Raw genomic sequence first — 140246 nt, forward strand, 5'->3', positions numbered from 1 at the left:
ATTTTTTTGTCTTAGAAGGCGCGCGGCGGAGCTCGACACTATCTTCTGAAAAGCGTTCGGTTTACACGGCGAATATCTCGGCTCTGATTTTATTTCATACATATGATAATAACATCATAAAGTAGGTTTTTTCAGTTTATTCAACGTTTATTGGGACTTTTGAAGTTTTCCGTTCTTTGCGTCAAGAGAGGATGGGAATGTTAGCAACCTTGGCTAGCATTGTGGGGCGAATTCGACAGAGAAATGGACATTCTATAACCAAACAACGATTTATTCTGGACCAAGGACTCCTTGTACAACATTCTGATGGAAGCTCAGCAAAAGTAAGAAAACATTTATGATGTTATTTCGTATTTCTGTGTAAAATGTTGAGTCCTATTCTCCGCCGTTTTGGTGAGCGCTGTCTCGCAATAACGCAAGCTGTATGTTATGGTAAAGTTATTTTTAAAAATCTAACACGGCGGTTGCATTAAGAACCAGTGTATCTTTCATTTGCCATCAACAAGTATTGTTATGTAAAGTTTATGATGAGTTTCTTTGGTCAGATTAGGTGAGTGTCCAAAATATCTCCGGAGATTCCTGGTGAATCGATGCTACGTATTCACAATGTATAGGATTTGTAGCTCTAAATATGCACATTTTCGAACAAAACATAGTTGTATTGTATAACATGATGTTATAAGACTGTCATCTGATGAATTTGTTCAAGGTTAGTGATTAATTTTATCTCTATTTTGTCGGTTTTGTGCAAGCTATTTTTGCGGGGAGTAAATTGCGTTGTGTGTTTGGCTACTGTAGTGAGCTAATAGAAATATATATATTGTGTTTTCGCTGTAAAACACTTAAAAAATCGGAAATATTGGCTGGATTCACAAGATGTTTATCTTTCATTTGCTGTACACCATGTAGTTTTCATAAATGTTTTATGATGTGTATTTATGTATTTCACGTTGCTCTCTGTAATTATTCTGGCTGCTTTGGTGTTATTTGTGATTGTGGCTGCAATGTAAAACTATGATTTATACCTCAAATATGCAAATTTTCGAACAAAACATAAATGTATTGTATAACATGTTTTAAGACTGTCATCTGATGAAGTTGTTTCTTGGTTAGTGACTAATTTTATCTCTATTTTGTCAGTTTTGTGAAAGCTACCTATGCGGTAGAAACATGGTGAAAATATGCGGTTTGTGGTGTTTTGGCTATTGTGGTTAGCTAACAGAAATACATTGTGTTTTTTCGCTGTAAAACATTAAAAAAATCGGAAATGATGGCTGGATTCACAAGATGTTTATCTTTCATTTGCTGTATTGGACTTGTGATTTCATGAAAATTATATTATATGATATCCCTGTCCCGTTAGGCTAGGCTATGCTAGTCAGCTTTTTTGATGAGGAGGATCCCGGATCCGGGATGGGTATTAAGTAAAGGTTTTAAAGGGGTACAAACACTTGTCACTATAGTGGTGCCCTGTAAGGTGTATCCATTGTACCATTATTTATAGGTACATAATTGTACCGTTGCAGTTCGTACCTTAAAAGAGCAAATAGTTTACCTTAAGGGACAAGATAGTACCTTTCTTACATATTGTCCACAGGTACAAAACCTCTACAGCCTACATCTCCTGTGTGATTCCCTGGCAGTGTTCTACTGCTCTAACATCTTTCCATGCTCTGGTTAGAATACAAATGTCCCCTTCTGGAAGACCCTTGTTGCACTAAACGCTGACTGTTCATATCTTGCATTTAGAGGGGGGGAAAAGAAGGTAATGTGTACAACAACAAAATTGTGTACAACAACAAGTAAATCCAATCAAATGTGACATACTATTATCAAACCATTTACTTTAACTTTGAAAATGGTGTGTTAGATTGACCCCTGCATCCAGCTATGTCTGCCCATCCCCTATTCGCCCTCAGGAAAGGGAAGACAATGAGGTTATCCCGAGTCCTGTTTGACCTCGTTAAGTACACCAAGGCTGACTGGGTCCATGACATTGAAACACAAGGTGGGGAGGAGTATCCATTTTCAGACAAAATAATTTATTTCTCATTCAACATGCACAGCGATATCACAAGTTCTTTCAGCATGGGAGTCTTTCRACCTCCTGGTTGTCAGTGGGTGTGAACCTACACAAATGTGTTTTCTGGTTGGCAGTGTACAGTATATGACCAGTTGGCAAGTGTCTTCCCTCAATGAGAGCATTGTGAACCAGATCATGGCTCTGAAGCCAGCTCATTTGGTGCGCTTCAACCAGAGACAACTGATACCGTGTGGACTCCAGCAACGTCAACCCACAGCCTCCCTGGAACACATGATGTCATATGGATAAGAGACCCTGCTCATACAATACCTTAAAAGTGCTTTGCTTTTTGCAGGCATTCAACAAGGCAATTTAGAGGCAAACATCTAAATGCACTGCCTTGTTCATACTCCAAAATGTATTTCCTGTGGTTTATCTTATCTTATATTTTCAGTTGCACTGAATTACCAAACAGAGGGACGCATGCTTGAACTGAACAGAGCCAAGTTCTCAAACAATGGCAAATGTGGATACTTGCTGAAGCCCCTTATGAATAGAGGTGGGTACTATTAGAAAACACAGGTAGCTGCCACTAGCTGTATAGTTGAGGCCATATAGTTACGCAATAAGGCCAAAGGGGGTGTGGTATATGGCCAATATACCACGGCTAAGGGCTGTTCTTAGGCACAATGTAAAGCAGAGTTCCTAGATACAGCCCTTAGCCATGGTATATTGGCCATTTGTACCACGGGTGGGTCTAATCCTGAATGRTGATTGGTTAAAAGCTTATTCCTGTCACGACTTCCGCCGAAGTCGGCTCCTCTCCTTGTTCGGGTGGCGTTCGGCGATCGACGTCACCGGCTTTCTAGCCATCACCGCTCCATTTTTCATATCCATTTGTCTTGTCTTGTTTCCATACACACCTGGTTTTCATTTCCCCAATTAAGCTACTTGTATTTAACCCTCTGTTTCCCATCATGTTTTGTGTGTAATTGTTTCATGTTGCTGTGGTGTCTTTTTACGCACTTTACTTTTGTTATGTTCCGTGTTTTTGAGCGCATTTGATTTATGTTGTGCTCTCGTTTTGGAACTTTAATAAAGTGCGCCTGTTTACATCACGCTACTCTCCTGCACCTGACTTCGCCTCTTTTACACAGGCTGACAATTCCAGCCAGGGTCTATTCCACAAGTTACCACCGGCTAAATCTATGACGTTAAAATGCCTATTTACTCTGTTCCATCTGACTGCGCAATCCGCTCTCTCATCAGCCAAGGCAGGGAAGTTATGAAGATCTCCATTATAAAAAGCATGTAGACATTATCTCACATTTCTTTTCATTTACTTTTCATCAGCGGAGATTTCTATCAACCTTGCTGTCTGTCTCTCCGACATTTGCAATATTGTTTTAATATTCAAATTCGATCTCCAGCTGTCCCATAGTAATGAACATGTAGGGGTAGGGACGAGTATCACGTTTCAGGTAAGACCCAGATGCAGACCATCGAAGTAACACCAGTTTATTAATCCAACAGAGGCAGGCAAAAGACAGGTCAAGGGCAGGATCAGGGTCAGGGTAGGCAGAGGTCAGTAATCCAGATAGGTGGGGCAAAGGTACAGGACGGCAGGCTCAGGGTCAGGGCAGGCAGAAAAGGTCAACACCGGAAAAACAATCGAGAGAGGAACAGAGGGAAAAACGCTGGTGGGCTTGATGAAACAAACGAACTGGCAACAGACAAACAGAGAACACAGGTATGAATACACAGGGGATAATGGGGAAGCTGGGCGACACCTGGACACTCACAAAGACAGGTGAAACAGATCAGGGTGTGACAACGAGAGAGAGAGAGGCAGGCAGCGTTTCTCAGACAGTCGAAATCATGAATCAACTGGTATCATTTTTATGGATATATACAAAGAAATGTCAATTGAAAAAAGGTCAAACAAAACGAAGTGCAGCTAGTTTGCAGTCTTTTCAGCTTRAGTTTGAAGTTATTGTGTTAGCTGTGTTGTTGGCTAGCTCCTCTGAACAACAGTATCCTGACCAGTGGCGATTTTAGCATGTAAATCTTGGTGGGGCAAAAAAAAAGGGGGATGCATTCCAGCAAAGCCACTACACAACACAACACTAAACAATACATGAATTGCACTATAACTTTGACAAACGTTGCCCACAAACTGTTAGGGCCTACATAAAGCTATCCCAACAACAGTCCCAACATCTTACCACTGCTACACCTGGCTATCAGCGTAGCCTTGGCTGGCAGTGAAACAGTTAATTCAGCCTAATTTACTACCTTAAAAAAAAACATTGCTGATATGGCTGACTTGTTTAAACAAATGTGGTTTCTAATGACAAATGAGATGTACAAACTATGGCATAAGGAGATGACAAGCGGATAAGAGGCAATCTGTAATTTCGATTAAAACATTAATGAGCGAGCTAGGACGGAAGTAGTCAATATAACTATTTGTTTAGCACTTTTGAAATGTACAGCGATAGAATTCAGAACATGGAACATTCTTACAGTGTTCTCCCTGTACACCAAGTCACAACCGTAGGATAAATAAAGGGGGCATATAAGCATACAATGAWAGCTCTTACAATATTTGATGATTACATTTCTCTAAAACAGGTTATAGGCTACATGTGCACCACCAAGTCAGAACAGTAGGTGAAATTAAATAATACTTGGGGTTAAATAATACCACTCCGTGATATTATATGATGGGCAGTGTTGAATGGAACCCCAAGATAACGCTACATATCTTTTTATCCAAATGTAAGATTAACACTTATTTATACACTCACAAAACTCTCATTCAAACAGTACTTTTCCCAAAACATACTTCCCTCACACTCTCTCCTTTCACTTCATAGAAAACACAAACAAAAGACACACCGTGMAATGAGACAGACGAGGAAAACCGGTTAGCGCTGTTTTTAGATTTCAAAACCCTGTCTATATGAACAGGGAAAAACATACCATTATCAAAATATTGCCTAATTAGTGGTCCCACAATTGGTATTGTATTGTGTGGGTATTGTATCCACACTGGGATATCGCCTATTGCGATTACTATGGTATAGATTATTTTATGTCTTTCCAAATGTGCAAAACTACCAACAGAGTACCCATGTCTGCTATCAAAATGCGTAACACGGTCCCAAAAAATCCAACCTTACCTCATAAATGTACTAAGTATCAGGAGTAACAAAACACTTACAATAACACCTAACAATAGTCACCCAGGGCATACCTGTTTACCTAATTTAGCAAAACACACAACTAACACAACACGTTATAATTAGACTTCGCCAGGGCCAGTGTCGTTTCAGGTGTCACCGGGCGCAGGTCCCTCGTCTAATAGAACTTCGCCAGGACTAGCGCCTCCGCAGYGTGTCACCAGGCTCTGGCKCCTCGTTCCCACAAACCTCACCATCCTACTGCGATCAAGTCAGTACCACGGATTGGATTTTTGGTTGCCCGCAACTGGCTAATTAACAATAATGCCCAAGGATACCRCACTTAAGAACACTCTTATCAACTCAACTCATTCCTGCTAGTTACCTCAGCTGTGGCCCTCTTAAGGAAGACCTCGCTCTGAGCGTACCCTCAAACAGGGGCTTTCATTTTTTAAATACTTTTTCTTTATAATTTCATCACTTACTGATAGATTGTCCAAGCCTACCTCTCTCAGTACTCTGTCCGAGATCTGGTATCCACCCGTGCCCGCTACCTCTCAGATCATAGGCGGGTCCAGCTGCTCAATAATAAAAATGAGCGTGGTGTACCCTGAGATCCTAATTTCTGATCCCCTGTGCACAGTTTACCCAGATCTTTAGGAGCGGTAAACAGTTAAGTTGCAGATCACCTCCTCGTCGCCAAAAATMTTGTGGAAATTCAGTACTGAGAGAGACTTGGTCTTGGTCATTTCTTCAAACAATCATCTTTATTTAATATCGATTAATTATTGCAATAATGAGAACGTCAGCCCACCAGTCTTGACTGACTGTTAGGCTGAGTCTAGCCTTTTCAGACGATGCACAGTTTTTATATAGCTGATACCAAGATTGCTTAGTCAAAGACCATGTTTGTATGCGGCTTTATTAAGTCAATGCTATATTTTTTTTATACATTGTTTGCGAACTGATATGTGACACGTATTAATGCCAAAATAACATGCAAAACAGGCAAGTCCCCCCCCAAAAACGTTTTTTAAAAATAGTTTTTTATGTGGGGCTCAAAACAGATGGGGCTCTGCCTTATTAGCTCATTGTTATGGATGTATCCAAATAAATGTCACTAGAAAACAGCTTAAACAAATGCAGCTACTGTTGTTATTCTGTCTCCACTGTTTGACGTGACTGTAAATTAGCCGTAGTTGGCTAGCTGGCAAGCAAGGGATAAGAACGTTGCCAGCCAGTATGCCAATGGAACATTTAGAACAAACGACTGGGTCGCGTCCATAGATACAGAACAAAAAGACTGAACGACTGGGTCGCATCTCTGGCAACCGAACCAATAGAACAAATGACCAGCCGGCTTGGGTAGCAACCCTAGATTTGTTTTGGGACTATATCTTGTGGAAGGATGAAATAGTATGAATAAATTAATCAGATTAATGTTTTTACTTAAAATCTGTCAATCATTATTTGAATATGTTCGTAACCTGTTGTATAAAAGTGATAATGCCCTCGAAGCCGCTGTTTGGAGGATAWATTGGCACGTTTGCCAATTTATCCTCCAAACACCGGCTTCGAGGGCATTATCACTTAAATACCACAAACCCCTGAGGAGCCTTATTGCTATTATAAACTGTTTACCAACGTAATTAAAACAGTAAAAAAAAAAAAATTGTCATACCCATGGTATACGGTCTGATATACCACGGCTTTCAGCCAATCAACATTCAGGGCTCGAACCACCCAGTTTATAAGTACAATTATAAAGGGCTGTATCCAGGCACTCCGTGTTGCGTCGTGCTAAGAACAGTCCTTAGCCGTGGTATATTGGCCATATACCACACCTCCTCGTGCCTTATCGCTTAATTAAAGCATATGACCAAACTGATTATAAAGTTTAACACTAGAAATATACAGCAGCTGCTTCTTGAGCTAAGAGTTTGCTGGCTGYATGTTACCTTCTGTGTTMCCCAGGTTTCTTTAACCCTACAGTGGAGGACCCTCTGCCAGGACAGAAGAAGACTCAGCTGGTGCTGAAGATCATCAGTGGGCAGCAGCTGCTGGTGGATTGAGGGGAAGTGAGACCTATCTGACAACCTCAATTCACCTCTTTTTTTTATTGAACCTTTATTTTACCAGGCAAGTCAGTTAAGAACAAATTCTTATTTACAATGACAGCCTACACCGGCCAAACCCAGACGACGCTGGGCCAATTGTGCACCACCCTATGGGACTCCCAATCACAGCCGGTTGTGATACAACCTGGATTTGAACAAGGGTATCTGTAGTGACACCTCTAGCACTGAAATGCAGTGCCTTAGACCGCTGCCCCACTCGGGAGCCCAAGGATACTACAAGGCAWTTAGTCTTGTCACTCGTGTGTTGTATGTGAAGATGGTTCTTCTTTGTTGTTGTTGTTGTAGATGATTGATCCTTTTGTAGAGGTGGAGATTATTGGTCTGCCTATTGATTGCTGTAAGCAGCAGACAAGGGTGTTGGATGATGTTGATGAGCATTGACCTGACCAACCTTTTAATGCAGAGGGCTAAATCAGGGTCACACGGTGTGTGATAGTCTTAAACAAATTTACTTTGAAACAAAAGTATATATCACACACACATGGTTATGGGCTTAAAAAATGTGTCATACACCTCTACCATGTCAGATATAGAGTTGAAATGTATTCAATTTTAAGTTTGCATCCCAATATTACACTTTATATACAGTACATAACAGAAGACTGAAATACTGTATAACAAYACTGTTTGACATAGAGACACTGGATTTTTGGCGTTTAGACTAAATTTATGTTTATTAATTATGAAATTATAACAAATATMAATAACATTCCACACATGAGGCAACTGCATCATTTGACTGCAGGAAAGGCTCTATTTCAACAGCTATTTATTTTCTGTATTTTATTTGAAGAAGATGCTCATTCAAGTAAGCATTTTGATGTTCTATTACATTTCTGTTGAATGAAAAGCACGTAAAATGTTGTGGAAATGCAATTGAGGTTAATCGTCTTGTTCTTTCCCTTTGCCATTGCAGGGTTCAACCCCATGTGGGAGGAGACCCTGGTCTTCACCCTTCACACATCACAGATTGCACTGGTGCCTTTCTAGGTTTTTGACCATGATTATTGGACAGAGGACCATAGCCTTCATCAGCATGATGCCAGGTAAGGTAGCTGGAGATATTATTTCATGAAGTAATCAAGTCTCTACTTCATCAGACAGAAGACATTTGGATCGTCAGCATATCAAGTGTGGATACCAGGAGAGCAGCGGGAACTGCAGCATGTTGCTGACGCCTGCAAGCATAGACTACCTCCACAGAGGGGCTCAGAGTGAACCACTAAAGCGAGCTCACAGGGCGCAAATTCTGGAGGAGGAAATCCAGGGTGATTCTCCGAAGGAGAGGAAAAGGAAGGGCCTCTTCGTCTGCATGTCATCCACCCTCCAACTCTGGGGCGTCCATCGCGTGCATCACAGCAACAAGCCCAGAGCCGGAGGATGTTTTCCAGTCATCTCAGCCACAGAGTCCAGAACCAGAGAGCCAAATGCAGCCGTTTCAGGCAGCCTGACCAGATCTGACCAGATCTGGAGGACCAGCCTGAGTCTTTCCATGCTTTTGAGCCTGAGTGGCCTGACCCACCTGAGATTGAGGACAGAACAGGAAAACCATTGATAAAGCTTATCAGTGAACCTGCAGCCCAGGCTGTGTCAGAACATCTGAATCAGCCCCAACACCACACACAGCTCCAGCCCCATCCCCAGCTCCACCACCAACCTCAGTCCTTGCCTCAGCCCCAGGCCCAGTCCCAGTTTCACCCCGAGGTCATTCTCCAGACCCAACACCTACCAAATCAAATCAAATTTAATTTGTCACATACACATGGTTAGCAGATGTTAATGTGAGTGTAGCGAAATGTTGTGCTTCTAGTTCCGACAGTGCAGTAATATCTAACAAGTAATCTAACAATTCCCCAACAACTACCTAATACACACAAATCTAAAGGGGAGAATGAGAATATGTTCATGTAAGTATATGGATGAGCTATGGCCAAGCGGCATAGGCAAGGTGCAATAGATTATATAAAATACAGTATATATATGTGATATGAGTAATGTAAGATATGTGAACATTATTAAAGTGGAATTATTTAGATTGCATTGTATATAGTTGTAACAAACGTCGTTGGGAGAAGGAGAAGAGGACCAAGGTGCAGCGTGGTAAGTGTTCATATTTTAATCAATCAACTGAACACTGAACAAAACAACAAAAACGACAAACGAACAGTTCTGTAAGGTGACGACACACACTAAACAGAAAATAACTACCCACAAACACAGGTGGGAACAGGCTACCTAAGTATGGTTCTCAATCAGAGACAACGATATACAGCTGCCTCTGATTGGGAACCAAACCAGGCCAAACACATAGAAATACAAAACAAGGACAACCAGACATAGAATGCCCACCCAAACTCACGCCCTGACCAACCAAAATAGAGACATAAAAAGGATCTCTAAGGTCAGGGCGTGACAATAGTGACTAGTGATCCATTTATTAATGCTAGATGTTATTCTATAATTTCTGGAAGACTAGAGAACCGTTGAGAATTATTCCCATAGGGCAGCGTCCGAGAAACACATTTTTTTGGTTTCCGCTGGGATTGTATGGATGAGGAGTTGTTGGAAACGGAGTGATTCATTAATGTGAGTACCTAAGATTTCGTACGTTATATATTGATTCTGTGAAGACATGAACAAAAAAAGAATGATAAATGGTATGTGTGTATAATCGATTACTAGAGATTTGATCAAGTAAATASTGGGAAAATAATAAGGTGCAACTTAAACAACTCATACATAGACGTACCTAGGGTCTTTATGGATCATTTGACAGACATAAGGTTAAAAGCATTATATGAATGTCTAAACGCTTATGTTATTTTTTCCGTCAGGGTAATACATTTAGAGAAAACTGCCCCTAATAGGCTGACCACACCGCTCGCGTTGCTTGCACGAGCGTTGCAAAATAAATTTAGAGATGTATGTTATTCAATTATTGCACCCACACCGCTCGCGCGCGCCAACGAGGGTCTGCGTTGCCAAGGTCTAAAATAGAAATCAGTTKTATTTCTGACACAGAACCCAAACCGGCTGCACACATGCACACATGGGCCATTGTGCACCATCGTACATAAATATATTTTGTCCCCCTACACCAAACGTGACCACGACACACAGGTTAAAATATCAAAACAAACTCTGAACCAATGACATTAATTTGGGGATAGGTCGAAAAGCATGAAACATTTATYGCAATTTAGCTTGCACTTGCTAGCTAATTTGTCCTATTTAGCTAGCTTGCTGTTGCTATGTAATTTGTCCTGGGATATAAACATTAGGTTGTTATTTTACCTGAAATGCATAAGGTCCTCTTATTGTCCTCCGACAATTAATCCACACATAAAACGGTCAACCGAATCGTTTCTAGTCATCTCTCCTCCTTCCAYGCCMTTTCATCGTTGAACTTATATGGTGATTGGCATCTAAACTTTCATAGTATTACCACGACGACCGGCAACAGTTCGTCTTTCAATCACTCACGTGGGTATAACCAATGAGGAGATGGCACGTGGGTATCTGCTTCTATAAACCAATGAGGAGATGGGAGAGGCAGTACTTGCAGCGTGATCTGCGTCATAGGCTGACCACACCGCTCGCGTCGCAAAATAKATTTAGGAATCTATGTTATTCAATTATTGCACCCACACTGCTCACTCGCGTCAACGAGCGTCTGCGTTGCCAAGGGCTAAAATAGAGTCATTCGCATTTAAAAAGTTTAAAATGATAAACATTCAACATTGGAAAAACTGTCAATGAAAAATTATTTGTGCTGCGCTCAAAACAACTATTAACTCGGAACTGCAAAAACTTGACCAGTGAATTCAAGACAACTGGGAAGTCGGGAATTAATGAGCTGCGACTGGGAAAATAAGATTTTAACGGTCAGCCAACTCGGAATTGTAAATCTGACCTCTTTCTAGAGCTACGACCTGAAAATCAATGACGTCATCATAATTCAACCTTATTTTTTTCAGTTTCCAGTTGTTTTGAAAATACCATAWATCCAGAGAATGCAAGACTTTGATGACAAAATTTACCCACGAAGGACCACCGCACCACCTTCCTTTTCAAATGAGCACAGCACAACAAGGTGAGTCCAAAAATGTATTGTATGCTTCTGCATAAATTATGTAATATGCCAGGGAGATATGTATACTGTAGCTAAGAAAGTAATACTAAGTATATGTTGTGTAGTAAGATGTTAGTAGCCCATGTGCCTCAAGTGYCCAGTGARTGGGTCTCAATGTAGGCAGCAMTSTCTCTGAGTTAGTGATTGCTGTTTAGCAGTCTGATGGCCTTYAGATAGAAGCTGTTTTTCAGTCTCCCGGTCCCAGCTTTGATGCACCTGCACTGACCTCGCCTTCTGGATGGTAGCAGTGTGAACAGTCGGGTGGTTCATATACTTGATGATCTTTTTGGCCTTCCTGTGACATCGGGTGCTGTAGGTGTCATGGAGGGCAGGTAGTTTGCCCCCGGTGATGCGTTGTGCATACTGCACCACCCTCTGGAGAGCCTTGCGTTTGAGGGCGGTGRAGTTGCCGTACCAGGCTGTGATACAGTCTGACAGGATGCTCTCAATTGTGCATCTGTAAAAGTTTGTCAGGGTTTTGGGTAACAAGCCAAATTTCTTCAGCCTCCTGAGGTTGAAGAGGCGCTGTTGCGACTTCTTCACCACACTGTCTGTGTGAGTGGACCATTTCAGTTTGTCTGTGATGTGTACGCCGAGGAACTTAAAACTGTCCACCTTCTCCACTGCTGTCCCTTCGATGTGGATAGGGGGGTGCTACCTCTGCTGTTTCCTGAAGTCCAGGATCATCTCCTTTGTTTTGTTGACGTTGAGTGAGAGGTTGTTTTCCTGATACCACACTCCGAGGGCCTTCACCTCCTCCCTGTAGGCTGTCTTGTCATTGTTGGTAATCAAGCCCATTACTGTTGTGTCATTTCCAAACTTCATGATTGAGTTGGAGGCGTGCATGGCCACACAGTCATGGGTGAACAGGGAGTACAGGAGGGGGCTGAGCATGCACCCTTGTGGGGCCCCAGTGTTGAGGGTCAGCGAAGTGGAGATGTTGTTACTTACCTTCACCACCTGGGAGCGGCCTGTCAGAAAGTCCAGGACCCAATTGCACAGGGCGAGGTTGACACCCAGGGCCTCCAGCTTGATGATGAGCTTGGAGGGTACTATGGTGTTGAATTCTGAGCTGTAGTCAATGAACAGCAGTCTTACACAGGTATTCCTATCCTCCCCTGTCAGAGTCAGACGGACCCTGGAGACCCCAGCCAGCCAATTCCCCTGCAGTACATTAAGGATCAAGGCCCACTCTCGCAGTGTTGCACGGAAGCCGCACGCCTCGCCACTCTCCCCGGCGGTTAACCGCAGGGCTGCTGTGCACTGGCAGCCTCAGACTCCTTCCCCTCCCCCCCAGAACCATTGCCGCTATGGCCACCAGCCTATACCCAACGGCCTCTACCTGTCTGACAGTGACTCCAGCAGTGGTGGCAGTATAGACAGTCTGAGTCTGGAGCTCCTGCCCTCCTGTGTGCCAGTCGGTGAGCAGAGAGAAGTGGGCACCCTGTAGAGCCAGACAAACTCCCTCTTCAACCAGAAGATAAGGGAGATGCGCTGTAGTTCACCACTCTTTTTTGATGGTAAGAGTGAATCTTATTAGATTGTTTTATTGTATCCCAGCTAGAGAGCATGCCAGTGTTAAAGATGTATTGTTTTGAATGAGTCACAATGTGTTTAGTAGAAATCTGTACCTGCATGCTCAGATKATTCGACAGTACAAAATCGATGTTGATTGATGACCTGGAATGATAATGTTATTTGATGTGTTTTATTTACTCCATGTGGTAGTAGTCAGCAATTACAAGAATCACAGCAGTGAGCAGCATTGGATTAAACATAAGAGTATGAAATACACTCTAAACATATAGCATTACCTTGCATGTATCTAGATTCTAGATACATGGAACAAAATGTACCACCGTGGTCTGTACTGTCAGCTACACACGCAGGATCATTACAGGAGTTTACATTACAAGTTTATTAGTATAATGTAATCACCTACTTTTTGATGTGGGTATTTTGATTTTACATCAAGATGCATGTATTGTAAATAGAATGTATTACCAAGTGGTAAATAGTTCTGATTGAAACAGAATGGAACATATATTCATTATTAGACTGGTTTTATTGAAAGATGTGCCGTAWCTTTTACATCAACATCATTCTATGACATAATGCTTTTTTATTTATGTTGAGTTCTATAATAAACAAAAAATMTAACTAACAGTTTTATAGTTTCGAAAGGAATGCGCAAAATGTGTGCTGCCAATTGTACAAAAACAGTTAGGTTTACTTAGTATCTACAATATGTAAATGTATAATCTACTTTGAAACAAATTTACTGCATCATACAATTAATAGCAGTAATCTGTTGTTCTCAGTATTTGTTCCGAACCAAAGTACTGAAATGTAAACTCTTTGAAACGGATCATTTTTCATAATTTACTTGACTTGACTTGGATCTTCATGTTTAATTTCTTTTTTGCACTCCCCTTTAAATATTTATAAATCAGTACACATTACATGTTTTGTAACAGTAAATATACATGTTGGTTTTCTCMGTAAAATGCTCTGCTATCATATAATTATTTTTAAACATAGTACTTCAGTAGTATTGTTAATTGACTTCACTATGTTATGTATCACTCTGTTAATAAACATATATCATATAACAGTCTGGAAGCCTTTCTGATATACTCTGTCTCACTGTGGTAGATAGTATTGAAAATGAAAAGAAGTATACAAGCCATGACTCATGTCAAGACCTGCATGGAGACATTTGCTTTGTCAGGCTGTATATATTATCATATACTATCATGTCTCCTCATGCTTTTTCTTTGTCTGTGGTTTCCTCACTTCTCTTCTCATTGGTGGTGGTACCCCTGAAACGCTGACTCAGTTCTTCAGACAACACTGTGCAACATGATTTCTGTGGGGAGCAAATTGTATGGATGTTTAGAGAGATCTTGACCAGGAAATCTGCTTATCCATTCATATGAAATATTCACACAATGCACCAGTGTTAAACCAGCAGTGACTAGCTCACCCTCTGCTCCCCAGCACCGCTCCGGGACTTGGCGGTGAGCTCCAGGACAGCCAGCAGCACCCCCAGTCCCAGGCCCAGGGCCAGCACCAGAAACATGCCCTTCAGGCTGTGGGGCTGCAGGGAGGAGGCCTTGGCTGGGTCTGCCATGCAGCTGCTGGCCCACCACTTACTGCGCAGGTAGGACAACTCTCCTGCCTCACTGAGCTGCAGGATGGCCACGCTCAGGTTCTTCAGCATGGGAGAACCTGAATGACACAAACAGTACCATTTGCAAGTCAGCTGGCTTGTTGTCATAAGGTCGTAAAATCAGCCATAAGCCAATATGTGGATCGCATGAGTATCTGGGTGCCTTGCTATTTTGATTACAGGAACAGTTTTTAAAAGTTTCAGTCAATATGTGTTGCATGAGATCTCACTATCAGCCTAGACTACATGGCTCACCCAGGGTGCATGCAATGCTGTACCCTCTCATGCCGATGACCTCATGGACACGGATCAGCTCACAGTGACGTGCCACCGCCAAGTCCAGTGACACGGACTCTCCAATGAAGGCAAAGTTGCCCTCCTTTGCCCGGCGAACACCCTCATCCATTGACGACACAAAACTCTTGGTTCTTTCCATGTGCTCATAGATCTTGCGGTAGGTTGGGTTATTAGAGTTCTACACCAAGGAAAAGAAAAACCACAGACAGAGAGGAAGAGAAAGTCAGTATGCTGCTGAGAGAACTGACAGAACTGAGACACTGACACGTGAGCCTAATCCTTTGATGGTAAAGAGTGAAGGGAAAAAGAGGGATATAGGAGGGCCGGGTGTGGCGGGGTACACTGGCCTCACCTTGAAGTATGCAAGCGTAGAGGAGCCAGACAGGGTCCCATACTCAATCCCTTGCTGGTTGGCCAGGTCCTCAAACCCTTTCACCATCAGTGAATTGGAGTCTGAGCCCRGAGAGGTGCTGATGTTGGAGAAATAGCAGCCCAAGAGTACCAGACCAAACAACCACCAGGTGCAGCAGATAATGCGTCCTGATAAAGCTTTGGGGTGTGGACCGGCACCTGAAAATAAGATAAAGGAATACTAAATCAGAACACCAAACCACAGACCCATATAGAGCTCCTCCTAAGCTCTTATGTTGTACTGCTGTGGGTAAGCTATTGGTTGAAATGCCTGGTTAAATCCCTGTTAGTTACCCTGTAAAGTGAGGGCTCCAGCAGTGTACCACAGACTGTGGCTGAGAGTGAAGCTGTTTTTCTCAGTCTGGGGTTGACTCCACTCACACGGGCTGAGTCTGTGTTGAAAAAGTTTTGTGTAACCGTCTTTAAATTCTACTTGTAAAAGGCTCCCGTCAGGCACACGATAAATGTATTTTCTGACGAAAGTTCATCACAATAACAACTCACCTGGCTACTACACAGAAGCAGACAGCAGTCCCCAGGTACGCAGCGAGGATCCCCACCCAGGTATCTACTGAGAACGGGGTAAGGAAGTCAAAGAAGCCAGCCTCTTCTGAGATGTCTTTCCTCAGGAGAATACTGATGCCTGTCTGCATGAAGGGTTTGGTCATCCCCACAGCATTCTCCCGGGCAGCAGTAAGGGTCAGAGGAGCAATCGCCAGGTCTGCCTCCTACAGGGATAAGAATATATATTAATATTTTATGGACTAGCACATTATACATTTGTAGTAGTCACATCTGTACAGTATCTATCATAAGCAGATGTGTGAGTAGATTTTTGTTGTACTATAATCACTTATGTATGAAAATGCTAGCTTTACTCACCCCTCTCACCACCTCACCGATCATCCCGTTCCAGGCCCCACTCTCATCCTGCCTGCCATAGGACCCATCTTTCACCAGGTGCACATTGTATTTGAAGCTCAGTTTCTTGGCCAGTTCAGACAGCAGGTCCATGCAGTACCCTTCCAGCTGAGAGCCTTTGGACATGGTGTATGGATCTTGCTGAAAGATGGGACACAAAGGAACCATTCTGATGTAATCATATTTATTAAGCAGCAAATGTCTTGAATTTGAGTATAAAATGCTTTCAAGCAATAAAGTATAGTGTCAGAAACAGGTATCTTACTACCTTTATTGTAGTGATTGTCAAGTCTGGTCGCACTGATAAGGGAAAAAAATATAAAGGTTATCTTGATTCAGAGCACCCACATCCAAATGAAGTTGTATTTGAACATGTCCAATTACATCTTTAGTTAAATCAATTAGGATTTGCAGCATCTCCAACAGTGGAACATTTTGAGTGCTTTCTAAGAGCATCAATGCATCAATACATCATGTCAATTGAATAAAGGCATATACACATGAGGACAACAACATACATGCTGACACATTGAAGAGACAGAGGAGAGGGAACCGGCAGCAGGCTATAGCAGAACTTCTCCATCGGCATTGAGATATTGCCAAAGCGTCTTTCCAGTCCCACTGGTTTAACATCACTGAGTTTTTCTTTCACTCTGAGTGCAATTGGAGTGCCTTCACAATTTAGCAGGCTGAATCAAAGAGCTCTTTGTGTTGTGGCCTTCTTTAGGCCTTATACCCTAAGCCAGTGACCCCTTTGCAGATAGTGAGGGTGAATGTGGGGGTGCATTGATGCCTTCTTACTCATCACCACTGGTTTCCGGCATCCCAGAGATCTGGCCACTCTCTTTTCCCTCTTGAAAATGTTGAAAACCCCCAAGATCTATTTACAGCCATAAACCAGTTAGTGAGTTAATTCAAGCCATCACAATGGGGTGGGAGGGCAGTCAAAGAGTATCAAAAGCCTTGATTCAGGCTAAGGCCTCAGGGCTCCATCAATACCATAGGGCGATCCTGACACACACATCAGCTCCTCCTATTCAAAATATGACACACATACAAGCTCTCAATGGCCCTGTCACTATTTGGCTACACTTAAACACAAGGATTTTTGTGATCATGTCAGCTGGCTRTCTTCTTTTTCTATCAGAGTGGGGTATGGTGTGTGTGTGTGCCAGACAGGATGCGGCCCCTCACTTTGATGCCATGCCCAGCTGACAGTCTCCCCATTTATGACTCGTCAAGGCCTGAGAAACTATACCATGTCAAGCAGAGAGGACATGAGGAGTCTGGCACCAAAATGAGCATATCCACTGTCACACTGCCACCAGACAGGGATACAAGTGCAACGACTGGTCAAACGGCTAAAGAAAAACATCTAAAGTACAGATATAGTATGTCATTTTCARATGAATTTAGCCAGAGTCCCAGTTTGTTTGTGTCATCATGCCAACAATAGGTGGACTTAGCTATGTTTCATAGGTTTCTAATTAAATGGACCCAAGGTGCCCAAGGTGCCCACACTGACTGATTTTGGACTATTTTGGTTATATATTTTTCKCACAAATGTCAGTGAGCCACTCACTCAACATCTTTATAGGCCCTATASATTTCATTTTTAATTGTGGGATAATAATAATCAAGCAGTACAGTTATGGGGGAAATGTCTTCTTTGGGTGTTAGGYGGCCCATCAACAGAATTTTGAAATGGGTCCCCAAATCGCTATGTCCGCCCCTGATGCCAACTCCTTGTCACTCATTGTCATACCAAACAAATCCGCAATGTTCTGCTCCAGCTCTTTAGAGGTTATTAACAATAGAATGTTTTTGCTGTACCGCCAGACAATAACAGCATTGGTAAGAGCTCAAACAGATCTGGGACAAGGTTACGGTGAATCCCATGCATGTCAAGATTCCTGTTTTACACTATTTTGTTTGCTTAAGTGACAGACAAACAGGCAAACCACTCACTAGGTTTCTAAGCACAGTAGGATGTATGTTAAACATTGCATTACCTGCAGCACAGCTCCCTAGGGACAGTAGAAGCACCACGGTGCACACTACAACACCCTCCAGCACCCTCATGGTTTCACCTTTGATCCTAATGATGTAAAACAATCAATGTGATTGATATTACAAACTATTAAATTCAGAGAACAAAAAAACTCAGGGAACAAATTAAGGAATACAATTGAACAGCTGACAAAAAATGCCCTAGGTATGAAACATGGACATATTAAATCTATGACAATAAACAAATGAAAAATATCTCCATACCTGACAGGATTGTTAGCTGTAAATTGAGTCTGCTGTGTTGAACCTTCCAACTATAAACTGATCCTGATGAACTAGAGCAAATGACGATGAGAAATATTCATCCCAACACAACATAGTTGCTAAAACAGCCAATGGACTTTTTTGTGGGTGGAGAAAGAGATTTTAAAGGGGGGTGGGGGACAGACAAAGAGTTTGTCCCGTGAATGTGTCACTTAATAATATGTTTGGTAGATTCAAACACAGAATCACTGATATCCAAGCCTGTATCACAGGCTGTTATAATTGAGAAAAAATCTTYTAATCTGCCAAATTGCTTGTGACTGGTTTGAAGTCAGCCCCAGGTTCACACCTGTTTACAGAGCAATGCTATAGGCTCCTGAACAAATAATAAAGAAAAGGTTTAAAAAAAACATTGATAAACGAAAGGGGGTGGGAATGTGTGTAGTGTAAACAGCAAAGGGAACTGGCTAGGTCACTTGCATGGCGCTATTCCTCTTACATGTCTAACTCTTGGCTGCAGATATGTTGCCCCTTCATTAATCAATATCAATTTTTTTGTATATGCAATAAATTGTGACAAGTTAAGTAACTATGCAGAAAAAGGCTATGCATACAGGCATAGCCTACATTATGCACCTGGTTCACCTATTTTTTAAAACCGTAACCAACGTATCAAAAGGAATACAACTTCTAAGCAGCACTGTACTGGACGTAACAGGTGTGAAATACTGTTGTGCGTCGATAATGAAGTTAAGGCGCGCAAGAAAGGTCGATGAGCTTTTCTCAACGATTTGCGCTAATATGTGCTCCCGTTACAACTCGATGCAATGGGTTTTCTGTGTTGGCCAATCATAATCGAATGCGCGTTGTGTACGCGGCAAAAATAGGACGCACAATTGGCTGTGCTAGTTTTTTTCCCCCCAAAGGGGCGTATTTTTCAAGCCATCTTGACTGAATATCTAGCTAGCTACATCAACCTGACACATCTTACATAATTTTATGTAACAATTAGTGTATGTATTTCCAGTTGAAAAAGTCTAAATCACAGATATGTAACCAGGTCGAGTTTGAGCATTTGTCTGAAGTCACCATGGAGGACTGAAGTGCTGAAGATGACGCTGTCGCCCCTGAAATTACCGGCTAGCAATGCCATAGCTTGTTATTAGGAGGTCCGTTTCGGTCGTATTTCAACATTAGCTACCTAATATTACCTTTCWCTGGCTCGCGCATACCATAGGATCACGTTAAACAAGGTAAACACTTCCGACATTTTGGCTGACTTGTTTGTTTTTGCTTCATAAGATGTGGCGTTCGTCATGTCGAGCTAGTTATGTGCAAGCTAGTTTGCGCTAACCTAGTTATACTGAAGGGTCTGTAGCCTGCGTACACATACGAGGACGCACATATTGCGGCAATCTAGCCGATATTGCAAGTGTACAGTTGTGCAGTGTTAACCTGGCTATAGTGCCCCGGTTGTGCTGTTGCCATTGTTTTTATCGGTTGCGTATCAGTTCACAATAATAGTGTTGACTGCAAATGTTGTTGAACGGATAAAATGGCTGACAGTCGGGATACTCGGTTTGGTATTTAGCGCCCCGCAACCCAACTATGTCTTATGTTCAGCTGTAAGCAAAAAATAGAAAATAATACGAGCAGTTGATTGGTAAGAAAAATACGTGTGCAATGGTCTCGAGCCGTGATTGGATGCCGAGATGTACTCTCGAGTGTAASGTTCGCAGGTTCTAAAATCTTGTAGTGTAATACCAAATTACTTTTAGATAAATTAATCGCATATCAGAAAAACACATAATTTGTTTGAGATTGCAGATGACTAGTAAAATCAGTAGGCCAAATATTTTTTGCTGTGTGGCTATTTTGTCCAGAAATAGAATGTAATGCACACGTTCATGTGAGCCTCTTGTCTTGCACAAACTTGCTGCAGACTGGCACCAATGATGTGTATTTATACACTCAGTGACCAGTTTATTAGYTACAACCACCACATTCACGAAAATGGTTCGGTCCTACAGAAGGTGAGTCACGTGTTCGTGACATGCTATATAAAGCAGGCAGACAGGCATCAGGGTATTCAGTTACTGTTAATTGAACTTTAGAATGGGCAAAATGAGTGACCTCCAAATCGTGTAGACCTACTGGTGTACTGACAYGCCKTTAACCAACAATTCTGTTGTTAAGAAAATATTTACTAAATAAACAAGTGTAAAAAATAAAGAAGTAACTGAATAAAATAACAATAACGAGTCTGTATACAGGGGGTACCGGTACCAAGTCATATGTGCTGGTACAGGAAAGTCAAGGTAATTGAGGTAATACCAATTTGTAAGTCGCTCTGGATAAGAGCGTCTGCTAAATGACTTAAATGTAAATGTAATGTACAGTACCAGTCAAAAGTTTGGACACCTACTCATTCAAGGGTTTTTATTTATTTTTACTATTATTTTTACACATGGAATCATGTTGTAACCAAAAATGTGTTTGAGATTCTTCAAAGTAGCCACCCTTTGCCTTGATGACAGCTTTGCACACTCTTGGCATTCTCTCAACCAGCTTCATGAGGTACTCACCTGGAATGTATTTCAATTAACAGGRGTGCCTTGTTAAAAGTTCATTTGTGGAATTTCTTTACTTAATGTGTTTGAGCCAATCAGTTGTGTTGTGACAAGGTAGGGATGTGAATTGATTGCACCCCATCTATCGTCAAGAGTTCGTACTGCTAGGTGACCTAAATTGGGATATGCTTAACACCCCGGCCGTCCTACAATCTAAGCTAGATGCCCTCAATCTCACACAAATTATCAAGTGAACAAACAGATCACCAACTATTTCGAATCCCACTGTACCTTCTCCACTATGCAATCTGGTTTCCGAGCTGGTCACGGGTGCACCTCAGCCACGCTCAAGGTCCTAAACGATATCATAACCGCCATCGATAAAAGACAGTATTGTGCAGCCGTCTTCATCGACCTGGCCAAGGCTTTTGACTCTGTCAATCACCGTATTCTTATCGGCAGAGTCAACAGCCTTGGTTTCTCTAATGACTGCCTCGCCTGGTTCACTAACTACTTCTCAGATAGAGGTCAGTGTGTCAAATCGGAAGGCCTGTTGTCCGGACCTCTGGCAGTCTCTATGGGGGTGCCACAGGGTTCAATTCTCGGGCCGACTCTTTTCTCTGTATATATCAATGATGTCGCTCTTGCTGCGGGTGCTTCTTTGATCCACCTCTACGCAGACAACACCATTCTGTATACGTCTGGCCCCTCGGGATACTGTGTTAACAAACCTCCAAACGAGCTTCAACGCCATACAACACTCCTTCCGTGGCCTCCAACTGCTCTTGAATGCTAGTCAAACGAAATGCATGCTCTTCAACCGATCGCTGCCTGCACCCGCCTGACTAGCATCACTACTCTGGACGGTTCTGACTTAGAATATGTGGACAACTATAAATACCTAGGTGTCTGGTTAGACTGTAAACTCTCCTTCCAGACTCACATTAAGCATCTCCAATCCAAAGTTAAATCTAGAATCGGCTTCCTATTCTGCAACAAAGCCTCCTTCACTCATGCTGCCAAACATTCCCTCGTAAAACTGACTATCCTACCTATCCATGACTTCAGCGATGTAATTTACAAAATAGCCTCCAACACTCTACTCAGCAAATTGGATGTAGTCTATCACAGTGCCATCCGTTTTGTCACCAAAGCCCCATATACTACCCACCGACGCGACCTGTATGTTCTCGTTGGCTGGTCCTCGCTACATATTCATCGCCAAACCCACTGCCTCCAGGTCATCCATAATTCTTTGCTAGGTAAAGCTCTGCCTTATCTCAGCTCACTTGTCACCATAGCAACACCCACCCGTAGCACGCGCTCCAGCAGGTATATTTCACTGGTCATCCCCAACACCTCSTTTGGCCGCCTTTCCTTCCAGTTCTCTGCTGCCAATGACTGGAACGAATTGCAAAAATCACTGAAGCTGGAGACTCATATCTCCCTCACTAACTTTAAGCGTCAGCAGTCAGAGCAGCTTACCGATCGCTGCAACTGTACACAGCCCATCTGTAAATAGCCCATCCAACCAACTACCTGCCTCATCCCCATATTTGTTTTTGTTTTTCTGCTCTTATGCACACCAGTATTTCTACTTGCACATCCTCATCTGCACATACAGTTGAAGTCGGAAGTTTACATACACTTAGGTTGGAGTCATTAAAACTCGTTTTTCAACCACTCCACAAAGTTGTTGTTAACAAACTATAGTTTTGGCAAGTCGGTTAGGACATCTACTTTGTGCATGACACAAGTAATTTTCCCAACAATTGTTAACAGACAGATTATTTCACTTATAATTCACTGTATCACAATTCCAGTGGGTGAGAAGTTTACATACACTAAGTTGCTGTGCCTTTAAACAGCTTGGAAAATTCCAGAAAATGATGTCATGGCTTTAGAAGCTTCTGATAGGCTAATTGACATCATTTGTGTCAATTGGAGGTGTACCTGTGGATGTATTTCAAGGCCTACCTTCAAACTCAGTGCCTCTTTGCTTGACACCATGGGAAAATCTAAATAAATCAGCCAAGACCTCAGAAAAAAATGTAGACCTCCAAGTCTGGTTCTCCTTGAGGAGCAATTTCAAACGCAAGATCCAGGTTCATCTGTACAAACAATAGTCGTCACGTATAGACACCAATTGACAGCGCAGAGCCGTCTACGCGCTCAGGAAGGAGACCGTTTCTGTTCCTCGAATGATTGTACTTTGGTTGCGAAACAGTATGCCAAATCAATCCCCAGAACAACAGCAAAGACCTTTGAAGATGCTGGAGGGGAAACAGGTACAAAAGTATCTATATCCACAGTATGAAAATGACGTCATTACTATCGACATAACCTGAAAGGCCGCTCAGCAAGGAAGAAGCCACTGCTCCAAAACGCATAAAAAAGGCAGACTACGCGTTTGCAACTTGCACATGGGACAAAGATCGTACTTTTTGGAGAAATGTGCTCTGGTCTGATGAAACAAAAATAGAACTGGTTGGCCATAATGACCATGTTTTTGGAGTGGCCTCAACAAAGCCCTGACCTCAATCCTATATACATTTTTGGGGCAGAACTGAAAAAGCGTGTGCGAGTAAGGAGGCCTACAAACCTGACTCAGTTACGCCAGCTCTGTCAGGAGGAATGGGCCAAAATTCACCCAACTTATTGTGGGAAGCTTGTGGATGGCTACCTGAAACGTTTGACCCAAGTTAAACAATTTAAAGGCAATGCTACCAAATACTAATTGAGTGTATGTAAACTTCTGACCCACTGGGAATGTAATGAAAGAAATAAAAGCTGAAATAAATAATTCTCTCTACTATTATTCTGACATTTCACATTCTTAAAATGAGGTTGTGATCCTAACTGACCTAAGACAGGGACTTTTTACTAGGAATAAATGCCAGTAATTGTGAAAAACTGAGTTTAAATGTATTTGGATAAGGTGTATGTAAACTTCCGACTTCAACTGTATATCACTTCAGTGTAAATTTCTAAATTCTAATTACTTCACCACTATTGGCCTATTTATTGCCTTACCTCCTTACTTCATTTGCACACACTGTATACAGATTTTTCTATTGTGTTATTGACTACGTTTGTTTATCCCATGTGTAACTCTGTGTTTTTGTCGCTTTGCTTTATCTTGGCCAGGTCGCAGTTGTAAATGAGAACTTGTTCTCAACTTGCCTACCTGTTTAAATAAAGGTGAAATATATATTTTGTAAATGCAGAAGATTTGGTAAAAGACCAAGTCCATATTATGGCAAGAACAGCTCAAATAAGAAAAGAGAAATGACAGTCCATCATTACTTTAAGACATGAAGGTCAGTCAATCCAGAAAATTAAGAACTTTGAAAGTTTCTTCAAGTGCAGTCCCAAAAACCATCAAGCGCTATGATGAAACTGGCTCTCATGAGCACCACCACAGGACAGGAAAGCCCAGATTCACTTCTGCTGCAGAGGTTACGTTCATTAGTTACCAGCCTCAGAAATTGCAGCCCAAATAACTCTGTGAAGCATCACAGAGTTCAAGTAACAGACACATCTCAACATCAACTGTTCAGAGGAGACTGTGTGAATCAGGCCTTTATGGTCAAATTGCTGCAAAGAAACCACTGTTAAAGGACACCAATAAGAGGCTTGCTTGGGCCAAGAAACACGCTCAATGGACACTAGACGGATGCAATCTGTCCTTTCGAATGAGTCAATCTGTCCTTTGTCTAATGTCAAGTCTCAAAGTCTGTCCTTTGGTCTAATGAGTCCAAATCTGTCCTTTGGCTCAATGAGTCCAAATCTGTCCTTTGGTCTAATGAGTCCAAATCTGTCCTTGGTCTAATGAGTCCAAATCTGTCCTTTGGTCTAATGAGTCCAAATCTGTCCTTTGGTCTAATGAGTCCAAACTGTCATTTGGTCCAATGAGTCACAAACGTGTCCTTGGTCATAATGAGTCCAAATCTGTCCTTTGGTCTAATGAGTCCAAATCTGTCCTTTGGTCTAATGAGTCCAAATCTGTCCTTTGGTCTAATGAGTCCAAATTTGAGATTTTTGGTTCAACTGCCGTGTCTTTGTGAGACACAGTAAGTGAATGGATGATCTCTATGTGGTTCCCACCGTGAAGCATGTGTAACCGATGTGAAATGGCTTGTTAGGTAGCGGTGGTGCGCGCTAGCAGCCTTTCAGTCGGTGACGTCACTTGCTCTGAAACCTTGAAGTAGTGGTTCCCCTTGCTCTGCAAGGGCCGCGGCTTTTTTGGAGCGATGGGTAACGATGCTTCGTGGGTGACTGTTGTTAATGTGTGCAGAGGGTCCCTGGTTCGCGCCCGGGTCGGGGCGAGGGGACGGACTGAAGTTATACTGTTACACATGGAGGAAGAGGTGTGGTGGTACTTTGCTGGTGACACTGTCAGTGATTTTATTTAGAATTCAAGGCACACTTAACCAGCATGGCTACCACAGCATTCTGCAGCGATATGCCATCCCATCTGGTTTGCGCTTAGTGGGACTATCATTTGTTTTTCAACAGAACAATGACCRKACARYCCTCCAGGCTGTGTAAGGGCTATTTGACCAAGAAGGAGAGTGATGCAGTGCTCCATCAGATAACCTGGCCTCCACAATCACCCGACCTCAACCCAATTGAGATGGTTTGGGATGAGTTTGACTGCAGAGTGAAGGAAATGCAGCCAGCAAGTGCTCAGCATATGTGGGAACTCGTTCAAGACTGTTGGAAAAGAATTCCAGGTGATTCTCTCAACCATACTCACAGCTGGTTGAGAGAATGCCAAGAGTGTGTAATGCTGGCATCAAGGCAAAGGGTGACTACTTTGAAGTATCTATAATATATTTTGATTTGTTTAATACTTTTGGTTACTACATGATTCCATATGTGTTATTTAATAGCTTTGATTTCTTAACTATTATTCTACAATGTAGAAAATGGTAAAAATAAAGAAAAACCCTTGAATGAGTAGGTGTGTCTAAACTTTTGATTGGTACTGTACATGTAAGTAGGGGTAAAGTGACTGCATAGATGATAAACAGCGAGTAGCAGCTGTGTAAAACGAATGCAATGCAAATTGTCTGGGGAGCCATTTATTTCATTGTTGAGCAGTCTTATGACTTGGGAGTATAAGCTGTTAATAAGGAGCCTTTTGGACCTACTGTAGACTTGACACTCCGGTTCCACTTGCCATGTGGTAGCAGAGCGAAGACTGACTTGGGTGCCTGGAGTCTTTGACAATTTTTAGGGCCTTCCTCTGACACTGCCTGGTATAAAGGTCCTGGATGGCTGGACACTTGGCCCCAGTGATGGGCCATACACACTACCCTCTTTAGCTTACGGTCAGATGCCGAGCAGTTGCCATACAAGGCAGTGATGTAACCAGTCAAGATACTCTCGGTGGTGCAGCTGTATAATCTTTTGAGGATCAGAGGACCCATGCCATATATTTTCAGTCTCCTGAGGGAGAAAAGGCYTTGTTGTGCCCTCTTCACGACTGTCTTGGTGTGTTTGGACCATGAGAGTTTGTTGGTGGACCATGCGAGTTTGTTGGTGGACACAAAGGATCCACTACAGCCCGATGTGAATGGGTGCGTGCTCAGCCCTCCTTTTCCTGTAGTCTATGATCAGCTCCTTTATCTTGCTCACGTTGCGGTAGAGGTTGTTGTCTCTCACCTCCTCCATATAAGCTGTCTCGTCGTTGTCGGTGATCGTCGGCAAACTTAATGATGGTGTTGGAGTTGTGCTTGACCACGCAGTCGTGGGTGAACGGGATACAGGAGGGGACCTTGCACTCACCCTTGAGGGGCCCCCATGTTGAGGATCACAGAGGCAGATGTGTTGTTGTCTACCCTTACCACCTTGGGGTTGGCCTGTCAGGAAGTCCAGGATCCAGTTGCAGAGGGAGCTGTTTAGTCCCAGGGTCCTTAGCTTAGTGATGAGCGTTGAATGTGCWATGGTGTTGAATGCTGAGCGGTAATCAATGAACAGCATTCTCACATAGGTGTTCCTTTTATCCAGGTGGGAAAGGGCAGTGTGGAGTGTAATTGAGATTGCGTCACCTGTTTGAGCTGTATGCAAATTGGAGTGTGTCTAGGGTGTCCGGGATCATGGTGTTGATGTGAGCAGCAGTGTGCAGCGTTTTCCATTCTGTTTTCCATGAGTTTGCCTACAACTCCAGAACCTGCGGAAAGTAGCTGGATGTGCGTATGTTCTTCAGTTTTAGCCATGACCAGCCTTTCAAAGCACTTCATGGCTCACATCAATACCACCATCCCGGAAACCCTAGACCCACTCCTAAGCGACTTTGAGCGCCAGTGCCAGGCTTGCCGGTTCCAGTGTCTCAAACGGCCGGCCTCCTGGGCTTTTCATGCACGACAGTGTCTAGGGTTTACCGATAATGGTGTGACAAAAAATACAAATCCAGTCCGAGGCAGTCCTGTGGGTAAAAACAGCTCGTTGATGCGCGGTCAAAGGAGAATGGAAAGAATCTTGCAAGCTAACAGGCGGGCTACAAACAGGAAAATAATGGCGCAGTACAACAGTGGAGTGCAGAACGGCATCTCAGAAAACACAAGTTGTCTACTTGTCACGGATGGGCTATTGCACTCCTTTCAGCAAAAAAAAAAAGAAGCGGCTCCGGTGGGCATGCCATCACCAACACTGGACATTTTGCGGAGTGGAAAAACATCGCCTGATCCGACAAATCCCGTTTTCTGTTGCGTTATGCTGATGGCAGAGTCAGGATTTGGTGTAAAGGGCATGAGTCCATGGCCCCATCCTGCGTGGTGTCAATGGTGGAGGCTGGTGGTGTAATGATGTGGGGAATGTTTTCCTGGCACACGTTAGGTCCCGTGATAATATTTGAGCAACGTTTCCATGCCCCAAATAATTTAGGCTGTTCTGGAGGGAAAGGGGTGTCTGACCTGGTACTAGATGGGTGTACCTAATAAACTGCCGGCTCTCGCTAGCTCTCTGTCTATTTTATATATACACTACATGACCAAAAGTATGTGGACACCTACTCGTCAAGCATCTCATTCCAAAATCATGGGCATTAATATGGAGTTGGTCCCCCCTTTTGCTGCCAAAACAGCCTCCACTCTTCTGGGAAGGCTTTCCACTAGACGTAGGAACATTGCCGCGGGGACTTGCTTCCATTCAGCCACGAGCAGTAGTGAGGTCAGGCACTGATGTTGGGCGATTAGGCCTGGCTCGCAGTCTGCGTTCCAATTCATCCCAAAGGTGTTCCATGGGGTTGAGGTCAGGGCCAGTCAAGTTCTTCCACACTGATCTCGACAAGCCATTTATGTATGACCTCACTTTGTGCACGGGGGCATTGTCATGCTGAAACTGCAAAGGGCCTTTCCCAAATGGTTAACCCTATTAACCKTAACTAAAGGGGCCTTGCCTGAATCATGTAAAACAGCCCCAAACAATTATTCCTCCTCCACCAAACTTTACAGTTGGCACTGCATTCGGGCAGGTAGCGTTCAACTGGCATCGCCAAACCCAGATTCGTCCGTCGGACTGCCAGATATGGAATTAGCTTATGTGGCCTACCACTTCGTTGGTGAGCCATTGTTGCTCCTAGAAGTTTCCACTTCACAATAACAGCACTCACAGTTGACCAAGGCAGCTCTGCTAAAAAAAAATACTGACTTGTTGGAAAGGTGGCATTCTATGAGGGTGCCACGTTGAAAGTCACTGAGTTCTTCAGTAAGGCCATTCTACTGACAATGTTTTTCTATATAGATTGCATGGCTATGTGCTTGAATTTTATACACCTGTCAGCAATGGGTGTGYCTAAAATAGCCAAATCCACAATTTTAAAGGTTGTCTACATACTCTTGTGTTTTGATACAGTGCATTCGGAAAGTATTCAGAACTCTCGACTTTTTCCACATTTTGTTACGTTACAGCCTTATTCTAAAATGGATGAAATTGTTTTTTCTCCATCATCAATCTACACACAATACCCCATAATGACAAAGCAAAAACTGTTTTTAATTTTTAATATATTTACCAAATTTCTAAAAACCTGTCACATTTACATAAGTATTCAGACCCTTTACTCAGTACTTTGTTGAAGCACCTTTGGCAGCGAATACAGCCTCATGTCTGCTTGGGTATGATGCTACAAGCTTGGTACACCTGTATTTGGGGAGTTTCACCCAATCCTCTAAAGCTCTGTGGGTGGATGGGGAGTGTTTCTGCACAGCTATTTTCAGTTCCGGGCTCTGACTGGGCCACTCAAGGACATTCCAAGACTTGTCCCGAAGCCACTCCTGCGTTGTCTTGGCTGTGTGCCTAGGGTCGTTGTCCTGTTGGAAGGTGAACCTTCACCCCAGTTTGAGGTCATGAGCGCTCTGGAGCAGGTTTTCATCAAGGATCACTTTGTGTTTTACTCCGTTCATCTTTCCCTTGATCTTGACTAGTCTCCCAGTCCCTGAAGAAAATCCCCACAGCATGATGCTGCCACCACCATGCTTCACCGTAGGGATGGTGGCAGGTTTCCTCAAGACATGGCACTTGGCATTCCGGTTTCATCAGACCAGAGAGTCTTGTTTATGAGAGTCCTTTAGGTGCCTTTTGGCAAACTCCAAGCGGGCTGTCTTGCTTTTTACTGAGAAGTGGTTTCTGCCTGGCCACTCTACCATKAAGGCCTGATTGCTGGAGTGCTGCAGATATGGTTGTCCTTCTGGAAGGTTATCCCATCTCCACAGAGGAGCTTTGTCAGAGTGACCTCCCTGACCAAGGCCCTTCTCCCCCGATTGTTTGGCCAGGCGGCCAGCTCTAGGAACCTTCAAGAATGATGGAGGCCACTGTGTTCTTGGGGACCTTCAATGCTGCAGAAATGCTTTGGTACCCTTCCCCAGATCTGTGCCTCGACAATCCTGTTTTGAAGCTCTACAGACAATTCCTTCGACCTCATGGCTTGGTTTTTGCTCTGACATGCACTCTCAACTGTGGGACTTTTTATATACACAGGTGTGTGCCTTTCCAAATGTCTAATCGATTTAATTTACCACAGGTGGACTGAAGGATGATCAATGGAAACAAGATGCACCTGAGCTCAATTTCGACTCATAGCAAAGGGTCTGAATGCTTGTGTAAATAAGGTAGTTCTGTTTTTAATAGATTTTCAAAAATGTCTAAACCGGTTTTTGTGTGTAGATGTGATGAGGACAACAATTAACTTAATACATTTTAGAATAAGGCTGTAACGTGGGGTCTGAATGCTTTCCGAATGCACTAAAGATAGTTAGAAAATATATCTCATTGGCTGGCACTGGAGAGTGGATTAGCTATAGTATGTTGATAAGTTGGTGTTTGACTGTTTCAAATTTACTCTGGTGGGTTTTCCTTATCTGTCAACTCCTAATGTGATATGTAATCAGCCTACATTTGAAATGTTATGAATGATATCTTCTAATTAGTTCCTCTTGACTTATTATGAATTTAGCAGATTAGGTTTTTTCTTTCCTTCTTTTGCAGAACTCCGTCCTCCTCGCTGTCCTCCTCGCCCTCTCCAATCTAGGAAGCTATTGCAAACCCCCATGAGGAGGCTGCGTAGGAGGGGATGCAGGCCAGGAGTAGTTGGCCTTGAGATGGGCAGGGGTAGAGGGAGGGGGAGGGGCAGGGACTCCAGTGTTCAGCTGCGGCCACCTTCCCCCTATAGACTGCAGCTATCTCCATCTAGAGAAACTTTGACCTATGCTCAGGCCCAGAAGATGGTGGAGGTGGACCTGGATGGAAGGCTTCACAGGATCAGCATCACCGACCCTCTGCCAGTCATCACAGAGGATGAGATGATGGCTCAGGACATTGTTGAGTGCAACAGTAACAAAGAGAACAGCGAACAAACCCAGAGCAGAGCCAGACCAGGGCGCAAACCTCCCAACCCAAAGGGCCGCKGGAGGGAYAGCAAAACCTCATCTKACCWGAGCCGACGTTCTGGCYGTCYGCAYRACACMCAAAGCSAKACCYATRCRTCCCAYCACCCTTCRCKCCAAAGCCCTCTCCCRGAGCCKACCTTCCGCGTGCTMGACTSCCRGTGTCCTTRAGKCYCACCTCCCCTKCCTGRGGCCTACTACCGMTTCYTAGAGAAGTCAGGYGAGGAGCAGGACTGTGAGGCAGAGTACGACATGGACGAGGAGGACCTGGCCTGGCTGGAGATGGTCAARCAYAAGAGYGTYTCTGATGGCCARGCSTCCGTCTCCCCGGARACCTTTGAGCTGCTGATCGACCGTCTGGAGAGGGAGTCCATCCTGGAGTCACGGAGCCAGGCCCTGTCCCAGAGTGCCATAGACGAGGACGCCTTCTGCTGCGTCTGCCTGGACGACGAGTGTCTCAACAGCAACGTCATCCTATTCTGTGACATCTGCAACCTGGCCGTCCACCAGGAGTGTTACGGTGTTCCCTACATCCCTGAGGGCCAGTGGCTATGCCGCTGCTGTCTGCAGTCCCCCTCGCGCCCTGTGGACTGTGTGCTCTGCCCCAATCGGGGAGGTGCCTTCAAACAGACTAGTGATGGACGCTGGGCCCATGTTGTCTGTGCCATATGGATCCCAGAGGTGTGCTTTGCCAACATGGTATTCCTGGAGCCAGTGGAGGGGGTGAAGAACATCCCCTCAGCCCGCTGGAAGCTCACCTGCTACCTGTGCAAGCAGAAAGGCCGGGGCGCGTCCATCCAGTGCCACAAGGCCAACTGTTACCGGGCCTTCCATGTCAGCTGTGCCCAGAAGGCTGGCCTCTTCATGAAGATCGACCCGGTCCGGGAGACTGGGGCCAACGGAACCACCTTTTCTGTGAAGAAGACTGCCTTCTGTGAAAATCACTCCCCAGTCGGGTCACGGCGAGATGGGTCAGGTGATGAGGCTGTGGAGGGAAGGCTGGTGGGAGGCAGGGGGAACAGGGGTCAAAGGTCATACACTCAGAGCCCCCCGGCACCGCCCAGTAAAAAGACTCCCAAAGGCCAGAAGAAGAAGAAAGGAAAGAAGAGCCTAGCTGGTCAGACGACCCGTCGCTCTGCTGTGCCTGTGCTGCTGGTGCCTCAAATCCCCTCTCACAGGTCTGACCTCAGACACCCCTTCTCCTAACACACCACTCCCAGTAGCAGTAGTTTTCCTTATAACTATATTTGCTTGTAGTAATCTCAGTGTAGAAAGCACATTTTTGTGTATTTATTTAGCATGTTTAATGTAACAGTACAGCTGCCTTATACTAACTATTAATACACCACCTATACAGTGGAAGGATGCCAACGTATGATTAACAGTTATTGCTATGTTGTAAACAGGCTGAACAAGATTTGCATTGGGGTTGCTGTCCAGAGGAAGAACCAGTTCATGCAGAGGCTTCACAACTACTGGTTGCTGAAACGTCAGTCCCGAAACGGCATGCCTCTCATCCGGCGTCTGCACTCGCATCTGCAAGCTCACAAGACTGCTGAGCAGGTCAGGAAGATACAGGGAGGGAGAGAGAGACCCAAAMTCAATTATAGATCTCATGTTGATGGTGAAATAGAAATTGTGAAGCTGAATGTGTGTGTGCGTGTGTTCAGAGGGAACCAGATGAGAAGCTTTGTGCGGCGAGGGAGGAGCTACGGTACTGGCAGAAGTTGCGGCAGGACCTGGAGAGAGCCCGGCTTCTGGTGGAACTCGTCCGCAAGAGAGAGAGACTAAAGAGAGAGCAGGTACTGTTTCAGTCAGAGGACACCGTGTAAAATGTCAACATATTATATAATCATGAGTTACCATCTGCATATACCGTATGAAAATAATTAACTTTTACAATCACTGTATCGTTCTTATGTCTTTTCTTAAATGACTCTGCACCCTTTCATATTCCCTCTTTCTCTCCCCCTCTTTCTCTCTCTCTCCCTTCAGATGAAACTTCAACAGGCTGCTCTGGAYCTGAAGTTGACCCCTGTGTTAATACTGCTGCGTTCCACCCTGGACCAGCTTCAGGAGAAGGACACAGCACAGATTTTCTCTCAGCCTGTCAATCTAGCAGAGGTTAGTAGGGTTAGATAAATGGGTCACTTTTTGCATTGATTTAAAATTCAGCAAGTAGTACTGCAGTTGTCTGTTAATTTGTATGTTTTTAATTGAAGGTGCCAGACTATCTGGAGTTCATCTCCAAGCCCATGGATTTATCCAGCATGCGTGCCAAACTGGAGGCCCATGCCTACTGCTCCACAGCCGACCTGGAGGGGGACTTTAACCTCATGGTGTCCAACTGCCTGAGGTACAACTCCAAGGAGACCGCGTTCCACCGAGCCGCCCTGCACCTACGGGAGGTGGGAGGAGCCGTCCTCCGCCACGCCCACAGACAGGCGCAGAGCATCGGGTTGGACCCCAGTACGGGCATGCACCTCCCAGACTCTCCCAACAAGCACGGCTTCTACCAATGCACCTGGGAGGACGGTGAGCAGAGCACACCAACTGGGTTGGCCTTGGAATGGCTTCCGGTGAAAAATCTGCCTTTCACAATCGTAAAACACATAACAAATAATTATTATTGATTGAATTTCTATCGCGCTTTTCATTGCAGAAATGAATTTCTCATTCTTCATCTCATCTACCTGTTCTCTCTTTTACGGCCTTTGTGTTCTGTACAGTGGACTCTCTCCTGGATCCAGACAACAGGCTCCACCTGTCCACAGAGGAGCAGCTGAAGGCCCTGCTGGAGAAGCTGGACATGGTGGCATCCATGCGCTCCAGTGGAGGACGAACCAAACGCATCCGGCTGCTGCGTAGAGAGATCAACACGGTCACGCACAAACAACAGCGCTCACAGTCGCACAATGGGAAAGAAGAAGAAGAAGAAGAGGAAGAGGAGGAAGAAAAGGGAAAGAAGGACAATGTGGAGAACAGTCCTTTAACATCAGCCTCTACTCCGGGGAAAGGTAAAAGGGATGTACTTTGATTGTTCATGGGATTGTTGCTGTCCAACTCTACTAGTCTTTCTGGTATGGATGTGTTAGTTTAATTAGCTAATGATTTTGCTGTTGTGCATTTCTGATTTTATTATTCTAACAAAGTGAATGCATGTTTCCTTCTTGTAGATGCCTCTCCACCAACACTAGAGCCTTCATGCCCAGCGTCGTCCCCCCTGCAAGGCGATGCCCCACCTGAGCCACCCGTACCGGGCCTTGTGACCGCAGGACGGAGGTCACCAGGGCGCTCTTACAAACGCCAGAGATCCTCGCCGAGTGGGGGAAAAGGGCAGAGTGACGATGATGCTGAAGTTGAGGAGACAGCGACACCGTGCAAACAGAAGGCCGATTCTCAAAAGTTCTCTCCTTCACAGACTCCCAGTCCCCCCACTAACGCCTGTCCTTTGATTGGAGTTGGCCGGCGGACATCTGTTCTGTTCAAGAAAGCTAAAAATGGAGCGAGACTGGCAAAGATTAGAGCAGCTCAGTTACAGTATGTAGGGACCACTGAGGGTAAAACCAATGGATTAGACAGTTCCCCCACCWTTACAAAACCTCCCAGTGAGACTGCCCTTTCCACCCCTGCCCCTCCCCCCCCTCCCTCCTCACCGTCATCCCACCGCCTGAGGTCCAGAAGGCCCAGCTCTGACAGCGAGGGAGACAAGCCCCTCCCCCTTGTCAAAGTGGAAGGTAGATACAAAAAAAAATATTTACATTTGCTCTGTCATTTTATTAAAGCTGTAGGCGATGAGTAATAAGTTATTACTTGTTATTAAGGAAACCATGTCTTTACCCTTTATTTGTGAGTTGCATAAGGGAAGAGAGGGAAGATCATAATGATGATGTACAGAATTTGTATTCTACTAGGCTTTACAAATGGTCTAGGAAAGCACAAAGATGACTCCTCAGACATAGCATCCAATGACCAAAAACATAGGTGAGGATCCCACTAAACACATGATACCTCTGAAATGTAGATTGATTTCCAAGATGGAATATGTTCAGAAATAACATACCTCTTTCCTTTGTTCTGTCTATGGATAAAGTGTCCCCCCGCCACCCAAACGCAGCCGTGGTAAACCAGCTCTGGCTAAAGTCCCAGAGAGCCAGAATGGAGGCTCAGGTGAGTGTGTTCAGGCACCACAGACCTTAGGGTCAGACAAAAGAGCTCCAATTTCAACTTCCAGTAAATCGTGTATTGGCAAATATAGATGTATACATTATAGTAAATCCTGTAAAATTCTAAATATCATTACAGAAAATAATTTTCCCATCTCAACCATTTCCATTTTTCCAGTTCAACATCCCACATCTTTGTGTTTGTGCTCAGGGGGAAGTATGCTCTTGCCCTTTGATAGTGACACCGAGCTCACACCACTCGACCTGGTCTGGGCTAAGTGTCGTGGATATCCATCATACCCAGCAATGGTGAGAACATGAGTTCAGTCACTTATTCATTGCAATAAGAGGGTTGGCCTGATTTTCAATATTTTTGGGGGGTTGGCACAAGCAATGGTTGATAAGTTACAATCCTCATTTTAGATGTTTACATTTTTTTTTTTTACCTTTTATTTAACTAGGCAAGTCCGTTACAAACAAATACTTATTTACAATGACAGCCTAGGAGCAGTGGGTTAACTGCCTTGTTCAGGGGCAGAATGACAGATTTTTACCTTGTCAGCTCGGGGATTCAACCTGTCGGTTACTGGCCCAGTGCTCTAACCACTAGGCTACCTGCCGCCCCGATGTAGTCTATGCTGACCTCACCAGTCATTCAGCGAGTTGGTTTTGCATGACTCGTTGCCTGAGGTGGGTGTAGTTTTCATTTTATGAGCAATGGAATGGTCTAAAATGTGCAAARCCTGCCCAACCGTGGCATCGGCCGATGTGAAACCAACTCGCCCATTGTTGTACCACAGAGACTAACAGGGTACATAAACTGCCAATGTGTTTCCCCAGGTTGTTGACCCAGACATGCCTCAGGAAGGGCTTCTTCACAATGGCATCCCCATCCCCGTGCCTCCTGGGGACGTGCTAAAACTGGGGGAGCGGAGGCAGAAGGAGACCGGGGAGAGGCACTACCTTGTGCTGTTCTTCGACACCAAAAGGACCTGGTAAGAAATTCAAGACGAGTGTTCTGCTGAAAGCTTAGTCTCACATTAATTAGCTAAGGCAGTTTTTTGGGGTAGTTGATGTGTGTGTCTATTGATTGCTATTGTATGTTTTTGTGTTCTTTTGAACCCTCTTTCTTCCTTTTAGGCAATGGCTGCCACGGGACAAGTTGCTGCAAATGGGGATGGATGACACGGTGGACAAACTGCGCCTGATGGAGGGCAAGAAGCCCAGCGTCCGCAAGTCTGTACACACGGCATACGACCGTGCCATGATACACCTGAACCACGTTATCAACCACGTCAAGGGGAACCTCACTTTCAACCCCTCCAATTTTATATGAAGGATTTTAGTGTCAGTCTGCAAATCCACTGCAAACTGTCTGGCTAGGACTGCTCAAACCCTCACCAATAACACAAATCTTCAGTGAGAAAATAACATTTTCTTCATTAATTTACTAGTAGGTGGACATGGAATTTGAGTGGTTCAATATACAGTTTTCTTAAATAATTWACTTTCTTCTCAAATAATGTTCCTATTGGATTGTCAACATTGCTGTACACCATTTTGCTATGGGGAAACTTCAGTTAACAATTCTAATTTAGAAAATAAAAGCAAATGGAATGGACAACATTATTGTCAGGAGCTAATACTTTGTTGGCCAGCCTTTGGCTAAGTTAACTGAAAAATAATTAGCTTGCTGCACTGTTCTACTGGCAATTTGTCCCACTCTTCAGCTGCAGACTGCTCCAATTCTTCAATGTTTGAGTGGTGCCGATCTCTCCATAGGTTTTTGATGGGATTCAGTTCTGGACTTATCACTGGCCACTCCAGAACAGTTCACTGTTTTATTCTTGAAACATTCCTGGCTGCTTTCTGATGTGTATTTGAGTTGTTCTGCTGGAAGACCCACAACCTTCAACAGAGACCCAGTTTTTGGACACTGGGTTGAACATCGTACTCAAACACCTGATAATCTCATGATTTGATGATGTCTTGTACACATTCAAGGACCCCAGAGGCAGCAAAGCAACCCCAGGGCTTTCTTGTCTCTTTCAGGAGTGGGGTCTTCCTATGTTTACCAATGACCAAATGAAGCATTCAAAGAAAAGAACACCCTCACTAAAATCAAACATGGGGAAGGTTCGATAATGCTGTGGGGTTGCTTTGACGCCTCTGGTACGTAGGGCCTTGAATGTTTGCAAGGTGTTTTGGAGTACGGTGTTCAACTCGGTGTCCAAAAACTGTGTCTCTTTTGAAGGGTGCGGGTCTTCCAGCAGGACAAAAACCCAAACACACATCAAAAAGCACCCAGGAATGGTTCAACAATAAGCACAGGAATGTACTGGAGTCCAGATCTGAATCCCATCAAAAACCTATGGAGAGATCTGAAAACAGCAGTTGGTGGAAGGCACGACTCAAACATTACAGAATTGGAGCAGTCTGCAGCTGAAGAGTGGGCCAAATTGCCACTAGAAAGGTGCAGCAAGATCATTTATGGTGTTATTTTGCAGTCAACTTGGCCAAAGGCTGTGCGACCAAGTATTAGCTTGTAGATGCCAATAATGTTGTCCATGGTATTTTGCTTTTATTTCCAGAAAAAAAAAAGTAAACTGAAGGCCCCCCCCCCCTCCAAAAAAAATGTATGGTTCTGCAATGTTTACAATCAAATAACATTTGGAGACCAACATTTTCTTTGGTAATTTCTACTTATTTTAGAAGACTGAGAATTCTTTAAGAAAAGTGCAAGGGTGCCAATATATTTGGCTGCAACTACCTAAATGAGTGATGATCTGGTTGACTCTGACCTTTTGTTTTTAGGGGGAATGTTATAATTTGGGAAATTGGGGGGGGAATGTGAAAGGAGGAGTTCCTAAAAGATGGATTTTAGGATATATATTTTTTAAGATAAAATCTGATTACTCATTGTGATTACTTTTTAGTAATTTACACAACCACTCTGTTGCAATGAGTCTAGTAATAATATACATTTTGTTTTAGCCCGAAGTCAATCAAGACAGTCATTGTATATATTTTATCCTCAAAGGGGATTTGCTTGATTCAAAGCATATTCAGATTTGTCATTGAAATGCCATGCTTCTTATACATTTTTACACATTGATGCTATTTCTGGGTTTATTTCTTTTATATGAAATGGTGGTGGTGTGCTTGTTGCAGCTATTTGATGGAACAGGACTTTTGAATGTCTAGTCATGACTTAGGAAATGGGTCACTGCAACCATTTCAATAAGGTCAATAACTTGGGATTCCAGTCTGTGGCAAGATGTGATTTGCAAACCCTCCAATGACTTGAAAAGCACAATGTTAGTCTGAAATGGTTTGTAGATTGAGCTCTGAAGCCATAGGTATGAAGAAAAAAAATGAAAAAAACTTGGTTATGTGCATATATAGAAGCAATGCATATTTGTATATATGTAAATGTCTGTGTTTATAATACACAAAGTAATTTAAGGAATGCAAAAAAAATCTAAATATTAGATTTTAATTTATATTGTGACAATTGAGTCTGTTATTTAAAAAAATAAATATTGAAAAAGATGTAGGAAGCTTTGTAGCTCTTTGTATCAATGTTTCCTAGTGGTCAGTTGGCACAAAACCCTGTAGTTGTCTAGGCATAAGTGCACTAGCCTACTAGACTGTTTATTAGGTGGCACAAAGGAGTTCTGGATCTTGTCATTTGAATTATACCACAAGATCTAAAATCTGTCAAACAATATTTTCTCAAATAAATATTGTTTAAAACAGTTGTTTGTTTTCAGTCTTAAAATCTAACATGCAGTTATAAAATGACATGGTGGTTTGTGCAACCTGGGATTTATTTAGGAACTCACTGAACATAATACTCTGGATAGAATATTCCTAACAGTCAAATCAGGTAAGACTGAACCACCACCACTCATGAAATAACACATCATTCCATCATAGTTGATCCTGGGATCTGCCGGGAGAATTTGCAGCAAGTGTCTTTAAATAAAGAACTCCACAAATTGGAACTCTAATCTAGGATCTCAGTGGGCCAGACAAAGCATTTAGCCATCAAGTACTTTACTCTGGTAATCCTCAAATATTAAAGTGTGGGGGGAAAATGTGGCTCACAGATGTAAAAATATTTTTAAGGATAGAAAATGTAACTGAATGTTTATTACCAGAGCATAATTAAAGTATGAACACCGACACTATTTACAATCTAAATTGCAAAGACAACATGCCAGTCAAACAATTGTATCAACTGAGAACAATGAACATGTAGAGGTCATGTCATGGACTATCCAGACACATACAAGAGTGGTAATCCTTCCAATTCCAGTTGTCTAGAGGATGCGATTTCAAAATAAGACTTTGATACATTTACATTTTCTGTTTATCCCACCAATAACCAAACTTTTTTATATTAATTTCCTATTTGTCATCCGGTCAACATTAAGGTTTCTAGCAATAAGTATGATGGCAAGGCAGTTGAAAAGAAATTCAGGAGTAGTTCTAGGTAGTCCTTCCTTTCATTTTTGTAATGTGCTACAGTGTCAATGACCACAAAAGCTTGAATTGCAATAGTTGTATGTAATGAGTCAGATATTATGCCTTCGAGAAGAGTTCTCACCTTTGTCACAATAGAATAAAACAATATAAAAACAATTCGATATTATTGAAAGTTCCACCACTAGCCAATTTTAAAATGTTTGCTTTCTCCTTACAGTTTTCCTGACCAAGTTGTAACCTAAAAGCACTAACACTGAACATGCTTTCTTATAAAGGTACAGAAATAATACTAGAGTCAGTTTCAAGAAGGCAAGTCATCCTTCAATAGTCCAGTGGTCAAAGTTCAATGAAGTCCATAAAGATGTAGGATGTGGTCAGTGCCAAACACCTCTTCTAGTAGAACCAGTGTATAAACTATGTTGACAGAGAGGAATAGCCAGGGCTAGCCAGCTCTATAGTAGAGACGCAAAGCCATTATCTGTGGAATCCTGCTGGTCAGACTTGCGGGAGCTTTTGCTGGGGTTGGGGGTGGTTGAATACTTGGGTGGGTATCGAATAAAGAGACGGTCCTCCTCCTTCTTGATCCAACGTAGAAGCTTGGTTATTGCGTTAATGGCACGGGCCTTAGTCACCAAGGGGCTGAAGCAAGTGTACAACTCAAATTTACTTGTGACCTATAGAGAAATGGACAGAGTATGCAATTAGTTTACTTAGCAGGTCCATTTAAATTATTATTAATTGTCTATTCATTTAGGTATGGACTGTATACTGCAATTCAGCTCTTAGTTACCAATGTTCTACATCATGACAATAAACTAAACCTTAAATATATAAGTTTCAAATTCCTTGAAATTAGTGTTGTGTTCCATTGAGCCGAAAAGTATGCAACATGAACGCTAGCAACAATCCAACATAGCTCAAATACTGCAATGTAAACTCTGGAACAGAATGCAAGTTTGTGAGACCCTAGCCTCCAGACTAAAACAGGCTTCAGTCAATAGACCTGCCCATAGTAACACTACGTGTATTCCCTGTGGGAGTGACATACCCAGGCCAGCAGGGTTTCCCTCTCTGCCACGTGGTAGATGAGCTTGAGGGGCCGGGAGGAGCTGTGGATGCGACCGTGCATGTAACGGTACAGGTCCAGCAGCCGCATCCTCTCCTCCTCCGTGCTGTAGGGAGCCTCCATCTCTGGGCTGAAATCAACAGCACATCAAAAGTCTTAAACAAGGACAGGGCAAGACCTTAGACATTATGCAGTGCAATATCGGKCAATTGTATACATCAGAAAGAAATAGCCATAGAACAGCGTGTTTCGAAAAATAAAACATGTTTGCTTCTCCCACTTTGATCATGCTGCTCTAACGTAAGTCAGACTGTTAGCCTTTCAATAACTCAGTTTGCAAGACACAGCATTGCATGGTGAGTATTTATTTTCCCTGTTTTATTAGATTTTGCAAGTTGGTTCTCACTGGTACGGCTTGTCTAATAAGAAACCCAAAGATGGCAATCAAGATAAATAGGAAATAATTMAAGTCATGCTTCGCTTACAGTGAGAGTGACACGATCTTATCAGTATCATCATGGATATCATACACTTTCAATGTATATGATTCTGTAATGTTAATATGGCAATCATAAGCAATAGGCCTACTGGAGGCTGCATGTGATCCGACCTGCTGAGGGACATATTTTGATGTACTACACACCACAGGAGGTTGGTGGCACCTTCATTGGGGAGGACGGGCTCCTGGTAATGGCTGGAGTGTAGTCAGTGGAATGGCATCAAATACTTAGAACGTGGTTTCCATGGATTAGATGCCATTCCATTCACTTTGTTCCAGCCATTATCATGAGCCCTCCTCCCCTCAGCAGCCTCCTGTGCTACACATCTCCCCTTTGACGTTACTTTTTGAGTAATTATGTTTGTAGGTTAATCTTTCTGCACATTAACACAGAAATGCAGAACCACTATTTAGTTAAAACATGCAAGAAAGTAGTAAAATGACAAAGACAGATGTGAATCATTCATAATCATTCACTGGGTGAAGGTTACACAGGCACAATCTAAACATACCACCTACCTGGTGAACTGGGTGAGCTGCTTGTGGTTGTCTGGCACGTCAAAGGGCTTGTACATGAAGTGCCTGAGGTCTGAGACGCCCACCTGGCTCACGCTGTAGGAGTGGGCCTTGGCTATGAGGCTCAGGGAGCTCTGAGCCAGCATGGCCACCTCTATCCTCCTCTTACACTCTGCCACCGCATAAAAGGCCTCCTTATCCGTGGAGAGCAGCAGCAGACACACAGTGCATTCTGGGGGGTCCAGGTAGGAGATGTAGGCATAGAAGTAACAGTCAGGGTTAAAGAGAGGCAGGCAGATGGGAGTCCAGATCTCTCCAGCCTGGAAGGCAGAGGAGGCCCCAATGAGGTTGAGCAGSAGGTGGACGTCAGRAGGCTCCAGCCTGGRGTCCTCYATCACCGTCTTCTCCTGGACYATGGTGAGCAGCTGGTTCTTGGCYATGAGGATGGAGAAMACCAGGTTMGGGGTGATGGCCTTCTGRAGGATCTGGCTGAGGGAGTCCCTGAGAGAGGAMYRCAYMGGCAGGCAGTGCACCGCTGCCAGCAGGAAGCTGGGGTCRGAGTCCACCAGGTTGAGGAGGCCYTCRAGGATCTTCTCGGAGCCGGCCAGRAGTCGCCGCAGGTCATAGTTCTTCTTGTGTTCGAAGATGCGTGTGATGCTGGCCTGGGTGAGCATGCTGATGATCTGGTAGTAGACGTACAGCAGCTCAGCACGCAGCTGCTGCTCTGACTGACGGCTGCTTGACACAGACACCAGCACCAGAGGACCCTTCTGCATGAACACCACCGTGTGCCCGTCTGAGGGAAGAGTAGAGGTAGAGACACAGGGAAACAGCATGATGTAAAGCTGTACAGAAGGAGCAAAGTATGATGCAAAAACACCTACAGTAACTTATTGTCATAGTCAAGAATGTAAGGAAATTCTAGAAAGTCTCACCTGAGTAGACAGAGCGGATCATGTTGTCACTACTCTGGACAAAGGACACCAGTGCCATCATGACTCCCATGGTGGACGACAGGGCCTCTTCACTGCCGTAGCGGGAGTAGATTGGTTTCCCTGCCTCACTCAGGACAAACACATGCTTCCTGTGCTGCCTCCAGCTCTCAGCCATCACGTCTTCATCACGGTGGGATGGGGGGGCCTCTGGGGCGCCAGTCTCTGACAGTGGAGAGGACATCCCCTTCACTCCCATACCTTGTTCCTCCAGTTTACCTCTGGCCAACATAGTGACCACAAACTCCCCTGAGTCGTACTGCACATTTTCAGCTGAAGATGAAGCCTCTTCTGGCACAGTCTCTGGTTGACCACCTGAACTGTTCTGATATTCTGTCTTATTGCACTCATCAGTCTCTTCATCTTTTACCTGGTCAGGGGCCGGTTCTAGTTCCTGGTCAGGGGGCGGTTCTAGTTCCTGGTCAGGGGCCGGTTCTAGTTCCTGGTCAGGGGCCGGTTCTAGTTCCTGGGTCCCCTCCTCACCCATAGTATCTGATGGAGGTGGATTCTTAGGCTCCTCTAAAGTCACATTGGTGTCATTGTCTCCTCCCACTGGCCCAGCAGGCTCAGGAACTGTGTGATTTTCAGAGGGCAGAGCAGGAGTGAGATCAGCAGAACCTGACAATCAGACAAATGAACTCAGTAAAATAATCACAAACACTGCTGATCCCCCTACTTACTGAGTGGAGACATGTCAAGATCAGCTGGATGTCATTAAAGATTAGCTAACTTTCATTATAGATTAGATATCACATGCTATTAGAAAGGCATTTCATTACCAGTTGACAGTGTGCAGTCAGAGGATGGATTCTCACAACTCTTTATCTCCTCCATCTCTCCCTTTTCTTGATTGTCATCTCTCTCCATGTTGACATCACAAACACTGTAAATCACAGAAAAGGAAGCATTCATTGGCATACTAGTCATTCATTTGATATTCAGTTAACTAACAGTAACAGACATCATACAACAGCACACCACTAGCGATCGAGCTACGCAGCTAGCCACAAACTGGTAATGCAAGTAGCTAATGCCCTAGATAGACGACAAGCCTAAAATGGGTCATTATGGAGAGTGTCAGAGGACATACAGAGTGAACAAAAAATGAGGAACACCTTCCTAATATTGAGTTGCGCACCCCATTTGCCCTCAGAACAGCCTAAATTAGTCAGGGCATGGACTCTACAAGGTGTCAAAAGCGTTCCACAGGGATGCTGGCACATGTTGACTCCAATGCTTCCCACAGTTGTGTAAAGTTGGCTGGATGTCCTTCGGGTGGTGGACCATTCTTGATACACACAGGAAACTGTTGTGTGTGAAAAACCCAGCAGTGTTGCAGTTCTTGAAACACTCAAACAGTGCACCTGGCACCTATAACATACCTGGTTCAAATGCACTTAAATATTTTGTCTTGCCAATTCACCCTCTGAATGGCACATATACACAATCCATGCCTCAAGCCTTAAAAATCCTTATTTAACCTGTGTCCTTCCCTTCGTGTACACTGTTTGAAGTGGATTTAACAGGTGACACAGCGTTGGTCAGTCTATGTCATGGTAAGTGCAGGTGTTCCTAATTTGTTGTACACGCAGTGTGTGTTTAGTTTTGGTAACAAACACTCACTGGATCTTGATCAGATTAAAGCTCCTGTAGTAGGAACATTTTTAAGTAACGTTAGCTGTTTGTTACTGGCAACATTCGCTTTATTTACTACGCTTTGAACTTCAACTTAATTTAACTAGCTAAATTKATTTCCTAAAACAACTGAAGCCAATATGCATCGCTATACAGACCAGAAAACATCACAGCTAACATTAGCTCTAAATTAAAATGCCTTTATCTAGCTAACTGGATTAATACGATTAGCAGGCAAAACAATTTTGGGCTAATGAGTTAACATTACCTATCTAGCTAGCTAGCTAAATAAAACTAAATTAAGTACCTAACTAGCTAGATGATTTAGATGTTATTGCAGGCTAAAGCTACCCTCACTACGTAACATCCAGCTAAATACATTCCAGTAAATTACTGTACTTCCCAACCCCCCCAGTTTGCCGAACACAATAAAGCAGCCAGCTAGTTAACTATAGTAGCTTTAGCAAATACCTAACTTTATCAGTGTAGCTACAATACTAACACAACTTGAAATAATGTAACAAACAAATTTTACGTTTGGAAATTCCGTTGTTAAATCATCGGGGGAAAGGTATAACTAACTGGTAAACAAGTTGTTTTTTCACTCACAACAGCACATCCATAATCCCAATGGTGACGGGATTCATTGTCCAATGGTAATTTAGATGGAGCAAGTAATAAACCAATGAGGGGAGAAACTCCCTCTCCCACAGACAGGGTACGTTCCAGTGCGCTTTTTTGTTTTGTTTGTTTTTTGTTTACGATTCGTGCTGGTTGCCGTCAATGCGCAGCCATGTACAGACACGATTCCCTAAAACTAGACCAAAAAATATACTTTCAGATTTGACACGGAGGATTCTATTCCCCCCCAAAAGGTAGCTAACTGTACCAAGAGCTAGCTATATGAGATACTGGTTATCTCATTATAATAGTACGGTTATTTGAAATGAAAAGTATTTCATAACAGTAAAGCAAATATTATTGCATCTGTGACTGAAAGTTTCCTCCTCAATCTGTTTGACGAATGGGGTGATTTGAAACAGTCAGCGCATCACCCGTTGGCTAGCTGTTACGCGTTTAGCCCCTGTTCATATAGCTAGCTATAGTACACATCAGTGGTTTAGACAGTTACTCGGCCTTGGTCATATTAACTAACGTTAGCTAGCTGGTTTAGATAAAATGTTTTTTGAGAAAGCATACATTTTGGGTGTTGTTTTATAAAATGGAAGAGCCCTGGGATTTCGAGTTTTTATCCCGCATTGTGGACGGGTTTGTTTCGTTTCTTTCCGAATTTGTTGACGACTGGCTGGCTAATGATATGAGAGTGTCAATATTCAAGATATTGTTTAGTTGGCTCGTTGTCAGTCTCATTGCCATCCATTTCGCGTGGAAATTTTACGGAAACACTGTGAACGATATGTATTACCGACAAGGTGAGTGCTAAACTAGCTAGTTATTCATATTCGAATAATTGCCACCATCATCAAGTTTAGTTCTATAACGTTAGTTAGCTATGTCTGAAAGGCATGCTGCCATGAAGTGCTAGCTAGCTAACTTGTATTGCTGTCTAACGTTTAGGTACTGGTGGAAAGAATGGAGGCACACCTGACACTGCACCTCACAGGAGCGGATGGTAGGTGTCCAAGCATCTATGTTTCCCTCCAGGTACCCCCAAATACTGACTGTTATTCTCCCCAGTCACTATACAGTCTCGTTTATAGGTGTGAACCTTTCCTTGTCTCATATCAGTGAATGGTTGTGATAATGTTTTCTATCTGCCAGGGAGAGTGCGGCAGGAGACAACCTCAAGACACATCGTGAGTGACAGACAGGACATAAGTTGGACTACATACAATTTGCTCTCTGTCTTATCAGACAGGGTTGCTGAGTAGACACAGACTTGCTAATGTTGTGCCTTTTCAAATGGACTGGAGTTCATTGATGAGGTGGGCCTGTGGATGCTTCCTTTGAGCTGAAGAAGTTTCTCCTTGTTGGTTGTCATGACGATATAACGGTTATGCTGTTTGCTTCCACACAAACACCATGTAATATGCTAAGATATTCTCTCATATGCCATATCTTTTTAAATCTCATGTCTTTTTAAATTTAGCTCCTCTGGCTCATGTACAATTGTACCTCCTTTTATTGGTGAGACATTCAAATATCCATCTGGCTACATATCCACTGATTGATATAGATTTACATGAAATGTTATTCTAATCTGTAGACAGAATCTGGAGAGACTCAACAACTGTATGCTGTGAGAGTTGTGGGTTGGTGTGACTGCAGTTATGTTCATAACATTGTATGAGTAAGGAGCTGTTCAGAGAGATGGTTTCTGTTTTTATTTTTGCTGGAGCAAGGCTACATAGTAATCCATGAAGATTGCGCTGGAGCAAGGCTACTGTAGAGAGAGTGGTCAGAGATAGAGGTCTTACATCAAACAGCAGCTTTCCTCAAATTCATATTTCTTATTCTTGACAGCCTGAGCCCTCAATGACTGTCTTTTGATTGTTATGAAAATATAAAACAGTTAAGACTGGGGTGCGTTCAGTTTGATTGAACATTTGCTACATTGTTTATCTGTTTGTACTAAATGACACGTTTCCCCAAAACGTTCTTGAACAGATGTTGCGGTAGGTTTGCTCTGTTTCGTGGGTGTGACGGGTTGATGCTTGAAGAAAGTGAGTGACGTATTTAAAGGTAAGCGGCCATGCTGACAGCCTTCCACAACCCAACCCCTCCCCGTTTTTTAACTGGCCATTTAGAACAGCACCGTTTCCATTTGATTGAATGTTGGAGTATGTTTTTTTTGTACTGAACGCAGCCCTGTTTTCTGATTGCTGTGAAAATATTAAACAGTGAAGGCCAATAATGCTTTTTATTGTCTCAGGTACAGGTTGGTACCTGTAGCAGTCCAATGGAGTAGGCACGTTGATTGTACATTTTATGTTATGGTCTTGTGCAGTTGATTGGTACATAAAGAATTTTGTTTAAAATTCTAATTTCCTAATGTTGTTTTTTCTTCATTGTCTAAAATGATGTCTAGCACACAACTTAGTCCAGCAGATAGGTGACATAATTGTTCCATTTTATGATACAAGTATCAAACTTGGTACACTACTGCTAGATACTTTAAGGAACATTTGAAAGTGTTTTGCAGTCCAGGGAGCCTGTCAGTCAACCTTCTACCTGTTAGAAGAAAATAGAGTAAAATCATTCCAAACAATATCAAAATAACTAATTTATCTACCCACTATATTACCCCAAAGATATAGACAATACATCTGATCATAAAGTACTCTTAAGATCTTAATAGAGGTCATATTGAGGTCACTTTGACCATAGTCCAGCAGCTATGTGAAAAAATTATAGAGCCACCAAATTTCACACATTGCTACGGCATGTCTAAATAAGTATTTGTTTGTAGTGCCATCGCAGATTTGGTCAATTACACAACCCTGGCGTCATTTCCAATATGGCCGCTGAAAAATAGGCTAAGAAATCCAAGATAGGGAACTAGTTGGATAGATGTCACCAGGGGTATAATTAAATGTATTTATACAGCCCTTTTTACAACAGCAGTTGTCGTAAAGTGCTTATACAGAAACCAAGCCTAAAACCCCAGAGAGCAAGCAATGCAGATSTAGAGGCACAGTGGCTAGAAAAACATCCTAGAAAGGCAGGACTAGGAGGAAACCAAGAGAGGAACCTGGCTCTGAAGGATGGCCAGTCCTCTTCTGGCTGTGCCGGGTGGAGATTATAAGAGTACATGGCCATTAAGGCCAGATCGTTCTTCAAGATGATCAAACGTTGATAGAAGACCAGCAGGGTCAGACAGGAGTAGTCAGGCCATGTAGTCCTGAGGCATGGCCCTAGGGCTCAGGTCCTCCGGGAGGGGAAAGAGAGGGATGGGAGAATTAGAGGGAGCATATCTAAGATCACACAGGACAGCAGACTGACCCTAGCCCCCCAGCATATAAACTATTGCAGCATGGATACAGGAGACTGAAGAGGGGTCGGGGGACACTGGCCCCGTCCAAAGTTACCCCCAGACAGGGGAAACCAGGCAGGACATAACCTCACCCACTTTGGCAAAGCACATCTCCCACAAATGGGATATCAACAGGCCACTAACTTACTACCCTGAGACAAGGCTGAGTATAGCCCACAAAGATCAACCTACCGCACAAACTCAAGGACAGGAAGAATGGAAGAGTGCAAGCAAGCCAGTGACTCAGCCCTCGTAATAGGGTTAGAGGCAGAGAATCCCAGTGGAGATAGGGGAGCCGGCTAGGCAGAGACAGCAAGTGTGGTTTGTCACTCCAGTGCCTTGCCGTTCGCCTTCGCACCCCTGGGCCGGAGTACACTTCATCATAGAACCTACTGAAGAGATGAGTCGTCACTCCTTAAAGGTTGAGACCGAGTCTGCATCTCTCACATGGATCGGCAGACCATTCTATAAAAATGAAGCAATATAGGAGAAAGTGATGCCTCCAGCTGTTTTCTTAGAAATTCTAGGAACAATAAGGAGGCCTGCGTCTTGTGACCGTAGCATACGTGTAGGTACAGTATGTAATGGAGAACCAAAATGGCGAGATGGGTACAAACAAGCAAGTCCATGTAATGCTTTGTAGGATAGCAGTAAAACCTTGATGTCAGCCCTAGCCTTAACAGGAAGCCAGTGCAGGGAGGCTAGCACTGATCACATTTTGGGGTTGTAGTCAAGATTACAGCAGCTGTATTTAGCACTAACTGAAGTTTATTTAGTTCCTTATCCGGGTAGCCGGAGAGTCGAGCATTGCAGTAGTCTAATCTTGAAGTGACAAATGCATGGATGAGCTTTTCTGCATCAAATTTAGACAAGAAGTTTCTGATTTTTGCAATGTTAAGAAGATGAGAAAAGGCTGCTCCTGAAATATTTTTGACACGTTCATCGAAGGCGATATCAGGGTCCAGAGTAACGCCAAGGTCATTCAGTTTTATTTGAGATGACTGTACAACCATCTAGATTTACTCTGCTCTGGTCAGAGAGCAAGGAGACAGAGCCAAAGTTCACATATTTATTATGGACTTGTGGTTGGACATGGTAAAGTTGGATTTGTGTGTGGTTCTGAAAAAAAGGAGAGACATAAGCAAGTTGCATAATGTAAAAAGGTAAAGGTGATAAGGATGATTATATTAAACCAATATACACTGCTCAAAAAAAATAAAGGGAACACTTAAACAACACAATGTAACTCCAAGTCAATCACACTTCTGTGAAATCAAACTGTCTACTTAGGAAGCAACACTGATTGACAATAAATCTCACATGCTGTTGTGCAAATGGAATAGACAACAGGTGGAAATTATAGGCAATTAGCAAGACACCCCCAATAAAGGAGTGGTTCTGCAGGTGGTGACCACAGACCACTTCTCAGTTCTATGCTCCTGGCTGATGTTTTGGTCACTTTTGAATGCTGGCGGTGCATTCACACTAGTGGTAGCATGAGACGGAGTCTACAACCCACACAAGTGGCTCAGGTAGTGCAGCTCATCCAGGATGGCACATCAATGCGAGTTGTGGCAAGAAGGTTTTCTGTGTCTGTCAGCTTAGTGTCCAGAGCATGGAGGCGCTACCAGGAGACAGGCCAGTACATCAGGAGACGTGGAGGAGGCCGTAGGGGCAACAACCCGCAGCAGGACCGCTACTCCGCCTTTGAGCAAGGAGGAGCACTGCCAAAGCCCTGCAAAATGACCTCCAGCAGGCCACAAATGTGCATGTGTCTGCTCAAACGGTCAGAAACAGACTCCATGAGGGTGGTATGAGGGCCCGACGTCCACAGGTTGGGGTTGTGCTTACAGCCCAACACCGTGCAGGACGTTTGGCATTTGCCAGAGAACACCAAGATTGGCAAATTCGCCACTGGCGCCCTGTGCTCTTCACAGATGAAAGCAGGTTCACACTGAGCAATGTGACAAGACGTGACAGAGTCTGGAGACGCCGTGGAGAACGTTCTGCTGCCTGCAACATCCTCCAGCATGACCGGTTTGGCGGTGGGTCAGTCATGGTGTGGGTGGCATTTCTTTGGGGGGCCGTACAGCCTCCATGGGCTCGCCAGAGGTAGCCTGACTGCCATTAGGTACCGAGATGAGATCCTCAGACCCCTTGTAAGACCATATGCTGGTGGGTTGGCCCTGGGTTCTCCTAATGCAAGACAATGCTAGACCTCATGTGACTGGAGTGTGTCAGCAGTTCCTGCAAGAGGAAGGCATTGATGCTATGGACTGGCCCGCCGGTTCCCCAGACCTAAATCCAATTGAGCACATCTGGGACATCATGTCTCGCTCCATCCACCAACGCCACGTTGCACCACAGACTGTCCAGGAGTTGGCGGATGCTTTAGTCCAGGTCTGGGAGGAGATCCCTCAGGAGACCATCCGCCACCTCATCAGGAGCATGCCCAGGCGTTGTAGGGCGGTCATACAGGCACGTGGAGGTCACACACACTACTGAGCCTCATTTTGACTTGTTTTAAGGACATTACATCAAAGTTGGATCAGCCTGTAGTGTGGTTTTCCACTTTAATTTTGAGTGTGACTCCAAATCCAGACCTCCATGGGTTGATACATTTTGTGTGATTTTGTTGTCAGCACATTCAACTATGTAAAGAAAAAAGTATTTAATACGAATATTTCATTCATTCAGATCTAGGATGTGTTATTTTAGTGTTCCCTTTATTTTTTTGAGCAGTGTATCAAATAAGGAAAAGTATTACGTAACTAAAAGATACATGGAAATAGGAGATGTACTTTTAACACACAACTGGAAAGAAACTGAGTAACGGCTTGACAAGCTCATTCATACCTTCAGTTTGTATTTAAATCCTATCAGGGCAGTCCTGATAATTAGTGACAAGTGTGTGGCATTGAGAAAGAGTCAACAGGTGAAAATGAACTTGGTTGATTAAAGTCATCTCTGTAGTATTAGAGAGGTACATCCAAAGTGAGAGGGATAACTGGACCCAAAATCTGTCTTCTCCAGCAGGTGTTTTTCTTCTTTTTTTTCTCGCTAAGCAAGGCATTTTTGTATGGAAATCAATGAGTGTCGAATTTGGTCAACAAAATTCACCACTGAGTATAATAGGTTAAATCTGCAATGGCACTATAGCTAGACATCTTTGTTTAGACTTTTACACCATGTAAAAACTGAAAGGTCTCATAATGGGTTACCTGTCTCTGCTGGACATAATGCATTCCAATGTAGTTTTACCTAAAGTGATGTGTACAGGGCAGGTTTCCTGTCTTTTTTCTTTTTAAAATTGACAAAACATTATCATTGCAATCAGTAGACTTCAGGGAACACCCAAATTACTTTCTAGAGTGTTTACATGTAAAACTATTGGAACTAGTCATGGTAAAAAATTCATTTGGCACATGTTTTCACCACAAGTTTAAAGGAAAAGTATATATGGTGTTTGTGAGCCATTTTGTGTTTTCCCAGACCCCTCAAACATTTTAAACCATCATTGGGCTGTAAAGTACCAAATTTTTTATGGCGACATGTCCAAGTGAATCCTGTCCAATATGGCCCCATGCAGCTGGTTAGTGGTCATATGGGAAATGGCAGCCAGGGGGGTAATGGACCAAATCTGTAATGGCACTATAGCCAAGAATAATTTAGATATGCCCCAGCTGTGGAATTTCTTGACTATCAACAAGTCCAAAATGTTTTCCCGTGGTAATTGGACTATGGTCAAAATGACCTCAATATGACCCCCTTGAAGGTCTTAAGAGTATGTTATTGTCTATGTTGTTTGTGGGGTTTATTTAGTGGGTAGATAACATTACAAAGTAATTTAGATATTATTTGGAATGACTTTACCCTATTTTCTTCTAATAGGAAATCAGAATGGCAGCCATTTTATTGAACTGCATCCAATCTTCAAAATTTTTCCTTATTAAGGTATCTAGTATTAGTGTACTATGTCTGATACTTGTATCATAAAGTGGAACAGTCTTGGGTATATTTGGTTATCCGCTGGACTAACTGCTCTGTACAGAAACAATCTCTTCACAAATAACACAAAAGTAAACTATTTACTGTATTTATTCTTATCATAGACATAACTGACTGCTGCTTTTTAAATTAAACATGGATCTCCAAAAGTGCTTGCTGGAAAGAATATCATGGGCATGGTCAGCTTTGAAAAGCTGCTCTCTGAATATACTCAGTCTGCTCTGTGTAGATTCATACTGAAATGTGTAATTGACAGCTTTCATGCCCTTGTCTTCATCAACGACCAGACACGACTATGGGGATTGGTGGGATGAGCAGCATGTGCACATCCATCACATTGGTACCCGTTAACCCTGGTAGGAGCAGCCGCTGCCCACCAGACAGGCGTGAAAAGAAGGTGAAGGAATCATTGTTGACGAGGAAGCCTTCAGGGTCGAGCCCCTGTGCTCGTGCTTCTTTGCCAAGCCCCGCGTCTGTGACTGCCCCTGCTGCCTCAGTTGGCCCGTCCTGACCATCGGTTCCACCACTCAGGAACAGGGGACCCTTCGGAGGGAGCTCCATGCCTCCCAGCTCAAGCCCTACTCTCAGGGCCAGCTCCTGGTTCCGCCCACCACGCCCCTTGCCTGTCAACTGCACAGTGGGCTCTCCCCCAGCCAGCAGACAGGTGGCTCCCCAGCCCTCCCCACGCCCCTCACCAAGCACCTGCATGGCACGGCACAAGTCCCAGCTTTCCACGCCTGTCTCGGGCCCCAGCTTCAGAATCTCAGCAGGCAACTCAGGAGGGGGCTCGTCACGGGAGCAGGCAAAGCGAGCCAGTAGACCATAAAGACGGGAGACAGACTGTACGTCCCCGCACACCCCTGGCGACAGCACAACTGGACGGAATCCGAGCTCCCGCGCACGTCTCCCTGCGCATTCCAGAGCAATGCTATTGGAGCCAATCACAGCATTGAGAACATGTGCCGCCCTGTCTGACTGCTCTCCAGACTCCTCCCATCGGGGAGCTGAGCGTCCAAGCACCTCTTTCACTGAGACAGGGAGAGAGGAGGACAGCCCGTAACGTTCAAGGACCGACCAAATCTCCTCAGGCCACACCTCAGTCCACACTGTGGGGCCACTGGCTATCAAGTCCAGGGGATCTCCAATTACATCAGACAGAACCAGGGCCACCACCTGTTATAAAATGTTAACAGGAACATTTTATTTGACCAAATACGACCAGAATGTAAAGTTAATGTGCAAGAAGTTCAGGTCTTTGGGTAAAAGCTCTATAATGAGCTAGTACAGTTGTGCTCTTACCTGAGCAGGGTGAGCGCAGTGTGCAAGTCCTCCTCCTTTCAAAATCGACAGGGCACGGCGTACAGAGTTAAGCTCCTGAATGGTGGCACCAGCACCAGCCAGTCTGCGTGTAACATCCTGTTTCTCTTGAAGAGAGATTGGTGGGACTGGTGCAGGCAAGAGTGCAGACCCTCCTCCTACACACACACACACACACACACACAGTAGGCATGTACATATTTATGGACAACCTGTAGCTTCAGTGATTCAAATTGAGTAATCACTAGTTTGTGTGACATAGTTACATGATTTAGTAGTTTGGTATCAGTTTACCTGAGATGAGTACAAGCAACATGTCATTCTCTGTTAATGTGCTGACCAGCTCCTTGATACATTTGGCTGCCCTCTGGGCATCAGCATCTGGCAGGTTGTGTTTAGCTCCCTCCATCACTGTGATGTGACTTCCATCCTTCAACAACATCTGGCTGAGGTGGAATTAAAACAGATTAAGAATTAATTTACCAACCAAACTCATCCCACCCACAAACAAAACAGATTAAGAATTAATTTACCAACCAAACTCATCCCACCCACAAACAATCTGGTTCTAGTTTGAGTTGCTTACTCTTTCCCATGCTGCCGTATTGTCTCCTGAATGCCGTGTGGCACACTGATCACTCCTCTCACCAAGTGGTCCCCCACAATCCTCTCTGCCTCGGCAGCCATGCCCAGCACAGCTTTGCCAAAGCCTACCAGGTGAAGGTTGTTTTTTAGCGTGAAGCTGCGTCCATTCACTAGGAGGGTGTCTCCTGTACGCTCCAGACTCCGCCGCACCACAATGTCTGGTTGCACAGCTTCGATAGCCGTAGCAAACACCTCCCGTGCTCGCATGTCCAGTGACATTCTGCAAACTATGGCTCGCCTCACCCCCACAGGGGCCAGTAAAGATAAAGGCCGATACAGGGACACAACACAAGCCATCAGGCTGTCCTTGCAGGGAGCACCTAGCGGACAGGAGAGAAAAGGCAAAAACCATGTTTCTGGATCACAGGATGTACTGTAAATTATGACTGCTGTTTCTTTCTGCTGTTCTGATTTTACTGGTTATTTACCAAAAGGAGGACACCCAAAAGAATCCAGATAGAAGGTCAACTTTGTCACTTGCCTTGAGATGCCCACCCAACACGTCGGATAACCCCATAGTCTCTGCATTTAGTTGACAAGTCATTGTGACTGAATCCTACAGAGGTTGCCTACCTGTACACCGGGTATGGTGAACCTCTGGATTTCCTCTGTGCTCCGTGTGAGAGCTGTGTATTGCAGAGTTGGGATCAGCACTAAGGCAGTGTGGCAAAATCTGGACAGAGCTCAACTCAAGTTGAATGTGTACACACTGTGTAATGATTGACTCAAGCTTGACCAAAGGGCAGGAAAAGTGAGCAGTCTGCGTGTTTGTCTTTTTAGATGTACAATCAGCTACTACCCAGGGTCAAAACACAGCAGTATTCAATTTGAGCGTCTAGGTATTAAAAATATTGACTGGAATGGGAACAGATCCACCTTGTGGCAGGGTGGATGAGTGCTGAATATTCAAACCTCACTCACATACTGCGAACTGCCAAAATAAAGGAAACACCAACATAACATTTCTTAATAGGGCGTTGGGCCACCACAACCCGCCAGAACAGCTTCAATGCGCCTTGGCAGATTCTACAAATGTCTGGAACTCTTTGGAGGGATGCGGCATCATTCTTCCATGAGAAATTCCATCATTTGGTGTTTTGAGGTTGGAAAACGCTGTCTTAGCGCCGCTCCAAAATCTCCCATAATTGTTCAATTGGGTTGAGATCTGGTGACTTGACAGACACATACATCCTTTAAACCCGATTGTTTATTTTGAGACCACCATGATGGGAAACTGGACTTTWAAWTTTTTTTTATACATGACCCTAAACATGGGATGTTAATTGCTTAATTAACTAATGGAAACCACACCTGTGTGGAAGCACCTGCTTTCAATACACTTTGTATCCCTCATTTACTCAAGTGTTTAATTTATTTTGGCTATTACTTGTACGTCACTAACGTCAAGATGGGAAGCACAGTACACAATTTGTTTTCCATGTGCTCATCACCTGTCGTTGGCTAGGCTATCACCTGCAAGCTGGTAATGTGATGGGGAGGCAAATGTCTCTCTGAATGACAACTACCACCACTAAAAAACAAAACATTTCTAGGTAGCCATTTAAACCATGTTCTCGGAGCTACACGTTTTCAGTGTATCTGAAAATGATTGGATGGGTATTATGGGAATACCCCACCCTGCCCTCTGATTGGATATGTGGATTTTGCCCATGGGTGTATTCAGTTGCAAAGCGTTTTGTCTTAAATGCTTCCATTGTTCTAAAGTGGAGAGTGAAGTCCCCGGGTTTCCTTAACTTCTTTTAGACACATTTGTTTTAAGAGGAAGACTGCTGAACTACAACTTGTGTTTAACAAAACCTAACTAGTTTAGTGTAAGCGGTTTCTGTTGCAAATCGTTTTGCAATCGGCGTAATGAATACACCCCAGGGCTAGGGGTCGATTTACATAACCCAATGACTTCAAACTCACCTGCATTGCTACTTCGGTTATTCTGTCTTGACAGTCAGAGCACGTATTATTGTATGACTGATAAGTTGTAAATGTGAGAATGTCTCTGCTCCATTTTTGTCTATATCCAAAAGCGTTATGATTGCGTCTTCCTTGTTTATAGTCTGTGCTCTTATGGTTGTGTGCGAAACATGAATTGACTGTACCGCGATAGTTGTTGTATATCGCGAGAGTTAATACGCGTGTCTGTGGAACTTGCGGGTAGCCGACTTATGGAAGGCGGTGCTTTTACATGACTCGTGTAACAAGTGTACCAGAAGGGCTTTCTTTACAGTTTTTGAAACACACAGTTCTATATATTTTTTTCTTCAAAATAGTAAAGCTCCTATTTAAAAACCACACAAATAGATGATCAGATAATAGATTCAAGTAGAAAACGAGGGTCTGCGCCCCCTCAAAGAGCCCATCATGAAGCTTACGGACAATGTGCTGCGGAGCTTCAGGGTTGCAAAGGTTTTCCGAGAAAATTCAGACAAAATCAACTGTTTTGATTTCAGCTCAAACGGCGAAACCATTATTTCTAGCAGCGACGATGACTCCCTGGTTTTATACGATTGCCAAGAGGGAAAGTAAGACATGCATTGAATTAATATTAATCGACAGTTTTTTTCCGAACTGCATGTTAGGGTAGGCCAACCCCTGTGCTGTAACTAGGATCTGCTCCGTTAGTACTAGTGAGGCCTACTGCGGTATGCAAAATCCTCGGGCTCGACTTAAGACACGATCGAGAGTTTGAGCGGATGCAGGTCTGGGTTGTTAGCTTGGTAACAAAACTATCAATTGTATTTAATCTTATTTCCCACAAGCGTCTAATTTGTATATTGTGGAGGTAAAATACATAACAATATTTAACAATTGTACGTGCTAGTCGAGGTTAGCACTATATGTGGCTGCTTTAACCGCCCTTATTATGATTGTTATTGGGATTTCAGAGGCAGTTGGCTTTGCTAGAAGTTTCAGTGCCAGCAATCTAACACGGTTCCTTAAATCCTTTWAAAAAAATCCTCTCCATCCTGTGCTGGTCCAGACCCAAGCGGACCCTCTACAGTAAGAAGTATGGAGTGGATCTGATCAGGTACACACATGCAGCCAACACCGTGGTCTACAGCTCCAACAAAATTGATGGTATGTTAGTGAGGCGATTTGTGATCAGTAGGCCTATACCTGTCAATAAGCAGTTGTCCATGTAACTCTTGCCTGGCACATTTCAGGAGTGTAATATTGTATGTATATAGAAGATTGTTCATGGGGATTTCCTGACAGAGCCTGACCACGTTAATCTCAGCCTGGGGCGGCCATGCTCACCCTGGTCTGAGGTAGTTGTTTGTACAGTTTGAGGGTCCGTGATTCTGCCCGATAAAGGAGCTAACTGTACAAGCCACTGCCTTGCCTAGGGTGGTGTCTACTCATCCGACCTGCCCAGTGCCCATCGCCTCCAGGATCGGAAGCTCTACTTGCTCTCTAGTTGTCTGTGGTGATGAATGGGAATGCTATGCTGTCTTCGGCCCATAACCCCATGCTTTTATGATAATTGCAGACACTATTCGGTACCTCTCCCTCCATGACAACAAGTACATCCGGTACTTCCCCGGACACAACAAAAGGTGAGGATTGAGACCGAGAAACCCAATTATCTGAGGGGTAGTTTAGGCTACATTACTGTACTATTACTTGAGTATTGTTTTTTTTAACAGACATCAGGTGTTTCTCTCAAGGTAGATGTTTCTATACCTTTTAACATGAATGTTTCAGAGTGACGGCTCTCTCCATGTCCCCTGTGGATGACACGTTTATCTCAGGATCTTTAGACAAGACAATCCGGCTATGGGACCTGCGGTCTCCGAACTGCCAGGTGGGTTCCCTTTACTCACTAGGTCTTAGAGGTTGACACAGCAAAATGACGTTGCCATGAAGCGGGACTGCAGATATTGCGATGGATGAGATCTTTGCTTTCACAGTCACACACAGTATCTGCACATGTGCATGAGTTCACTTCACTCTTTTACAGTGTGGTAGCCGTGGGACCAAAACAGCAGAGAAGTTGAGCCTTGCGCTTCAAAGATGTTTGCTTTCTACGTCATATCGCAGAGTCTACCTTGACCACTCCTTGACATTGCAGATCAATTGACTCTAGATCAGGGATGTAAACTTGCCACTTTATGTGATATTCACCTTTTTAATCTCAATAGGTCATCCATGGGAATATTGTAGATCCGTTAAAGAAAGTGCATATATCACCAATTGAGCTATAAAAGAGGCGCAAACAAATCTTCTCCCTGGGAGAATCTCAATTGCATACTCCTCACGTCCTCTCCTCGCCTCCTTCTCAAACCCATTGGAGAAGGTTAGAGGGGTGGGACCTCTGGATATCTCATCCAATGGACTTTGAGGAGAGAGAACGCGAGGAGTATGCAATTGAGATTCATTAACGTTACCTTCTCTGTCGGCTGTGTCATCACGCACTCCATGCTACAAACTTTGTTCCCGGCTGGAAAATTTGGAATGCCGCTCGAGTTTAGCGACCTGAGTTCGAAATGATGCTGAGGTTATAGTTGATAAGAAGCAAATTATAGTTGCATGTATGTTTCAATAGGGCAAATCATTACACACACAGTTATTAACGTTAGCTAGATACGTTAGTATTTAAGCTGGCAAGTGAACATTACCACCCGCCATTTTTTWAAATTATTTCACTTTTATTTAACCAGGTAGGCCAGTTGAGAACAAGTTCTTATTTACAATTGAGAACTGGACAAGATAGAGCAAAGCAGTGCGACACAAACGACGGAGTTACACATGGAATAAATAAACATACAGTCAATAACACAATAGAAAAGTCTATATACAGTGTGTGCAAATGTAGTAAGATTAGGGAGGTAAGGCAATAAATAACCCATTGTGGTGAAATAATTACAATTTAGCAATTAAACACTGGAGTGATAGATGTGCAGAAGATGAATGTGCAAGTAGAGATTATGGGGTGCAAAGGAGCAAAAAAAAATAAAAAATAACATGGGGATGAGGTAGTTGGGTGGGCTATTTACAGATAATAATGGGGTATGTTTCTCATATCGAAATGAATGACTGAACACAGAATGAATCCTTACACATCCTACAAATAGAATCTCAGAGCGTGATGTCAGATATATGTCAGAATGGGTGCTGCATCCAGTAATATCACGTGTGACAGCTGTGAGCAGCCAGCTGCATCCCCCTAACCAGACATTAGTCTACTCAGCTGCTTCTCTCCAGCCCTGGCGCAAGGATATAGTGACAAAGGGGGCGGTTGAAATGAGTGAGGGGCACCATTTTTGGGGCTTGCGTTAGAAGCAGAATTCAATAAAATTCCATCACGCTATACTACAATAAACACAGTTCAAATGGCGAGACTCTGACCATTGAGTGCTTTTGAAGTGACAGGTCGATGCGAAATCTGTAGTCTATCTATGCTGCGCTGTATCAGCACAATGGACAGCACCCTACACACTAAAGCAAGGTCGTGTTGGTAATAATATAGGCTAATGGGGCGGCAGGTAGCCTTGTGGTTGTGCCAGTAACCGGAAGGTTGCTGGATCGAATCCCTGAGCTGACAAGGTAAAAATCTGTCTTTCTGCCCCTGAGCAAGGCAGTTAACCCACTGTTCCCCGGGCGCCAATGTCGATTAAGGCAGCCCCCCGCACCTCTCTGATTCAGAGGGGTTGGGTTAAATGCGAAAGACACACTTCAGTTGAATACGTTCAGTTGGACAACTGACAAGGTACTAGAGGTCGACCGATTATGATTTTTGATTATATGCAACGCATGACAAGCTAGTTAACCTAGTAATATCATCAACCATGTGTAGTTAACTAGTGATTACGTTAAGATTGATCGTTTTTTATTAGGTAAGTTTAATGCTAGCTAGCAACTTACCTTGGCTCATTGCTGCACTCGCATAACAGGTGGTCAGCATGCCACGCAGTTTCCTCTTGGAGTGCAATGTAATCGGCGTCCAAAAATGGCGACTACCGATTTGTTATGAAAACTTGAAATCGGCCCTAATTAATCGGCCAACCTCTACTAGGTACCCCCCTTTCCCTACAAGATAGATGGGCTGTTTGTAATAGGTGAATTACCCTATATGAATGCAGCCGTACACACCGTTGTCTTACCAAAATAATGCAACCTAAATGCTGAAAGTAGTAGCCTTGTTATTCATGCATACAAACAAATACTATATAGTAGTTTGGCTTAGAATTCCGACAACTGCGAATGCAAAGAGAACAAAGCAGCTGTACCAAGGAGGCATAGTAAACAAAATATTTGATCGATAAAGGAATGACACAATCTATAATTAGGGTAGTTGCGTTAACGTTAAACAAAAGGCAAATGGAGATCCAGATAACCAAAACGCAGTGAGCTGCAGCCATGCACAAATGGGCCTAAAGGCCTGCTTCAGACTTTGAAAATCATGCCGCTCATGAGTACAGCAACACGATGTGATGTGGCACAATACACTTCTGTGGATTACATTCGACCCCTGTAATCATATAAGTAATGCCAGCCCACCATAAACATGTTTCCAGAGTATTGAGATTGTTCAAATATGTACTTGTTATTCCCTGAAAATATTCAAATTATATGCACAAAATAAGTCATTTTTGGACCCTTGCCAGTTTGCATCCCTGTTCTAGATGGACTGTTGCACTGGATTAAATGTATTTCCTGTGACTGTCTCTGTCACTACCAGGGCCTGATGCACCTCCAGGGGAAGCCAGTTTGCTCCTTTGATCCTGAGGGTCTGATTTTTGCTGCTGGTGTGAACTCCGAGATGGTCAAATTGTACGACCTGCGATCCTTTGACAAGGTAACAGTCATTTTCAGGGCTTTCTGTTTTATAGTTGTATGTGTATTGAGAGCTGTGAATGCAGGTCAGTGGTAGATGGTTGTCTTCAGAGTAACTGTTCTTGTTGGCTTCTCTATAGGGTCCTTTTGCTACCTTCAAGCTACAGTACGACCGTACCTGTGAGTGGACAGGACTCAAGTTTAGCAATGATGGGAAGCTCATCCTTGTCTCAACCAATGGGGGTGCTCTCCGCCTCCTCGATGCCTTCAAGGGCGCTGTGATGCATTCCTTTGGGGTGAGAGATAATACGCATTCATGCAGACACTTAAAACCTAGACGGACACTGTTAGATACTTAATGCAAAGACTCTTGAACTGACATACATTTCACAACAAGAGCAAGTTGCTCAAGAAGTAAATGATAGGCCTATACTTATAGACACTCTCCTCTATCCTACAGGGCTACAACAATAGTAAAGCTGTGACGTTGGAGGCCTCCTTCACTCCTGACTCTCAGTTTATTATGATCGGTAAGTCCACAAGGAACGTGAGGTAACAGGCTCTATGTTCTGTAAAGTAAGACATGAAAGTTCCAATTGTCTTCTTATTCTACCATAGAACAATTTGGTAGTAATTATTTGAAACTGCTAATTTAACCTAACCTGGAAACATTACACACACTAAAACAGTAGTTAAGCTTCCTCTTGATTTTCTGTGGTCTGATGGTGGTTGTCTCTCAGGCTCTGAGGATGGGAAGATCCACATGTGGAATGCAGAGAGTGGGATGAAGGTGGCTGTTCTGGATGGGAAGCACACGGGTCCCGTCACCTGCCTTCAGTTCAACCCCAAATTCATGACTTTTTCTAGTGCCTGTTCAAACATGGTAAGATTAGTTATGTTGAAAACACACAATCTCACATACAGTAGAATGCTCAGTAAATCTGTTTTGTCCTCTGCAGGCATTCTGGCTCCCCACTATTGATGATTGATTGAGAGAGCGAGATGCTATGGAAGCCACAGGCAACGTGAGATCCCATTTAAAACCAGCAGGCGTCAGCACATCCAGCTCTTTGTGTGTGTGTGTGTGTGTGTTGCCAATTCAAGTTGATTGTAAATATGTAGAACTTCAGGAATATAAATTGTCAGATTTTTGTGTTCTTTTTATACTTGTAACATTAAATGTTTTCTTTTTCTAACAGGTGTTGGACTTCTATGTGTGTCTTCCTAATCAGAGGTTGTTTACCTACACCCAGTCAGTGAACCACACGGCATCATTAGCACTAGCAGGCTAGTCTAACCTAGTCTAGGACAGCTGGGGTGTATTTGTTCAGACCAAGACCGTTGCAGAACGTTTTGCAACAGACTGTTTACTCCAAACTGAAATAGTTTTTGCAACTAAAAAGAGTTTCAATTGGACAAATGTGGATATGTCCCTACCCATTTGGTTCCTAGTGAATACACCCCTGGTGATTTATAATGTACTACCACAGTGCATTCCTAATATGACGTTTGTTTGTAGACTTGTCTCAACTGACAGGTTAATATCAACAGGAGGGTGTGTTCAGCTGGTGAAGTGTTATCTGTGTCTAACCTCTAACACAATCTTAGGGTCACACATTATCAAAGATGATCTGTTATATTGACAAGATTGTCGCATGACCACTCTAACAATGGAAATACACATCCTCAAAAATGTAAGGCAGGCGGGAAGATGCGAGGTCAGGTGGGACCATTTTAGCCAATGAAAGGGCAGACGTTGCGTGCATCCACTTATTTATTTCGTAACAACCTAACAATTATTATAAACGTATATTGAAGAAGCTTCACCTAGCACAATTGCAATTACATTTGTTGTTGAACAAATTAGAATTCCTCAGTGGTTTTATTTTAGTGGGAAGAGTTTGGACGGAGTAAACCCTTTTCCTCTGACAATCAATAGCTCTTCCCGACCCCCTCCCTTAATAATTGCCCAGTCTCTCAAAGAACAGTGCACATTACTGAAGTTATGGATGAATTATGACAAGGCAAGCAGGAACATGGGAATGATTGACCAACCAAGTCATGCAGGGATCCCTTGCAAAAGAGACGTTGGTCTCAATGGGATTCCCTGTCTAAATAAAGGTTAACATGCATTTAATGAAGATGGAAATACGTCAAGGCGTAAGGAGTGAATCAACAAGTAAGCACGTTTCCACAGTTAAATTCACCCTCTCGTGATAAAACCACAATATTTACTTTAGACTGCATTACCACTGTCTTCTTGGAAAGGAGCATGTCTACCCCTGAACAAGGTCAATTGGCAGCAATACTCTGAAACCTGCTACTTGAAGTCACAGATGACAATTTAGTTATAGTTATGTGCAACAAACTAGGAAGAGGTCAGTGATTGAAGCAGTCATGCTATTCTTGGAAAGTGAGAAATTACAATTTACAATGAATGCAAAAAGGTGCTTGAGGTTCCTAATTTTAGAATTACATTAGGGGTAATGGTAGTCTGAGGCATTTCAGGGAATTCAAACGTAGAGTTCTTGAAATAGATTCTAACCGTGGGCCAGTTTCTCAGAACATTGAATTAGGATGAAAATGTTCCAGTGTTTTTATTACTGTGTCCCTAATTAGATGTTGTCAACCACTTACAGTGACAGTAGCTCACTACAACCAAGTTATCTTCACAAAAAGATAAATCTATATTCATAATTTATAACTAATTACTTCTATTCAGATAAAAAAGTAGTCCATGAAGTACATGCTCTCAATGTTCCTAAGAAAAATATACTGTCAACAAAATCTGTCATAGTCTACAGTGGATTATATTACAACTACATTCTTATAGTTTGGTTTCGTTTTGACTTCTGTTTGATATGCCAACACAAAATCCTTCCTGGCTCTTTCAAGAGACAAGCGTGTGCGAATTTGCTAGACTAGTGGAGGATGTCTAGTTAAATCAAAATGTCTAGAAAAAAAGTTAACAATTATGGGGAAACAGAATCCAATTGATGAACAGGATTTCACTCAACACATGAGTGTTTTGATCTGGATTAAAAACATTTTAGAAAACTGTTCCCTGGACATACAGTAATAGCACATACACTGGGATTGAATGCAGTTGATACTCATTGTGCAAGAAGCAGGGGATTGATGTATGATCTGAATTCTTTTTGGTATTAGACACACACACACCAGCGAATGGCCTGCAGCAGCTGAACTCAGCTAATCTGTTTATGTCACAGGGGCCATATAGATTTTTTACCAAGGCCTTTGGTCTAATTCACCTTCTCATTCTCTTAGATAAACTAAAATGCTTGGGTTTGCACAAAGGCCTTGGAATTGGTTTTCTGAGTAATAATTGAAATCAGTGTCACAAGAGGCCATTAAGTTCAATCACTTGATGCCGCTAGGTTCAATACTTGGACCATTGTTATTCTTCATTGTTGGTAACTGCATTAACACAAATGTTCCCTTGTGACAGACTGTGTGCCGTACACGTCCATTAAACACATATCTCTGCAGTCTTTGTCAATAGTCTTCAGTCCTCCATTTACTTATCTCCACCACTGAACAGTGCACCAAATTACAATCAAATATTGTTGAAAACAGTTAAACAGAAATGCCACTTGGTCAGGGGCTCAGGTGAGTGTGGTTTTAAGGTTTTCCAGTCACTAGTTTGTCTCTCAAGCAGACCCTGGTGGACTGGGGGTGGGGAGGAAGATGGACAGGCTGGACAGTCAGTAGCACCTAAATTTGGGAGAGGAGGGATCAGGTTGCCTCTGAACACACAAGATCCTGCTGTAGTTACTCTAGCTGTGTCCTCGTCATACTGTCACACTCACTCAGACCAGTGCTTAGTCACACAGGCTTTATCAGTGCAGTTATTGCCGCAGGTTACCCCATTGTGTGTCTTTTTTGGCTGGGCTAAATCTCCATCATCTGCTCTGGGACTTGGCTTGGCTCTACCGTCTCTGTCTCTCAACCCCCCTCCCCCCTACAGCACACGACGGGTGGGACATACTTTGTGCTGAACTGCCATGTTTCTGGTTCTCGTCGTGATGCCAGAACTAGGGGAGTTCTTGGCCAGGGCAAGGGGTGGAGCTATCCGCCTCATCCGGGCGCGGACCCAGGATGGTGAGTGACCCAGGGGACAGCGGTGTAGTCAGGTTGCAGGGGCAGGAGGGATCTAGGACGGGAGGGTTTTGGTAAGGCAGCGCAACAAAATGTATATTAATTTGATGTCTTGAATTATTTCTCCTGAATTGCCAGTGTTATGTGATTAAACTGATCTAACTGGGTGTTTTGTATGATGATGTGTGTATTTGTGAAAGTGTGTGTGAGTTATACATGTTGTTCGCTGTTCTGCTGTTCAGTCACTTGATTGTGTGTGTGATGCTGGTGGAGATGTCTTTGAGTTGAATAAAAAAAAKCATTTCACAATGTGTTTGGTCAGATGATGCATTCGGTCTGTTGAAAGGGATTGCAAGAGAGACTGACTGCTTTCCTCAACTTTGTGATGGTGGGCAAGTTGTCAAGGTTTACAGTGCCTTGCAAAAGTATTCAGACATTTTATTGTGTTACAAAGTGGGATTAAAATGGATTGAATTGTCATTTTTTGTCAACAATCGACACAAAATACTCTGTAATGTCAAAGTGGAAGAAAACTTGCAATATTTTTAAAAGATTAATTAAAATGTAATAACTAAAATATAGTCGTTGCTTAAGTATTCAGCTCCTTGAGTCAATACGTTAGAAACAATTCAAATCAAATTGTATTTGTCACATCCGCCAAATACAACATGTCTTACATATCTACCTTACAGTGAAATGCTTACTTAGCTGTGAGTCTTCTTGGGCAAGTCTCTAAGAGCTGTGCACACCTGGATTGTGGAATATTTGCCCATTATTCTTTTTAAAATTCTTCAAGCTCTGTCAAGATGTTGGGGATCATGGCTAGACAGCAATTTTCAAAACTTGCCATAGATTTTCGAGCAGATTTAAGTAATACCTGTAACTTGGCCACTCAGGAACATTCACTGTCTCATAGTAAGCAACTCCAGTGTAGATTTGGCCTTGTGTTGTAAGTTATTGTCCTGCTGATAGGTGAATTCCTCTCCCAGTCTCTGGTGTAAAGCAGACTGAAGCAGGTTTTCCTCTAGGATTTTGCCAGAGCTTACAGTAGCTCCATCCCATTGCTTTTTATCCTGAAAAACTCCCCAGTATTTGCCAATGTCAAGTATAGCCATAACATGAAGCAGCCACCACCATGCTTGAAAATAAGGAGGCAGATACTCAGTGATGTGTTGTGTTGGATTTTCCCCAAACATGAGGCTTCACATTTAGGCCAAAAAGGTTATTCCTTTGGTGTGTTATTTTGCAGTATTACTTTAGTGCCTTGTTGTTGTAATATTTGTTATTCTGTATATTTGTATTATTTTCACTTTCTCATTTAGGTCATTATTGTGAGTCACTACAGTGTTGTTGATCCATCCTCAGTTTTCTACCATCACAGGCAATGAACTCTATAGCTGATTTAAAATCACTAATGGCCTCATGGTAACATCCCTGAGCAGTTTCATTCCTGTCCTGCAGCTTAGTTCAGAAGGATGACTGTATCTTTGATGTGTCTGGGTGGTTTAATACATCATCCACAGCCTAATTATTAACTTGACCATGCTTAAAGAGATATTACATGTCTGATTTGTTATTGTTACCCATCGGATGACTGTATCTTTGATGTGTCTGGGTGGTTTAATACATCATCCACAGCCTAATTATTAACTTGACCATGCTTAAAGAGATATTACATGTCTGATTTGTTATTGTTACCCATCTACCAATCACTGCCCTTCTTTTTGAGGCTTTCAAAAAGCACCCTGGTCTTTGTAGTTGAATCTGTGTGTGAAGTTCAATACTTGACTGAGGTGTTGTATGTATGGGGGACAGAGGAAGGGTTAGTCATTCAAAAATCATGTCAACCCCTATTATTTCACAAAGAGTGAGTCCATGTAATTTGTGTGATATTTTTTAAACCAAATTTGACTCCTGATCTAATTTAGGCTTGCGTCAACAAAGGGTCTGAATACTTACGCAAATACTTTATTTTTTGTTCAGAATAGTTTTTATCAAAAATAAAACTTGGATTTTTCTTTCACTTTGACATTACAGAGTATTTTGTGTAGATTGTTGACAAAAAAAGTAAATTCAATCCATTTAATCCCACTTTGTAACACAATAAAATGTGAAGAAATCCAAGGGGTCTGAATACTTTTGCAAGGCACTGTATATGATCCAGTTGAGATATCAAGTTACGTTAAACTCCCATTCAGAAGGGTTAGTGGAAAATATAATCTGAGCCCTCACTGGACTCAATGTCTAATGATACTCATCATGACAAAACCTGACTGTTGATTGCACCTTATGAGTCGCTAACAGCACCTGTAGCAGAAACTCACTTTAGTCAGGTAACATAACATGATTAGGTGCAAGGGGGCTTCTTATTTTCTGATAATCCTTTCAGGGTAGCTTTTCAGTATTAAAAACACTTAGATTACCACAACAATAAGCAGCCAGCTACATGCATGAAACCACTGTGGAGATGTTGATCCAGGTGTCAGGCATAACACTCAAATGGCCAGATCTCCCACACACTGTGATGTTCATAGGTCCATCTGTGAGCTGAGCTGTCACACAAAATAAGTCTAACATTCATTAGACATGATGATTTATTTTCCTCTATGTGCCAGACTATGCATGTGTGAAACATACCATGAGACAACAGGTTGGCCTGTGAGGTTAATACAGATATTTAATGAAGTACGTCTGGGATGTTTACATCTTTTTTAGGACATCTTGTGGGCCTACTGATGCACTGTCTAGTCTATCAGTCAAACTGTAGATATCGGAGACTATGACTGATACGGGTGTGGAGTCTGGCTCGAGTTGGACTGTCTCTGGGTAGTTTACGGGGTTGTGTCTAGTCTGATGTCTGGGCCTATCTCCAGGAGGTGTATAGGCCAACAGTTTGGCAAGTATGCAGATGGGGTACAGGGGTACTGTCTAAAGTTTCTCTGGACTGTTTTTTAAAGTATATTTGAGGTCTCCTGTCTGTCTCCTGCTTTTTGGACCTGTCACTGCGCTATTGAGCTATTTGGCGCTGTCTCTGAGCTGTGTGTGTGTGTACTTGTCTTCATGTGTTGATCATCTGTCTGTGATTGGACTTTATGTTGTTATGTAATTCTATGCGAGTGTGTGTGCATCTCATCTGTGACCTCATTTTATAGAACTGGTAATTAGTGATCTATTTCTAGTAAATACCACCAATGTGTCATTTTAAACACTGCGACTCCGCTGTCGTCGTGCATGCCAAAGTTAGTGACCCTGGATCATTTGACAACGTTCTTTTCCGATCTTGTCAATATTATTGAGAGAGAATTAGCTGAGTGCACAATCGAGGACTGCCATGAAGGCTACTGTCAATCATTGACAGACTCAACTCATTAAATGGTCCCTATACACCAGTGAGATTAATAGGTCCCGAGACCTGATGAATAGTTAATTGATGTGTTGAGACTCATTTAAGCCAAGCACAAGAGTAGGGGAAAGATAAGCCACAGAAGAGGCTTCAGTGCATGGAGTGAAAGATATAAAGTATGATATCACTGCAAAAAGAAGAGCATTGGCTGGACTACAGTGGCTTCGGTGGACAGAGAATGTGTTTTTGCGTGTGTGTAAAGGACGTCACGCTACTTGCTTAGCCAGTACCACTTCCTTCTGATTCGGCTCACACCAAGACTCAAACCCAAGACTCTCTAGCACACATGACCGTCTTCCTTAAGCATCTCATCAGTCTGTGCCATACAAAAAGTTAGCTATTCAGTGGCGCAAGTGGGGACACTTCAGGCTGAGGAGTAAGTTTCACACATCACCATGTGCTACGTTCACCCCTCAAACTTACTCAACAACGACCTTAGTGCTGAGCGCAACTGTAGATCTGAGACAATAGGCACCACTGTAAAGGATGTCACGCTGCTTGCTTAGCTAGTACAACTTCCTCCTGATTAGGCTCACACCGAGGCTCACACCGAGGCTCGAACCCAAAACCTCTGCTTTGCTAGCACATGTGACCGCCCTCCCAAAGCATCTTACCAGTCAGCGCCACACGAAAAGCTAGCTTTTCAGTGTCACAAGTGCTATTCAGTGTCACCTCAGGCTGAGGAGTAAGTTTCACACATCCCCACCTGCGTGTATGTGTAGCTGAGTAATAACTTTTAAAGCATGGGTCAAGGTGTGTAACGAGTTGTACTCTGTTTTTCAGAGCAGCTGGTGCTGGGGACATTCAGAGAGCCGGGACAGAGCTGGGACCAGGACTATGACCACTTCCTACTTCCTCTGCTGGACGACAAGGAGCCCTGCTACATACTATACCGCCTCAACTCCCAGAATGCACAGGGATACGAATGGATATTCATCTCCTGGTCTCCTGACCAATCTCCAGTATGTGTAACCGTGCAACCAAGGTTATTATAGTACATGAAAACTGAATCTAAAAAAGGTACAATAATTGAAAAACAATTTAGTAAACTGAAATAATTTTTTTTAACTAAAAACATAAAAAAACTAAGACTATACTGAAACTATTATCTTTGAATGCAAAACTAAATTAAATTAAATAAAAACCATCATAAATTATGTTTAGTTTTAGTTTCTTCTAAACTTTGGTTAAAAATCAAATGTAGTTTTCGAGCTTCTGAATCTAGCGGGTAAGTCTAAACAGCCCTTATTTTAAGTGTTCTAAAAAAAAAAAATGAAAATGAATGGTGGAAAAACGATTGGAATCATTTCCCTGTTAGACCACTAGTTTTTATTGGTATTATGACACCTCCACTGTGGGGCTCTATTGGTTAACTATTTAGCAGTCTTATGGCTTGGGGTAGAAGCTGTTCAGGGTCCTGTTGGTTCTAGACTTGGTGCATCGGTACCGCTTGCCATGCGGTGGCAGAGAGAACACTCTATGACTTAGGTGGCTGCAGTATTTGAAAAATGCTCTACCACCTGGTAGAGGTCCTGGATGGCAGGGAGCTCGGCCCAAGTGATGTCCTGTACACACTACACTCTGTAGTGCCTTGCGGTCGGATACCAAGCAGTTGATACAGCCAGTCAAGATGCTCTCAATGGTGCAGCTGTAGAACTTTTTGAGGATCTGAGGGCCCATGCCAAATCTTTTCAGCCTCCTGAGGGGGAAGAAGCYTTGTCGTGCCTTCTTCACGACTGTGTTGGTGTGTGTGGACCATGAAAATTCCTCAGTGATGTGGACACCGAGGAACTTGAAGCTCTCAACCAGCTCCACTACAGCCAGCCCTGTTGATATGAATGGAGGCATGCTCGGCCCTCCATTTCCTGTAGTCCACAATCAGGTCCATTGTCTTACTGACGTTGAGGAAGAGGTTGTTGTTCTGGCACCACACTGCCAGGTCTCTGACCTCCTCCTCCATATAGGCTGTCTCATCGTTGTCGGTGATCAGGTCTACCGCTGTCGTGTCATCGGCAAACTTAATGATGGTGTTGGAGTCGTGCACAGCCARACAGTCGTGGGTGAACACGACCCACTCTGACCCGCTCCACCACAGCCCCGTCGATGTGGATGGTACATAAACATAACATGTCAAATGTGCCATGACTTCATTTGTTGTTTTTTCCTCTCTCTTTCTGTCAGATAAAGGTACTTTCACTAAAGGAAAAAAAGCATTGGATTGGTATAAACATGGGCAAGAGCGTTTCCTTCCACCATATTTCTTACACCAGTCTTGGCGCTTATCCTTTAAATCCAAGTCAAATTAGGATTGATTTATAGTTTAAACCTAACCAAACCTATGTCCTGGCCATGGAGTTGAATGAAGTCCTCTTGTGGCCAAAAGCCTGTTAGCATGGGCAGCTCCATTGAGGATTCGCCATTTTGATTTAGTCAACTGGGCGACTTCCACCTTCATTGGCTGATCCCTCCTGATAATCCAGTTGGCATGACCTGATGACCCGATTGGAGTCATGATAGTGTAGCTGGGTCAGCAGGAGGGATCAAACAATGAATTTTACTCGTGAAGAAGAAAATTGACCATTTCAAGATAGAGATGGCCTCAATGGAGCTGCCCATGCTTTCAAAGACGCCATCATGATACAGATAGAGATGTGTTATTTCTATCCAAGTCTATGGTTCTGGCCAATGTATTACTACCCCCCGGTAGCAAGAAGGGACAGCCCCCCCAAAATAACTATATAGGCCTACAATGCATAATAGGCTCCCACGTATAGGCTACTTCCTGTCCCTAACACTAAAACTAAAACTAAATAATATAAAAACAAAACAGAAATGTTTTTATCAAACTGAAATTAAATGAAAACTAGCAAATCAAGTCTGAAAACGAACTGAAACTAAACAGAATTTCAAATAAAATCTCAAATGAATAGAAATAAAAACTAATATTAAATCACAAAACTATAATTTACATTTACATTTAAGTCATTTAGCAGACGCTCTTATCCAGAGCGATAATAACCTTGTGTGCAACACACACATACTCTCATGTTCACAGCAAACACATTTCGCTCAGATCCATGTCTCATTCACCCGTTCATGTTCACTACAGGTAAGACAGAAGATGCCGAATGCTGCCACCCGTGCCACAGTGAAGAAGGAGTTTGGTGGTGGTCATGTGAAGGATGAGATGTTTGGCACAGCGGAGGTACAATAGAAGCCATTTTTTTAAACTGACGTACTCTGGTTATTCTCTCACCTGACTAATGATGAGGTTAGACCTGTTGGTTCTCAGCCTTCCCTAAATGGCTGACCTCTTATTTGCTCTCACTAGGAGGACATCTGTCTGGAGGGGTATCAGCGCCATGTGTCCACCAGCTCCGGCCCTGCCCCACTCACAGCTGCTGAACAGGAGTTGCAGAGAATTAAAATCAACGAGGTGAGACGACAAGCATCAACTAGGTTAATTATTATTACATGTGTGTTTTTACATACTGAGGACAGAATGGTGGAATCCCTCATCAACTAAGATAAGGAGGGTCACACATTTACCTCAACTAATGACCATGCTTTCTACATTAACCCTGCATGACTGACAACTGGGAAACAGTAACACTGGTTTGACCCCAACAATTCTAATGTATCACTTGAATATTTAGAAAATATTTGTAAACTAAATTCAAGGTAATCATTATTCGAGGGGAATGAATAACACTAGCCTCCTCTTTGAACGGCAGTCACTGGCACTGTTTAGACTAGAGAGAGTGTACGTGAGAGAGCATAGAACTTGTCCATAAATGTGTCTGTGCAGACTGCACACCTGTGTGTGGTGTATGTACCTGTGTGAACACAATATATACTATTTAGTTAAAAAATGTTATTCTGCATTTTCTTGTAAAGGGATACTTGTTTTTTTTTTGCAATGAAGCCCTTTATCTACTTCCCCAGAGTCAGATGAACTCGTGGAAACCATTTTTATGTCTCTGAGTGCAGTTTGAAGGAAGTTGCTAACTAGAGCTAGCACAATTGCTAGTTAGCATTGGCTAATGAAACTACCTCTAACATCCTTCATACTGGACACAGAGGCATTAAAATGGTATCCACGAGTTCATCTGACTCTCGGGAAGTAGTTGAATTTCCAAAATCCTTTAGTATCCCTTTAAGTAATAATGTATTGTGTCTGTGTATATGCTGCCCCCATCAGGTGAAAACAGAGACCAGTGTAGAGAGTAAGAGCCAAATACTGKAGGGCCTTGCTTTCCCACTGCAGGAGGATGCCAAACGGGTTCGACAACAACTTGCACAGAAACACATCAACTACATACAGCTGGTGAGCCATGTAGAAATGCCATTAGCCAACCAAATACAAACGATTGATATCTCTGGCGGCCACAATCTCAGCGATAATAGCCATGTATTCTGACCCAAGGCACACTGCCTGAGCCATACACAGTCATCTCAGTGGTAGCTGTGTAATATGTGTGTGTTGCAGAAGTTGGACACAGAAAAATAAATGATAGAGCTGGTCCATTCTGACCCGACAGAGGCCCATGAGCTGCCTTGTAGGGTTCCACGGATACGCCCAGACACCTCTTCTTCCTCTGTAAACACTCCCATGAAGGGGATTACTTGGAATCTGTGGGTCAGTCTCAGTCATTGATTTTCTGCCCTGATCATTCTACTCTCTCTCTCTCCCTTCATTCAATTAAATAAAAATACAATGTTGCACTATTATAATGTCATAAATATTGAACAAAGAGTAGCTGGTCCAACCCCCTTCTTTCACTTCCTCTCAGTGTTTATCTACTCCATGCCAGGTTACAGCTGTAGCATTAAAGAGAGGATGCTGTACTCCAGTTGTAAGAGTCGACTGCTGGATGAGGTGGAGAAAGATTACCATCTGGAGGTTGCCAAGAAGGTAATCCGCCGGATATTGCATATACAACGTGGTCTTTGTGTTTTTACAATATTGCTCTGTGCCTGAGTGGAAGTGCACATTTACTCTGTGTTATTATATTTACTCTGTGTTATTACTCTGTGTTACTGTGTTTACTCCGTGTATTGTATTTACTGTATGTTATTATTCTGCATATTGTATTTACTCTGTGTTATTGTATTTACTCTGTGTTATTGTATCAGCTCTGTGTATTTACTCTGTATTATTGTGTCTGTGTGCAGATGGAAATTGACAATGGGGATGAGTTGACAGAGGAGTTCCTGTATGATGTGGTTCATCCTAAGCAGCATGCCTTCCAGCAGGTCTTCGCCAAGCCTTGTGGCCCAGCAGGGAAGAGAGGCAGTAAGCGCCTCATCAAGGATCCGGATGGAGAGGGCAGGCTGGAGAGTTAGAGAGAGGGAAAGAGCTTTGTCATCACCCCAGCCCAAGCCATCCCTAGCCATCCCCAGCCCTGCCCTCAATCCTCATCCTCCTGTTGCCACGCCATCTGGCAGCTTGTTTGGCCACGAGGAAGGAAGAACATGAGAAGAACATGGACAGATTTCTCCTGTAATTTTAATTTTCACCTCCCTTTGCTTGTCATTACTGTACATGCTATTCATGAACATCAACAATAGGATACAACTAAGGAAATCAATGTTTTTCTCATTCTCTCTCTGTGTCACTCTTAAAAACCTTAAACATACTGTTACGTTCCCCAGTTTCTGTGTTGTTGTGGGTTTGTATGTGTATGTGTGTATTTCAGGAAATGGAATCCTGGATTAATCAAGCAGCTGATTGGTCGGCCCCATCGCTGATTGGAGCTCTGACCCCTCCCTCTAATCAGGGGAAACAGCTGGCTCTTCAATTACCAACTCCTTCTCCAGCTTGATAAAAGTCAGTGTTCCATTGTTAGAAAAATTGCTTATTTTTATGTCCTGTGTTGATTTGTTGTGGCGGTCAGTAAAAGTTTTGTGGATATTATTTTGTAGCCGCTCCTTCCAAGGTATGTGTATGCCAATAGAACTTAGTGTTTTTGGTTATTGAAATTGTTCACAAAGTATTAGTAATGATTCTGTTTCATTTGTTCCGGGGGAGAAGGGGAACGCACCTTGGGAGTGTTAAGGCAAGAGGCCTGCGGGCATACATAACCCGTAGTATTTAATCTGTCTATGCACACTAGGTAAGACGTGGGTGGACCACCCCCTGTATTTTGGTTAGCGAGCCAGTTGGTGCTAAAGGTCAGGTAAGTCGTGGGAAGGTAGGAGAGGGGACTCTTAACTTACTTTCTTTGCTTTGGTTCCGTCCAGCCCCTTTTACCCACCTTACTGTGTTTTAAGGAATAATYAATTCCCTGTAATGGTATTTTTCTCTGCCTGTCTTTCCCCGCACCTACGATCACACTTTTTTTTTTTTCACTCCATGGGGAGTTGAGATGTAGCAGGGTGTTGTGTTGCCCCCTCCGAGGCATACGTTACACACACACACACACAGATGGACTGACAAACATGAAAGACCAATGGATGGTCTTACAGATGCCTCAGCCAAATTTCTCTATTGCAAATGTCACATAGACCTACAGAAGAAGTCTGTCCATCTGATGTGATGTCCATAGCTTTAAAAAATTCAGGTAACTTTCCCCAAATTCCCAGTTTTTTTCTGGATATCCTGGTTAGAGGATTCCTGGATTTCCTGCTTATTTCCTCGTGACTCCAGGAATCTTCCAACCAGTTTTTCTGGAAAACCAGGGCATTTGTGGAATATTACTGGAATTTTGCAACCCTAGTTGTCCATACCTTGCCTGTTGCCACTAAATGTTTTGCATCAAACATGTTTGTAAAAACAGATAATGAGAGGAATTCTAAATGTAGATGTTTTTCAATATGTTGTAAAAATGGATAATGAGAGGAATTCTAAATGAAATGTAGATGTTTTTCAATATGTTGTAAAAATGGATAATGAGAGGAATTCTAAATGAAATGTAGATGTTTTTCAATATGTTGTAAAAATGGATAATGAGAGGAATTCTAAATGAAATGTAGATGTTTTTCAATATGTTGTAAAAACGGATAATGAGAGGAATTCTAAATGAAATGTAGATGTTTTTCAATATGTTGTGTCTTTTTCTTATCACTGAAATGATAAGTAAAAAACAAACTGCATGGGACCGATGATGCATCATTTACAAGAGAGCCTCTTGTGGCAGCTATTAAAGGACACGCAGAGGGGACAGGGAGGACACTTCTGACTAGACTACTGCAGGCTGCACCACTGACTGGCCTGTTGAGGAAGCAAATGACCATCTTTTAACATAAGCACAGATTGTCAACATGRAGCCATGCATAAATACCACAGAGCTTAGAGCCTGTTAATTAAGATCCGCAAGGAATTCCTTAATTTAAATAGTGAGTAGCCTAATAGCCCACATCCCTTTGAGAGCAGGTTAATTAAAACATCTGACACTTTTTACATGTTTAGACTAACATAAGGTAAAGGCACCCCAAAAATCCATATCTAWTGACATATTACACAACATTTCTTCAACAGTGTATTGTCATTTAATACTGGTCCCACACACAGTTCCAGTTTAGTACTGCTACGGGCCTGATTCGATCAACAAGCCCTTGATTAATTGAAACAGGTTTATTAGTGCTGGTCAGAGACAAGCCTGTACAACAGTGGGTTTCCAGCCAGGTCAGCCCAGCTGGAAGACAAATTCAATAACCTTTTCAACAGTTTGTTTCAAAGCTTGCCTTACTCTACTGAACAAGTCTGTCACAAATAACGAGCCATTTCAGTGGCAAATTAGTGTTAGGCCACCACACCAGACCTAACATAACATTTTGTGCATCAAAGCGAGGACCGAGAGACTGAAAAACAGCTTCCATCTCAAGGCCATCAGACTGTTAAACAGCCATCACTAACATTGAGTGGCTGCTGCCAACATACTGACTCAACTCTAGCCACTTTAATAATGGAAAAACTGATGTAATAAATGTATCACTAGCCACTTTAAACAATGCCACTTTATTTAATGTTTACATACCCTACATTACTCATCTCATATGTATATACTGTAATCTATACCATCTACTGCATCTTGCCTATGCCGTTCGGCCATCACTCATTCATATATTTTTATGTACATGTTCTTATTCATTCCTTTACACTTGTGTGTGTATAAGGTGGTAGTTGTGAAATTGTTAGGTTAGATTTACTTGTTAGATATTACTGCATTGTCGGAACTAGAAGCACAAGCATTTCGATACACTCAGCATTAACATCTGCTAACCATGTGTGTGACAAATGACATTTGATTTGATTTTGACATTTGTTTATAAGCAGGGGTGAAAGTAAGGCGGTATGGTCCAGGCAAAATAAAGTGTGGTACGCCATACCGGTTAAAAGTAAGTATTTTACAATTAAAACAAGCCCAAAAAACTACAGGCTATTAAACCATTATTTGACATTACTGCATATCAGCCGCATGAATCATTAGCGAACTGACTGGAAATTGGTTGGTATACGCTCCAAATTGAGTTGTGGTTTGAGGAGAACACTTACATGTTGCCAAGGCAGAGATGCGTGGCCGAAACGCCCGGACAAGGCYGAGARSKGTGGCCGAAACGCCCSGACAAGGCAGAGATGCGTGGCCGAAACGCCCGGACAAGGCGGAGACCAGTGGCCGAGAACGTGGCGCGCGTGGACATCCGTGGATGCATCAATTCAGCTACAAGTGTAGGCCTAATAACTTTGTCAATGGGTCAGTGTCGCTTTAGTTTTTTTTTTTTTTACAATAATTTCCTCCTCCAGGTTAGATGGAGGTCATATTGTATTTCTGTCTCTCCTTTTCGTAGGCTAATTATAATATGGATCAGACATCGTTGTTATTGATCTGTTTGTCAGTGTCAGCAGAGTAGGCTACCCTGTATTTTTTATTATAAGAGTGCGCGCACTTGGATATCCCGTACCCGTAAGAAATTAAATCTACTTTCACCCTCTGTTTATACGTCTTTTCAGCTGACGAATGTCTATATTATTTGGAAAAACCCTATTCGTTCCGCATACCCATTATTCTAGTGACTCAATTCCCCGAATGTGTAGAGGGCTGGCTGCAGGTCTAGTGGGCGGAGATTATCGCACCGATTCTTGGAAAGTGACTAGGGGGAAGGTAGTGGTAAAGTCCGATTCCTGGCAGCGAGCGCAGCAAGACCGAAAGACTGAATTACTATGATGAATTTAGACTCACCAGGAACGAGCACTTTTTTTTTTTTTTACACTGGCATTCACAGTAACAGATTTCAAATAATAAAACGTGAACAGGCTCGGTGGCGGTGCGCATGACGTCAGAAGCTCCGGTGTACTGAACAGTTCTCAGAATAGAATCAGAGTAGAATTCTTGGAATTGGTTCATTTTAAAAGCCGAACCCACACACCCTCCCTCACATGCTAAGAACCCATTTTAGAGACAACACTCATCTGCTGCTCTGTATCCTATTTTTCTACATTTCATATTTATTTTAGTGCTTTTGAATTAGTTTATTCATTTTCGGATGCGTCTCTATTCACTTAACATTTGCGTGAGACATTAATTAGAATAAAATAAGAACATTCCTTTGTATCGACCAGCTATATTTTCGTGAAAACCCCTGTGGAATTAGACTATTGTGGAATATTGAAGACTCACCATCATGATTCTTTGTGTTCAAGGGTAAGTTCACATTCTTTTGTCCCTGTTTGATGTAACATTTCATGCTTTGATGTTGATATTCAAAATCAAATGGCAAAGACAAAAGTCGTGTTTATCTCCCTAAAAATTCCAGGTCATTCTTAGAATTCAGAAATAATTCAATTACTGTCAATTCCAATATTTAAATTCCAAGAACTCAATTCCCAATTAAATATTATCACTAACAATTGCACAAATTCTGCTGAGCAGATAGCCTAGCTATACTGTAAATAGAAATATACAAGTTTAAATTTTAAAACAAATCCTGCAATACATTTGATACTAGGCTCATTCCAATTCAAACAGTTTAAATTCTAATCCAATTCAAAATCCATAACATGAAGATTGTTTAAATTCGAATCGAATTCAACAGATTCTCCTCTTCAAACGTGATTTCAAGAATTTTATTGGTATTTCAAATTAAATTGGAATCGACCCCAACCCTGTTGTGAATTCATATATTATAATACTTCCAATTGTGACAAGTCTAACCCGTTTCTGAGCATCTGAATCAATTCACACACAGTCAGTGACACTGCTTGATGTCAGGGCTCTTTGTCTGGCCAATGTAACAAGGAAGGGAGCCATCTGAGATTTAATGTTGAGATTTGAGGTCTTGTAAAGCCACCAATCCCAAATGATGAGCTTTGTTCCAGCAAAACACCCCCCCCCCCAACAAAACATTAAGACCAAGGGTGGACTGGCCATCTTGCATTTCAGKCAAATGCCAAATAGACCAGCCCATTGGGCCTGTCTAACTTGTATTTGTTGTGCAAAATGACAATTACTTGACTAATAATGGGGGCCTCGGTAAAAAAATGGTCCGGTCTGGGGGCCTGGAGGGAAAAAAATGGTCCGTGAGGGGGCCTCGAGGGYAAAAATTGCACGGTGTGTTAGCAATGCCGGGGCAGATTTCTGGTTCCAGTCCACCCCCTGATTAATTAGCCTATGACAATATTAGGACTTATCCTTTAACAGGATAGTGGGTAATGTAATGAAAGATTCACCTGGTTGTTCCCTACCGTCTCCTACACTTGTCCTGTGCTCATTGTTGTAGTCTCTTGTTTACAGCCCCAGACCACTGCTGTCTGGCAGCCCCACAGAGGGCCCCGTGGGCATGCGGACAGGGAGCATCTCCTCACCTCACTGCCTTCACAGCACTCCTCCACAGTGGGACCCCACGAATGACCTGCGCACCATCGCCAAAAACTTCTTCTACCTTGATACCTCAGGTAATGCAAATCGAATATTCAAACTGTAAACTCCATCCATCCCTGAAACCCTGTCATGGTTGTAATGTTTTTGGTAACAGGAGCTACTTGCGTTTCAATTCATCCAGTCGACTGTTTACTACAGGATTACTAAAATCTAAACCATTGAATAAGTGAATAAACTTTGACCTCTCTCTCTGCAGGCTGGTACTGGGGAGCCATCACAGCAGGTCAGGCCCATGCAGCTCTGCAGGCAGCGTCAGAAGGGGCCTTTCTGATTCGAGACAGCAGCCATCCCCTGTACATGCTGACCCTGTCTGTTAGGACTGCCCGTGGCCCCACCAGCATACGCATCCAGTACAGTGGAGCCCGGTTTCTGCTAGACTCCAGCTCGCCAGCCCGACCCAGCCTTTTGTCCTTTCCTGACGTGCCTAGCATGGTGCAGTACTATGTAGGACCAACGAGGAAGGTGCAGAAGGGCAAGGTGGAGGAGACTCATGGCGCACAGCCCGCCCAGAGGACAGTTCAGGAGAGCACAGTATTGCTGAAGCTTAAGCGGGCCCTGCACAAGCCCCAGGCCTTCCCCTCCCTCCAGCACCTCACACGCCTCACCATCAACCGCAGCACAGGCTGTCCGGACCAGCTGCCACTGCCACGCCCACTAGTGCGCTACCTGCAGGACTACCCCTTCCATGTATGAGGGTCCTCTGTTGCTGAATTAAACGAAACAGTTCAACTAAACCTTGAGGAGCACTGTCAGTAAGAGGTCCCTGGCAGCTGGAAACAACATCACTGCACTGGCAACTAATGGAGCCACATCAGACATACGGTTGGTCATGAGACCATGTTTGGGAAAGAACCTTCCAGAAAATGGTGCCTGGTTTTGGATTTCTCAGAGGGAAGTGGGGTTCTGTGTACCCCCCCCCAATTCAGAGGTGATTCACTGGAAAACACAACATGGTGCTAACTGTAGTGTCTCCTCGTGCTATGAGGGTACAGGTTCTTTCTGTTTCTGAGCAGTGAATTGCTTTTCAGTCAGATGTAAATTGTTTAATTTTTTGTTTAGTCAACATTGTCACTTTTTTACCCCCCCGACACTGTACATATCCCTTTTTTTATTAAAACAATATTCAACATGAGTTATACTGCTCCTGTCTTCAATGTCCCATTGTCTTTTGGTGGGTGAAATGCCACAGAGCTTCATAGCCTATATCCACAAAATTAAATAAAAATGGGTTGCGTGGGCAGTGTCCCCAAWCTCAGTTATCTGAAGCTGTCTTTGTTATAAAGAGATTAAACCCCCCTCAGGTATAAGTGTGTACACAGCAGAATCGACGAGGCAGTATAGGCTGGATTCAATGTGCTTTTGTGTAAGAGTGAATCTGAGTCAGCAGCCTAGTCAGCGGGGAGGGCGAATCCCTGGATTCGTAGAACTACTGAATGCCTTCTGGGAGGGTGAAATTCTGAGAGGGAGGGTTCTAAGAAAAGCCTCTCAGTAATTACCTTCAGCCTACTACTCGCTCTGTCACTATCACCCTCCTTTATTGCCACACAAACACACATTAGCACCTACAACGTCCTCCGGTATAAATGTAGCCCATCTACGATATGTATTTGTGCGTGTTTGTGAATTTCTACATTATTTGAGATCAGTAGTGTGTACAGTACGTGGCAGATGGATGGTGGGTGTTGAGGCTGGTCTGAAGCCAGTGAAACAGGATCCATATCTCACAGTCTCAATGTTGGTCCTGATCTGTGTTGCACTCCTTTTTTTGAAGGATGCAGAAACGAGGCCTATAAGGGATAGAGAATATGAATCGGGCGTTCAATATTAATACATTTCTTGATCGAAGATTTTGTAAATGGAGTTATTTAACAAAGATATAGCACTCTGATTTACTCCTGACCTGTCAGTGATGTCACGATGCGTGTGCAAGTAGTGTAACTCTTTAACACTTTCCTCTACCCACTGCTGGATGAGATGTGGATGACGTGGGTCTACTTCCAAGTATACACGACTGCAAGACAGGAAGAAATGAAAACACAGTGAAGTGAAACTTCTCAAACCATTGAAAAACAGGGATTGAAGTGGTGAAACCTGCTTTACAATAGATCCAACAGTGACTAGACAGAAAGCTTCTCAGTGTGCGCCACAAAACGGTACATTAAAATAATACTGGCCTACTGTGACTATTCCCTTAAACAAACAGTGGCCTGCATAAACACTTCCAATACAGTTTGGAGCTCCAGAACTGACTTGAGTTTCACCATATGGATATGATGAGAGGTAAGGTCACTAGGAACAATGGGGGAAGGGATATTATACAGATAGCAATGATACATTCATATTGACCAATTTCAAGGGTGTGATTTTATGTTGTGTTCTAGATGCAGAAAATACACCCAGTGCCTTACCCATGGTTTGATAAGAGCTTTGGAGCCAGAGTCAGAATGTGTCTTATCACCTGCATGCCATCTTTCCCCCCATCCAGAGCAGCATGGTCCTCAAACCTGAGGATGTCAGCACAGAACACTAGTTCATATACCTCCATTTGAACTCGAAGTGTGCGTGCGTTTGTGTGTGCATGCGACTGCTCGTCTCACCTGAGGATTTCAGGTTCAAGTGATGTCATATCCTCTGAGAACAGGTACGGAGGGTTGCTGACCAAAGTGGAGACTGGACTGCACATGCTCACAATTGTGTCTGCATCTAGAACATAACATAAAATCACACCCTTGAAATGTGCAAATATGAATGTAACATCTGTATGGTTTATCTTCCTTTACCGATTTTATAATATCCCTTCCCCATCATTCCTATTGAKCTTACCTCTCATCACATCCATATGGTGAACCTCAAGTCGGTCCTGGAACCCCAAACTGTAACATACATACAATCAGGTTTGCACATATTCACAAAACATGAATTAATGTCGCTAATCAAAGTAAAATTGATATCCTGTGTTTTCATGATTACCTMTGTGAGTTCTCTCTTGTCAGATCCACAGCATCCTTGTTTTTATCTAYAGCAATCGCTCTGAGCTGAGAGAGAGAAACTAACATATCAGTGTTTGAGTGAAGGGGCTCAGAGATCAAGGAACATGATATGAAAGAAAGGGAGAAAGTAAAAGAGCGGGAGAGCACACCTGTGGGAGGCTTTTAAGTAAACTGAGGGAGATAGCACCAGAGCCACAACCCACTTCCAGGCACTTGAAGCTGGTCTCCTCACTTAATCCAGTCCCCTGCTTCATCTGGAGATCTGTAAGCACTAGGCCAACCAGCTCCTGCACAGACAGACAGATGTGCAACCATAGTTTGACAGAAGGTAATGTCACTGCAATGGACATTCTGACGACAGTCACAGAATTAAATATGTAAATGCACTCTTATCACAAGAGATTATGGTCCCTTGTGTTTCAAATAACTTGTTTTATAGTATGTGTACAAGTGTCTTGACTAGTTAAATAAAGGTTKAATAAAAAAGTGTACGTGTGTGTACTCTCCCGCACCTCAGTTTCAGGCCGGGGGATAAASACGGGAGGTCTCATCTTCAGTGTCAGATCTCTGAAGTCCCACTCTTCAATCACATACTGCAGTGGCATTCTGAACACACAGCACATTTCACATGTTCACACAACGTAGGCTACACTTTCCAATGAAATTCTTAGCCTTTCACAGAGACAGAAGAATAGGTCAAGTGCACCGTCACTGACTGTAGCACGTTAAAACTAAGCTTGTATGTACCTGGTGAGACGTCTGGTACAGAGCTCCCATGTCTGCTCTGTCTGTTCTTGTGTCAGGAATTCAGCCAGCCTGTCCTGTCCAATGCCCTCTAACTGCGAGGGGAAGAGGTTGAGGGTTAGATGATTCCTTCAGTGGGAGACCGATAGACTGAGAAGGATAAAAAGTGGAAAGGTGAACATGCAAATTTTGGGTTCAGAAACTCACTGTTTTAGCACCAAGCAAATGTGCAATGATGTACTGGCTGGAGAGATGTGGCTCTGAGACACCTCTTTGCTGGAAATGGCCTGTCCATAACTTGACAGCTTGCMCCACCGTGAGCCTGCTAGCTGTAGGTAAGGCTGGGACGCATTCAGCCACAAACGGAGACGTGCACAGCCACTGGAGGAAGGGAGGGAACGAGACAGCAATAGAGAGAATATTATGAGGATATATTACGAGGATATTACGAGGCTTCATTCAATAATTAATTCCAGTTATGGTAATACTGTAAACAACGCACTTTCCTGGCAATCCACGTGCAACACTTTATAGGAAAGGTCATCTTTATTTACCTTGTGTCCAATAAATCCGTCTTTAAGTGGTTTAAAGCCGTTATAAACCTCGTTCAATGGTCTTCGTAATCGTATCCACATGGTATTCCACTTTCTCTTGACACAAGACCAACATGTGAATGTAGCTAATAAGCGTTTGACTATATTAATGAATATTGTGTAAAACCAGCTGAATGTGGTCTAAGTAAGTTGACTGTACTAACTATTAAATACAAAAGAACCAACCATTTAAATCATTCATTAGGGGTATTCACTTCCGGGCATCATTCATTTTTCAGAATAATAGTGCATCAGATTAATTCATAAATCTTTCCAGAATAAAAGTTAACTGTATTATGTCGATCCATACAATTAGGATGAAGTTAAATTCAGTTATATTTTTAAGAAGCAAATTGCAGTACATGCATCAAATTAGTTCATACTGGATCTACATTTATTTAACATTTACTATAAAGATTTAATTTCCCAAATCTGACATCCATCAACTTGTTTGGCGTGTCCTGGAACGTACCCATCAGTAATGCGCAGTACGGYTAATTATTATGTTCGGGAACTCCACCATGTTTCATCGATAGCGCAAGGTTGTTGTTAACCATATAGCCAGCTAGCATACCACTTGTTCGATTGTATTTACGCTGTGGTATATTTTTTGCATGACATTTAAACAAATTGGTCGTCAATTGCAAGGAAATACAAGAGGATCCAGTTGTATGTTTACACATTAGCCAGAGAGTTAAGTTAGCTAGAGATAGCTGGACTAGCTAGCTAGGGTAGACTGTCAASAACAACCCTTCCCTGCTCTGTCAGGAATTAGGAGTCATCATAGCTACTAGCTAGCTACAGTAACAAGAGAGTGTTAGATACACAGCTACTGTAGGTCTTCAAAAATACTTATCTTCAATTGAGCATTCACATTGTCTGAGACCTGAGTAAGAGATTGACGCAGTTGGAGTTGCTTTCTTTCTTTATTATACTACCTGAAGTTTAAAGTCCTCTTTACAACGTCTTCATGGGGATGAGTCGAATAGAGTGTATATTTTTTAGTGAGTTTCACCCCACACTGGGACCAAAGATTACTTACCAGGTAGGTGTACAGTACAGTATATGTTTTGACAGTTTTTGCAACGAGTGTCAAGCTAACTTTTTAATCAAATCGCAATTTATTTGTCACATGCTTCGTAGACAACCTGGCGGGTAGACTTACAGTGAACTGCTTACTTACGGGTCCTTTTCCAACAATGCAGAGTTAAAGATAAGATCAAAAATAGAAATGGTGACGCAGTGAATAACGAGTAAATATAACATGGTTACACAGTGGAGTAAAAATACTTTAATGTACTACTTAAGTAGTTTTCTTTGTGGTATCTGTACTTTACTATTTATATTTTTGACAACTTTTACTTTGCTACATTCCTTGAAAAAATAGTGTTCTTTTTACTCCATACATTTTACKTGACACCCAAAAGTACTCGTTACATTTTGAATGCTTAGCAAGACTCACTAAACACAAATGCTTGGTTTGTAAATTATGTCTGKGTCTTGGAGGGTCCCCTGGCTATCGATAAATAAGTAAAAAACTYCAACGGTGCCCTCTGGTTTGCTTAATATATATATATATATTTATTTAAAACCAAATTCTTTTAGACTTTTACTCAAGTAGTATTTTACCGGGTAACTTTCATTTTTACTTGAGTAATTTTTACTTTTAATCTTTACTTTTACTCAAGTATTACAATTGGGTACTTTTTCCACAACTGGCTATAAATAGGMTTTAGAAAATAACATGGGTATACAGGGAGTATAAGTACTAAGTTAATGTGCAGAGGCACAAAGTAATTMAGGTACCTATGTACTGTACTGTACATACAATACATTCGTAAAGTATTCAGAACACTTGACTTTTAACACATTTTGTTATGTTACAGGCTTATTCTAAAATGGATTATTAACTGGGTGGTTCCAGCTCTGAATGCTGATTAGCTGACAGCTGTGGTATATCAGACCGTATACCACGGGTGTGACACAACATTTATTTTTACTGCTCTAATCTATCTAGGCAAGTTAGTTAAGAACAAATTCTTATTTACAATGACTGCCTACCAAAAGCAAAAGGCCTCCTGCGGGGACAGGGATTAAAAAATATATATTCTCCCCCGATTTCTCAGTTTGGCCAGGCGGCCAGCTCTAGGAAGAGTCTTGGTGGTTCCAAACTTCTTCCATTTAAGAATGATGGAGGCCACTGTGTTCTTGGGAACCTTCAATGCTGCAGAAATGTTTTGGTACCCTTCCCCAGATCTGTACCTCAACATGACCCTGTCTCGTAGCGCTATGTACAATTCCTTCGACCTCATGGTCGTAGTGCTATGTACAATTCCTTCGACCTCATGGTCGTAGTGCTATGTACAATTCCTTCGACCTCATGGTCGTAGTGCTATGTACAATTCCTTCGACCTCATGGTCGTAGTGCTATGTACAATTCCTTCGACCTCATGGTCGTAGTGCTATGTACAATTCCTTCGACCTCATGGTCGTAGTGCTGTGTACAATTCCTTCGACCTCATGGCTTGGGTTTTACTCCGATATTTACCACAGGTGGACTCCAGTCACGTTGTATAATCGTCTTAAGGATCAATGGAAACAGGATGCACCTGAGCTCAATTTCGAGTCTCATACCAAAGGGTCTCAATACTTATGTAAATAATTTTTTATTTTCAATACATTTGAAAACGTTTAGAAAAACCTGTTTTCGCTTTGTCGTTATGGGGTATTGTGTGTAGATTGATGAGTAATTTTTTTTATTGAATCCATTTTAGAATAAGGCTTTAACGTAACAAATGTGGAAAAAGTCAAGGGGTCTGAATACTTTCCGAATGCACTGTATAGGTAGGGGTAAAGTGACTATCAGCAGCTTATGTGGTGAGTATGAGAGTGCATCAGTTTGAGTGTGTGTGTTGGGGGTATCAGTAAGTGTGTGTGGGTAGAGTCCAGTGTGTGCATAGAGTCACTGCTAAAGAGTTAGTGCCAAAAAAGGTAAATGCAAGTAGTCCGGGTGTAACCGATGTGAAATGGCTAGCTAGTTAGCGGTYGTGCGCGCTAATAGCGTTTCAATCGGTGACYTCACTCGCTTTGAGACCTTGAAGTAGTGGTTCCCCTTGCTCTGCAAGGGCCGTGGCTTTTGTGGAGCGATGGGTAACGATGCTTCGTGGGTGACTGTTGTTGATGTGTGCAGAGGGTCCCTGGTTCGCGCCCGGGTCGGGGCGAGGGGACGGACTAAAGTTATACTGTTACACGGGTAGCCCTTTGATTAGCTGTTTAGAAGTCTTATGGCTTGGGGGTAGAAGCTGTTCAGGGTCCAGTTGGTTCCAGACTTGGGGGATTGGTACTGCTTGCTGTGCTGTAGCAGCAAGAACAGTCTGTGGCTTGGGAGGCTGGAGGCTTTGACACTTTTTTGGGCCTTCCTCTGACATTATCTGGTATAGAGGTCCTGGATGGTACGAAGCTCAGCCCCAGTAATGTACTGGGCCGTACGCACTACTCTGTAGTGCCTTGCGGTCGGATGCCAAGCAGTTGCCATACTGGTGATGCAGTCAGTCAAGATGCTCTCGATGGTGCAGCTGTAGAACTTTTTGAGGATCTGAGGGCCCATGCCAAATAATTTCAGTCTCCTGAGGGGGAAGTGGCATTGTTGTGCTCTTTTCACGACTGTGTTGGTGTATTTGGACCATGATAGATCCTTAGTGATGTGGACACCGAGGAACTTGAAGCTCTCGACCCGCTCCACTACAGCCCTGTCGATGTGGATGGGAGCGTGCTCGTCCCGTCCGTTTCCTGTAGTCCACGATCAGCTCCTTTGTCTTGCTGACATTAAGGGAGAGGTTGTTCTCCTGGAACCACACTGCCAGYTCTCTGACTTCCTCCCTATAAGCTGTCTCATTGTTGTCGGTAATCAGGACTACCACCGTCGTGTTGTCGGCAAACTTAGTGATGTTGTCGGCAAACTTAGTGATGATGTTGTAGTTGTCCGTGGCCACGCAGTCGTGGGTGAACACYGAGTACAGGAGGGGACTAAGCACGCACCTCTGAGGGGCCCCCGTGTTGAGGGTCAGCATGGCTGTGTTATTGCCTATCCTCACCACCTGGGGGCGGGCTGTCAGGAAGTCCAGGATCCAGTTTGAGGGAGGTGTTCAGTCCCAGAGTCCTTAGCTTAGTGATAAGCTTCGAGGGCACAATGGTGTTGAATGCTGAGCTGTAGTCAATGAACAGCATTCTCACATACTGTAGGTGTTCCGTTTGTCCAGGTGGGAGAGGGCAATAAAGATTGTGTCATCTGTGGATCTGTTGGGYCTGTGTTCTATCTTTTCCCATCTTTGTATTGTGTTCTATCCTTTCCAGGTTCCAGAGGAGTACATATCCCGTGAGCTCTTTGACACAGTACAGGTGTACATCATTACCAAACCAGAACTGCAGAACAAACTCATAACTGTGTACGTACACTTGGGAATTTACATTAGGATATTCTTATTCATGGTCCAATTTAACAACAGGTCTTATTTTTCTCTCCTCTTGTGTCTGTTACTTGAACTATGTGAAYAATTTATTTGGGCTGCAATTTCTTCCTTTCCTGTGGCGGTCCTCACAAGAGCCAATTTCATCATGGCGCTTGATGGTTTTTGTAACTGCACATTTTCCGAATAGACTGACCTTCATGTCTTAAAGTAATGATGGACTGTCGTTTCTCTTCGCTTATTTGAGCGGTTCTTGCCATAATATGGACTTGTCTTTGATTGATGTAGAACGGCCATGGGGAAGAAGTTAATTGGTTGTCCGGTGTGRATCGAGCACAAGAAGTACAGCCGTAATGCTCTGCTCTTTAACCTGGGCCTTGTATGCGATGCAAGGACCAAGACCTGTGCCCTTGAGCCAATTGTCAAGAAGCTGTCAGGGTACCTCACAACGCTGGAGGTAAAAGGATCTCCCTGGAGGCTAGTGCTCTTTTTCAAAACATCACAAGATCTGAATGTCTTATGGGATATATACAGTGGGGAGAACAAGTATTTGATACATTGCCGATTTTGCAGGTTTTCCTACTTACAAAGCATGTAGAGGTCTGTAATTTTTTTTAAATCATAGGTACACTTCAACTGTGAGAGACGGAATCTAAAACAAAAATCCAGAAAATCACATTGTATGATTTTTAAGTAATTTGCATTTTATTGCATGACATAAGTATTTGATACATCAGAAAAGCAGAACTTAATATTTGGTACAGAAACCTTTGTTTGCAATTACAGAGATCATACGTTTCCTGTAGTTCTTGACCAGGTTTGCACACACTGCAGCAGGGATTTTGGCCCACTCCTCCATACAGACCTTCTCCAGATCCTTCAGGTTTCGGGGCTGTCGCTGGGCATTACGGACTTTCAGCTCCCTCCAAAGATTTTCTATTGGGTTCAGGTCTGGAGACTGGCTAGGCCACTCCAGGACCTTGAGATGCTTCTTACGGAGCCACTCCTTAGTTGTCCTGGCTGTGTGTTTCATGTCGTTGTCATGCTGGAAGACCCAGCCACGACCCATCTTCAATGCTCTTACTGAGGGAAGGAGGTTGTTGGCCAAGATCTCTCGATACATGGCCCCATCCATCCTCCCCTCAATCTGTCTCTTATACACATCTAGATGTGTATAAGAGACAGCCTCACGGTTGGGATGGTGTTCTTGGGGTTGTACTCATCCTTCTTCTTCCTCCAAACACGGCGAGTGGAGTTTAGACCAAAAAGCTCTATATTTGTCTGATCAGACCACATGACCTGCTCCCATTCCTCCTCTGGATCATCCAGATGGTCATTGGAAAACTTCAGACGGGCCTGGACATGCGCTGGCTTGAGCAGGGGGACCTTGCGTGCGCTGCAGGATTTTAATCCATGACGGCGTAGTGTGTTACTAATGGTTTTCTTTGAGACTGTGGTCCCAGCTCTCTTCAGGTCATTGACCAGGTCCTGCCCCGTAGTTCTGGGCTGATCCCTCACCTTCCTCATGATCATTGATGCCCCACGAGGTGAGATCTTGCATGGAGCCCCAGACCGAGGGTGATTGACCGTCATCTTGAACTTCTTCCATTCTCCAATAATTGCGCCAACAGTTGTTGCCTTCTCATCAAGCTGCTTGCCTATTGTCCTGTAGCCCATCCCAGCCTTGTGCAGGTCTACAATTTTATCCCTGATGTCCTTACACAGCTCTCTGGTCTTGGCCATTGTGGAGAGGTTGGAGTCTGTTTGATTGAGTGTGTGGACAGGTGTCTTTTATACAGGTAACGAGTTCAAACAGGTGCAGTTAATACAGGTAKTGAGTGGAGAACAGGAGGGCTTCTTAAAGAAAAACGAACAGGTCTGTGAGAGCTGGAATTCTTACTGGTTGGTAGGTGATCAAATACTTATGTCATGCAATAAAATGCAAATTACTTAAAAATCATACAATGTGATTTTCTGGATTTTTGTTTTAGATTCCGTCTCTCACAGTTGAAGTGTACCTATGATTAAAAAAATTACAGACCTCTACATGCTTTGTAAGTAGGAAAACCTGCAAAATCGGCAGTGTKTCAAATACTTGTTCTCCCCACTGTAGGTCAAAGTGTTAATATTTCTCTTTATTTTGCAGCTGGAGAGTGGGTTCATATCGAATGAGGAGAGCAAACAGAAACTGCTACCTATTATGTCCACGTTGTTAGAGGAGCTAAATGCTACCGGAGCCTGTACCTTACCCATCGGTATGTGTGCATTTGTACTCAGCAATGTGTCAGACAGTCTTTTATCTTTCTCTCACACACCATTCGTTCCCTCCCTCTTATTTAGATGAGTCCAATACAATCAACCTGAAGTTGATTGAGCAGCGCAGGGACCCTCTGATCGTGCAGGAATACGACGTGCCTGTCTTCACTCAGTGCAAAGACCACTTCATCAAATCCCAGTGGGATCTRACTACTCAACAGGTAGGTCTTTCCGCCACCCCGACAGTGGCTCACACAGATAGACCAACGCCTCATCCATACCGGAAGCGTACCTACAGTGTGGCTGACATCCCATCAAGGGTTTCAGAGAAACAATGATTTGTCTATACAGTACCAGTCAAAAGTTTGGACACACCTACTCATTCAAGTTTTTMTTTTCATTTGTACTATTTTCTACATTGTAGAATAATAGTGAAGACATCAGCACTATGAAATAACACATATGGAATCATGTAGTAACCAAAAAAGTGTTAAACAAATCAAAATAGATTTTATATTTGAGATTCTTCAAAGAAGCCACCCTTTGCCTTGATGACAGCTTTGCACACTCTWGGCATTCTCTCTCATGAGGTAGTCACCTGGATTGCATTTTAATTAACAGGTGTGCCTTGTTAAAGTTAATTTGTGGAATTTCTTTCCTTTTTAATGCATTTGAGCCAATCAGTTGTGTTGTGACAAGGTAGGGGTGGTATACAGATAAAAGGGGTCCATATTATGGCAAGAACAGCTCACATAAGCAAAGAGATACTACAGTCCATCATTACTTTAAGACATGAATGTCAGTCAAGTTTCTTTAWGTGCAGTCCCAAAAACCATCAAGCTCTAGGATGAAACTGGCTCTCATGAGGACRGCCACAGGAAAGGAAGACCTAGAGTACTGTGCAATGTCATCATGCACCMGTCTCAGATTAAAGCCCTGATGAAAATTATGTTAGAAATGTGTTGAATTCTGTTGTAGATCCTGGCCTACATTGATGGGTTCAGGCATATCCAGAAGATATCTGCAGAAGCGGATGTTGAACTTAATCTAGTCCGGATCGCCGTACAGAATTTACTGTGAGTGCTTTAAAACTGGTAATATGATGCAACAGATAATGAACCCATTGGAATAGATTCTAAGAGAACTTCCTTTATGATGAAACATTTCCCTTTGAAACCATGGAATAGATACTAAGAGAACATTCTTTATGATGCAACAGAAACATGCAACATTTCCCTATGAAACCATGGAATAGATTCTAAGAGAACATTCTTTTTCACAGGTATTATGGTGTTGTAACCTTGGTTTCAATATTTCAGGTAATGAAACTCTCAGTAACAATATCTTCTTTACATAATGTCTTCATCTGAAATGTGGTGTGTGTGTGTGTGTGTACAGTCCTGCTTACACACTGTATGTTGTGTCTCTCCAGTACTCCAATGTGTACTGCACAACCCCTACAGTCCAGAGCCTGATAGATGACAGGTCCATTCAGGAGGAGTGTCTCAACTATGTCACCAAGAAAGGTAACAGCCAGTTTGGAAAGTTGTAGTCAGAACGAGTTAGAATTTGTTACAGTCAGTGTATGATAAGTTCTGCTGTCTGTGTGCTTCAGGACAGAAGAGAGCCTGTTTAAGGGATGTGTTCCAGCTGTACTGCGGTCTGACTCCAGGCACCACAGTTCGCGATCTTTGCTCCCGCTACTCACAGCAGCTGCAGAGGGTAGATGAGAGGTGAGTTACCAATCATCCATGTTGACTCATGATGTTTATGTGGTTGACATAGACCTCAATGTCCATATCTATTTATTTGTTTATTTGTCAGGGACRATGTACAACATGCCATTGCACCAGATTTAGCTAGATAGCTAATCTTCATCTACTCGGAGAAGTGTAGAGAATAGTGTTGTTGATATCATGTGATGCTCAACAGGAGGCTGATCCAGTATGGACTGATGAAGGCTCTCATTCGCCGTCTGCAGAAGTATCCTGTTAAGGTGACACGAGACGAGAGGAGCCGCCCACCACGCCTTTACACTGGTTGCCATAGTTACGACGAAATCTGCTGCAAGACGGGTAGGTTAAGGCGTTTATGATGACACATTACTGGTTTTATAGTGATGACAAATGTGTMTAGGAAGATTAATAATTACAGAGGGCTGGATAAGTATTTTGAGAAATCATTCTATACTCTGTAATCTCTCATGGCAGTGCCTTTCCCTGTATTTGCAGGAATGAGCTACAAAGAGCTGGACGAACGCTTGGAGAATGACCCKAACATAATTGTGTGCTGGAAGTGATACCCTGGCTTAATCAGCAACCACACTCACTTTGATAGAGAAAGCCATCTCTCTAACAAAGACAGACACGAGGTCCGATTGTACTGAAACAGAGGCCTCCTGCTCGTCTCTCATCTGACCCACACAACTGCCTGCTGTCCAGGAGACACAATGTGGATCAACCTCGGCCAAAGATGCCTTAAACTGACTTTTCTATTATTGTTGTTGTCTGTGGACTTCATCCGAAATGTTCTGGAAATGATCTGTGCATTCAAAGGCTGAGACATGTAGGAATTTTTATACTACTAGTATGTCACCTGTTATCATCCTCAGGTTTTTCCATCCAGACTTTGAATCAATCATTGTGGAATAGTTTCATTCAGAACAATGAATGGAATAATTTAAAAAGAACACAAAAATTAGGAATGTGGCAGGTAGCCTAGCGGTTTAGAGCGTTGTGCCAGTTCAGAGAACATTCGGTAGTTCAAACTCTTGTGCCGACTAGGTTAAAAATCTGTTGATGTGCCCTTGAGCAAGGCACTTAACCCTAATTGCTCCTGTAAGTCGCTCTGGATAAGAGTGTCTGCTAAATGACTCAAATGTAAAATGTGCTTATTAATGTACCAAAAAATGATATTAATACCAACTCCTTGCAATAATAAAGATGCTTTGTTGATTTGAATGACRCATTGTCTGACTGTTTATCTCGCTCACTTCACCTACAGTGCCTTCAGAAAGTATTTATACCCCTTGACTTATTCCACCTTGTATTACAGCCTGAATTCAAAATGGATTGAGTTGATTTTGTTTCTCACCCATCTACACAGTTTTTTCAATAAATTTGCTAACATTTCCAAAAACATGTTTTCACTCACATTATGATGCTCAACCCCATAATGTTTTTGGAAATGTTAGCTAACTTATTGAAAATTAAATGCAGAAATACAGTCTCATTTACAGAAGTATTCACACCCCTGATCTCAATAGATGTTAGAATCACCTTTGGCAGTGATTACAGCTGTGTCTTTCTGAGTAAGTCTCTACGAGCTTTGCACACCTGGATTGTAGAATATTTGCACATGCTTAAAAAAATTCTTCAAGRTCTGTCAAGTTGGTTGTTGATCATTGCTAGACAGCCATTTTCAAGTCTTGCCATAGGTTTTCAAGCCAATTTAAGTCAAAACTGTAACTAAGCCACTCAGGAACATTCAATGTCGTRTTGGTAAGCAACTCCAGTGTATATTTGGCCTTGTGTTATTTTTCTGCGGAAAGGTGAATTTGTCTCCCAGTGTCTGTTGGAAAGCAGACTGAACCAGGTATTCCTCTAAGATTTTGCCTGTGCTTAGCTCTATTCTGTTTCTTTTTATCCTAAAAAAAGAGTATACTCATAACATGATGCAGCCACCACCATGCTTGAAAATATGAAGTGGATACTCAGTAATGTGTTGTGATGGATTTGCCCCAAACATAACACTTTGTATTCAAGACATAAAGTGAATTTCTTTGGCACATTTTTTGCAGTTTTACTTTAGTGCCTTGTTGCAAACAGGATGCATGTTTTGGAATATGTTTATTCTGTACAGGCTTCCCTCTTTTCCCWCTGTCAATTAGTTTACTATTGTTGAGTAACTACAATGTTGTTGATGCATCCTCAGTTTTCTCCTATCACAGCCATTAAACTTTGTAACTGATTCAAAGTCACCATTGGCCTAATGGTGAAATCCCTGAGTGGTTTCCCTCTTCTCCGGAGTTAGGAAGGACGCCTGTATCTTTGTAGTGACTGCGTTCATTGATACACCATCCAAAGTGTAATTAATAACTTCACCATGCTCAAAGGAATATTCAACGTCTGCTTTTTTCATTTGACCCATCTATCAATAGGTGCCCTTTTTTGCGAGGCATTGGAAAACCTCCCTGGTCTTTGTGGTTGAATCTGTTCACTGCTCGACTGAGGGACCTTACAGATAATTGTATGTGTGGGGTACAGAGATGAGGTAGTCATTCAAAAATCATGTTAAACACTATTATTCAGTACATGTGACTTAAGCAAATGTTTACTCCTGAACTTATTTAGGCTAGCCATAACAAAGGGGTTGAATACTTGTTGACTCAAGACATTTCAGCTTTTCATTTTGTATTAATTTGTAAAAATGTTTAAAAACATATTTCCACTTTGACATAATGGGGTGTTGTGTGTAGGCCAGTGACAAAAAKCCCCTCAATATAATCCATTTCAAATTCAGGCTGTAACACAACAAAATGTGCAAAAAAGTCAAGATGCGTGAATATTGTAATGGGATCATCAACTAGCGCATGGTCAGGGGGCCAGAACATGATTACAAATAATTTGTAGACTGCAAATTGACCACAAGAAGCCCAAACAGATATCATATTTGACAAAACATACTTGGGAACAGATTTCCAAAATTAAAATGACTTGGAGCTGATTTACTGTTTTRTTTACAGTCTTTTATGTCCAACAATGAAAAATCTAAAGAAATACGTTTTTTTACTTGAGGTGTGTGCGGGGGATATACAACTATTTTGCCTGCGGGCCACCAGTTGGGGAACCCTGGCCTAGTTGTTACAGTGTGGTAGACCCACATATCACTACCTGTCCTTTGTCTCCTTCTACAGGAGAGATAGAGAAGTACATTAATGGAAAATGGCAGAAGGTTCTGTCTGAAGGTGACTAAATTGGACGGCCAGGTCTGGATTGCTCTGTACAACCTGGTGCTGAAGGAAGACTGCCAAAGGAAATATGACTTCAACGAGAACTAGGGCTTAAAGGTACAGTASCCTCAGCCAGTACTGGCGCTTCTGACAAGAGTGCCCTCTGAACCCTAACTTTCAAATCTATAGCTCAGGAAGAATGTCTGTTCAGATCATTGTCCTTCAAAATCTTTTCTTATCTCCCGTCCGATTAGAAGACAGATGAGGTATCCAGGCTTTGTTTTGACTGGTGTTTTCTCTTACTATTATTTCCATGATTGTCTCTCCTTCCTGAACATACGTGAGGATAGAATTATGAGCTCTGAGAACTGTGCAGGATAGCATAGGTGGTCTATCAGACAGACCACAATGCAGACAATAACAGTCTAACTCAAACTGAAACTTATTTTGTGTGTAGCTGTGGTTTCCTGAAAGAGGTGTTAATAGACCAGCTGTCCAACCTGGTGGAGCTCCAGCGCCTCCTCAGTCACCTCACTGTCACAGACCCTGCCCCTCCAAAGAAAGACCTCATCTTGGAACAGGTGAGGAAAACACACACACACACACACACACACACACACACACACACACACACACACACACACACACACACACACACACACACACACACACACACACACACACACACACACACACACACACACACACACACACGCAGGTTTCCGTTAGCCGGCTTTTGCCTATAAAATAAATGTAAAGCCGATGAAGTGAAGTTGTAGCTGGGGGGGCTGCATATTATACATCCCGATTTCACACTTCTGCACCATTCTCTCACTCCTTGCGCGCTGCCTTATGTGCATCAAATCACATTTTATTGGTCACATACACATATTTAGCAGATGTTATTGAGGATGTTGCTAAATGCTTGTGTTCTTAGCTCCAACAGTGCAGTAGTATCTAATATTTAGTATCAGCATGCGTCTGCTGCTGAGGAGAGAGAGAGCGAGAGAGGAGAGAAAGTTAAAGGAAAGTTAGAGAGTATGCCTACAGTGAAAAGCCTACCAGGGGAATGTCCTCTGTATGGACAACTTTTAATATGGTAGTGAACAAAGATGAGAAGAAAGTTGGTACGACCAAATGCAGGCTACTGTGCAACTCGATATTCAGGTAGGATGCAATTTTGAAAATAAAAACATTTGTATTTATAATAATTTGTATTAATCATTATTATTACCGTATATCAGTGGTCACCAACCTTTTTTGAGTCAACATCACTTTCTGAGTCAAAATGCAAGCCGAGATCTACAGTTCAGATTTTTTTTCAACATTACTTAAAAAACGTAAGCCTATGCAACATTAACCTATGCAGTAGGCTATAGGCCCAAAACATTATCACCGCATATTGGCTTTGCTTGAATTGCCCTGCCAATGCATTTTTGTACTTCTCTAACCATTTTATTAAAATGATATTTCAACATTTGAAGTAGGCTATATGATCACACTGGTAATAGATCAGTTGTTATATTACTTGTGAGGCACAGCTGAGTGAGCATAATAATAATAATCACTTTTTTTTATATTATTGTGCTGATGGAGCCTGCATCTGATGGTCAGTCAACGTCCCGCCACTCTCCCTTTCCTCTGCTGACACGGACCAAAAACACCGTCTTCCAGCTAATGGCAAAACTCAAATCGCACCACATTATTTCTGCACAAATTCATGTTGTTACTCCTATGACCAGAGAAAGTTAAACATTCCTCGATATTAAAAAAGACCCAAGCTACTAATAATAACAACGCAAGCCTATCGATACACTTTTCGACTCATTCATTGCAGCTGCAGTGCTGGTTGTAGTGCGAGTGGAAGTAGGGAGAATGTGCATTTTATGGCTTATAAAAGTGTTGAATACAAAGTGTTGACAGTGCTAAAAACTTAAACATGAACTCAGTCATATAAACAGCAGCTCTTTGCTCAATTCGTTGACAGTCTCTCTCTAGTCATGGTTTTAAATGTTTAGAAATCTCAGTATCAACTTTGCTATAGCTTTCTTTTACGCCTGCTACGCTACTTCAGACATGTTCATCTGAACCATCCGATTGGCCAGTAGTAGGCCTATAGCGCACTTGATCTGCTCCCCCCCGGGAAGGCAGAGTTTGTACCTTCAGAGATATGAAATGGTTCACAATGGGAACACGTCGGGTGCACCTAACACAAACAGCGTGAGACAAAAAAAAAAAAAAAACGAACGAAAGCCTTGTCATTGTTTTTTTTACAGAAATGTTTGGTAATCAACTAGGAATGCCTTGGCGATTGACCGGTTGGTGACCACTGCTGTATATCATTGTTATTATTGTAGGCCTATTTATTAATCTAAACAAGTTTTAAATATGCATAACATGTTTTGTTTTATTCTGTTGAGACATTTCTGTTTGCTAAATTAAGTTTGATCTGTCTTTTCAATTGTGTGCTCCGTATTTAGTTTAAGATAGGTTATTAGAAGGCTTGTTGTAAAATAAATATAATTAGCCTATTGCTGTAATTTGTTGGGTATGGTAGGTACTAGCCTTTCTTGGTAATTGCTGCAATATATCCTGTTGAAAACATTTGTGAAGGTTTAAACCAGCTCGCAAGTGTTTTGTTTCATTCTGTTGAGCCWTTTTCTTTGGCCAAATTAAAGGGAGACTCACACAGTCACACACTGTATCTTCGCATGTGCACAGGTTTGCTTCAAACTGTTCACAGCGTGGTATCCACGGGACCAAAAGCTCAAGGGCGTAACTTTGTGTTACATATTGGMGGGGTCAGGGTCAAAGGGTTTCCGGGGTCATCACCCTTCTAGGGGAGGGGGGGTCTGGAGGAATGCCCTCCATGAGATATTTTTTGTTAAAGAAATAGCTGTGAAATCCTAAACTTTACTGATAATTTGGTCAATATATCCCAACCACAACTGAAATACCAATAATTTCTGTATTACTTTAAACTGTTGGTCTACCTTAACAGCTCAGAAAGTAACCACATCTGGCAATTTGTTTGTAGAACGACTGTGAGAAAGTCAGTTCTGGGGTGCGTTCAGTTTGATTGAACGTTTGCTACGTTGCGTAACGGCTTGTACTGAACGACACGTTTCCCCAAACACTTTCTTCAACGTTCTTGAACAGACTTTGAGATAGCCTACGTTTACTCCATGTGGTAGGTGTGGCCCCTCCCCGTTTTTAAACTGGTCGTTCAAAACAGCACCGTTTAGGTTTAATTTAACATTGCATTGTTTTTTTCGTACTGAATACTCCAAAATTAATGGAAATAAAATGAATGGTGACACCATTAAAATATAATTTGAATGCTGATTGGCTGACAGCCGTGATATACCATGAGTATGACAAAACATTCATTTTTACTGCTCTAATTACATTTGTTAACCAGTTTATAATAGCAAAATGGCACCTCGGTMGTTTGTGGTATATCAAATCAAATCAAATTTTATTAGTCACATACACATGGTTAGCAGATGTTAATGCGAGTGTAGCGAAATGCTTGTGCTTCTAGTTCCGACAATGCAGTAATAACCAACAGTAATCTACCCTAACAATTCCACAACTACTACCTTATACACACACACAAGTGTAAAGGATAAAGAATATGTACATAAAGATATATGAATGAGTGGTGGTACAGAACGCATGGCAAGATGCAGTAGAGGTATAGAGTACGGTATATACATATGAGATGAGTACTGTAGGGTATGTAAACATAAAGTGGCATAGTTTAAAGTGGCTAGTGGTACATGTAACATAAGATGGCAAGATGCAGTAGATGATATAGAGTACAGTAATACATATGAGATGGTGTATGTAGGGTATGTAAACATTATATTAAGTGGCATTGTTAAAGTGGCTAGTGGTACATTTTTACAAATTCCATCAATTCCCATTTTTAAAGTGGCTGGAGTTGAGTCAGTATGTTGCAGCGGCCGCTAAATGTTAGTGGTGCTGTTTAACAGTCTGATGGCCTTGAGATAGAAGCTGTTTTTCAGTCTCTCGGTCCCTGCTTTGATGCACCTGTACTGACCTCGCCTTCTGGATGATAGCGGTGAACAGGCAGTGGCTTGGGTGGTTGTTGTCCTTGATGATCTTTATGCCTTCCTGTGACATCGGGTGGTGTAGGTGTCCTGGAGGGCAGGTAGTTTGCCCCCGGTGGTGCGTTCTGCAGACCTCACTACCCTCTGGAGAGCCTTACGGTTGTGGGCGGAGCAGTTGCCGTACCAGGCGGTGATACAGCCCGACAGGATGCTCTCGATTGTGCATCTGTAGAAGTTTGTGAGTGCTTTTGGTGACAAGCCAATTTCTTCAGCCTCCTGAGGTTGAAGAGGCGCTGCTGCGCCTTCTTCACAACGCTGTCTGTGTGGGTGGACCAATTCAATTTGTCCGTGATGTGACACGAGGAACTTAAAACTTCCACCTTCTCCACTACTGACCCGTCGATGTGGATAGGGGGGGCTCCCTCTGCTGTTTCCTGAAGTCCACAATCATCTCCTTTGTTTTGTTGACGTTGAGTGTGAGGTTATTTCCTGACACCACACTCGAGGGCCCTCACCTCCTCCCTGTAGGCCGTCTCGTCGTGTTGGTAATCAAGCCTACCACTGTAGTGTCATCCGCAAACTTGATGATTGAGTTGGAGGCGTGCATGGCCACGCAGTCGTGGGTGAACAGGGAGTACAGAGAGGGCTCAGAACGCACCCTTGTGGGGCCCCAGTGTTGAGGATCAGCGGGGTGGAGATGTTGTTACCTACCCTCACCACCTGGGGGCGGCCCGTCAGGAAGTCCAGGACCCAGTTGCACAGGGCGGGGTCGAGAACCCAGGGTCCGAGCTTGATGACGAGTTGGAGGGTACTATGGTGTTAAATGCTGAGCTGTAATCGATGAACAGCATTCTCACATGGGTATTCCCTTGTCCAGATGGGTTAGGGCAGTGTGCAGTGTGGTTGCGATTGCGTCGTCTGTGGACCTATTGGGTCGGTAAGCAAATTGGAGTGGGTCTAGGGTGTCCGGTAGGGTGGAGGTGATATGGTCCTTGACTAGTCTCTCAAAGCACTTCATGATGACGGAAGTGAGTGCTACGGGGCGGTAGTCGTTTAGCTCAGTTACCTTAGCTTTCTTGGAACAGGAACAATGGTGGCCCTCTTGAAGCATGTGGGAACAGCAGACTGGGATAAGGATTGATTGAATATGTCCGTAAACACACCAGCCAGCTGGTCTGCGCATGCTCTGAGGACGCGGCTGGGAATGCCGTCTGGGCCTGCAGCCTTGCGAGGGTTAACACGTTTAAATGTTTTACTCACCTCGGCTGCAGTGAAGAAAGCCCGCAGTTTTGGTAGGGGGCCGTGTCAGTGGCACTGTATTGTCCTCAAAGCGGGCAAAAAGTTGTTAGCCTGTCTGGGAGCAAGACATCCTGGTCCGCGACGGGCTGGTTTTCTTTTTGTAATCCGTGATTGACTGTAGACCCTGCCACATACCTCTTGTGTCTGAGCTGTTGAATTGCGACTCGATTTTGTCTCTGTACTGGGACTTAGCCTGTTTGATTGCCTTGCGGAGAGAATAGCTACACTGTTTGTATTCGGTCATGCTTCCGGTCACCTTGCCCTGGTTAAAAGCAGTGGTTCGTGCTTTCAGTTTCACGCGAATGCTGCCGTCAATCCACGGTTTCTGGTTTGGAATGTTTTAATCGTTGCTGTGGGTACGACATCGTCAATGCACTTCCTAATGAACTCGCTCACCGAATCAGCATATTCGTCAATATTGTTGTTGGACGCAATGCGGAACATATCCAATCCGCGTGATCGAAGCAGTCTTGAAGCGTGGATTCAGATTGGTCGGACCAGCGTTGAACAGACCTGAGCGCGGGAGCTTGTTGTTTTAGTTTCTGTTTGTAGGCTGGAATCAACAAAATGAGTCGTGGTCAGCTTCCGAAAGGGGGCGGGGAGGGCCTTATGCTGCGCGGAAATTAGTATAACAATGATCTAGGGTTTTCCCAGCCCTGGTAGCACAATCGATATGCTGATAGAATTTAGGGAGTTTTGTTTTTAGATTAGCCTTGTTAAAATCCCCAGCTACGATGAATGCAGCCTCAGGTGTGTTGGTTTCCAGTTTACAAAGAGTCAGAAAAGTTCGTTCAGGGCCATCGATGTGTCTGCTTGGGGGGGAATATATACGGCTGTGATTATGATTGAAGAGAATTCCCTTGGTAGATAATGCGGTCGACATTTGATTGTGGGAGTTCTAGATCAGGTGAACAGAATGACTTGAGTTCCTGTGTGTTGTTATGATGATCACACCACGTCTCGTTAATCATAAGGCATACCCCCCGCCCCTCTTCTTACCAGAAAGATGTTTGTTTTCTGTCGGCGCGATGCATGAAGAAACCAGCTGGCTGCACCGACTCCGTTAGCGTCTCTTGAGTTAGCCATGTTTCCGTGAAGCAGAGCACGTTGCAATCCCTGATGTCTCTCTGGATGCTACCGTGACTCGGATTTCATCAACCTTATTGTCAAGAGACTGGACATTGGCGAGTAGTATGCTAGGGAGTGGAGCGCGATGTGCCCGTCTCCGAAGCCTGACCACGAGACCGCCTCGTTTGCCCCTTTTACGGCGTCGCACAGGGTCGCCGGCTGGGATCAGATCCATTGTATTGGGTGGAAGGCAAAACACTGGATCCGTTTCGGGAAAGTCATATTCCTGGTAGGAACGATGATGAGTTGACGTTAATCGTATATTCAGTATGGTATATGTCCAATATACCATGACTAAGGGCTGTATCCAGGCACTCCATGTTGCGTCGTGCATAAGAACATCCCTTAGCAGTGGTATATTGGCCATATACCACACCCCCTCATGCCTTATTGCTTAAATAAGCATTATTGGTCAGACTTTATTTGATAGTCCGGAAAGTCCATATGGTCGGTCATATGACAGATGGTCATACTTTAAACAAACTATCTGTTGATAAGCAACTGCTTGCTAAGGTTAGGGTTAGAGTAAGGGTTAAGGTCAGGGCTAGGGTAAAGCTTAAGTTTAGGGTTAGGGTAAAGGTTAAGTGTAGGGTTAGGATACGGGTTAAGGTTAGGGTTAGTAGATAGATAGGTGAAACAGATCAGGGTGTGACAGCAACTGTTTTTGTGCTTGTCTCCGCCCCCCTCCAGGTGTCACCCATATTCCCCTGTGTATTTATACCTGTGTTCTCTGTTTGTCTGTTTCCAGTTTGTTTTGTTTCAAGAAACCTACCAGCGTTTGTTCCCCTGCTCCTGTATGTTCTTGCTCCTGTTTTCTAGTCCTTCTCGGTTTTGACCGCTCTGCCGACCCTGAGCCTGCCTGCCGTTCTATACCTTGCCCCACCTCACTGGATTATTGACTCCTGCCTGCCCTGACCCTGAAACTGCCTGCCGTTCTGGACCTTTTGCACCCTCTCTGGGTTACTGACCTCTGCCTGCCTTTGACCTGTCGTTTGCCTGCCCCTGTACTAGAAATACACTTTTGTTTCTTCGACACTGTCTGCATCTGGGTCATACCTGAAACCTGATAGTACGAACTGGCCATGACTGACCCAACAGACTCAGACCAGACCAGTACATCATAACGCTGATGTCTGGGAGGGCACTCGCCTGGGCCACTGCAGTGTGGTAGCAAAAATCCGCCGTCTGCCTCAGTATGGAGGAGTTTGTGGAGGAGGTTCGGAAGGTGTTTGATTCTCCGTTGTCCGGGAGAGAGGCTGCTCGCAAGCTGCTCCGGCTACGTCAAGACTCCCGTAGTGTGGCAGACTACGCGGTGGATTTCCGCACATTGGCAGCTGAGAGTGCTTGGAACCCAGAAGCGCTGTTCGTCATGTTCCTACATGGAGTATCGGAGGAAGTAAAGGACGAGCTTGTAGCCCGGGAACTATCATCGGATCTCGACTAGGTCATCCCCTTGACCATTCGGATCAATGGACGACTACGGCACGAAGGAAGGAGTGGAGATTTGATTTTACTCGTCCGTCCAAGAATTCCCCCTTGCCCCCGAGGTATCCCGGAAGTTCCCCTGAGAGTATCCCGGAAGTTCGGCTCCGTTGCCGAGAGAACCAGAGGCTACCCGAGTTCCCCTGAGAGCCTCCGAAGACTGCCGGTTCACCTCTTCCCGAGCCCATGCAACTAGGCAGAGCTAGGCTGTCTCCAGCTGAACGGTTATACAGGCTTCACACTAAGAGCTGCCTGTATTGCGGGACTACTAGTCATTTCGTCTCCACCTGTACACTAAAAGACCATTTCATGCCATGTTGCTGTGGGGCAACCAGTCAAAATCTAGGGAAGCAGGTTTGTGAGGCGCAGCGTTCCCAGCCGAACCCCAGGGGAAACCCAGGTAACCGGATGTTCGGATGTTCGTTCCTTGCACGGTCCACTCCTTGGTCCTGGAGTGGGCCCACTCCTCCAGGCTTTTCTGCCACCCGGGCTCCCGCCGGACCCTGGCTTTTGTGCGACAACGCTTTTTGTGGCCTACCATGGTTCCTGACGTCTCCGCATTCATCACCGCTTGCACGGTCTGTGCACAGAACAAGACTCCTCGGCAAGCTCCATCTGGTCTCCTCCAACCTCTGCCTGTCCCTCATTGTCCCTGGTTTCACATCTCCCTGGACTTCGTCACGGGTCTCCCCCGTCTGATGGCAACACCGCAATCCTGACCGTCGTGGATCGGTTTTCCAAAGCCCCCACTTCATTTCTCTTCTCAAACTACCCTCTGCCAAAGAGGCGGCCCAGCTCATGGTACAGCACGTCTTCCGGATCCATGGACTGCCAGTAGACATGGTCTCTGACCGGGGTCCTCAGTTCTCATCCCAGTTCTGGAAGGCGTTCTGTACCCTCATTGGGTCGTCGGCCAGTCTGTCCTCCGGGTTCCACCCCTAGTCCAACGGATAGTTGGAGCGAGCCAACCAGGACCTAGAAACTACTCTGCGCTGCCTGGTCTCCGCCAACCCCACCACCTGGAGCCAGCAGCTTGTGTGGGTTGAATATGCCCACAACACCCTTCCCTGCTCTGCCACAGGCCTATCACACTTTGAGTGTTCCCTGGGGTATCAGCCCCCGCTTTTCCCTAAGCAAGAAGAAGAAGTCAGCATACCTTCGGGCCAGATGTTTCTCCGCCGCTGTCGTCGTACTTGAAGGAGAGTCCAGTCGGCCCTCCTCGAGACCACCTCCAGMTATTGACGACAAGCGGATCGCCACCGGACTCCGGCTCCCCAGTATCGTCTCGGGCAGAAGGTATGGCTGTCCACCTGGGATCTGTCCCTCCGGGTGGAATRCTGCAAAATCTCCCCCCGGTTAATCGGCCCATTTCCCATCTCCAAGGTCATTAGCCCCTCTGCTGTTTGTCTTCTGTTGCCCCGTACCCTCTGTATACATCTCACCTTTCATGTGTCTAGAGTTAAACCCATGTCTCACAGCCCTTTGTCTCCTGTTTCCGTTTGCCTGCCCCTGTTCTAGAAATAAACTTTTGTTTCTTCGACACTGTCTGCATCTMGTTCATACCTGAAACCTGATAGTTCCAGTGTTGGGAAAGCTACTCTGAACATATAGTTTACCAAGCTACCAATTACTTCACACTGGAAGAAGTTAAGTTACACTAAAGTAGTTCACTACATTCAAACTACTTTGTGATAAATCATCATATCTAAATCTGAAATGTAATACACTACAAATTGCAAGGACTAATCACTCTTTTTAAAGATTTTAACAGAATGTGTAAGTTAGCATATTAAACACAAAAACTGTTTCAAGTTAGAATTAGAAAGGGGTGATGCTAAAAAGAAAGGAAAAAGTAGTGTGTAGTTCCAATAGTTAGCTATACTGCTTCATAGCAAAAACAGTTCTGAAGTTCAGAAAACGCTACCTACATTTGAATTTAGTTCAACTACGATCAAGCTACTGCAAAATGTAGTTAAATTCAGCTCATGGTGCTGAAAGTGGGCAAATTTGATTAGTCATAATTAATTTCAACCGTCTTCATTTTAAAAGGTAGACCTACCTGTTTGACAGATGAAATTAGGTTATAGGCTGCTATATCCATAGATATGTCAGTCAATTCCTCCACCCACTATGCACTTTAAATAGCCTACCTCATGTCAGTGAAGGGCTGTTAAGTTAAAACCAAGACTCGAATTGAAGAGAGGGTATACTATAGAGATGGTATACTATAGGCCTACCTTTATTAAAGACAATGGAAAAAAGCACAGGCCTACCCCTTGTTAGCTTAAGATTTTGAGGAAAATAAAACGGATCTGATTATATAAAGTGATCTATAACAAAGCTTTGGTCCCCAATGCTTTATGCTAGAAACAAGCTGTAAAATACCCGGGAAAGACATGACTCTGATGCATATGGGGATATCATTGTTTCGTTTCTTTGACATTCAAAGGTTGAGCTACAACCTTCGTATAGCCGAGGAGACAAAAAATGTACTTCACTTGGGAAGTAATCTAATTCTGTCACTATCAATTGATTAAGCTATTCACTTATGTACAATAAAATATGTTTACACCCATACATCTTTTAGGGAAACACCTCTCGTTGGGTTAAGCCACGGAAGAAGAGTAGCCAGCAGTTAAAGCTTAGTAGGCCTACTATGTCTGGGGTAGAAAGGTAGGGCTAACTTTTGTAAGTACCGTGCTCAGATTCCTAATGACGTCTCAGATTTTATTATTTGCACACAGGGACAGTTTCGTTAAAACCAAGACACACCAAGATCTCTCTGTCCTGTAATTTCTGTAATTAGTGTGCTATGGAAAATATTCAGCTAATATGTAAAATGACATAGAATTGCATTAAATGTTTATAAGAGGATATTTTTTATCGGACCTGCAAATACGATGAGAATCCAATCAAACTTTATTTGTCACATGCAACAGGTGTAGACCTTACCGTGAAATGCTTACTTACAAGCCCTTAACCAACAGCGCAGTTGAAGAAAGAGTTAAGAAAATATTTACCAAATAAACTAAAGTAAAAAATAATAAAAAGTAACACAATAAAATAACAATAACGAGGCTATATACAGGGGGTACCGGTACCGAGTCAATGTGCGGGATACAAGTTAGTCGAGGTAATTTGCACATGTAGGTTGGGGTGAAGTGATTATGCATAGATAATAAACAGCGAGTAGCAGCAGTGTATTCTCTAAAATGACGTTGGAGGGGGCTTATGGTAGAGAAATGAACATTCAAATCTCTGGCAACAACTCTTTTCAGGTTTCACTACGATTAAAAGAAATGTGGAATTACATGCATGCTGTGCCTTGGCTCATCTATGATAGGGAGTTTGAAGACAGTGAACGTGACAGATACCTTGCGAAGCAACAGCTTCTCTCCATATCAACTCATGATCACACATTCTTCTGTCTCTTCTGTAGCAGGCCTAAAAGAAACAGAGACCGGACAAATAGATGCACATTGGATTATGGTCATTGTAGTTAATTACCACATTTTATGCTGTAAACTATGTAGACTATTGGCCTGTTGGAAACTACAACTCCCTACATCATCACACAGTTCAGGCTTGGATCTGATTTACCTCTAGAGAAACTGTGCAATGTGCACATTGAGCTCACAGAAAGAAAAAGCAACTAAATGGAATTCAAATAATTTAACAGATTGTCTGTTTAGTTAAAAAAAACTCAAAATGACTGACATTTCGATGAATCGCTCAGCACTATGCTAGGAAAGTAAAATTTTACCAATATCTCATTTTACCAATATCCCTTGTTTACTGACGGGTGGACGCCCTAATGCATATGGATGATGGGTAAATGGAGGTCTACAATTTCTTTTCTGAGGTCTTGGCTGATTTCCTTTGTTTCCCCATGATGTCAAGCAAAGAGACACTGAGTTTGATGTTAGGCCTTGAAATACATCCACAGGTACACCTCCAATTGACTCCAATGATGTCAATTAGCCTATCAGAAGCTTCTAAAGCCATGACATAGTTTTCTAAGCTGTTTAAAGGCACAGTCAACTTAGTGTATGTAAACTTCTGACCCACTGGAATTGTGATACAGTGAATTATAAGTGAAATAATCTTTCTGTAAACAATTGTTGGAAAAATGACTTGTGTCATGCACAAAGTAGATGTCCAAACCGACTTGCCAAAACTATAGTTTGTTAACAAGAAATATTCTCATCCCATTCCTTTACTAGATTGTGTGTATTAGGTTTTGTTGTGAAATTGTTAGATACTGCTGCACCGTCTGATCTAGAAGCATTTCGCTACACTCGCAATAACATCTGCTAACCATGTGTATGTGACCAATAACATTTTATTTTACTTTATTTTGTCTTACAATTAAATATCTTACTCTTACTTGTTGATCCTAGAGATATGGAACCAAATTATGCGTGACAATATGGGTGGAAGGCCATTGCCAAGTATCAAGTGAAGGAGACATTCAACTCCTCTGAGAAGGACCTGAGACAACAAGCACTCAGGTAATACTGAGTCTGGTAACATTAGTAAAGGGACGGAATGAGACCAAAATCCATAAGGGAGAATGAAACCTTGGAGGGGATTCAAGACCTGCCATTGTGCATATCTGTTACAATCTATTCTCTGCTTGCATATGAATAATCTCTGCTAGGTTGGCCCAGACCTATAACCTGGATGTGATGGAAAGTTTGATCCCTGAGAAGCCTATGTGTGGAGCGTGTGGGGAGGAGGCTTCCAATAGATGCTCCGTTGCCAGGGAGAATGGTACTGCCAGAGGTAAGACTGTTCACACTGTAGCACTACAGGGAAATGTTTCTACTTAAATAAATATCAAACGAATGGTGCTGCTACTTTTCTCTAAATCTGTTACTAGACTTGCAAAGAATGTGTTGATGTATTACAAGAGATTGTACTCAAAAGACCATGAAAAAAACATTACACCCCATGTGTTCAAGAGGTTCTACTGTGTAGCCCACAGCAGCTGAATGAGATTATATGTCAGGGGTGTCAAACTCATCTTCAACAAGGTCTGGAGGGCCACACTGAAAATTGGTTGTATTTCCTTGCCGTCAAAATTAGCAAAAGATAGACCCTCTATCCAGTGTTTTTTTTTTTTATACTCCCCGACTGTCTAGCTTTAATTTAGGTTATTGTTACCTTCTCTAGGATAGGGGGCAGCATTTTCACGTTTGGATGAAAAGCGTGCCCAGAGTAAACTGCCTCCTACTCAGTCCCAGATGCTAATATATGCATAGTATTGGATAGAAACCACTCTGAAGTTTCTAAAACTGTTCGAATCATGTCTGTGACTATAACAGAACTTATTTGGCAGGCAAAACCCCGAGGACAAACCATTCCGATATTTTTTTTGAGGTCACTCTCTTTTCAATGTGTTTTCATTGGGAATCTAGATTTCTAAGGGACCTTCCTGCAGTTCCTATCGCTTCCACTGGATGTCAACAGTCTTTAGTAATTGGTTGAGGTTTTTCCTTTGAGAAATGAAGAAGTAGCCATGTTCAGAATGAGGCTCCAGTGAAGTGTACTGTTTGTTAGAGGCGCGTGACCAGAAAGCATGCTACACATTGTTTTCCTCCGGTATTGAACACAGATCATCCCGTCTTCAATTTTATAGATTATTTACGTAAAAAAATACCTAAAGTTGTATTACAAAAGTAGTTTGAATTGTTTGGACAAAGCTTACAGGTAACTTTTGAGATATTTTGTAGTCACGTTGTGCAAGTTGGAACCGGTGTTTTTCTGGATCAAACGCGCCAAATAAATGGACATTTTGGATATATATCGACGGAATTAATCGAACAAAAGGACCATTTGTGATGTTTATGGGACATATTGGAGTGCCAACAGAAGAAGCTGGTCAAAGGTAAGGCATGAATTATATCTTTATTTATGCGTTTTGTGTCGCGCAGGGGGGGTTGAAATATTATGGTCTGTGATTGTTAGCTGGGGTGCTATCCTTTTTTTGAAATCTGACACGTTGGCTGGATTCACAACAAGTGTAGCTTTCATTTGGTATATTGAATGTGTGATTTCATGAAAGTAAAATTTTTATAGTAATTTATTTGAATTTGGCGCTCTGCATTTTCACTGGATGTTGGCCAGGTGGGACGCTACCCGTCCCACATATCCCAGGGAGGTTAACGAGCTGGACAACGTTCAAGACTGTAGAAATGTAAGTCCATTACATTTCTACACAGTTTTGATTTAGTTTTAGTCATTTGAAAGTATATTGAGTTGTTTTTTGTTTTACTCAGACCACCTGTGGGCCAGATTGCGGGCCATAAGTTTGACACCCGTGTTCTAAGTGTTGCTGCTCTGTGTTTGTAGGGAATGCCAGGTAAAGCACTAGGCCAAACACAAGGCGGCCTGCCAACTGATGACTAATGCCACAGAGAAGCTCCAGAAGGACTTGACCATAACTCCTGGAGAGAGAAAGGTGGACATCAGCAACATATTGGACTGAATGATGGGAGAGAGAAGAGAGGTCTTACGTGGTGACAAGTCAATGGAAAGATATTCACCTATATGCAATTTGGGATGGGATTTGAATGCAAATGTTATGGTTTTGGACTGTTAATGTTAACCTTCTGAGGTTTGTCTCTCAATTCAATTCCAACTTCTAGATTGTATTAATGCAAACGTTGACGGCTCCCAAGTGGCGCAACGATCTAATGCACTGCATCTCAGTGCTTGCGGAGTCACTACAGACATCCTGGTTCGAATCCAGGCTGTTTCACAACCGGCCGTGATTGGGAGTCCCATAGGGCGGCACACAATTGGCCCAGCGTCATCCAGGTTTGGCCGAACTCAAGACTTGCTAATTAAATTGTAATAACGGGCTCCTCATTAGCTTGTCATCTTACAAGTTGTTTAGCACATTTTTTGACAACTCTAACAATTAAATAAGCCCATGCTTCTGTTATAGATGTGAAATAGAAAAATGTTTTACAAGAAACTCCAAAGTTTGTGGCCTCATGTTTTGACTCATCATCCTGGGATCAGAATCTGCCTATTGTTCAGGTAACTGCACGGTATCCATTTCACTGGGTAGTATTTCAAAGTAACTTTACCCACTTCATTGTTTAGACTCTGCACGCCTTGAACTGTAAAAAAGGGTGTGCCTGTGAAGTTCACAAGTTAACTGACAAACATATAACATATACTGTCAATGGATGATTAGTAAATTATTATTATAGTAGTTTTTATTTGAATGTCACTGTTAAACGAAATAGCATACAGTGTTCAATGGCGATGGAGGGCTGGGGGATTTACACACACACATCTTCCGCGCCCGCTCTACTGTTCAAGACTCAGAAGCACCCCCTATGTGAAAACATTCCGGATGTCAAGAACAGTAGTCTGTTCTTCACTTTCTCGTCTTTCTCTCATTTTCTTGTCTTGTTATTGCGTTACATGTTGGGGTGTCAGAATAMGGTGATGGGTCGTTATAAAGTAAACGCGCTGCTGATAATCTCGATTTTTTGGGAATTGGGGTATTTCCGTTAAGTAGCCGATAATACATTYTTTCCAGACCAGACGCGAAACTGCCCACCTCTGCTCCGTTATTCGTAATAACTTATATGGAAACTTGGTACGATAGAAGAACGTCAGGGACGAGGCATCGGCCGCTGCGGGGTGGATCCCGGATTTGGTAAATTGTTAAACTTTCAAAACATGTCTATAGCACGTTTTATGAATTATGTGAAATAGGCTCGAGTCGGTCCCTTGCTTCTCGTGTTTCTAGGCTACCCCCTCCTCCCTCATACATCTTCATCTGTGATGCTAAACGGCTGCATGTAGGCCTAATTTACAATTATTATTCACGACATGTCTGAAGCAGAATGTTGGCGATTTATTTGATTATATAATCTGACATTTGATGTTATGCAAATTAATGTAACTAGTTATCTTGGTATTTAACAATAGACGGCAACGTGCTCCGTTATTAAAACAATAAAAAACAGGACAATTATAAGATAGCCTTAAACGCTATTTTTTTTATTGACGATTAGGCCACTTTATTGATGCAGCAAATGGCAAATTATATTAAAGTACTAACACAGATTATTTTACGTCGAGAAACAATGACTTCATTCATACTCAGTAGGCTATAGAATAGGCTATTTTATTTAGTTCAAGCCATGGTTTCTATAGTAAGGGATGCATAGCTGTATGGGAAGTTCCCCCCACAATTGAAGGCTAGCAACAATGTACTACTGTAGGCCAATGTCCTGTCCTTGAGTTGGTGCTTCATGATTGGTGATGCTGGATTGTGTATTATTGTTTTTAGTCACAGGTGTGATGATTGCCTCTGAGTGAAGAAGGAACTGAAGCTGTGACTAACAGAATGTCTTGGGGTGAGTTCATTGAGCTCCGTGAGTTGAGGCTGCATGACAATGACCGGATAGAGCTGACCAGCTGCGAGGTGCCTCGCTCACCACCTCGCCTGGAGCGGGCCAATGCCCTGCGGATCAGCCCAGGGAAGGTCCCTGAGCTGCTCAGCCGAGTGGGCATCATCCGACTGCTGGGGGATAGCCTGGACCCACGGCTCACAGATGAGAGGGGAGAGGGACATGACTTCCAGCCCTGCAGCCATGCCCAGCCCACCTGGTGTGACCTGTGTGGAGACTTCATCTGGGGACTGTACAAACAGAGCCTGCGCTGTGCCAGTGAGTCTGCCTTCTGCTGCTGCACAGGATTGACTTGCATGATAATGATTAGGATTGTATGTCTGCATACATGCATGTCACAGGCAACCGGTGGCACCTTAATTGGGGAGGACGTGCTCATAGTAATGGCTGGAATGGAATTAATGGATTGGTATCAAACATGGTTTCCATGGAGTGAATGAAATGGTGGTTGATACCATTTAATTAACTCCATTCCAGACATTATTATGAGCGGTCCTCCCCTCAGCGTGAGTGTTATAGGGTTTAACTATGGCTAGCCTATGAGAATGTGTTTCAAGGTAATCCCACTTCTGACACCAATATAATGAAACGGGCAAGGAGTGTGGCGCGAACCCTCGACCTTCTAGCCCGTAGACATAGAAAGCATGGTCAAGAGGCAGAGTTGATTTCCGCCCGTGTAAACTAGGGTCCTACAGTATGATATAGCCTGTTTGTGTGTGCATAGGATATACTGTATGTGTGTTTGTTTATGTATATGCCAGGCCATATAGCTTTAAGTCATTGTTTCTCAGATGGACTAAATGGGCTTTTTGTAAGATGGGCTCTATTCACAGGACTCAGTATTCATTAGGCCTGAATAGGCTTTAATGAGGAGTTTCTGCAAAGAGGGACATTACCGTTCCCAGCAGCAACGAACCAGCTGAGAACCAAACCGCTCGCCTGGAAATCCCAGACACTGTTTTAGCTCTGGAGTACTTGGAAAACTCCCAAATTCAGTCAGCTGTTGGCGTTAAGATGGATCTAGTGTTTTTTGTGTGTCTGTGTAGGTACATGTATAATCTTCAAAGTTTACACTATGAACTTCCTTTCCTATGGCTGAAACCGGCATTTGTATTGTTATGTGTGGCCATTACATGTGGGGAGAGAGAATTGAGAAGTGTAGCCTGTGTCTGAAGTGTATGGGGATTAGTTAGTGACCAAATTTAAGTAATATTTTTTAGTCTATGACTAGTTCTGTCAAACGTGTAGTGACTGCATGTGGCCAGTGGAGGACAGCAGATAAATTAGAATCTCAAAATGTCCCAAAACTGGAGGGAATGGATGTCCTAAATTGAGCAAATGGACATTTCTGTGCCAGTGCTCACCACTTATTTTCAGAGCTGACATTTCCTTACATCTGTGGAGAAGGCACAACTTTGATAACAACCCATGATCTGATCAAATCCTGTTTTTAATTAATCACTTATCTTTTCTCACAGATTGCGGATTCACATGTCACTATCGATGTCGACCTCTCATCCAATTAGATTGCAGTTTGGATCGTGGCTCCACAGTTGAACAAACATGTGCTGTAGAGACTGATACAAATGTGGTAAGAACCTCATGATCTGATGCATGCGTGTCATTTCATTTGTTTTCTCTACTCAACCTCTCATTCACCGGCCATGTCGTGTGTCATGACCACCACCTATCCACTATAGGCCATACTCTTTGTGCTGACATGTTGTCTGCACCCTCTCTGTAATCAATCACCCTAGTATTTTCTTTCTATTCATTTTTCTTTCTATTCCATGATCCCCCTGTGTCAGGTCCTTTCAGTTCAGGTCCTCTCTCTCACAATTCCCTTTGGCTACAGTACCCTATCTATGGGCATCAATCATTTATATGTATTTTATTTGTATTTTTTATTTAACCTTTATTTAACTAGGCAGGTCAGTTAATAAGAACAAATTATTATTTACAATGACGGCCTACCCCGGCCAAACCCGGACGACACTGGGCCAATTTTGCGCCGCCCTATGGGACTCCCAATCACGGCCGGTTGTGATACAGCCTGGAATCGAACCAGGGTCTGTAGTGATGCCTCTAGCACTGAGATGCAGTGCCTTAGATCGCTGTGCCACTCGGGAGCTAGTCTTATCTATTTATCTTTCTCTAAAGTGGTGCTGTTCTCTGTAGAACCCTAGGCCTACATATGTCATGCATTTGTCATGTTATGTGAATCCCCTATGCTCTGCTATCATCTGAATCCTCTCACATGAGTTATCTTCTCACGTCGCATTTATTATTGGCAGACAGGAAAAGGGAGGGGTATGATGTCATGGGAGTTCTAATTTTCCCTCAGCGCCCAATCATGGCCTTTTGCGCTGGTTTTGTGTATTTTCTAATCTCAACTGCCTGGGTGGGGCCTCCGCGGTCCGGGGGAGAGAGATGGAAAGGCGGGGACCGGTCCCGCATCCTGTTCTCAGCTAGTCTTGAGAAACCGAAACGTGGCCAGATTGAACAGGAAACCGACAAAAACGTGCTTTTGAACGTTGTTGAAGTTTTCAGGGAGATACTAACTATACTAGCAGTCTGATTACGCTACACCCTATCTAGTAATTAAAGTTTCTGTAGTTACTACATGTTTATTACAGCGGGATACATTTTAAGATATAAATTGTCTTATTAAACGGGAACCTACGRCTATTAGCGCTCCAATCAAAGCCGAATTAGATACAATTTGAGAAATTGTAGCGAATTCTAATCGCAATATCGTTCCAGAGTCTAACGTTACATTGCAACATTTTGATAATGAAAGACGCGGTCAGTGGTTCGGATAAGAGCCCATCCTTCGGGAAGACGTGGGGCAGCTCCACCAGTAGCGGATACTGCAGTGGGGACTCGGATTCTGAGTTCGAGCAGTACTTTACTGCTCGCACATCATTCATTTGCAAATCCAAGAAAGAGAAGGTAAGAATGATAACTTTATCAAGCAGACAGGACTATGTCAATTGCCTACCAAGCTGTTTCTTTTCAGAAATGTTCAGTTTAATTTGATTTTTTATTTCACCTTTATTTAACTAGGAAAGTTATTTTTTACAATGACGGGCTACCACGGCCAAACCTAAACCTGGACGACACTGGGCCAATTGTGTGCCGCCCTATGGGACTCCCAATCACGGCCGGTTGTGAGAGCCTGGAATTGAACCATGGTCTGTAGTGACGCCTCTAGCACTGAGATGCAGTGCCTTAGACCGCTGCCCCACTCAGGAGCCCACTCTGTAACTGTAACTTTCTTTATAGTTGCATTATAGTTGATGATTATTCACTAATAGCGTTATGAAGTGATTGCTGTAGTAGCCCGAGTAACTCTACCATGGCTACTTTAAAAAAAAAAGTTCATTGGGATCTGCTGTACCTCTCATATAAAACACGTGTAAAACATTTCACTACAGACCCATGTTCAATCCCAGGCTGTGTCACAGCCGGCCGCGACCAGGAGACCCATGAGCCGGCGGACAATTGGCCCAGCGTCGTCCGAGTCAGGGGAGGGTTTGGCCGGCCGGGATGTCCTTGTACCATCGCGCTCTAGCAACTCCTTGTGGCGGGCCGGGCGCTGACTTCGGTCGCCAGCTGTACGGTGTTTCCTCCGACACATTGGTGCTGCTGGCTTCCGGGTTAAGCAAGCAGTTTGGCTTGGCGGGGTCATGTTTCGGAGGACACATAGCTCTCTGACTCTTACACCCTGATGCTGAGAACCACTCACAAATTCATGTTTAGTGACGCACACATGATACTGTACCTTTAGTTAAGTTTCGGAACACAGACACACTAGTCATGTAGCCTACTGTTCAGTGTTCTACTCTCACATCTGAACAAACATTACACTTACAAAGCTTGCACACAAGTCTGCATACAAGCCTGCACACATATTTCCGCAGGGTTTGAATGAGTAATGGCAAAATAAGATCATGTTTGATTAACTAATATTTCCACATCATCTTGAATGTTATTATACAGAGTACAGTACAAAGTGATAACGTCACCGTGAACATTAGTGACTCCTTAGTAGAATGGGCTGGCTCTCATTTTGTGATTGCCTATTTAATAATTAACTGCAGGACATTAACTCACCAGCCTTTCAATCTGCATTAGGATGTAGGTTATTGATCTGTTTTATTGATCTGTTTTTCACAGCTTGACATTGCTTTATGTAGTTTTGTGCTCCATGAATTCTGGGCAGCTGTGGCCATTCATTTCTCCAATGTGTAAACATCAGCTAACTCTCCTCATTAGGAACATTATTAGTGGGATAAACAATACAAGAGCAATCTAGTTTTGAATGGCACCTTTCCTAAAGAGTTATTTGTCACTGGGATTTTCCTACTGAATTAGTTATTTTTCTTGTGATTTTGCCCCAGAGGAGAACTCATGTTGGGTGCTGATGGTAGCACGAGCCATGGGGATTAATGGCTATTGATCTATGGATTATCCCTCCCCCCTCCACGAAAAACAGTTACTGTTGGTCCGCTAATTCAGTGTTTCCCAACCCTGGTCCCCAAGTGCCTCCAACAATACAGAGTTTTGTTGTAGCCCTTGACAAACACACCTCACTCAGCTCATTGAGGGCTTGATGATTAGTTGACAAGTTGAATCAGGTGTGCTTGTCCAGAGTTACAATAAAAATGTGTACTGTTGGGGGTACCTGAGGACTAGGGTTGGGAAATACTGCACTAATTGATGCGCCTAAGTTTTGTGCATTATATGTCCTGAATAACATTCTCACACAGGAAGCAAGAACAGACCATTAGACACCGGAAGTGCATAGATGTGGTGGATACTGTGTGTCCATACCAGACATCTCAAGCGGGCGGGCGGGGGATATTTTTTACATGAACATAGCATTAAAGAATGCAGCTCAAAGCCGTTGCAGACATTACAAACAGCTGCACGTTCCCCCATGGCGCCTCCCTCTTCAGAGATAGGAGTTCAGGAACTAGGATTGGTCAGCACTGACATCATTGTGCTCCACTACTTCCTTATTGTAAGCTATGGCTACGTTGACACTTGACAGGAAGTTTGGAATCTGATGCAACCGGTGGTCATTTGTGAAGGAAGGAGTGGAGCTTACATGAAGTTAGCACTGTGAAGCATAGGTTGCTATTTAGCACATTTACCAACTCTTCATTATACAGCAGCAACAAGTCCTGAAAAAGCAGTAATGCTGTTTCTCATTCAATACCATTTTGACTTACACCAGTCTAGTGCTTCCTTCCTCTCAGCAACTGCGGGAAAAAACCCAGCTAGTCTACCTCTAGGAATTTTCATTAGACTGATTTTCATTAGCTCAATTAGCTTTCTTAACTAAATGTTTAGTTGAATTGGTCGATATGTCGTACCTCCTTAACTGTCCCTCTAATCTATTTTTGTTTTTTTTCAATATGAAATGTTGTGGGGTGTTAGTTTTCCCCCATTAGGCCCACATAACACATCTCTTACAGGCATAATTTTACATGCAACACATTTAAACTTGGCTCCCTGCTGACACATAGTGGTAGAACACAAAAGACTCCCAAGATAACCCTTTTTTGTCTTTAGGAAGATGAGAGAGTAAGCAAAATGGAAAGAGGTCTTTTACGGCTGCTTTGACAATTAAAGTGTAGCCAATAAATAGCTTATTGAAATATTGACTCCCTTTTCTATCTCTGGTCAGGATGAGCAGATCAAATGTGGGAAGCAGCAGGAGCTGTCAGGCACAGAGATCCAGCAGAAGGTGAAGGAGTACAACGCTCAAATCAACAGCAACCTCTTTATGAACCTGGTGAGTACTAACAAGTTGCTCTTATACCATTGTAGTAACATTGTAATAAATCTAGTAATTCAGGAATTGCTCAGTTACAATACTGCAGAATTACCCCAACAATGTAATGTCTACTATGCAATAACATGTTGATAATGTGTGTTAATGTTACATTTTATGCCAACATTTCTTCATTCTCTTCAACAGAACAAAGATGGCTCCTTCACTGGCTTCATAAAGGTCCAGTTCAAGCTGGTACGACCTGTGTCAGTTCCCCCACCAAGAAAAGGTACTGCAACACAGGATGGTGCGGGCAAGAAGAATGGGGGAGTAAAACGTTGCACCTCTTTCTACCTGCCCAAGGATACATCCAAACACCTACACATCAGCTCCCGGACATGCGCTCGTGAGGTCATCGAAGCCTTGCTAAAGAAGTTCACTGTGGTGGACAACCCTGGAAAGTTTGCCCTGTTTGAGCGCACCGAGCGTCATGACCAAGGTAAGCCTACCTCTGTGACCGGTTTTGTGGCAGCACATGACTGTTCTTTGTTCTGCATTGACATCACATACAGTAGATAAATACTACGAGGTGCCATACAGTTGATTAATTCTATTGTCCTCCTGTATTTCTCTCAGTGTTCCTGCGTAAGCTGTCTGATGACGAGCGTCCACTCGAACTGCGTCTGTGTGCTGGACCCAATGAGAAAGCCCTCAGTTTGGTATTGAAAGAGAATGAGACTGGAGAGGTCAATGTGAGTATTGAGCATGCATTGGGTATTCATTCTCAAACCAACATGGCCATTTCACATTGTGCAGCATACACTAATGCTCTGTCTCCCTCCTCTCTCTGTCCAGTGGGATGCCTTCTCTATGCCAGAGCTCAAGAACTTTGTCCGCATGTTACAGCGTGAGGAGGAGGAGCATGTCAAGCAGATTTTGCAGCGCTACGCTCTGGCCCGCACCAGAATGCAGGAGGCCCAAGCTGCTGCTTCCATCCCTGGTGGTTCCTCCGCTAGTGGTTCCACCCCTGGCTGAGAAACATGTCGCCTACGGGACAACCTGCACCTCTGACTGACAACCATCACAAGATGACCAGTCATCACTGCATCCAAAGATCCCAGAGAACACAAGTGAACACCTCCCTCAAAGGAGGAGAGTGAAAGAGCGAATGAGAGCGAGAGGGCGCATGAGAGCAAGAGCGTGTGAGTGTGAGAGATATCAGAAGTGCCGTACACCTGGAGAGAGTCTGTTGATAATGAGAGTTGAGAAACAGTATATGAACCTGTGGCTGATGAGAGACTGGCTTTGTCCAGTACTGCCTCTCATTATGGGGGCGCCATTTCACTATCCTGGGTGAGCTACCTGCTTCGTAGCGTTTATCACGTTATTCTTGCTGGCAGTAGGGTCCATAGATTATATCATTTATAGCTTTTGGGTAACGATCAAAGATAATTTTGAGACACCTGAGTGGGGTAAGCCATATCAAAAAGCTCTGTTTATCTCCTTTAATGCCAAGCAATAAGAGGGTAGCCAACCTACTAGCTAAGACAAATGTCGAACATATTCAGGTACTGTCTGCCTCAGTATCTCCAGACCCAAATGTTAGTGAGAATAACAAGCAATGGACATTATGGGCCAGGTAGGTACCCCAGGTTTCCATTTGACCCCAATGTCTGCCACATACCTCTTGCACATCCGTACTGTGATGGATGTTACTCTTTTTGCTGTCCCTTTATGAAACTGAGTGGGAGTGCCCCATGTGTTGGGTGCACTGTGAATGTCAATTGAGAGGACAATCCCCAGGTTGATTTAATTGATAGGGGTTATCTCATCCTTGAAACACCTTGAACTGGAAGTTGATGCTTTTTATGGAATGTTTGTTTGTATATCTTTTCATGTTCTTTATGATATTTTAAACCTCTGCTAAAACAACAGAATAATAGAGTTGAGAATTGGATTCATATTATCAGTACATGTCTATATCTCTTGAAATAATACCTTGACTGTCAATTATTCACTTTTTTTTTTACATGTCCAGTGTCAATATATTTTTTACAAAACAATAATAAAATTAGCACTGTTCACATTAAATAAGATATCCTTCACAAAGGTGTGGTGTCTCTTGGTGATGGGGGTATGCCATTGGGATGATATTCGTTAGCTAAATAATGCTATCCTCACTTGGCAGTTATGGCTAGTTGCGAGTACTTGGAGTGCGGTCCAAATACTTAAAAGACACACTCTCGTCCACTTACCCTCACCTTATGCCCTTGGGGGATACCCCGTCGCCATCTTGGGGGGTGGTCCAAATGATTAGCCAAGCAAGGGAAGTTTGCAACGTAAGGCCCTCAGCCCTCGTTTTCAGTCGGTTTTGCGAGTGTATAATTATGTTCACTCCGGGGCCTGAAACTCCCCATAATTCAATTTGCGACGATTGTACATCCGCTAAAAAAAAGTCCGCGAAAACTTACACTGCTCAAAAAAATAAAGGGAACACTTAAACAACACAATGTAACTCCAAGTCAATCACACTTCTGTGAAATCAAACTGTCCACTTAGGAAGCAACACTGATTGACAATAAATTTCACATGCTGTTGTGCAAATGGAATAGACAACAGGTGGAAATATAGGCAATTAGCAAGACACCCCCAATAAAGGGAGTGGTTCTGCAGGTGGGTGACCACAGACCACTTTCTCAGTTCCTATGCTTCCTGGCTGATGTTTTGGTCACTTTTGAATGCTGGCGGTGCTTTCACTCTAATGGTACATGAGACCGGAGCTACAACCCACACAAGTGGCTCAGGTAGTGCAGCTCATCCAGGAGCACATCAATGCGAGCTGTGGGCAAGAAGTTTTCTGTGTCTGTCAGCGTAGTGTCCAGAGCATGGAGGCGCTACAGGAGACAGGCCAGTACATCAGGAGACGTGGAGGAAGCGCGTAGGAGGGCAACAACCCAGCAGCAGGACCGCTACATCCGCCTTTGTGCAAGGAGGAGCACTGCCAGAGCCCTGCAAAAATGACCTCCAGCAGGCCACAAATGTGCATGTGTCTGCTCAAACGGTCAGAAACAGACTCCATGAGGGTGTATGAGGGCCCGACGTCCACAGGTTGGGTTGTGCTTACAGCCCGAACACCGTGCAGGACGTTTGGCATTTGCCAGAGAACACCAAGATTGGCAAATTCGCCACTGGCGCCCTGTGCTCTTCACAGATTAAAGCAGGTTCACACTGGAGCAACATGTGACAGACGTGACAGAGTCTGGAGACGCCGTGGAGAACGTTCTGCTGCCTGCAACATCCTTCAGCATGACCGGTTTGGCGGTGGTGTAGTCATGGTGTGGGTGGCATTTCTTTGGGGGGCCGCACAGCCCTCCATGGGCTCGCCAGAGGTAGCCTGACTGCACATTAGGTACCGAGATGAGATCTCGGACCCCTTGTGAGACCATATGCTGGTGCGGTTTGGCCCTGGGTTCCTCCTAATGCAAGACAATGCTAGACCTCATGTGGCTGGAGTGTGTCAGCACTTCCTGCAAGAGGAAGGCATTGATGCTATGGACTGGCCCGCCGGTTCCCCAGACCTGAATCCAATTGAGCACATCTGGGAAATCATGCTCTCGCTCCATCCACCAACGCCAACGTTGCACCACAGACTGTCCAGAGAAGTTTGGCGGATGCTTTAGTCCAGGTCTGGGAGGAGATCCCTCAGGAGACCATCCGCCACCTCATCAGGAGCATGCCCAGGCGTTGTAGGGAGGTCATACAGGCACGTGGAGGTCACACACACTACTGAGACTCATTTTGACTTGTTTTAAGGACATTACATCAAAGTTGGATCAGAGGGTAGTGTGGTTTTCCACTTTAATTTTGAGTGTGACTCCAAATCCAGACCTCCATGGGTTGATACATTTGATTTCCATTGATKATTTTTGTGTGATTTTGTTGTCAGCACATTCAACTATGTAAAGAAAAAAGTATTTAATAAGAATAGTTCATTCATTCAGATCTAGGATGTGTTATTTTAGTGTTCCCTTTATTTTTTTGAGCAGTGTATAAACAACATCAATGTAGAAGTCAACATACAAGTGTAAGTAAAAACGAATGTAAATAAGTTTGAAATTGTGCTACTAATGCACATGACGGCACAAACACGTCTCGTTAAAAGTAAATATGTTTTTCTTTGGTTATATTTTGAAAATTGTAGAAAAAAACATTTTCCTTCGTCAGAAGTTCCAGCTAGGCAGGCTAACGTTAGTTAGTTAGCTATCATACATTAGGCGTATATTAATAATTATATATTTAATATAAGTAGACATGCAATCATAATTGATTAAAAAATAAGCCATTCAAAAATCATTCCTGCCACCTTTTAATTTTATTAACAACAAATCAATACAGGAAGTACATGTGGGAACACAAGTATATATAAATAATATACAATGGACAATAGGGCTAGGGGGTACAATATCACATTATACAAGGACCTTAAGGGGCATACATACACTCATTATTCTAACAGCTTTATTGTTAGTAGAGTATTTAATTGTCTTAAAATACAGTTCAATTTATTTTTGTAAGGTTAGAATATGTGTTTTTTTTGTTTGTAAATTTACATTTGTCAACATTTGGCCAAAAGAATAATGAAATTAATTACATAAAAATGTTTCAGCTTATTTCTATCGTAGGTAAAGAATCCAAGCAGTACATCTCTACACAATATTGTAAGATCTTCATAAATGTGTTCAATTATAAATCTACTGAATACAATGCCAAAAAAGATGCAACACCATTCCTGCCTCCCTTGCCCTGCAAGTGTATACTCGTCATACGCCATGAAACGTCATCAAACGTGTCCACTTAATTTGAAAGCTGAGGGAATAGGGTGTGTCTTAAGTGTTTGGACTGCAAACTTTGACACAGAGAATGTTACTATTATTTCCTTGTGATGGTGTACAGATTTAGTAAAGGATGCTGTGCAAACATCTATCTACATCCTCTCTGTACTGGCTAGAGGTACATTGTTTATGTCACTCATGCGCAAGCTCAGCTGACCAACTGTGCCGTTCTTTCGTTCGTTTAGACCATACGTCACGTCAGTGTGACTGTTTTGAGATCTGTACTAGCTAGCCAGCCAGCCATTTTAGCTATTTAACAACAACAGTGTATTTGATCAACACTACCCTACTCCAAGGACGAATAGAAGTCACAGCTAAAATAATGAATATGTTACTGTAAGTGCTGTCGCCATAGTACACCGTTAGCTAGAGCTAACGTCAGCTTACCTTGCTAATTGTTAAGTTACTAGGCTAGCGTAGCAAACAGCCAGGGAACTGTTGAGATAGTTATCTAGCTTTGGTTGATGCAGTTTAAAATCTTAATTCATTTACTATATTAAGATAACTTAGTTTGCTATCAGCTGTAATTTGAACAGTGTTACGTTAGCTAGCCATCTTGCCCAAGCTGGCCAACGTCGTTCGCTAACTACTTTAATTAACTAGCTAATGTTAAGTTGACTGAATGCCAACTAGTTAGCAAGCTAACCTAGCTATTTAACTTGCTAGRTAACTATTGGTTGGCCTATGTGGTAACATCAGGCTAGCTAACGCAACAGCTTGTGTGTTTTAACAGCAGTGCCTATGGCATAACTGTTCTTGTTTTCAGATCCAAACCAGGAGACAACTGACTGTCTGAACAGCTCATATACTCGTTGCCTAGGGGGTTTCACAGGGCATAATGTCCCATCACTGAAGATGGGAGGCAGTGGATCCAAGGTGAAAGGTGCTTGGCCATTTGTTGGTTCAGGAGCTGGAGGTGATTCAGGCAGTGAGGGGCAAGAAGACCAGTCTTTGACCCGCCTCAAAGGGACCAGAAAAGCAACCCCATTTATTTTCACAAGGAGGAGGTAATGTCTGCTAAATGCAATATGTAGCCTATATGATATGTGATCCTTAGTGAAATGCTTTCCAATACCTATGTGTGTGTGTGTGTGTGTGTGTGTGTGTGTGTGTGTGTGTGTGTGTGTGTGTGTGTGTGTGTGTGTGTGTTGTGTTGTGTGTGTGTGGTGTTGATTTAGCTCTCTTTACTATGATGAGGATGGGGACCTGGCTCATGAGTTCTATGAAGAGACTGTGGTGACAAAAAATGGCCGGAAGAGGTCCAAGCTGAAGAGGATTCAGAAGAACCTCATACCTCAGGTACGCTGATTGGATGAACACTTGAGAGTCCCAGACTGTATTTTGGAAAGTTTTCCAGTTACCCATTGTTCTTGTTTATAATTACTATTGTGGGTATTGTTTTCTGTTTGCAGGGAATTGTGAAGCTGAACCACCCCCGGATCCATGTAGATTTTCCTGTCATCCTCTGTGAGGTGTGAATCACATTGGGCTGGTCTAATGTGGAAAAGATACCTGTCAGTCAAAGGCTGCCCCACACTACAACTGCTCCATCTTGAACGCTGGTGTTCCTCTGAGAAGATGGATGAGATGTCTGACTACAGCTGTGGACAGACCACCGAAGCTATGTTGCGGAGAGAAAGGGGAGGTGGATAGATGTTTTGGTGAAAGATAGAGGATAGAGTAAAAGTACTGCCTTTTGTGACATGTAGAGAAGTATGTGTGTGTGGGAGAGAAAGATAGCTCAAGATAAGGGAAGGTTTATGAATTCCCACAGTACATGTTGACCATTTTCAATATTATCATATCTATGTCTGCCCCTGTGATTGGAGCCAAGACCTGCACTAGTGAACTTTTAATGTAAATTTAAAAAAAAATCTGTCTGAGTTGGAAATACTTGAATAAATGGTTTACCAGGCTAAAAGACTGAGGCAACCCCTGTTTTTATCAAGTCCACATATGGTTCACATTCTGAGTTTTGTTCCATAACAATGTGGTCACAATATCGATGGTTTTGTATTCTGTGATTTAAAGACTGATTGTCTCAATTTACTAGTCCTTCTCTTTCTAGTTATCAGAATCCTGGAAAGCTGTTGTTGGTGAATTTTTTATTTCTCTCTCTGCTGTATTTCAGTTTAGGCACCAGGTGGCAGTACTCTTGTACAGGTGGGTCTCATCATAGGTTTGATTCTGTAACATTTTTGGGTAAGTCATCTTTTATGCCAATTGACTTTGGATAATTTAAGATGATTATGACATATGTCTAGTTGTTTATGATAAGGTCAAGTACTTTATAGACATATTGAAGGTTTGGGGGAAAATATTCTAATGATAATCAATTTGTACAGTATCTAATGGTTCATGATCATGATATATTGTCAGTTTCAGTGTTGTTTGCTCTCTTGTAGAATACGGCTTGCTATGGGCATAACGGCCATCTCTGGCCCCTGTAATTGTATGGAATGTGGTTGGGTGTGTTTCAGGGCCAGGGGTCAGACTCTGATGTAATTCCTCCTTCATTCCTTCCTTTGATGTTCTGCAGAGCAACTTCCTCTGAGATGGGTTACTCTTGAATGGGTGAGGCTTAGTTATGATCAGAAATTCCTAAAGCGTGTTTTAGCCATACTGATGGATTTAGCAAGATGAGTAATACATCCAAATAGCATACTGTAAGCAATTTACATGGCTTGATGGAAAAAGGTGTGTGAGGGTGTAAATATGTACATTTCAGTTACATAATGACATTTTATTTAATCAGAAAGTCCCATGGAGTTCAGAAGACCACTTTCCCAAGGGAGACCTCAACCTGGCATACTTTCAAATGCCGTAGGCAGTTTATGTAAAGTATGTGAATTCATGGGTTGTTGGTGTAAAAATTGATTTTCATACATCTGAGATAAAAAATAATTTTATAAAGCAATTTCTCACATGATCTACAAAGTTTCAAATGTAACCTGTGTGAGTTCCAGGCTATTATACAGTCCAATGGTCCCTCTGATTTTTAAAGTGCTTGTGTATGATGAAGGTGACAGTGTGTTTCCAGTTCCCCACATTGTTATCACTTCCTGGAGGTGCCTGAAGGCTGATGATGTAATGTCCAGGAGTCAAGGGTCAAAGGGAAGCGCGCAGGATGGAGGGAAACTGCCCATCCCTTCTCTTCCCTCACTCTCTCTTTGTCTCATTCACACGCATACTAGCAGGTGAGTCAGCAGAGCTTGGAGAACAAACAGCGGAACAGCATCAACTGAGTGACCCTCACAGGATGAGGCTTCACCTCACTTCCAGGGGGTTTTGTCTATCATGTGCTCTCAGATCCTCCACGTCACATGCACCCTTTAGGCATATGTTTTGTTGGACTTTGCTTCTAACTATTCATTTAAAAGCTTTCAACCCCAGCCTGCTCTAAATCTTTCCATGATCTTGGCAACATGTCAGCATGTGGTACTTGGTTGGTTCATTTGAGCCACTGCCAATGGCCATCGCATCTGCCTCAAGCGGAACATCTGCATGCCAGATGTCTGTGTCCAGACAGAGTTTAAATGCTACTAGTCCTAGAGATATACCATGCTTGCTTACATTAACTATAGGTTATTCTGTAACACTTTATATTATGGTGTAGCCTACTTACAATTATTTATTAAGGGGTTTATACTGTCAATTATAAGTGTATAGATAGTTTATGAATATGTAATGAACATGTATAACACATTGGTTGCAATTGTATGCTTGTCATTTAACTGTTTGGCAAAAACTGTTTATGAACTCAAATGGTCCTGTGTGGCTCAGTTGGTAGAGTGTGGCTTTTGTAATGCCAGGGTTGTGGGTTCGATTCCCACGGGGGACCAGTACAAAAATGAATGCACTCACTACTGTAAGTCGCTCTGGATAAGAGAGTCTGTTAAATGACAAAAATGTATTAAACTGAGAACTCAAACTATAGGCATGGCATTCTCAGTATGTTGGGAGGGTCTATGCCAGGCTTCCTCAATAGGCGGGCCGCAGGTGATTTTTGTTGTTGGATATAAAATACTGTAAAATCACGAGGAAATCAGCTCAAAGTGGTTTTAATTTAGGACATCTGTTACCAAGTATTCCCACGCATAAAAAGAGAGGCATATGTGATCGTATCCCAATGTAAACAAGGTTTGAAGTTATTCTGTTTTGTCAAATAATCTGTTTGGGATTCTTGTGGTTCATTTGCAGTACAAGTTATTTATAACTATGTTCAATCCCCCCGACAATCCTTTCAAGGGAAAACCGGCCCATGGCTGAATGTAATTGGGACCCCTGTTCTATGCTGTCAACAGCTATTAAATCTAGATAATGCAACAATATACACTATATATACAAAATGACGTGGACATCCAGTGCCAACTGTAAAGTTTGGTGGAGGAGGAATAATGGTCTGGGTGTGTTTTTCATGGTTCAGGCTCTTTAAGTTCCAGTGAAGGAAAATCTTAATGCTACAGCATAAAATGACATTCTAGACGATTCTGTGCTTCCAACTTTGTGGCAACTGTTTGAGGAAGGCCCTTTCCTGTTTCAGCATGACGATGCCCCGTGCACATAAAACAAACGAAGTCCATACAGAAATGGTTTGTCAAGATCGGTGTGGAACAACTTGACTGGCCTGCACAGAGCCCTGACATCAACCCCATCAAACACCTTTGGGATGAACTGTAACGCAGACTGCGAGCCAGACCTCTCTAATGCTCTTGTGGCTGAATGGAAGCAAGTCCCCGCAGCATTGTTCCAACATCTAGTGGAAAACCTTCCCAGAAGAGTGGAGGCTGTTATAGAAGCAAAAGGGGGGACCAACTCCATATTAATGCACATGATTTTGGAATGAGATGTTCGACAAGCAGGTGTCCACATACTTTTGGTTATGTATTGCATCTGTTTTCAATGACCAAATTGGAAACGTTTTGGACTGACTCATTCTGAAGTGTTCAACTGACAAATTAAAGGAACTATTTTCAATTAAAAACTGGAAAGAAATATAAATATAAGATATTAAACCTAGGTTAGCCCAATTATTTTGGGGTCATACAATATATTAAGAACCACTTGACACGCCTGCAATAATTGTACGGTTTAGTTCGCCACTCCCCCCTTTTCATGCTGAATGGAACATCCTGAAGTGGTCCAGTCTCCGGCTCGTCTAGGGTAGGCGTTTCGTGCAACTGAACTGACAACAGAAGAAGTTTTAAGGTACACTCACTGTCGGTTCAAGTTGTACAGTAATAATTCACGCCAGTGACATAAATGAAGTTCCAGTGCTTTTACCTATTATTGCAGGGATCACTTAAAGTTTGTTTCATTCACTTTTCTCCAACTTATCTTGAGGAAAGACAAACGTGGCTTGGAGTATAGCAGGACTCCAACATTTGGGAATGCTTCCTCGTTCGGTAAAGTATGTTTTTCTATTTTCTTTTCCACTAATTAAAACTTCCTCATGGGTAAAGGTGGGTGTTGTACACCCACAGCAAAAAATGTAAGTGTGTGTTTCCCGAGACCAGCGTCTACTGCTTTTTCAAGTCCACTGCTGCTAAATACTGTTTCCCACCAAACGGATTACTTTCAGCAACCTATAACTTTCACTAAATATTAAATTCATCATCTTCATGAAAAGTGGTATTGTTTCTAGGCTTGTCATTTACAGTAGGCTGCTTGATCTTAATGCATTATTCATAGAGGCTTTCACGCTGAATACAATGAATTAAACCAGCTGAACTGTTCACGCCATATTATCCTCTCTATTCATAAACCTAGTGTATGTCTTGAACCTGTGGATAAAGTGAGCCCTCTATTTCAACTTTTATGGTCATGGAGGTACCCAAGTAATTACAGTTGGTAGCAAATATGAATCTATTGATTAGAAATCCAAATATAATTTGTGATGTTCACTTCAATTTACATTTAAAATAAGCTAATGTAATTTATCTTTACAGGACAGGAGAGCAGAGTGAAAAGATATTCATTCCCCACAAAAGTCATGTTGTACTGGACTGTACTGCCTGATTGGAAAGTATTGTTTATGGTGACTCTTCTATGGGACTGCTGCTTCTGTGCTGAGGAACTGAAGCCCACAAGATGGCCACTGTATCCCCAAAAGCCTCTGGTCCTGGCCTGGAATGCCCCGACGGAGGACTGCGGCCCGCGGCACAGTATCCATTTTCAGCTGGAGCAGTTCCAGATTGTGGCGTCGCCCAACGAGGGCTTTGTCCGCCAGAACCTCACCATATTTTACAAGGACCGCTTAGGGTTGTACCCCTACTATGATGAGCCTGATGGTACAGCCATGAACGGTGGGCTCCCGCAGGTTGCCAGTCTCACTCAGCATCTGGAGAAGATGCCGGAGGGCATTCAGTATTACATACGTGAACCAGGGGCTAAGGGACTGGCAGTTATTGACTGGGAGGAATGGAGACCACTGTGGATCCGCAACTGGGACTTCAAGGATGTGTACCGCAGACGGTCACGCCAGCTGGTGGCCGAGAAGAACCTAGCTTGGCCCGCAGAGCGTGTGGCTAAGGTGGCCCAGCAGGAGTTTGAGATGTCGACCCGGAAGTTCATGCTGGAGACCCTGAGGCTGGCCAAGAGCCTGCGGCCCAACCAGCTGTGGGGGTTCTACCTGTTCCCAGACTGCTACAACCACGACTACAGGAACACTCTGGAGAACTACACAGGCCGCTGTCCTGACGTGGAGGTGGCCCGGAATGAAATGCTCAAATGGCTGTGGACTGAGAGTACAGCCCTCTTCCCTTCCGTCTACATGAGCACAGTGCTACGCTCTTCGCCCTCTGGGCGCCAGTTTGTCCGGAACCGTGTGAAGGAGGGGATGCGTCTGGCATCAGGAGGAGACGGGCTGGCACGTCCTGTCTTTGTGTATGCCCGGCCCACCTACGCCAACGTATTGGACCTGCTGACAGAGGTGAGGGGCCGTTTCACTGACAGTCACATAGTACTAACCAGGAGCACTTATCCTACCTAGACCTCTGTATGTTCATTGGATTGAGACAGATGGAGGTGAAAGGTATGAGAGAGAGGTTGCTGAAAGAGCACTGGAACAGATTCAGATCCACGCTGGCTGCAGAACATCATACATGTCCTCCAGAGGCAGTGGCTTAGACAGATAGGCCACCCCAGGCCACCTACCTAGACCTTTTGATCAGACTGTTTACCATTGGACAGGAAATCCATCCTGCATATCATATTCCAGCTCAATTCAGTGAGAAAGGAGTTGGAAGAATAATTTCTGTTAACCAATATCTACAGCCTATAAATCTACCCTAATAGAATCTTCATCAGGACTTGAATGATGATTCCGATTCAGTTAATGTTTTGAGGATTCAATGAGTTTTAGTTTGAAACCTTACTTTTTTTTCCTGAATACTCCCTCTTTAAAATCTATTTCATCAATGGGTGTGATTTCTGCTCTTTTGTGTGGTGTGTCTGTGTGCTGGTTTGATTGACCCTGATTCACAGACAGATTTCTCTGTCCTTATCTGTGGCTGCAACCCTTTCCTGCGCTATCAGCAGACACTCCAATACTACCACTCTTTTGTATGTGTGCGAGCAGGATGGGTGTTGGACACGTTACTCGCTAACACTCCATAGTGCATTTCCTTAGGGGGCATGAGCAGATAAGAGGTGGTCATACACAAAGTCTATAGGGTCCAGTGGCCTCTCACGCTCAACAATACTAAGTGCATGTGGTTAATTGTGGTTCAATTTCCACTGGCTGATTTGGGCTGACTGCACGGTGTGCTTTTGTGATAAATCTGTACTCCTATAGTCAAGATTTGTAATGATTTCATCTCTCTGCAGACGGACCTGGTCTCCACCATCGGGGAGAGTGTGGCTCTTGGGGCCGCAGGCATCATCCTCTGGGGAGACCATGCTTATGCAGGCAGCAAGGCAAGTGTCCACACAATGACATCGCTATGAATCACTGAATGACCAAATCACAGGACCTCACTGCTTGTCACAATATCATAGTCAATCATGTCACACACTTGATGATCAGCTGATTATGAGTTTTGTTTTTGTAGCAGCCCCTCTTCCTATCCCTTTTGTTATTATGATGTGAAATGGTTGTAGTGGACTGAAAGCTTCATTTAAATTGGGGAGACGCAGGAACAACATCAATCTTTCAACTCTGTGTGTGTCTTTCTCTCTCCAGATCAGTTGCTTCAGTCTGAATGAGTACCTACAGGGTCCGCTGGGCCGGTACCTGCTCAATGTCTCCACGGCAGCAGAGCTGTGCAGCCAGAGGCTGTGCGGTTCCCAAGGACGCTGCCTGCGCAGACACCCTGACACTGACGCCTACCTGCACCTCAGCCCCCTCACCCACAGCATAGTCAGCCTGGAAAATGGCAAATTCAAGGTTCAAACTCTAGGTCAGCTTGGGGAAGAGGAGATAATGGGCTTTCAGAGAGAGTTTCAGTGCCAGTGCTATAGTGGCTACCAGGGAGAGGGTTGTGGCCAGAGAGACCCCCTACAACAAAGAGGTATCGCACCTTTAGTCATGGGGACATGGGTTCACTGTCTGCTCCTGCTACTCCTCACACTCCTGCTCTGACTGATTGCATACATACATAGTTCATACAGCTACATTTAAAATGATTTAATGTGTATTGGTATACACATGACATTATCTACACACTTCCACTGGGACAAATACAAATGTATTCACTGTGGCCCAGGTTGCTGTAAGGTTGGTGAATCTATGATTAGATGGTGGAACACTGTGGAACACGTACGTAGAGTTATGGTTGTTTGTGTGTTTTGATTTTCTTGATACATTGGAGGGCTCGCTGGAAATAACTTTGTTTACATTGCTCTCTCGCTCTTTCTCAGTTTCCCCCCCAACAATATATATCTCTCTCATGCCTCTTCTTCCCACAACCCCCTTTCCTTTCTACAACCCCTCCCCTTTTAAGTTGTAATTTTCTCATGATCCCAGTTTGTTTTTGTGTGGTAGTTTTCAGCTTATGATGTATGTACAGGTTTGTGTTATGTGTGTGTGCCAAAATGGGACAGATGCACTTGATTTTTTAAATAGCACAAAATAGTACTTAGTGCCTGACCTTTTACATTTTTATCTTTAGGTAAAAGTTCATATTTATATGAATGTATTTTATGACACATTTTATGACAAAAACAAGACTACTATTTTCTCTCCAGAATTGTGCATCTATTTTACTGTGTACTGTGTTTCAATCTCTCAAAATAAATCAAAGCTGTAACAACATCCAATACAAATCTTGCAGATGCATCACTCTTGCTGGTCACTGGTCTATCTGCTTTGTTTCTGGTGGATCCAAAAATCACAATGTACACATATGGGCTATAGGCCTAGACCCTTCAAACTCAACTCTGGACCTCGATGCCAGTTCRACTGCATTTTTTTCATTGTTACTCTCTAATCAGGGACTGATTTAGACCTGGGACACCAGGTGTGTGCAATTAATTATCATGCAGAACAGAAAACCAGCAGGCTCCGGACCTTGTAGAGTAAGAGTTGGATATCCCTGGCCTAGACCTTAAATACAGGCTACTTTTGAGATTGGATTTGTCTGGCACAACATGTTATTTAAAGCACAACCCCTTCCCCCCCTATAATTGTTTGGTGCTGCCAGCCAAATGCTCTTTTCAGCAATACATGTTTCCAGGAAGCTGACACATGACCTAACATTATGGAAAGACACTGCATGTTCATAGAATTCTGAGGGCAATTCTCCACAGATCTATATATCTTTTAAAAAACAGTTTTGGGGTTTTTACATCCAAATTGGTGGGTAATAGGCTACCCTCCCGATTTTGGGGTCAAATAAAACTTTGTCTGAAGCATTGCCTTACTGTAGCCTAGGCCACAACACCATATTTGATTTAACAGCCCTCCTCTACCATAATTATAGGTTTCCTCGAGCCAAAATTATTTTGGTTCCTTTGAAGTCTTTAGCAAGAGATCCTAAAGTTTTATAGGCCTGTGTATTTAGACACATTGCAGATAGCCAGGCCTGTTAAAATGTTAATGCACAGAGCCTGTTTATTTTAATTATCTAATGAATMAATTAATTATCCCGAGTGGTGCAGCGGTCTAAGGTACTGGTTTCGAATCCGGCTGTGATTTGGAGTCACATAGGGAGGTGCACAATTGGCCCAGTGTTGTCCGGGTTTGGCCAGGGTAGGCCATCATTGTAAATAAGAATTTGTTCTTAACTGACTTGCCTAGTTAAATAAAGGTTAAATAAAAATACAAAATTATTAAAGACAGTGCATTCTGTAGGTCCATTCTGAGAGCAATACTTTCTAATCATTTATATAATCCACTATTTTCACGAGATAAATGGGCTATAGTGGTTCCCAACCTGTCCTGTTCCGGGGACCACCAAATCATTGTAAAAAGCTCTTGAGGACCACTATTGGTGGAGTCGCAGAAATTTCTAAACATAAAATATTTTGGCGGTCAAATGTTGTCAATTTTAGCAGTAAATGTAGCACATAAAGGCCTATAATAATTATAATTYTTTATAATAATAATTATAAACCATTTGCATCGTGAAAAGTAATGTAAAATTGCTTATAATACCATTAATACTCCCAACTGTTATTATTTCTGGAAGAAAAAATATATTTAAAAAATGAATAAAGAATTTCGCAAACCACCTGCAGCACCCGCGCGGACCACATGTTGAAAACCACTGGGCTACAGTAAACTAAGCATACATTGGCTTGATATTTCAAACTCGCAGTTCGATTCACAAAGGTGATTCAGAGCGAAATACATTTGTTCATGTATCTTTAACGAATGTCGACTGTATGAGAAAACGTTCTGCCTCGTCCTCTTTTGATTGGTGCTTGGAAAATCTCCTCTGGTTTTTCAAGATGCACTGCATTTAGTTCGCGTGGCGCAAATGGTGATCTGAATTTGCACTTTGTGCAATAAAAAGAACAATGTCCGAACCCCAGGCATAGTGGACGATCTAATCCAGCGCACCTACTTTTTTCTCCAGACCGTTTTCCTTCCTCTTTCTTACTTGAAAAGAGAAGTTGGCTATCAGCAGATCATGCGATAGCAATCACTTTTCTCTATAGTCAGTTGACTTGTAAACCAACTATTTTCCCACGAAACCGATGATATGGGTAAGTAGACTAATAAGGAGCTGTTATTGTGTGATTTTGGTTTAGCTAAGTAATGTTTATGCAGTGCAAATTTTCATTAGATTCCCTTAGCACACTCAAAGTCATGTGACTTACTTACTTCCTCACAATAAAAAAGTAGACTGGAGAACTTGAATCAGTATGTACTGACATTGTCACTCATGGACACTGCTTTTATTTCAATTTGGCAAAATATGGTATAAAAGTTGTGTTTTATCTCTGCAGGTATAAAGTGCATTTCCCCTGGGGCGCTGATTCTTTGTGTGAATGTGGCCAGTATTGTTCTTAGCAGTGAGCATGAAGCAGGAGCACTCCCCACACTGTCCCAGCTGCCCTTCCTCACTGTGTGGAATGCCCCTACAGCCCAGTGTAAGAGCCGCTATGGGGTGGATCTGGACCTGGGAGTGTTCAACATAGTGAGCAATCAGAATCAGAGCTTCATGGGTGACAACATCACCATCTTCTACAATACTAAACTGGGTCTGTACCCAAGATACAACCAAGGAGAGGCAGTTAACGGCGGGGTGCCACAGAATGCCAGCCTGCTGGAGCACCTGAGGGCTACCTCTGAGGACCTCCGGACCTACATGCCTGACAGAGACTTCCAAGGGCTGGCTGTGGTGGACTGGGAGAGCTGGAGGCCACTGTGGGAGCGCAACTGGGAAGGCATGAAGGTTTATTGGGAGGGGTCCAGGGCCCTAGTGAGGGCCAAGCACCCAGACTGGAGCCCTGCTCAGGTGGAGGTGGTGGCCCGCAAGGAGTTTGAGGATGCAGCACGGGCGTTCATGGAGGGCACCCTAAGGTTGGGGGAGCAGGAGAGGCCCAAGGGGATGTGGGGCTTTTATGGCTTCCCCTCCTGCTATAACTACTACAAAAACACAACATATAACTACACAGGGGAGTGTCCTCAGATAGAGTTGAAGAGGAATGATGATCTGTTCTGGCTGTGGAACGTCTCCTCTGCCCTCTACCCAGATATCTACCTGGATCTTGGGATGCGTGGTCTTGGCAACGACATCATCCTCTACACACACCACCGTGTCATGGAAGCCATGAGGGTGGGCGCGCAGGTGACCCCCATGGCCCCCCCTGTGTTTCCGTACGCCCGCATTGTCTACACTTACTCTCTGGAGTTCCTCTCTCAGGCAGGTGCCCCCCTGGTTCAGTATGCTGTGCTGTACTACCAATCCCTATTGTCTATCAGTGCAATAGTATGAGTCTAAGACTGTTATGGTACGTGATACATACTGACCCCTGATTGCTACTTTGTTAGGAGGTCCTGGTCCACACAATTGGAGAGAGTGCTGCTTTAGGATCTGCAGGGATCGTACTGTGGGGAGACAATTCCTACTCCAAATCTAAGGTACATTACAACTTAGAATTTGGTCCATTCCCTGCATATGCAAACATACACAAAGAATGATTATTTGTGATTTCCTGTTTTCCAGGCAAATTGTGAGGCAATCAAAGACTACCTGGATGAAACCCTGGGCCGTTACTTGGTGAATGTGACCACAGCAGCTACTCTGTGTAGCAGGATGGTGTGCTCCTCTCGGGGCCGATGCCAGAGGAGAGACAAAGGCTCCCGTGCCTACCTCCACCTGGACCCCAGCGCCTGGACTGTGGTGCCTGAGAAGAGGCCAGAGGGGGGGCAACGCTACAGGGTGCTGGGCCAACTGAAGCCACGTGAGGCTGTGTACATACAGACCCACTTCCAGTGCCAATGCTATCCTGGCTGGGGAGGTAAACGCTGCTCCAAGCCCCTGTAGTTCTGATCGAGACAATCCCCTTGTGTTTAAAGGAGCATCGGTTACATTACGCTACATTACATTACGTTAGCCCACTCTGGTTACTGTACTCACTCTTATGCGACGCATTATACCCAGTCCTGAGCCAATAAGGTATAGCAGTATAACAATTATAACCAGCGTTGTTGCATTCGTGACCCTCATTCAGACTCCCCCTGCTCAACACCAATCTGCCTCTGACCACTCCAGATAGGTGGGTTACATGTTACCAGTTCGATGAGTTTACTAGTGAGGGATGAAGTGATATGATATTATGAACAGTTTATTTGTAGATCATTGAGAAAGCCAGGAATAAACCATAGTTGACATTGACATTTAAGCACATGTCTGTTTAGAAAATAGTTTCCAGACATTTTACAAAAGTAGAAATGTAATCTCGTTAAATTACAGTTTATGACCTGGGATTATTGCTATTGGTTTCAAACACGTCACAGAAAATCAGTGGTTAAGCTTGAATCCGTTGTTGAAACAATAACAAAGGGGTCATTCCGCCTCTGTTTCGGTAAAAAGCTGAGGGATGGGCCTTCTAGAAGTGTAACCACTCTCAAATTTATAGACAGAGCTATGGATGCAAGGACTGACCATCCATAAAATCAAAATGATAGTTTTAACCATGTTTTGATGCTATACAGTGTTTACATTGTTTACCAACATTAGAGTAAGACAAGATTATATTTTGGGTTCTGATGGGGTATGCGAGTTGAGCTAAGCTCATGATGCATTTACAAGTTATATTCTTCAAGAATCAATGGGTATATATCATTCATAAGTCCAAAAATGGATGTAGCAACTAAGGATTCTAGCTTTAAAATAATGCTTCATTTCGGGACTAAGTTTTTAAAGCTATTAGAGCTAAGGAGATCCACACCAACTGGAGTGGTGCTTGACAGTTTCAGCTGTTAGCTAATGGCAAAGTGATTCTTGAGCACCACAAATGTACTCAGCAATTTACCAGAACCCTGTGGGCGTATACGTGACTCATTAGAAATGTGATGCAATGTACTCATGATTGATACTGTATGGGTGAATATATTGTCTACCAGATACTTCAACTGAAATGTTTTTGAATTTTACATTCAATAAATGATTTCACTGGCATATCTGTACTAAAATCACAATAGGAAGTGGGCTTAAACCATTTCAGCACAGCTGCATGTGATATCCCAACCTCACACCACAGTGGACCTATTATGGATGCCTTGTACCCACACTCTCATTTAGAAAGAACATTGTTATTTGTATACTCGTGTGTGAGCTGTTAGCAGAGGAGTAGCATGCTGAGCTCTGACAGGATTCTCTGGGTTTCCTACTGCAGGTCTGTGACCACCAGGTGGTGGTATGTAATAATTAAACTGAAACAAGAGCTTACCCAAGGCTTTATATGTAGCTACTACTGGTCACCACAGCTCAGAGTGGATTAAGTGGCTCTTTGCAAAAGATAATTGGCCCACAAAAATGTATGGATAATTTCATGCCTCAGTTTCGAAGAGCTCTAAATATGAGTGCTTATCCACTGTATTGAACTAACAGACACTGACAGACACAGTCTCAGTGTCTTCTTAGGAACATGTGGCGACCCTGATGCCCTTGATTGATTTTCACGCAGCATGTAAGACCCTGTCTCTTCTGATAGCTGCTGTTTCAATATGGTGTGGTTGGCTGTAATTTGGCTTTCTCCCTGGAGGATGGGCTTGCTCTTTCCCACTTCCCTCTTTATCACAGCAGACTGGATTGGGGGGAAATGAGAAAGATATCCAAAGGCTGCTGTTTCCACGCACTATTATTCCCATATATGGAAACTAGGAATATATAGGAACCTTTTAGAATCATCAAAACTGTGGTTTTGGCCTGCACTGACTTTAATTACACATTACATTGTGTAATTACGCAATGATAAGGAAAAAGATGAGAACAACGTAATGTTACAACAGTCATAATAACAATTTGAATGCAACTTGTAGCTGTTATATTTTCTCCTTATCCCATACTCCAATACTGAATAGAGCTGACCTGTAGCCTTCAGGTAGATCAGCTATAATGAGAGGCCACTGTGAGCGTTATCTGGCTCCTGCTAGAAACACAACTCTCCAAACAATTGGCCCTCTCTCCCACTAACTAACCCCCGTCTGTCAGTTCCAGTGAGCCGGGCCCTCGCTCTCCATCTCTCTATCCTCTAATCTCCACATTTGTTCATTTTGGTGTCTCGCTCTGTCACCCCTGTGGTCACGCCTCCCCCTCCCCTCCCCTGCCGCTCGGTCTAGAGATTGTCTCGGTGGCTCTTGGTATAATAAGTGGTTCGTCACACTCTCTGTCCGTGTCCTTCAAAAGAGTCAAGACTGATCAGGCTTCATAGAGGTCTGATGTTCTTCTGTATCTCTGTAAAGATGTGTTGTCCCTTGTGTGAGCAAGTCTGTTTTTGTTCATTGATTTTTCACTGTGGGAGGGGAGTGGGAATCAAGTCAAGTTTATTTGTCATATGCACAGGATACACATGGTACACAGTACAATGACATCAGAACCTGTTTGATGTGGTTATATACCAACTGTGACCACACTGGCTCCGAATATCTTTGACTAATTACAGTACCAGTCAAAAGTTGACACACCTACTCATTTCAGGGTTTTTCTTGATTTTTTTCTACATTGTAGAATAATAGTGAAGACATCAAAACTAGGAAATAACACATATGGAATCATGTAGTAACCAAAAAAGTGTTAACTTCTTATGGCTGCAGGGGCAGTATTGAGTAGCTTGGATGAAAGGTGCACAGAGGTGCCCAGAGTAAACGGCCTGCTCCTCAGTCATAGTTGCTAATATATGCATATTATTATTAGTATTGGATAGAAAACACTCTGAKGTTTCTAAAACTGTTTGAATTATGTCTGTAAGTATAACAGAACTCATATGGCAGGCAAAAACCTGAGAAGTTCCACTTCCTGTTTGGATTTTTTCTGAGGCTGGTAGATTTTCAACCAAGCTCCCATTGAAATTACAGCGAGATATGGATGAGTTTTCACTTCCTACGGCTTCCACTAGARGTCAACAGTCAATAGAACTTCGTCTGATGACTCTACTGTGAAGGGGGGCCGAAGGAGACAGGAATGAGTAACCACTGCCATGAGGTGACCATGCATTCACCACGCTCGTTCACGTGAGAGGCAGCTCCGGTCCATCGCTCATTTGAAGTCAATGTAATTCTCCGGTTGGAACGTTATTCAAGATGTATGTTAACAACATTCTAAAGATTGATTCAATACACCGTTTGACATGTTTCTACTGACTGTTACGGAACTTTTGGACATTTCGTCACGTTTTAGTGAACGCGCTTTGTGACTTTGGAATTGTTTACCAAACGCGCTAACCAAAGTAGCTAATTGGACATAAATAACGGACATTATCGAACAAATCAAGCATTTATTGTGGACCTGAGAATCCTGGGAATGCATTCTGATGAAGATCATCAAAGGTAAGGAAACTTTTATCATGTCATTTCTGGTTTCTGTTGACTCCAACATGGCGGCTAATTTGACTCTTGTTCTGAGCTCCGTCTCAGATTATTGCATGGTTTGCTTTTTCCGTAAAGTTTTTTTGAAATCTGACAGCGGTTGCATTAAGGAGAGGTATATCTATAATTCCATGTGTATAACTTGTATTATCATCTACATTTATGATGAGTATTTCTGTTGAAACGATGTGGCTATGCACTATCACTGGATGTTTTTGGAACTAGTGAATGTAACGCGCCAATGTAAACTCAGATTTCTTTATATAAATATGAACTTTATCAAACAAAACATGCATGTATTGTGTAACATGAAGTCCTATGAGTGTCATCTGATGAAGATCATCAAAGGTTAGTGATTAATTTGAGCTATATTTCTGCTTTTTGTGACTGCTATCTTTCGCTGGAAAAATGGCTGTGCTTATTGTGGTTTGGTGTGACCTAACATAATCYTTTGTAGTGCTTTCGCTGAAAAGCATATTTGAATTCGGACACTTTGGTGGGATTAACAAGATTACCTTTAAAATGGTATAAGACACATGTATGTCTGAGGAATTTTAATTATGAGATTTCTGTTTTGAATTTGGCACCCTGCACTTTCACTGGCTGTTGTCATATCATCCCGTTACCGGGATTGCAGCCATAAGAATTAAAAATCAAAATATATTTTATATTTGAGATTATTCAAAGTAGCCACCCTTTGCCTTGATGACATTTGCCTTGGCATTCTCTCAACCAGCTTCACCTGGAATGCTTTCCCAACAGTCTTGAAGGAGTTCCCACCTATGCTGAGCACTTGTTGGCTGCTTTTCCTTCACTCTGCGGTCCAACTCATCCCAAACTATCTCAGTTGGGTTGAGGATGGGTGATTGTGGGGGCCAGGTCATCTGATGCAGCACTCCATCACTCTCCTTATTGGTCAAATAGCCCTTACACAGCCTGGAGGTGTGTTGGGTCATTGTCGTGTTGAAAAACAAATGATAGTCCCACTAAGCACAAACCAGATGGGATGGCATATCGCTGCAGAATGCTGTAGTAGCCATGCTGGTTAAGTGTGCCTTGAATTCTAAATAAATCACTGACAGTGTCACCAGCAAAGTACCCCCACACCATTACACCTACATGTAATAATACTT

General features: G+C 43.1%; 12 protein-coding genes, 1 non-coding gene and 3 pseudogenes across 24 annotated transcripts; 12 read left to right on the forward strand and 4 right to left on the reverse strand.

Annotated features, from left to right (window-relative positions):
• Positions 1-8901, forward strand: part of LOC111978073 (1-phosphatidylinositol 4,5-bisphosphate phosphodiesterase eta-2-like) — a 22678-nt pseudogene extending 13777 nt beyond the window's left edge.
• Positions 8902-13170: 4269 nt separating this feature from the next.
• LOC111969981 (probable glutamate receptor) lies at positions 13171-18906 on the reverse strand. Its single transcript, XM_023996424.2, has 10 exons — positions 18554-18906; positions 18292-18377; positions 16548-16579; positions 16241-16420; positions 15863-16086; positions 15653-15750; positions 15300-15517; positions 14906-15125; positions 14465-14709; positions 13171-14347 (listed from the first exon to the last, which is right to left on the reverse strand). Exons 2-10 carry the CDS (start codon positions 18359-18361, stop codon positions 14243-14245), a joined length of 1392 nt encoding a protein of 463 aa, XP_023852192.1. The 5' UTR covers positions 18362-18377; positions 18554-18906; the 3' UTR covers positions 13171-14242.
• Positions 18907-19490: 584 nt separating this feature from the next.
• LOC111969931 (bromodomain and PHD finger-containing protein 3-like) lies at positions 19491-37800 on the forward strand (annotated as a pseudogene).
• A 1514-nt stretch (positions 37801-39314) lies between these two features.
• On the reverse strand, positions 39315-45094 carry LOC111969951 (vacuolar fusion protein MON1 homolog B). 6 transcript variants are annotated; one of them, XM_023996362.1, is made up of 6 exons: positions 44988-45094; positions 43523-43626; positions 42687-43316; positions 41755-42547; positions 40719-40866; positions 39315-40344 (listed from the first exon to the last, which is right to left on the reverse strand). In XM_023996362.1, the coding sequence occupies exons 1-6, from the start codon at positions 45023-45025 to the stop codon at positions 40123-40125; spliced, it is 1935 nt and encodes a 644-aa protein (XP_023852130.1). In that variant the 5' UTR covers positions 45026-45094; the 3' UTR covers positions 39315-40122. The 6 variants fall into 6 exon arrangements, with proteins under 6 accessions (XP_023852130.1, XP_023852124.1, XP_023852148.1 ...); XM_023996356.2 differs by having other exon boundaries at positions 42687-43361; positions 44988-45092; XM_023996380.1 differs by having other exon boundaries at positions 42687-43361; positions 44914-45002.
• Positions 45095-45200: 106 nt separating this feature from the next.
• On the forward strand, positions 45201-47383 carry LOC111970011 (T-cell leukemia translocation-altered gene protein homolog). 2 transcript variants are annotated; one of them, XM_023996496.2, is made up of 3 exons: positions 45201-45811; positions 45957-46043; positions 46161-47383. In XM_023996496.2, the coding sequence occupies exons 1-2, from the start codon at positions 45601-45603 to the stop codon at positions 46013-46015; spliced, it is 270 nt and encodes an 89-aa protein (XP_023852264.1). In that variant the 5' UTR covers positions 45201-45600; the 3' UTR covers positions 46016-46043; positions 46161-47383. The 2 variants fall into 2 exon arrangements, with proteins under 2 accessions (XP_023852264.1, XP_023852255.1); XM_023996487.1 differs by having other exon boundaries at positions 45203-45811; positions 45957-46011.
• Positions 47384-52452: 5069 nt separating this feature from the next.
• LOC111969973 (glycerate kinase) lies at positions 52453-56458 on the reverse strand. Of its 2 annotated transcripts, none has more exons than XM_023996410.2 (5): positions 56272-56458; positions 54284-54662; positions 53992-54143; positions 53680-53855; positions 52453-53553 (listed from the first exon to the last, which is right to left on the reverse strand). In XM_023996410.2, exons 2-5 carry the CDS (start codon positions 54637-54639, stop codon positions 52657-52659), a joined length of 1581 nt encoding a protein of 526 aa, XP_023852178.1. In that variant the 5' UTR covers positions 54640-54662; positions 56272-56458; the 3' UTR covers positions 52453-52656. The 2 variants fall into 2 exon arrangements, with proteins under 2 accessions (XP_023852178.1, XP_023852169.1); XM_023996401.2 differs by lacking the exon at positions 56272-56458 and adding an exon at positions 54916-55019.
• Positions 56459-56517: 59 nt separating this feature from the next.
• Positions 56518-62334, forward strand: LOC111969996 (WD repeat-containing protein 82). The gene is made up of 9 exons (XM_023996465.2): positions 56518-56879; positions 57338-57435; positions 57848-57914; positions 58063-58162; positions 61040-61156; positions 61275-61430; positions 61595-61664; positions 61875-62017; positions 62094-62334. Exons 1-9 carry the CDS (start codon positions 56719-56721, stop codon positions 62121-62123), a joined length of 942 nt encoding a protein of 313 aa, XP_023852233.1. The 5' UTR covers positions 56518-56718; the 3' UTR covers positions 62124-62334.
• A 106-nt stretch (positions 62335-62440) lies between these two features.
• On the forward strand, positions 62441-74002 carry LOC111969989 (twinfilin-2-like; annotated as a pseudogene).
• Positions 74003-77825: 3823 nt separating this feature from the next.
• Positions 77826-80668, forward strand: LOC111970002 (cytokine-inducible SH2-containing protein). The gene is made up of 3 exons (XM_023996476.2): positions 77826-78300; positions 79390-79550; positions 79733-80668. The coding sequence occupies exons 1-3, from the start codon at positions 78281-78283 to the stop codon at positions 80227-80229; spliced, it is 678 nt and encodes a 225-aa protein (XP_023852244.1). The 5' UTR covers positions 77826-78280; the 3' UTR covers positions 80230-80668.
• Positions 80669-81050: 382 nt separating this feature from the next.
• Positions 81051-84140, reverse strand: hemk1 (HemK methyltransferase family member 1). Its single transcript, XM_023996508.2, has 11 exons — positions 83825-84140; positions 83478-83651; positions 83274-83365; positions 83039-83132; positions 82676-82813; positions 82507-82571; positions 82360-82409; positions 82134-82239; positions 81945-82040; positions 81437-81547; positions 81051-81323 (listed from the first exon to the last, which is right to left on the reverse strand). Exons 1-11 carry the CDS (start codon positions 83903-83905, stop codon positions 81266-81268), a joined length of 1065 nt encoding a protein of 354 aa, XP_023852276.1. The 5' UTR covers positions 83906-84140; the 3' UTR covers positions 81051-81265.
• Positions 84141-84328: 188 nt separating this feature from the next.
• nprl2 (NPR2 like, GATOR1 complex subunit) lies at positions 84329-93545 on the forward strand. Its single transcript, XM_023996439.2, has 11 exons — positions 84329-84908; positions 88217-88308; positions 88618-88786; positions 90476-90584; positions 90670-90806; positions 91564-91661; positions 91868-91904; positions 92018-92111; positions 92201-92318; positions 92518-92660; positions 92817-93545. The coding sequence occupies exons 1-11, from the start codon at positions 84834-84836 to the stop codon at positions 92882-92884; spliced, it is 1140 nt and encodes a 379-aa protein (XP_023852207.1). The 5' UTR covers positions 84329-84833; the 3' UTR covers positions 92885-93545.
• A 16105-nt stretch (positions 93546-109650) lies between these two features.
• Positions 109651-119754, forward strand: LOC111970032 (ras association domain-containing protein 1-like). 3 transcript variants are annotated; one of them, XM_023996527.2, is made up of 9 exons: positions 109651-109720; positions 109876-110343; positions 110474-110568; positions 111839-112217; positions 113438-113550; positions 117655-117762; positions 117949-118240; positions 118378-118493; positions 118597-119754. In XM_023996527.2, exons 4-9 carry the CDS (start codon positions 111896-111898, stop codon positions 118774-118776), a joined length of 1131 nt encoding a protein of 376 aa, XP_023852295.1. In that variant the 5' UTR covers positions 109651-109720; positions 109876-110343; positions 110474-110568; positions 111839-111895; the 3' UTR covers positions 118777-119754. The 3 variants fall into 3 exon arrangements, with proteins under 3 accessions (XP_023852295.1, XP_023852288.1, XP_023852304.1); XM_023996520.2 differs by lacking the exons at positions 109651-109720; positions 109876-110343; positions 110474-110568 and adding an exon at positions 110862-111199; XM_023996536.2 differs by lacking the exons at positions 109651-109720; positions 109876-110343; positions 110474-110568; positions 111839-112217; positions 113438-113550 and adding an exon at positions 113590-114911.
• Positions 119755-122643: 2889 nt separating this feature from the next.
• Positions 122644-124554, forward strand: LOC111970051 (tumor suppressor candidate 2). Of its 2 annotated transcripts, none has more exons than XM_070445741.1 (4): positions 122644-122751; positions 123400-123640; positions 123812-123932; positions 124046-124554. In XM_070445741.1, the coding sequence occupies exons 2-4, from the start codon at positions 123489-123491 to the stop codon at positions 124109-124111; spliced, it is 339 nt and encodes a 112-aa protein (XP_070301842.1). In that variant the 5' UTR covers positions 122644-122751; positions 123400-123488; the 3' UTR covers positions 124112-124554. The 2 variants fall into 2 exon arrangements, with proteins under 2 accessions (XP_070301842.1, XP_023852313.1); XM_023996545.2 differs by lacking the exon at positions 122644-122751 and adding an exon at positions 122795-122969.
• A 1845-nt stretch (positions 124555-126399) lies between these two features.
• Positions 126400-126475, forward strand: trnat-ugu (transfer RNA threonine (anticodon UGU)). The gene has a single exon. It is a non-coding gene; the product is annotated as a tRNA-Thr (tRNA).
• A 1290-nt stretch (positions 126476-127765) lies between these two features.
• LOC111970060 (hyaluronidase-2) lies at positions 127766-131886 on the forward strand. 2 transcript variants are annotated; one of them, XM_023996566.2, is made up of 4 exons: positions 127766-128043; positions 128582-129564; positions 130461-130550; positions 130816-131886. In XM_023996566.2, the coding sequence occupies exons 2-4, from the start codon at positions 128626-128628 to the stop codon at positions 131212-131214; spliced, it is 1428 nt and encodes a 475-aa protein (XP_023852334.1). In that variant the 5' UTR covers positions 127766-128043; positions 128582-128625; the 3' UTR covers positions 131215-131886. The 2 variants fall into 2 exon arrangements, with proteins under 2 accessions (XP_023852334.1, XP_023852325.1); XM_023996557.2 differs by having other exon boundaries at positions 127766-128038.
• A 1465-nt stretch (positions 131887-133351) lies between these two features.
• hyal1 (hyaluronidase 1) lies at positions 133352-136705 on the forward strand. Its single transcript, XM_023996577.2, has 4 exons — positions 133352-133781; positions 134025-134944; positions 135073-135162; positions 135248-136705. The coding sequence occupies exons 1-4, from the start codon at positions 133778-133780 to the stop codon at positions 135566-135568; spliced, it is 1335 nt and encodes a 444-aa protein (XP_023852345.1). The 5' UTR covers positions 133352-133777; the 3' UTR covers positions 135569-136705.
• The last annotated feature ends 3541 nt before the right edge of the window (positions 136706-140246 follow it).

The sequence above is a fragment of the Salvelinus sp. IW2-2015 genome, linkage group LG1, assembly GCF_002910315.2.
Source record: "Salvelinus sp. IW2-2015 linkage group LG1, ASM291031v2, whole genome shotgun sequence".
NCBI classification, from domain to species: domain Eukaryota; kingdom Metazoa; phylum Chordata; class Actinopteri; order Salmoniformes; family Salmonidae; genus Salvelinus; species Salvelinus sp. IW2-2015.

Excerpts from the sequence above, each read along its gene's own strand:
- LOC111970011 (XM_023996487.1), top strand. The coding sequence starts at position 45,601 with ATGGAAGAGCCCTGGGATTTCGAGTTTTTATCCCGCATTGTGGACGGG. Across the intron at positions 45,812-45,956 it reads CGATATGTATTACCGACAAG|GTACTGGTGGAAAGAATGGA; the intron begins GTGAGTGCTAAA and ends TCTAACGTTTAG. Across the intron at positions 46,012-46,160 it reads GCACCTCACAGGAGCGGATG|GGAGAGTGCGGCAGGAGACA; the intron begins GTAGGTGTCCAA and ends TCTATCTGCCAG.
- LOC111969973 (XM_023996410.2), bottom strand. The coding sequence starts at position 54,639 with ATGGCTTGTGTTGTGTCCCTGTATCGGCCTTTATCTTTACTGGCCCCT. Across the intron at positions 54,144-54,283 it reads ATACGGCAGCATGGGAAAGA|CCAGATGTTGTTGAAGGATG; the intron begins GTAAGCAACTCA and ends ATTCCACCTCAG. Across the intron at positions 53,554-53,679 it reads ACTGCGCTCACCCTGCTCAG|GTGGTGGCCCTGGTTCTGTC; the intron begins GTAAGAGCACAA and ends ATTTTATAACAG.
- LOC111969996 (XM_023996465.2), top strand. The coding sequence starts at position 56,719 with ATGAAGCTTACGGACAATGTGCTGCGGAGCTTCAGGGTTGCAAAGGTT. Across the intron at positions 61,431-61,594 it reads CTGTGATGCATTCCTTTGGG|GGCTACAACAATAGTAAAGC; the intron begins GTGAGAGATAAT and ends TCTATCCTACAG. Across the intron at positions 61,665-61,874 it reads CTCTCAGTTTATTATGATCG|GCTCTGAGGATGGGAAGATC; the intron begins GTAAGTCCACAA and ends GTTGTCTCTCAG.
- LOC111970002 (XM_023996476.2), top strand. The coding sequence starts at position 78,281 with ATGATTCTTTGTGTTCAAGG. Across the intron at positions 78,301-79,389 it reads ATGATTCTTTGTGTTCAAGG|CCCCAGACCACTGCTGTCTG; the intron begins GTAAGTTCACAT and ends TCTTGTTTACAG. Across the intron at positions 79,551-79,732 it reads CTTCTACCTTGATACCTCAG|GCTGGTACTGGGGAGCCATC; the intron begins GTAATGCAAATC and ends CTCTCTCTGCAG.
- LOC111970032 (XM_023996527.2), top strand. The coding sequence starts at position 111,896 with ATGTCTTGGGGTGAGTTCATTGAGCTCCGTGAGTTGAGGCTGCATGAC. Across the intron at positions 112,218-113,437 it reads ACAGAGCCTGCGCTGTGCCA|ATTGCGGATTCACATGTCAC; the intron begins GTGAGTCTGCCT and ends CTTTTCTCACAG. Across the intron at positions 117,763-117,948 it reads GCAACCTCTTTATGAACCTG|AACAAAGATGGCTCCTTCAC; the intron begins GTGAGTACTAAC and ends TCTCTTCAACAG.
- LOC111970051 (XM_070445741.1), top strand. The coding sequence starts at position 123,489 with ATGGGAGGCAGTGGATCCAAGGTGAAAGGTGCTTGGCCATTTGTTGGT. Across the intron at positions 123,641-123,811 it reads TTTATTTTCACAAGGAGGAG|CTCTCTTTACTATGATGAGG; the intron begins GTAATGTCTGCT and ends GTGTTGATTTAG. Across the intron at positions 123,933-124,045 it reads AGAAGAACCTCATACCTCAG|GGAATTGTGAAGCTGAACCA; the intron begins GTACGCTGATTG and ends TTCTGTTTGCAG.
- LOC111970060 (XM_023996566.2), top strand. The coding sequence starts at position 128,626 with ATGTTGTACTGGACTGTACTGCCTGATTGGAAAGTATTGTTTATGGTG. Across the intron at positions 129,565-130,460 it reads TATTGGACCTGCTGACAGAG|ACGGACCTGGTCTCCACCAT; the intron begins GTGAGGGGCCGT and ends ATCTCTCTGCAG. Across the intron at positions 130,551-130,815 it reads ATGCTTATGCAGGCAGCAAG|ATCAGTTGCTTCAGTCTGAA; the intron begins GCAAGTGTCCAC and ends TTCTCTCTCCAG.
- hyal1 (XM_023996577.2), top strand. Across the intron at positions 134,945-135,072 it reads CTCTGGAGTTCCTCTCTCAG|GAGGTCCTGGTCCACACAAT; the intron begins GCAGGTGCCCCC and ends CTACTTTGTTAG. Across the intron at positions 135,163-135,247 it reads ATTCCTACTCCAAATCTAAG|GCAAATTGTGAGGCAATCAA; the intron begins GTACATTACAAC and ends CCTGTTTTCCAG.